Here is a 143,803-nt window from a genome sequence, read left to right as displayed (position 1 = left end):
TCCTCTCTGCCAGCATGAATCTTTCTGTCATGCTCAGGCCTGCCAGCGCATGCTCTGAGAGGGTTTTGCCTATCATGGCAGGGAGGGGATGGTAGAGTCTGTGCTTGCAACTGGAACTACTCACATCTTACTCTAGGAAACCAGGAGGCAGAGAAAGGAGTGTGCCGACATTCTCCGTTCTTGTTTTTATCGCAGCCAGCTTTGCCATGCAGACCTAACTCTCCCAGGCACTTCCAGGCTGAGCTCCTTGTCATTCTCCCTCTTTCAGCCCAGTCTGTCACTCAACTGTCATTCTATCTGCATGCGAAATACTCTTCCATCTTTAAAAGGCCTGAATCTCACCTCATCCTCCAGAGAGTTCTTCAGCCCCAGCTTCCTTTTCCCACCACGCTTCTCTGAGAAGTGTGTCCCTACTTCCTCCCCCCTCCCCTGTTCACACAACTGATTATACTCAGGATTTCATCTCCACTTCTTCACTGGCTCTTTCCTGATTGAAGACTGTTGCCCAGTGTGCTGGCTGCTCTTACGTCAGCTTGGCACACAAACGAGTTATCTGAAAGGAGGGAACTTTAATTGAGAAAATGCCTCCTTAACTTCTGACAGTAAGGCATTTTCTTAATGGGAGGGTCCAGTCTATTGTGGGTGGTTCCATTCCTAGGCTCCTGGGTTCTATAAGGAAGTAGGCTAAACAAGCCATGGGAAGCAAGCCAGAAAGCAGCAACCCCTCCATGGCCTCTGCTTCAGCTCCTGTCTCCAGGTCCTGCCCTTTTTGAGTTCCTGTCCTGACTTTCTTCAGTGATGAGCAGTGATATGGAAATGTAAGCCAAATAAACCCTTTCCTCCCCAACTTGCTTTTTGGTCATGGTGTTTCATCACTCCAGTGGAACCCCTAATTAAGACTCACAGTTTAATGGTCATCGTTATCGTTCCCTTTCAACTCAATCTCAAGTAACAACAAACACAAAGAAAAAATTCTCTTTCTTCACTACCTTCCCTGCCCTCCTTTGAGCTCTACCCAGAGGATGCTTCTTCCTGGTTCTGTGCCCTCTTCCTCCTCTGGCTCTGCAGGCTGTCATCCTGACCTCTCCTCCCCTTGTTACATAACGAGGTATTCTCATGTCTGCCCATGATTTCAAGTGAAATCACTTGGTGGTGACTCACACCTACATACCATCAATGGACACCTCTTCTCCGCCCTTGTCTTCCATCTGGTACTAACTTACTTTGGAATTTCAATTATACCTGTGCCTTTAGCCTGACCCCCAGATCGGCACATTGTTTCCACTCGAATCCTCCACACCCCTGAACCGAAATACTTTCTGTGTTTCCTGTTCCAGGGATTGTAATAATGCCCGTCAATCATAGATGAGAAGGGGAACACCCCTGCAATGATCTCTTCATTAGTTACCATCCTAAATATATTTAAATGTTTAAGTTTATTACATTTCTTTTTTTTTCAACAATTTTCTTTTTTTTAAAAAATTTATTTATTTATTATGTATACAATATTCTGTCTGTATGTATGTCTGCAGGCCAGAAGAGGGCACCAGACCTCATTCCAGATGGTTGTGAGCCACCATGTGGTTGCCGGGAATTGAACTCAGGACCTTTGGAAGAGGAGGCAATGCTCTTAACCACTGAGCCATCTCTCCAGCCCCTCAACAATTTTCTTAGCATTGTTTTCATTGTGGAAAACAGATTTCATAATTTAATATTAAATCTATCTGAGGCTATGTCTTCAGGATACCTGCTTTGCCACATCACTGCTGCCAGAGAGCACCAGCATCCATCTCTCTGGCTTAGACAGCACGTTTTTGTTCACCCTACAGGTAGCATGACGTTTCCCATCCCCTAATCTGCTTGTGTTTCCTTGTTGTTTAGATTCTTCCAGTAGACTCTATATATTCATTCGAATACAACAAAGAATGCTTACTCTTGCCTTCAAACCCTGCACATTTTAGATTCTTCCTACCGAAACCACTGTTTTCGCATTCTTGTGAAAAAACACCGGAGAGAAACAACTTACAGGAAGAATGATCTTTCCTGGCTTGGGATTCGGAAGCTTTGCATGGCCCATGCGGCAGGGACGGAGGCAGCTGGCGGTGTCGTGTGGGCAGCAGTCAGGAAACAGAGGTCAGGCCGACACAAAAGAGGCTGCAACCATTCAGTCCAGCTCCACAGGGACCCACTTCCTCCAGCTCGGGCTCCACTTCTGAAAGACCCCACCGCCTCCCCAAACAGTGTCACAAGTGACCAAGTGTTCAAACATGGAGCCAATTAGGGAGTACTTCACACTCAACCCAACACCACCTCTGCCGCTTGTTTTCTTTGGCTCCGTGCGTCAAACCCACAGAGTTTTTGTTTTTGTTTTGTTTGGGCTTCTCCCACTCTTCCCACACAACAGGACCTTAGGTTAGCTTCCTCCCCTCCCCCTCGTAGAATGTTCTTGATCCACTTAGTGTCTCTTCAGCCCTCAGAAACAAACTTAGGAATCCTGTTTTTTTTGTTGTTTTTTTTTTGCATGAATTTCCAAGACAGGCAAATTCCTATTTCATATTCTTTCCTGTGTGCTAAGACAGTGATAACAAGTGTGTGTAAGAAAACACATCCAAAAATGGTTCACGAGGTCGTGACTTAACGTAGTGATTTTGGGAATTAAAAGTCAGAAGTCAATTTGAAATTTAATTAGGACATAAATGCAGTTATGAGATAAAAGTTATTTTAATTTCATGTCCACATCAGTGGTGGCAGAGAGTAGAAAGAGACCCCTAAGGGTCTAGCAGACGTCCACAGAGGCAGGTGGCAAATGGGAGGAGGGAAATACATTGACAAGGGCCAGTTCCGGTGAATACCCACCAAAGTTGCTGAGTTTGACTTAGCAACTATACATTTAAAATAAGCCAGCTGACAGAAAAAGACTGACAAGAATTCAGTGTAGTTAACAGCAGATCAGGAGACCACGTTTTCCTACAGAGCGTTTGTTTAGCAGAATATTAAGCGGCGGGAGGAGGAGATATAGTAAATATAAAGGCATTTAGAATGCTGACTGCTCTTGCAGAAAACCTGGCTTCAGGTCCCACTACCCATATGGCATCTCACAACCATTTGTAGCTCCAGTTCCAGGGACTCCAAAGCCCTCGTCTAGCTTCTGCTAGCATCAGGCATGCATATGGAACACATATATGCATGCAGACAAGACTCAAATTATTGTGCCATAGCTTTCTCTGAGACTGAAACATTCTGTCCAGAAGGGAAGCTCCCTAAGTAGGAAAGGAAACAACTCAAAATAGTTTCAGGAAGTCCCTGAAACTGTGCAGATTCACTAGGCCCTCCCTGCAGAGTAGATAATAGATGCTGAGTCCCTCTCTAATGGAAGGAGACTGAGCTGGGCAGGGGGGGGGGGGGAAGTAATCACAATAAAACTCATTGGTTTACCAAGTTGGACTTTGGTGGTATCCGTACTTTGATCTATCACGGGATTCCTATCTGGGGTGAGTAGATATGTGTGTTGTGTCTCCCCAGGAAAAGTTTTGTCACAGAGCACTAATACACATAAAATAATTGAATGGAAATTTTAAAATAATTTTTTGATTGATTCTTTGGAAATTTTTTATCATGCACCTCAGTTCCACTCCCTTCTCCATTCTTCCATGCCCACCCTCCACCCTTGTGGCCTCCTCCCCAAGAGAAAAGGGAAATCATTTTGCTCCTCCATCTTTCCTGCTTATTTATCATATATTCTTTTGTCTTAGTGACCTTTGGTGTGTCGCTTAATATAGCTTTTTGCTCAACAGTTTTACTCACAATTGTTGGTCGTGGTCAAGGCATCTGGCTTCTGGAACACCATCAATATTGGACCCTCACCAAAACTTCTCTGGGATATCCCACTGTTACCACAAGTCATGAGGATCCTGTGGTTATGATTCCACAAGACAGGTCCCTTCAAGCGCTCCAGCAGGTCATAGATGGGGTAGACATTGGGGTGGGCCAATTCAGAGCCCTGGATGTGGGCCTGGGAGGTAGCTGAGTTGGTCAGTCCCAGCCTCCACTGGGACTGGGTTGGGGCCAGGTCTCCTGTGTGCATAGTGAGGGGCAGAGCCAGCTCTCCCTCTAGGCCAGCTCTCCTGCTGGGGGAGGCTGGTGAGGAGCTAAATCAGTTCTCTGGGGTCCAGGCCACTGGGGCCAGCCCTCCCATGGCCCCGGTGCTAACACAGGCCATGAACACCATCACAGACCCTGGCTGCAGTTGGGTCATGAACCCAGACATGGTCCTTGGCCTCAACACAAGCTTGGACATCATATGGCCCCAAGTGGCAGCTTTGGCCACCCATCACAGGCTGTTCCTCAGTGCCATGGAGTCTTCAGCTCTGCCTCTCTCCACAGCATGCACGAACCGCTCCATTTCTCCTTTTCTCCCATTTTCCCACCACACACCTCTTCATTGTAGTGCTGCCTGCCCGCCTGGGCTGAGGTGCTGTGCAGTGTGTGTGTGTGTGTGTTTGTGTGTGTACACATTTGATATACATTGATGTATATCAAAGAAAGAGAGGTGAGAATTCAGATATCAGTATGCATTTATTAGTAAGTATATGTAATTTTTTAAAAGCAGGTTTACTTCCCACTCTACCAAACAAATAACCATGACAACGACAGTCTAAACAGCAAATCCAAGCCACAGAATAACAAGCCATCAGTATTGTTAATGCTTACCAATACAGAGAAAGGATTAAACTACAGTAAGGATCTGAGGATCTCTGGAGCAAAGATTAAAAGTCCCAATTGGACATAAGCGGCCAGATTGTAGTTCACTGAGTTGGTCTCCTCAGGTTAGAGTTCGATATGAATTTGCTGGGCAGGGCACTAACATTCAGTTTGTAACATGCACTGTTATAGGGGCTGGATTGAGTTTGCCTCAGATAGGCAAAATCTACAATATAAAACTAAAGTGAACCTCAAAAAACTAGAAATGAAGACTGCCAATTGACTTTCTTTGTTGTAACTGAAGCTGAACCCCAAGTTCTTTCTTTTTTTTTTAAATATTTATTTATTTAGTATACAATATTCTGCCTGCATATATGCCTGCAGGCTAGAAGAGGGCACCAGATCTCATTACAGATGGTTGTGAGCCACCATGTGGTTGCTGGGAATTGACCTCAGGACCTTTGGAAGAGCAGACAATGCTCTTAACCGCTGAGCCATCTCGCCAGCCCCCCCAAGTTCTTTCTTGAGTGATGTAGAGGTACGTCTCTGTGGCCTCTCCACTCTTGCCTTTTTCTGTGCAGTTCGCGTCTCTCAGGGAGTATTTCTTCCAGGGTTTAACACCATGGCACAAGACACCTAATCATGCAATTTTCTTCTACCTCTGTTTTTGCTGGTACATGATCTCCTGTGTGATATTTCTGTCTTATGATGAACAACTCGTACTAGAAATGCCAGGTCTATGACGTGATGGGCCTAACATAGCCTAGGTCGTGATGGACTTGATGTTGTCATGGGATGGGGATTGGTGGGACTTGCTGTTGTCATGGGATGGCAATTGGGGGTTCAAGCCACAGCATGCACAGGGGCGTCAGAGGACAGTCTGTGGGTATGGATTTCTCTGTCTGTCATATAGGTTCTGGGGATGGAATTCAGGTTGTCAGTCACTATAGGGGCCATCATGGTGCCAGTGAGTTGGCTCAGTCATTGTCACAAAGTCTGATGACCTTTCTCACAGTACTAGAAAGCAAACTAGAATGCCGGGAGTTACCATGACACTGACTTCAATATATCTGTATTAAATTCTCAGGAGAACCAATACCAAAAGGCTATAGGGTGTGTGTGTGTGTGTGTGTGTGTGTGTGTGTGTGTGTGCATGTAGAGAGAGAAATTTAAGAGATTGTCCCATGGGATAGCAGAACCTAGCAATTCCAGAGACACCCTGTAAAACGGATACTATATTTCAAGCCCACAGACAATCTGAAGACCTATCTTTTATATTAAACCCTTTGATTGAGGAGGATAATATGTGTCACCAAATGCCTACTAATTCTAATTGTATTCCTATCTAAAATGCTTCCACAGCAACATCTGGATTGCGGTTTGATCATACACCCAACACACCATAGCCTGACCAAATTGGTACGAAGTTAACCACCCAAGTATGAATGTCAAATGTCAGACTCTGTTCCAAGAGTTTTGAAAGTGTGTTGGGATTTGCCTTTCCCAGGAGGTAATTACACATGTGAATGGTCTCTTTGGGACATACCTGGGAATCTTGAGTATATTTGCATGGTATTTCAGGGTCCTTTTCCCAGGAGAAAGACTGCCTCTTCCTCCAACCATGTGCTAGTAATGGATTTGTTACCTTTCAGCTCCAAATGTACCCATCAATACTTTCTGCATGGTGATTTGTGGAATCTTATGACCTATTTCCATAGCAACAAGAGACTGAGCTTTCCCTGGGCAGGATGCTAGAAGAAGGCTCTAAGAAGAAGGAGCTTTTTCTGCTCTAGGTGACTGTGCTATTGCTCAGAAATGTGTTCAGTTGTGTTTCACCCCAGCTCAGCCTGGTAACCATTACCCCAAGGCCTTTTAGTGCAGGCCTTGTGCCTTCTAGGCCTCTTGTCCATACCAGCACTTTTCTCTGCCCTCTGCCATGAGGTCTGAGCCCTGATCCAGAGATAACGCCTCCTTTACAAATCTGTCTTTCCTTGGGAATCCCCCCACTGCTAGGGTAGTCTTGTATTTTATAGCTACTCTTTATGATAGCTTAATTGTTCTTCATATTGAACGTCCCATTTTTATGTCCTTGTGTGGCTTCTATGTCCTGATTGGACCTGAACTGGTAGAGAATAGAAACGGTCCCAGAATACTACATTCTGTTGTTTGAATGAGAACTCTATAGGCTTGGTCCTATAGGTGGCGCTGTTAGGGTGGAGATTATGGGACTTTTAGGTCTTGCTGGAAGGATGTCCTTAGGAGCAGGTGTTGAGAGTTTAAAGTCTCACCCTACTTCCTGTTCTTTCTCTCTGTAAGCCCCATCTTTGGAGGCCCCGTCCCTGTGCCCACCAAGCTTTAACCCCACCCCAGAGGAGGGTCAAAATGAGCCAGCCAAAATTTTGACCACTCCCTGCCCCCCCTCCCTCACCTTTGAGGCTTCCCGGTTCCCCGTTGGGGCCACCCAAGAGCGCAGGAATCCTATTAAACCCGGATATTTTTTAATTTGGCTTGTTGTGATTTGGCTTGATTGGGATTTTTGCGTCGGCAGAGAGCTTGGGTTAGGAAAATTCCAAACACTCTCTGCTTCCTGTGCGTGAACGAAATGTAACCAGCCAGCTTCCTGTTCGTATTAGCGTGACTTTCTCACAATTATGGACTCTAGTCCTCTGGAACCACAAACTGAATGAAATCTTTCATCTTTAAGTTGCTTTTAGTGATGGTATTTTACGGGCTACAGGAAAATAACTACTATATATGCCTAGAAGTCAAAGTCGTGATCTGGATTGGTTTTGCCACATCCCTGGGCTTGCACACAGTGCTGTGTATTCTGCTAGTGGGAAGTGGGATGCTAGTAACCTGTGGCATGTGATAGTATAATAACTAGTCAATTTGCACCTGACCATGATAAAGCGCAAGGTGAAATAGATGTATTGGAAATACAGTTGTCTGGTGCATCTGACCAGTGTGACAGAACCATAAGTATCCAAACTACTATCAGGAATAAAGTCCAAAAGGGCAACATTCTGATCCATAACTTTCAGTTCTCTTCTCTGCAAAAGTCGCTTTCTTTTATATATACCCTTTGATATAAAAATACTTGGTGGCCTGGGTCCCAGATAATTGCACAGCCCTGGCCTGGACACTAGAGGGTCTCTCTGATAGTCTAGTGGGCTCTGCTATGCTTTCACCAGTGAGGGCTGCAGCCTATCCCTCTGGAGTGCTTGCCCATAGCCCTGTGCAACCTTTTCTTTCTCTGCTCAGATCATTGGTAATTCTGTATACTGAGCCTTTGTGTTTCAATCACCTTGTGCTTTCTGGGGCCTGGTTGGATTTAGGCTGAAACAAAGCCTCGGTCTGATATTTGGCACAGGGAGATGGCTATGAAAACCATATAGCAGTGAGAAATGTGGCACTTAGAGTATGTTAAGTGAAAAAAGCAGACTATAATGTTTGTATATATATTATGAGGGGATATTAGAAGGGAATGCATAAAAAATACAATTGAGCTAATAGAAGGTATTGTAGAAAATGAATAATGAGTCCTCTTTTATGTTCAAGATAATTTGTACTTAAATATTTCTTTAAAATGGTCTTAAGAAATATGCTAATAGCTCAGTACTTTTATTTCCTACTCTGAAAGGTGGAAATTTTTATAACACCTACCTTTATTGTGAGAATAAAATGGTATTTAAGCCTTTAGGAAAACGACGTCTGAACATGGTCAGTGAGTGTGTCAGTTATTTTCGTAAAGCGTCATTTATGTGTGATCATTTATTTTCCTGTGCTGCCTGATGTTCCCATCTCTAATCAACCCCCGTCACAGCTAGTGACCACCCACGCATACAAACCAATGTACGCATTTACAGATCTTTTGGGCTGAAAACCACATGTGAGGATGAGAAGGACCTGGAGTCGGTGTGCGAAGGCCAAGCTTCCCTTTCCTCGCATGTTTGCTGACGCAGAGTCTTTCACATGAAGACAAAACTGAAAACGTGCTGTGCTGGAAAGTGGAACAGACTAGGAATGAGATCTGAGATTCCTTTTTTCTGCTTTAATCAAACCCCTCAGTTTCTCTGAACGAGTTCCCAGGAAATGGTCCAGGATGTCATCACAATCTTGACAGTTCTAAGAGTTGATGGGTTTTGTGCATTGAAGAGACAGTGTGGGAGGTGATTCAGGAGTTAAGAGCACTGGCTGCTCTTCCAGAGGACCCTGGTTCAGTTCCCAGCACCCACGTGGTCCACACACAACCATCTGTAACTCCAGTCCTACAGAAGCTGGTGCCCTTTTGTGACGTCTGTGGGCACTAGGCACACGAGTGGTATACATGCATACAAGTAGACAAAATATTCATCCACATAAAATAAATAAAGATTTAAAGGAATTAATTTTGCTGAGGTGTCTTTTTTCCATGCCAAAGGTGGACACTCAGAAGTCTGGATTCTATTTCCTGTCCTTCACTGTAGAGACAATCAAATAATCCAGCATCGAGGTAACACAGCCCCCGAGGGGTTTACATAGCATCATCCCTGGCATCCCAGATGGAGACCATTTTTGTTGTTGTTGGCTGACAATGGACTCTCAATCATATTTTAAACTCTAGACCTTTGTTATGCATATGCTCGCCTGACTTAAAATACTATTGCATGTCTTTCCTCTTTTGTTTATGTCTTAGAAATCTGAGCATTTCAATGATCAAACATGAAGACTACGTCTATTACAGAACACAAGTTGCACTGTGATGCCGAAGTACAAGAATGTTTACCTAATGATAGCATTGACACTACAGGACCCACTCTTCCTCTCAGTTCAGAGAGAAAATGCAGGAACAAGGAGGTGACTTAACCTACCCATGATTACAGATGTTACCTGTCTCTGAGCTAAAGCAACATCAAGGTGAATCAAATCAGTGACTAAGTTAAGCTAAGGACATGCACTCTCTTCCAAAGAGAACTCAGAAACATGCCCATATCCTTAAACATGGGCCTGGGGACTTTTTTCCTGTGATTCCTGTTGTTAGTTAGAGAAAGTGGACCACATACTGGAACCTGAATTATTACTGTTTATTCCTGAAGAACAATCTAGAAAGAAGGGTACAGGGCAGAAATGAACTTTTATGTATTAACTTTGGAATATGTATTTTCACTTCCGTGCCAGTCTACAGGCTAGGGAATTAGATAAAATATTTTCCATGTGTTCAATTAAAAATAGCCACGTATTGCAGCGACGTATAATCAATAAATGAAAAAATGGATTTACATTTTGTAATAAAGAATCTTTTCTTCCTTCCTCCCTTCCTTCTCTCTCTCTCTCTCTCTCTCTCTCTCCCTCTCTCTCTTTCTTTTGTAAAGGATAAATCAACTTTTCATTCTTCTAAGAGATTAGAGGACATCTGGGTTGGCCTGTGTGACCTTTCTCTCTTATTGCCGCCTTTAATGCTACGAATCTTTCCCAGTAGAGTCATCGGGCTAACCGAGAGCAGTTTTCCCCCACCGGGTCCTGGACGGAGTTTCTTCCTCTTCCCCTGCTGTTGTTGTTCCATGTGTTTCTTGTTTCTTTGCTCTTGCTGGCCTCTTCTGTCTCTTGTATCATCAGTTATAACTGATGACAGAAAGAGGGTCTTCTTGCAGCTGTCACACATTTGTTTTGAGTTTCTCCTTCTCCTTCTTCTTCTCCTTGTTCCTCTTCTGCTGCTCATGCTTTTGGGGGATGGTGAGACAAAGTTTCTCTGTGTAGCCCTGGCTTTTATAGAACTCACTCTGTAGACAGACTGGCCTCGAATTCAGAGATCCAAGTGCCTCTTCCTCTTGAGTACTGGGATTAAAGGTGTGCGCCACCACTGCCTGGCCTGCTTTCGGCTTCTTCACTTGGCAGGAATGAAGCACATTTGGCAGTGAGTCAATGAACTTGCAACAGTTCCTGTCAGATGACCCACTGAGTCACAAACAGACTCATGTGCCTTCTCATCTCCCCCCTCCAGGTGAGAATGACCCTTTGCCTGTCTCCCCTTTCGTTTTAAACACCCTTCTGCTATATTCTGCATATAAAGTTGACTTTCTGTTTTGCCTCAGCGCTAAGACCCTTAATGAATATCAACGAGTCTTTCACAGAACAGACCTTTGTTCATAAGCCTTAATATAGAACACATGTTCAATTATACAAATGAGTGGATCTATCAGTGAAACACAATTTTAAAGACCGCATGCAATGACTATAATCCCAGCTACTAGAGTGGCTTAGGTAGCAGGATGACAAGTTCAAGATCAGCACTGGCAATTTAGGAAAACCTAATCTCAATATTAAAAATTAAAAGAGAACATGGAATATGCCTTAGTGGTAGAATTCTGGCCTAGCATGCACAAGGCTCTAGGTCCACTTTTCATTACCATAAAAATATATAATAAATACCTCATGTTTAAAAAGTGTAGAATAGCCACATATTTGAATACATTAATGTCAATATTCACTAGTAATTTTTATACATTATGAGTTATTTGTTGAGATGAATCATTTTTCACTTTATCTGTTTTAAAGTACTCAGGTTAGGGTTAGGTTGTGGGGAGATATGAGATATCTGTTATTGACAATGAACTGACTTGAACTCTTAGAACTTGTAAAGATGTGTGTGATGCAATCACTGGCTTCAGAAAAACACAACCTCAAAGTTCACACATAACCACATCCAGGGGCTGGAGAGATGGCTCAGAGGTTAAGAGCACACTGCCTGCTCTTCCAAAGGTCCTGAGTTCAATTCCCAGCAACCACATGGTGGCTCACAACCATCTGTAATGGGGTCTGGTGCCCTCTGATGGCCTGCAGGCATACACACAGACAGAATATTGTATACATAATAAATAAATAAATATTTAAAAAAAAACACATCGAGCTGATGGAACATTAGAAATATCTCGCCAGAAGTGTGGATGCCACGTTATAAAGGACTAGGGAAGGAAAATAGTGGCAACATAATATAAATTTTCGTTTATTGAATATTTCTTGTGTAATGGGAGGATAAAGAATTGTTTGTTGTTTAAAAAGAATCAGGGGTATGTAGCACACTTTCTGTTTTCATGGTTTGGTGAATTAAGAAAAGACAGGAATCTGTCTAAGCCTAGCAAAAAGCCAAGGAAATGATACCATCTGAGAAATCTAGTTTCCATTGCGATAAGCCATTCGGAGGATTTTTCTAGACTGTGGGAGGATTTCAGCTACCATCTTGCATGATCCTCCATTTTAAAACTGAAGAAGCTGAGGCAGAGGTGGGCACTATGTGGTGAGTGCCCGCCCAGCCTCACCTTATCTGTGGAATAGCCTCCATAGTCTACACAGCTTTAACCAATGACTAGCAACACACAGAACTCGACCCAGGGCAAAGGTATTACATGATTCTATGAGATGCCTACAGTGGCACCTTATACATAGCAGACAATCTCGCTGAATGGGTTAAAAAAAAAAACCCACAGTAGTAAAACTAGCTGTTTGATGTTATCAAGGGTAATTAAGTGATATCTGTAATATAGATCCAGTTATCTACTTGGCATCTTGTCACTCAACTGTCTAAGAGATTATTCCAGATTCAGCATGTCCAAACAGTTCCAGCCTTCCCCTCCCCAGACCAGCTCCACTTCAAAGGAATCCTTCCCCTTCTTGTTGATGGCAACACCTTCAACATTCTGATTACTTGGGATAAAATTCTGAGAATTACCTTTGATGTATTCTGTTGGTTCTACTTTCAAAATACACCCAGAGCCGGGCGGTGGTGGCGCACGCCTTTAATCCCAGCACTCGGGAGGCAGAGGCAGGCGGATCTCTGTGAGTTCGAGGCCAGCCTGGTCTACAAGAGCTAGTTCCAGGACAGGAACCAAAAGCTACGGAGAAACCCTGTCTCGAAAAATAAAAAAAAAAAAAAAACAAATCAAAATACACCCAGAAATTACCCTCCACACACACCAACTTGCTCTTCCTCCTTAACTCTATTCACAGCCATCTTCCTCTTCATCAGTGCCACACTCTCCTGTGTTTATATTCTCAAAAAAAAAAAAAAACAAAGAAAGAGTGATTCTCTTAATGTAAGTCAGAACAACACTCTCTTGGCCCATCTAAAGTAGACTTGCATCTCACATGGAGGAAGGGCTAACAGCATTGTTCAAAATACTCAAGAAGTGGAAACAATCTAAAAATCTCCGTGTGAGTGTATGAACAAAAACATGTATTTGTTTGGATGAATGATATATCGCAATGAGAATAAGGAATGTGCTGTCTGTCATATGCAACAGATTCAAGGTGTGCCTTCCAGCCTCGTGGTCTGGATTAAAGGTGCGTGTCGTCCAGCCTCAAGATCCGGACTCAAGGTGTGTTGTCTTCTTGCCTCAAGGTCTGGACCACAAGTGTGCCCTCCATTTCTGGATAATAGTTTATTCCAGATATAGTCAAGTTGACAGCCAAGAATATCATCACACCCCCAATGTGTCCCCGTAATCTTGCATCCCGCTTTCTGTCATCCAAGACTGAGGAAATAAAAGAGTGGACTAGGGAAGATAATTATGTTTAGTCACTCAGGAGAAATGTGTGGCCTTGCCTTTCTGGAGGCAAAACATCCTAGATTCCTTCGAGGGTCTTTTAGAAAGACGCAGCTGCTCATCTCTTACAGCTTCCGGTAGTGGATCTACATTACTGACCATACTGCTCTTATCTCTTATTGTGTGTGTGCTCATGTCTTTACTTTGTTGTTGCCCCCCCCCCCCATGCCATGCCTGGGGATCAAACCCAGGGTCTTGTAAGTCCTAGGTAAGTGTTCCACTACCGAGCTACATCCCTAGCTCCTCCTCTGTCTCTTGCACAAACACAGTCATTGGCTTTAGGGCTCCCTTGGTCATGTAGGATAAATTTAGCACAAGATTCTTAATCCAATTATATCTGAAACGGTCACACCTCCTGTCTTGTCTTTTCCAAATAAGGTAATTTCACAGGCTCTGGCTATTAAGAACATTGAACTTATCTTTCTTAGATACCTTTCCATGTGTTATTGTCAATTAAAGAATATGAAGTTTGGACCAGAGAGAGATGGCTCAGCAGTTAAGAGCATCCGCTGCTCTTGAGGAGGGAGTAGTTTCGGTTCTCAGCACCCATGCAGCAGCTCACTCTTGTGCACAACCTAATTTCAGGGGATTTAACGATCTCTTTGCTGTGGAATAACCCTTCCGTACACTGTGTGAATATATATCACTATGGTTGGTTTAATAAACGTGCTGATTGGCCAACAGCTGAACAGGATAAAGTTAGGTGGGGAAAGCCAAACTGAGAATGATGGGATGAACCAGGGTGGAGCCAGAAAAGAGATGTCAGCCAGCCGCCAAGGAAGCAGGGCATGTAGAAAATGAGGTAACAAGCCATGAGCCACATGGCAAAGCATAGATAGGAAATATGGGTTAATGTAAATGTAAGAGTTAGGTAGTAATAAGCCTGAGCTTTCTGATGAGCACATAAGAAAATAAATAAGTCTTTTAAAATACGGAGTTCTCCTTTGTTTTTTATTAGAAACTTTCTCACACTCATATTTTTTTCTTCTAGGTTAAAAGATTTCCTTTTAGAAGTGTGTGTGTGTGTGTGTGTGTGTGTGTGTGTGTGTGTGTGTATGTGAGAGAGAGAGAGAGAGAGAGAGAGAGAGAGAGAGAGAGAGAGAAAATTCAGGGTCTATATAGAACTAAAGTTACCTAAGGTAGAGATGTTCATGTAACCATAGCAATCATTTGTTATGGGATAATCTTTTTGCCCACTGTGAAGATGTGTCTCTGTCAAGGCATCTGATTCATTCAATAGCTAGGCAGGGGAGGACAGGCAGAATTTCTGGGCAGAGATAAGAACTCTGGGAAGAATCTGACAGGAGAGGAATTCACCGGTGAGATACGGGGTGGGGGTGAGGGAGGTGGTCAGACATACAATGTGGAGGAGAGGTAATGAGCCACGTGACAGAATGTAGATTAATATAAATGGGTTAGTTTAAGTTTTAAGAGCTAGTTGGGAACAAGCTTAAGCTAATACCAAGCTTTCATACTTAATAAGAAGTCTCTGTGCCATTATCTGGGAACTGGTGGTCCAAAGAAAGTCTGACTATATTTATTAATATGATCCAAGGCCATGATTAGTTTAACATTTATTATGTAATTGCAATGACAAACTAGGTTAATTTTCAGAATAATTATTTTCTGTTGACCGTACATCAAATTGGCAAATGTAATCAATGCTAACACTCTGGAAAATTGGGAAATTTTTTTCCACTTAGCCCTTTTCCCATACAAATCATATATAGCTCTGTTGCACAACAAGGTTAAGTGAGTAGTCGTTGGGTCAATGACTAGAAGAAATTTGATTCAGCATAAGTGTTGTGATATTTTGTTTGCGTTCTAACATAAATAAGCAAAGCTTGCTGAAGATCAGAGTGCAGAGCTAAGCCACTAGATGCCAGGCAGTAGTGACACACACCTTTAATCCCAAGATTCAGGAGATGGAGACACACAGACCTCTATTAGTTCAAGGCCACACTGGGTTACCTGAAATTGATCCAGTCTCAAAGAGAAACAGAGCCAGGCAGTGTTGGCCCACACCTTTATTCCCAGTACAGGAGTCAGATGCCTTTAATGCCAGCACTAAGGAAGACAAGAAGAGATATGGGTGGGTGGAGAGAGAAATATAAAGCAGGGGGAGACAGACAGGAGCTCAAGGGTAGTCTGAGGACAGGATCATCCTTTTGTTCTGAGGATTTGATAGAGGTAAAAGGTCTCTCTAGTGACTGGCTGCCCTGCTTCTGTGATCTCTCAGATTTCACCCCCTAATATCTGACTCTGGATTTTTATTAAGAACAATCAGAGGGGCTGGAGAGATGACTCAGAGGTTAGGAGCACTGATTGTTCTTCCAGAAGTCCTGAGTTCAATTCCCAGCAACCACATGGTGGCTCACAACCATCTGTTATGAAATCTGGTGCCCTTTTCTGGTCTGCAGGCATACATGCAGAAAGAACACTGTAAACAAAACAAACAAACAAATAAAACTTTAAAAAAAGAACAATTAGAATTCATGCTACACATAGGACCATAAGGAAAGGGTCAGAGTGCACACATGTCATAGTTGCAAAAGGTGTACAATCATTTGAGAGTACCAAAACAGAAATACTGATCTCCAATCCACATATCACTCAAAACAATCCTAGAGGGATCATGAATAGCAACAAAATGGATAAAATACCATTAGCAGGATAAAATGGAGGGGTTACAGTCATTATACCTGCAGTAGGCAAAGATTTTTTATATAGGAACAAAAACATTAACGATAAAAGAGTTGGATAAGTCGGGATTAATTGAAATGAAGAGTTTATGTTTATAAAATATATTGAAGCTTGCCAAGTTATGAACTATCAGCCAAATCGAGCCTGGTGCATTCCATCCAGCAGCTTGGGAAGTAAGAATAGTTTTTCTATTTTTATATAGATGAAAAAACTCGGAAGATAACATTTTGTAATATGTGAGATACATATGAAATTCAAACTTTAGTATCCATAAATAAATTTGATTGAAACATAGCCAAGTTCACTCATCAGCCTTACTCACTGGTAGATTCTGAAGTTGCTGTAGTAGTACAATGGCAGGGTTGGTTAGTTGCCATGGAGACCACACACCCTGCAAAGCCTAAAGTAGCTACAATATACTGCGGACTTCTAAAACGTAGAATCAAGAAAGTATAAAGATAAGTTACAGATATGGGAAATATATTCTCTATAGAGAAGACAGATAATCCCGTAAAGTCATTTAAGGGAGGGACAAGCACCCTGAATATGTACCCCCCGCTTAGACACCGCAGGTGGAGTTTTCCTGTCCTGGGAGCAGCTCCCAAACAACTGACATGGAGACTTAGTGCTAATTAGAAATGACTGGACAGGTAGAATGTAGCCTGGTGCCGCTGTCCTGGAACACTCTTGAACAGTATTTACTACATGGAAACATAACCACCCTAGGAGGTATGCCTAACAAAATGAGAATATCCCACTGCAAGACCTGAGCAAGAGAAGGCTCCCTAGCTTTATCCATAGCAGATCACAAACAGAAACAGCGCCATTTAGAACAACTAAGTTATGACGTATCAGGAGGTGGGGCAACGTACGGTAAGTGAAAAAGAATGACGTACAGCTCTACACACAAGAACTTGGAAGGCCCCTTCAGACATCATATTGACCAAGGAAACATATGGATGCCAGGGACTTAACCCAAGGCCCCATGCATACTGATACTGGTTTTTAAGAAGTTCAACAATGATTTGGATGTATTTCATGGCCAAACACACATTTATATAAAAGTTAATAGAGTAAGGTTAACAAGTGAACCAGAAGGTTCACAACTATAACTTGTATAGTATAGTGCCTGTGCATTAGTCTACAGCCAAAACCTTAAAAGCAGGAAAAGATGAGCAAGGATGTGGGGGGTAGAGACTGGTGCTTTTGCTTCTGGGCACTTAAGTTGCCACACACTGTTTCAGCTGTGTTTATAGCCATGCCTTGTATGTGCTGTAGGCCTTTCTCTGGGGCCCCTGGGCTGAATCATAAATCTCTTCTAGTCGTGGCTGCTGCTTGAAACCTTATCCTGTTAACATGGGAAGCACACACTTGGACTGGTGTCTGAGATGATAGTCTTTCTGAAGAAAGCAACTAACGCTGCTGAAGGAAGCAATCCCAAGCTCGAATTTGGTCATCCCCCAGTCGTAGTGGGAATCCTTGCAGAGCATGTGGTGTGCTCAGAAAAACCAGGTGAGTGATTCAATGTCAAATAAATACATGGATGCGTATAGCGAGTAAGTATGCACACAGAAATGAAGTGGATGAGTACATAGGACATGAATATTTGTGAATTCATTGAACACACACACACACACACACACACACACCGTCCATCGCTTCCTCTCAGACAGACACAATTAACCAGCCACTTCAGAAACACTTATCTTTTTCCTCCTGTTAGACAGAGGGCAAAGTTTATTCACTGCTGATTAACGATTAAAATCTTGATGTCTCCTCTCTTCCTGGGTTCAAGTATGGAACTCAGCCCTTATCAGCCAGTCACCTTCAACCAGTTTCTTCACCTTCCTGTGCTTAGGAACCTCATCTTTAACATGGAAAAGACTGCTTCCCATGGTTGTGTAGAATTTAAGATGAACTCATGGTTATAATAACTCAAAGACGCTTAAAGGCTTCTGGAGGGGAGGAGTTAGCTTGTTCGTTTGCTTGTTTCGTCTGTTTGTTTCTAGAAGTGTTAGGCGCATACATAGTAGACACCCACTAAAGAGTGCCAAATAAATGACCAGTACCCTGATCTTCAAAATCTACCTACTCTGCCTACTGTTTTATGCATCATGTAAGAGTTACAGCCATTCCTGAGCCTCCACTTACTCCCTCCGATAGTCGGAGCATTTTTCTGAAGGGTCACAAGGTGGCAGCATGAGTCTTTCCTTTTGAACGAGTGGCCTGCTAATTTTTCCTTGTCTAGAGCAGGCCCTGCAGCAGCTTCTCCAGCCTGCCCATCCCCGGGGCTTTTGCCCTGCAGCAGCTTCTCAAGCCTGCCCATCCCCGGGGCTTTTGGGTTTGCCCCATCGGTATTAACTGCCCTCTTTGCAGCTCTACCATTGAGCTAAAGAGAAGAGTTCTGCTTGTAGAGAGGTTAAAAAAAAAAAAGGAAAAAGCTGATGTGACGTCAAGGTTGCCTCCCAGCAGCCCTGTTTAGTATTCCTGAAGCTCTCTTTCTCTAACAAGGCAATCTCTTGTCTCAGAGACATGATGTCAAACGACATTGTCATCGTCCCATCCTGTAAGAAACAACAAACCAATTAAAACCTGGTCTCCTAAGAAAAACAAAGCAAGGCCAGTTCTGCAAGGGAGCGGCAAGACCTTCTGGGGGAACCGTGCAAGGCCTTTTGAGGAACCACTGGGAGGAAGGGGAGAATTGTTCTGTAAATTACACAGCAGGACAGACTTTGCCCTGCGTGAGCCACTTTAAGAATCCCCTTCACCTTCTCTGTAGGAAACCTGTTCCACCCAGTTGAAGAGGCTTGCCTAGACATTCTCCTCAGAGAAAAGGGACTAATGAATACCGAAGTTGCCTGTGTTGTAGGAACAGTATTCATTAATGCATTCTTTCTTTTAATCTTTGCAGCTCTGGGGACCAAATTCAAGGCTTCTTAACATTCACCCGTCTATGGTGTCCCAGGTGATTTCAGGTGGTCTTTCATTTATCAAACCGTTTGAGTCGTCCACAGAAGAAAATGCCGGCCTCCGTCGACAGTTTTGAGGAGAGTGAAGATCGGGATGCTTCCTCAGTTTGCCTCAGGCCAAACAGCAGAGAGCAGAGCTTCTGACCCAAATCCCTGCTCCATCCTGCTGTGACTAAGGGGGATAAGTGTGGCAATACCCAGACTAACCCATTCAGTGTTCACAGTAGCAAGTCAGCCAGCTTTGTTAAGTATGGACCAGAGGTGGAGTGTACCAGCTTTGAAGAACCTGGAGAGATGGGCACTTTTACCTAATTAGATGTCCTCTGAATTATCACAACATGGGGCTCTGACTTTTGTGTACACAAGCTTATATAGACGAGCTCTGCCACTTTTCCCCTCAAATGCATACCCGTTTTTCCAAAAAATAAATAAATAAATAAAAATGATTAATTAGCTATCCAGGGTTAAAAATGGTCAAGTAGATACTAGGGGTTAAAAGAGAAAGATAGACAGAAAGAAAGTTATGGGGTAAGGAGAGGTCCTAGAAATGAGGGCTATTAAACCTCTTGGGAGGGAGGTTATTTAAGAGTGACGCTGTTGTTGCCACGCGTAGTAAGAAACTCTTAAAAAGGCCTTCAGCCCTGCTGATGTGATAGCTTTTACACAGCCATGCCAGTGAACTGGCTGTCATTTTAATGCGTGAGTTTGGGTAAGCTATGTTTACCAGGAATTTTAATTACTTAATGACTTTGAAATGACACCACTGTAAGCTATCATCAAGTTGGTTTCACTGCGTTTTATTTGTGGTGGTGAGATGGTTCCACTGTCAGGTTTAATGCCGTGGAGATGGAGGACAAGTGGGGGAAGGGATGAACTAGAACGAGAATAAAGTAAAGAGGCCTTCAGACTTATCTATCTGGCTAGGCATATTTGTATCGAATTACCTAAAAGAATTAGATCGACACTATGTTTTATGACTTGTTCAAGTCAATTTTAATGAGTGTTTCAAAGATTCTGTTCCCCAGAGAGCTATCCAAATATAATCTTGTTTGCATAGAACTGCACGCATCAATTAGCGCCACGATCTTTTAGTTAGGAAAAGGAATGGCCCACAAAGCCCTGTAAATGGACGTAGAGAGCTTTTACTTAAACACCCATGTATCATCTTTTTCATCTGCTTTTGGGATAACAGGTTTTTATCTTTCTTAATAAGTCATTGAACTTAAGTCAGAGAACCTTAACAGAAAATAGTTTCCTTGAACCGAAGTTGGTGTGGACTGAAGTTATCAATCTGAGTAATTTGGAGACACAGCAATGTTGTTCTAGCAATTATTCCACCGGACAATGAGAGAAGTTTGGCTTTGAAAAGGCGTTTGTTCTCAATGCGACTCATCTTCTAAATGGAGGAGCAGGTTGAGGGTATAAAGAGGATAACCCAACTTCACTGAGCTCTTAGGAGCGGTGGCTGTCAACACTGCTTCTTCAGCTCTCCAAGACAGGCCTCGTGGTCCGGGCCTTGGAGAAGCAAACTGTGCCCCCTCTCGAAAAGTGAAATAAGATAGACTGCAAAATGGGGGCCCAGATCCTTTGGGGGCCCAAGCAGGGGGGAAAGGTTAGAGAAGGCTGCAGAAGGTTTGCAGAAGCGGCCTTTCTTTTCAGATTGGAATTCCCAGGTGTGGCGACTTTGGGTTTCAAGGAGGGCTAAGGCTGTGAGGAGGGTTTGGGTGGGCAGGAAAAGACACTGGTGCCCCGAATTCCTTTTAGAATGCTATAAATTATGACAGCGTTGTTGCTGCTGTTTTAGCGGGTTAGAGACTATGCTGCTTCTTCTGAACGGGGAGTTAAGGGAACTTTTCTTAGCTGCCAGGGGCTTTTGCCTGCTCTCCTTTGAATGGGGATATTGCCTCTAATTGGTAGCTGACATGTCCACTCCCAACGTTCCTTGGTGCAACTTGCTCTCGCCAGTCTCACGGTTAACCAGTTCCAATCTGAGGTTCATTCAGCATGCCTCAAACCCTGGCCGCTAAAGAGAGTCAGTGAAGATAATGCTTTCTATAAAAGACTAGTTTTTGGTAACAGATGCCAAATTATACTGAGGTGAGTATTACAAGGTGACCTAAACAAAATATTGATGGTGAAATTAATTCTGCCCAAGAATCAAGCCAGGGCACAGAGAGGCGGTGAAAGGTCAGGGTGCACAGCGGAGGGACAGTTTGTTTTGTTGGGGGAGGAAGGTCTACAGTGCAGGCAGAGGTGTAGGGCAGCGGGGCGGTGTGTTGAAAGGAATATTCAAGATGGCTGGAGATGGTATATAGATAGGCTTATGGAATGATCCAGTAAGGTGGTCAACCAACGATTCGTACTATGTATCCAAAAGCTCGAACCCAGAGCTGGAGAGATGGCTCAGTGATTAAGAGCAATGAGTGTTCTTGTTGAGGACCCCAGTTGGGTTCCCAGCACCCACAGTGCTTCACATTCACCTGTAGCCCCAGTTCTAGGGGATCCGACACCTCTGATGCCCTCTGTGGGTGCTGTGTACACATGGTGCACGCACATGCATGCAGGGAAGACACTAATGCATACAGAATAAATAAATCTTTTTTAAAAGCTAGAACCAACTGCTTTTTAATCCCAGCTCTCGGGAGGAAGGGTGCAGTGAGTTCAAATGACTGGTTCCAGGATAACCAAGGTTATGTGGGGAAACCCTGTTTCAAAAAAAAAAAAAAAGAATAGCTAGAACCATTTCAATGTGTGTATTATAAAGACCCCTGGAAGGAATGTACATTTGCACACTGTGTGTGTGTGCTATGGAAGATGTAAGGGAAGGCGAAACAACGCATAATCAACATTATGAGAGCATCCAAGGGAAAAAAACATTAGATTCCTTGAAAGTCAAGGCCAAGAACACCCTTACTGCTCTGGAGTTCCCCAGGGTGGGACAGGTACACTGAAGACTAGCTGGACTAGCAACGGGGTGCACCGATGGACCTGGATTTGCGATTCCCACATTCAGGGATAAAAGTATCAGCTCAATTTATGGAGCTCTTCTGAGGTACAAGTGCTATTCTAGAAGCATATGTGGATTAGTCAATTATATCCCCACGGCGGCTGCTTGGGGAGAGACACTTAGTGTTCACACTTTACTCCCGGGGAAACTGAGGCACAGAGACAAAGCGGGGGTCTAGAACAGGGGGTCTGACTCCGGAGTCTTTTACATCATATTATCTTATGAACCTAGCACAACTATCCCGTGCTGAGTGTTAAAACCAAAACAACAAACCCAGCTTTCCTTGAAAATTGTATTTTTAGGATAATCCCATTCAAGGCTGAAACTCGTAAATAAATAAAAATGCATTTTGGTATTACAGACCTCCCACTGCGCCCCCTACCTAATCCAAGGCCAGCAAGAAAATATTTCTTTTTATTTATATATATTTTCCTTTTGTGACACTTTGGAGTTTCTGAACGCTAGGGGCTCCCGGAGGTTTGAGAGCAACTTTTTCGTTTGGGTTTTTTTTTTTTTTTTTTGGAAAGGGGGTGGGGGAAATGTGGCCTTAATTATCCTACGTTTTAGGCAGCTTAAGGAAGGGGCTGTGCTTTCAGAATCCTGTCGAAGCCAAGTAAGGAGGTCCTTCTCCTCCCCCCTCGCTTTTTAAAGGAGCTCGTGAAATATAAGCTCAGAAAACAAACCGAGCGATCACAGCGGCAGCCCGGGCGGCGGCAGCAGCAGCAGCAGGAGGAGGAGCAGGAGGAGGAGGCAGAGTTGGAGTTGGGCAGAAGCTGCCGAGAGCTGCAGGACGCGGTGGAGTTGCAGGACTCCGCGCCGCTCCATTCATTAAGTAGCTGCGGAGGACGGTGGCGGGACGCCGACGCTGCCCACTCGCAAACTTCAGCACGCAGACGCACGCCAGCCGTGCGCGTCCCGGGCAGCGCGGCGCTACAAAAGTTCCTGCTCGGGATTTGGCTCTCTTCCCCTTGGACTAGCGAACAGTTTGGGCTTGAGAGGAAAGCAGAGGCGCCCAGAGGGGAAACCTATCCGCGCCTGCAGTTGGAACTACTCGGCCGCCGCGTCCCGAGCCCGCAGTTCCGCTCCTGAGCAGCGGCGGCCCGCAGCGTCCTGGGAAGCTCTCCGCTGCCAGCGCCATGCAAAACTACAAGTACGACAAGGCGATCGTCCCCGAGAGTAAGAACGGCGGCAGCCCCGCGCTCAACAACAACCCGAGGAAGGGCGGCAGCAAGCGGGTGTTGCTCATCTGCCTCGACCTCTTCTGCCTCTTCATGGGTGAGCGCAGCCCCACTGATCACCCCCCTCCTAGCCTGGGGCCCCGCCGCGCTGTCAGCCCCGGAGGCCCGCAGCCATCCTCCGGGCGCCGTGCTAGCCGCGAGCTCCCCGCCCTCCCGGACCCCCAATCCCAGACCTGCGAACACAAGTTGGGGCGTGCTTGTGCATTCGCGGCAGCTGGAAAGTGCTCCTTAGGGGTAATCTCTAGTTGGGAGCCGGACACAGTCCCTCGGAAGGTGTGAGCTCGAGCTCCACGATCTGGAGGCAGCCTGTGGCTCTCCTCCCTGCATCCGAGTCTGTGCGAGACCAATCTAGGTCTCTGGGCGAGCCGGGCTCCTATGGTAGTGGCACTGCTGGTCCCGGCTGCATGTAAACATCCACCCCTTTCTTCGCTCTGCCTTGCAGGGCCAGTTGCACAAGCTGCTCGCTAGACTGAAAGCCCCCGTGGAGGAAGGGCGACCGGATTGGGCTCTTCCCAGCCGGGTCTTGGGCACCGAGGAGCGCATCACTTGTTGAGCGCCTACTGTATGCTAGGTGGTAGGTAGCTTCGCGGGCATCAGTTTTAAACCAGCTCACTCCCTGATTTGTGCAAGCAGGGGCTAGGAGTCGGGTTCACCCAGAAGGCCACTGAGGGAAAGCTAGCCATGGTCTTGCTTGGGGATTAAAGTTGAACTGCACTCCCTCAAAGTTGAGGCGCTAGCGCACGTCTGTTTCTGCAGAACAGATGTAAGCTCCAGCTGGAAGGGTGGTGGGATTCAAAGGAGGTGGGGGGGGGATTTATTGGACCAGGCTCGGGGGAGAGAGAAACGACGCGAATCCACCGTAGTTCCAAGGTTGGAGTAAAAATAGGACTTTTTTTTTCTCTTAAGCGAATTTTGATGTAAACCAAAGTGTGCAAAACTTGTCACCAAAGTCTTGCCCCTCTGCCTCTAGATGGATGTGCCACCTCAATGCCCCCTTGGCCTCAGTTTCCCCCTCAGTTCAATGAGTGGGTTCAAGTAGATGGTCTGTGAGGCCCCTTCCTGCATTAAGAACTCGGATACCGTCCAGGAGCTGTTCTGCCAACACTGCTAACTGAAGAAACATCTGTGTTCCCCGTCCAGCTCCCCACAAATAGAACTCCTGCATGGAGGCTCCAGTCCCCTTGGAAGGGAATTATTCCGCAGATTGTGCCACCCTGGGTTTGCTGCCTTGTCTAGGACTCTTAGGCGCTGACCTCTTGCTCTTGCCCAACTACCCTCCGAGAATTTTGTGAGCCGGTGGCTTTCTTAGAATTTAAAATTAAGTATGGCCCTCTTCAGACTGAGGGGGTTGAAAGTAAGATTGCAGTCTGTGAAAGGGAAGGGAGCTTGTAGTTCCTGTGGATCCCATTCCCGGCTCAGTGATGCTAAGTAGAGTTGCTGTCACGGCAGGCCTACCTTCCTGGTGGCAAGCAGGCTTATTAGAATGCAGAGGGAGAGAGTTGAGTTGTTGAGTTTTAGGATCCTCCCAGGTTGGGGGGGGGGGGCTGTGCGGGGGAGAGGGGATAATACCGCTAAAGTACTGAAAAGGTTGAAGCTGTCTGTGTGCAACAAACTTGTCTGAGTTCTCCTGGGGTTTGAGTGTGTCCTTGGGAGGTGGGATTAGCGCTTTCACTGCTGGAGGAGAAAAGCCCCCTGCCTCTGCTTTAGCTTTAGGAAAGCTGGATCCCCCTCCCCACGTGTGTTCCTTGCTCTAGCTTCTACAGACTCTTCTGACCCAACCAGAAGGGGGGGGGGGGTTGCTCTCAGAGATGCTGCATTCTTAGAAAAACCAGTGTTGGGCAATGTGCAGAGAGATATACCTGTCCACTATAGTGTAAGCAGGGGCAATGACACCCCATATGCTTTCTTGTGTATTCAGGGTGAAATGAAAGGGTGTGGTGTATGTGCACGGTCTCTCCAGAGAGAAAATCCCAAACCAGTTGTCCAACTTAAACATACGCACCAACTATATTCCAGCATCACTGCTTAAATAGCTCCTAACACCTTTCATTGGAAAAACTATCTGAAAGATTACCACGTATCTTGAGGTGGTTATGCAACATAACTCTGACTTCCAAAAGAAGACTTAATAATACAACATGTGATTTTAATATTCAACACACTGCAATCCTAAAAAAAATGTTTCTACTTGGTTCAGTTTTTTTGCCCAAGACTGTCAGTATGATTTAATTTTTCTACAGCTTATTGATCATATGGTCTGCATTACAGGGTACTAATATATTAGGAAGAGAGACAGTTTTCTGTTTATTCTCCCATAGGAATATTGACCAAGCTTCGTCTCCTAGTATCTGGAAAAACTAAAAGCTGATGTGCTCTGTGCCTGTTGTGCAAGTGGAAATATGCAAGGCGTTTAACTTGCTTCAGATATCTTTTCAGAAAGCTAAATTCTGGGTGAAAACCAAAAAGTCCGCTCTTGTTTGAAGGTCAAAAGAATACAAGGCTGAGAACCCCTGCAGGGAGCTTACGCCGTCAACAGTTACCTTTGTCCATTGATTGCTTTTAAATACAATTGCAAATCTTTGCGTGGTAGATTTTCTGAAGTCTCTTTTGCTTTTGTTTCAATTAAGCACCCCCTTATCACCTTTTTTTTTCCTTTTCATATTAGTTCTGGTGTGTGGAGTTCCAGGAGAACCACAGAGATTTCTTTCCTATTGTCTAAGTATTTTGTTCGTCTCTTTTAAAAACATAAATCATTTAATATGCTTTTCACTGTACCACCTAGAAAGCCATCTTCGTGGTATAGACCAGAAAAAAGTTCCTACCACGGTAGGAAGAGCAGATTATCAAAGACTAGATGGTCCCTGATTCTCAGTTGGCGGAAGTAGAGTCCTTTATCCCTTTTGGAGATTGTTGAAATTCAGACCCCATGAAAACCTTCTAGCTCGGTTGCAGAGCAGCCTGCCTCTTTTTCCCCAGGTATCCTTTTGGACCAAAGCAGGAGGATAAATGGTGTCTAACTCTTCAGTCAACAATACAGAACTGGGTGCTCAACAACCACACCGTTCAATCTGGCTTTTCTAAAATGTTGACAGTTTTGATTTGCAACAGCTGGGATAAGAACCTTAGAGCTGGTTCCGTATGTGGTATGCATAGTTTCATTGTTACTGTTCGCATAGTATTCATGATTACTGTTGCACTGTTGATGATGAGAGGGGCAGTAGGGTGTAGAGAACAGAATGGAACCCTGCCACATAGAAGCCAAGGTTTCTTAGGTGGTGGCTGGCTGATCCCAAATCTAGTTGCATGTTGGTAGACACACTGATTTTTCATGAACTTTACATTTTTCCCCCTGGAAAATGACTTGTTAAGTGGGATTATGTCTAAATTCCCTGGTCACCATTGAATACTCTGGGATCCAAATCTTACAGAGAGGAAAAACAGATGGTTTTTCGAGACAGGGTTTCTCTGTGTCGCTTTGTTGCCTGTCCTGGAACTAGCTCTTGTAGACCAGGCTGGCCTTGAACTCAGAGATCCTCCTGTCTCTGTTGCAAAAAAAAAAAAAAAAAAAAAAAAAAAAAGGAGCCTAGAGGTCTGAGGTTCCGATCTTGTATTAACTTGTCACTGTGTGGTTTGGGCAAATTCACTTGAACTTTCTGTGTAAGGATTTCTTTGTATGGCAGCAAAGAAGAGAGGCTAGGTCATCTTAAATTAACTCTTCACAGTTTTGTGACTATGCCAACAGATAAGCTGGAAGACCCTCATATCTGACAGAAGAAATAATGAAGAAAATTAGCCTATCTTGGTATTAACTGGAAGGTTCCCCTCCTCTTGGCTGCATGGGTCCTTTGACCTGCTTTCTGGAATTCATAGTAATCAAAAGCACACAAGTAAACAAGCCCAGCCCAGGCCTCTCGTGTTCTTGTGGCTCTGCTATTGTGTTTACTGCCATTTGAAATCACTCAATGAAGCAGTCTTGGTTTTGATAACTTAATGTATCATGGAGCCACAGAATATAGGAACAAATTTTCACGAATCCGCTGTTGAGCCACCCAGCCAACTATCTTGCATGCATTGTAACAAACATGAGGGTAGCCTGCGCTTCGTCAGTTAGACACTGCTGGCTTTTCCAGGACGGTGGAAAACCTATCTCCTTATTGCCCAAAATTGCCGCCCACTTATAGTACCTATTTTCTTTTCCTTAAAGTTTTCTTAAGAGACACCTTGGAGGTAGCTGCCTGGGTGGGAGATCTCCAAAATGGCAGTTGGTGGCCCTTCTATTTATAGCCCTTTGCATGCCTGTCAATTTGAGATTTGTTGTCCCTTCCTCTGCAGTTGTCTTGGTTGGCAAAGCCCAGTTGGTCACAGCGTGATGCTGATGACACCGTAGTCAAGGGCTTCCTTTCTGTGTAGGTAGTAATATTTTGGGAGAAGCCCCACCTCTCTAGTCAGTTTGGCTCTGTACAGTATCGAGAGGAATCTTTAATGTGGGTAGTGTCCCTTATGTCCATGTTTAATGAACTCACCTGATGTGAGAACCATCTGGTCTGAGACACAAATTCTACATTTCCCCAGGGGCTTTGGGCAGGCCCTGGGATCCTGTATTTTTATAAAATCCTTGGCTGATTTTTATCAGGCCACTTTTAGAATCACTGTGTTGTGTAACAACTTGATGTCTTAAGGGCGGTTGAATTAGGCATTGGGCTTTTTGTCCCTGCACTGAATGTTCCAGCACTTTCTGCATTGTTAGGCTGTGTTTTGGGTTTGTTGTTGACCATGCCTCTGTCTCTTCTGAGATGTGGAATTGGTGTGTGAGGGAAAGGTGAACCGGGCGTACATGAGATTGCTAAGTAGAGGTTTAAATAGCTCCAAGTTAATTTGAAAGAGGAAAACAGTGCAGGTTGCAGAGTCCCTGGGATTGAGACTGCCAGGGGGCATAAAGCTCACACCCATAGGTGTGATTTGGACAAATGTCACTTGACCTCTCCGGGCTTCAGCTTCCTCCTGTGTAAAGTCAGCAAAGTGGGGGGACAAGGGGGGGCACACGACAGGCCTGTGTCCTGAAGCTGAGGTCAGAGACAGGTGTGCAAAGTTAGAAAGTGTGTTCTTAACTTCAGGGACCCTGCTGCCGTGGTCTGTGTTAGTAATGATAGCATTTTCAACTCCTCCACTTTCCTTAACCAGGGTTCTGTGGCAAAGCCCCCCCTCCCCTTTTTTCTTGTTTTTGCAAAGTTTCCTGAAACTTATTAAAGGGAAAAGGTCTGAGGAAGAGAAGTTGGCTGAATGGACATGAATGGTTTCTATTAGCTGAAGAAACAGTGGCAGGTTTCTGACCTGTCTGGAAAGGTCAAAGGGCAGGCACCTCGGTCACCTTCGGTGGCTGCTGTTCTCTTCCTTTGTAAAAGAGATGGTTCTAACATCTGAGGGAAAAAAAACACAACTCTTTTAGGAAGGGTGGAGAGGATGGGAACAAATGACCCATTTGGGGTCTTTTACTTCTTTTTGTCCTGTGGCAGTGCAGGGGAAGCTGACTGGAAGTTCCAAGAACCCCAGTCTTTGGAAATAAAATGCTTGCTCCCTGGGGGGGCGGGGGTGTTAAGGAAAGGGGTACCAGGCTACTTATCTGGGCCAATCACGTGGTTGGATAGTGATGCTAAGCTGTGGAAGCCATAGGCCAGAGCAGTACCTGCTGCTGCTGGTTACCACACCTTCTTGGGGCTTTGTGTCCTTCCTCACTTCCCACTTTTCAGGACAGCCCAAGGAAGATGTGCTCCAAAGTCCAAATATGTGTGGCCTGTTCTACAGGGCTCTGAACAGGCCACAGGAACATTAAAGACCGACCTTGACAATAGAGTTGCTGGCACCCGTACCTAACAGACTGTGTATCCATTTAAGGTGGACTCAGCCTCTCTATGGCCGTGATAATAAACCGCTGGGACAGTTCTCCATTTCCTAGATTCACGGAATCTTTAGAATTTTGTTGTCTTGTCAGTAATACCAAGATTATTAGTATATTTTTAATCTCAATCATGAAAACACAGGTCTTTCAGGAGGGTGAGGGAATGAATGGTGGAGAGCCTGAGAAGAGAAACCCAAGCTTTACAGTCAGAGCCCAGGTGAGCTCTCAGGCTTCCTCTCTCTCTCTCTCTCTCTCTCTCTCTCTCTCTCTCTGTCTCTCTCTCTCCCTCCCTCCCTCTTTCTCTCCCCCTCCCTCTTTCAGCTCCGTTATACTATGATCTGACCCCACTGAGGCCTCTTTTCTCATGGCAGCACAATGCCCTGCTCACCTGAGGCCTGGACTGGCTAGTAATTGCCACGGGGTTGTGAAGGAGTAGGAGGAGAAACAAGGTCTTGCCTTTCTGATACTCCCGTGTTTGAAATTGGATACCTTTCATGTGGCTCAGCTCTGAGAGTCTTCCATTATTTCCCTTGCTGTGTGTCAGTCAAAAGAGGAACGAGACAAACAGGTTTCACTTTTAGTCCACTTCGCTGTGTGAGGCCGGAGGCTCCTGGGGTGAGTTTGGAGGACTAGGCATTTTTTAATATATTCCTTTTCTTCCGACTGGCACTTGTTCTAGAAGGTGCCTCAGCTTGCTGCTGACTGATTGGAGCTTGAACAGGCATGGCAGTTTTACAATGTATCCCAGGAGAAAAGAAAAGAAACTCAGTGTTTACAAAGATTGGGCTTTTTAAAATGTTCCTGAACAATTCTTGTGGTGGAACTTATTCTCACCTTCTCAAGGACGAAACGGAGTCTGGAATTTAACAATTTACTGAAGATCATATGTTGACTGAACATGCTAACATTCAAAGGCAAGGGCGGCCTTATCTTTGAATGCCTTCTTAGTACTATTCTTTGCTTAGGTCCAGGTAAATTTATAAGTTATGATCTGCATTAAAATCTCCAAGCGTCAACCTCACCAAACAACGAGGGCAAGAGCCGTGCCCACGGGCAAGCCTTTGAAAGACCCAGTTGATTTCTGCGTGCTTTCAAAGTCCATATTGTAATCAGGGTATTGATGGTTGTGTTTTTGAGGTTTGTCACAAATTAACAAAATTATATGCCTGGAGAGTTTTGCAGAGAAATGCAAATCAGGATAAGTGCCTTGTCATAATAAGCAGTGTGCGCTGGTTCCTGTGTATGTATCCCTGAAGTACATAATACACAATTACACTGACATGAAGGAGCCACGCTTATTGATGTCGTCTTTATATCTTCCCCCCACCTCCAATTAGTTTGCGGAGTCGATCTGTATAATTTTTAGAGAGGGATTTCACCAAGTCTGTGTTTGCACCTGCCTTTCAAGTCTTGTCATCTACGGATGTTCCCGGAGTACCTACTGTGGGCATGGGGTCCTAGGTTACCCCAAAGGAATTTCCAAGCTAGGGGAGGGAAAAATCAAGCCTTTGGTTGATAATGACAGGGGAGCCTTAAAGGAGGGCCTGCAGAAACACAGCTGGGGGGGGGGGGGAATGATGGCGCTGATGTCACCAAACTGGGTGCTGGAGAAGAGGGGAGGGAGAGGCTGGGGATGTCACGTGGTCCATTTGCATGGGAGGACCAGGGAGAGAGTGGGCCAGTGGTGTGGCTAGAAAAGAGGTTAATGACAGACTGAAAAAGGGGGCTGGAAATGACCATCAGCTGGGGACCTTGGGCATTATTTGAGAGGACCAGTAAAACAATGGGAGTTTTATCTTTGTCATTTGTTTTCTTTTTATTACTGGAATGTTCATACAGTTACCAATAATAATCTTGCAGCTCTGCTAGGTTCTATAGTAGCTCCACATTTGGGGGAGGAATTTCCATGCTGTTTTGAGGTGGCTACAGTGTTCCACAAATCCAAGGTTCCTTGACAAGGGGAGAGGAAGTTAGAAAAGTTTTACAGAGGTCTTTGAAATTAGTATAATTGTGAAAAGTTCTGAAAAGAGGATTAATCTATTGTAATCTAACTCAGGTTGGGGAGACAGATCTCTGGCTTGGAGACTTGGGGGGACTTGAGGCAAGTGAGAGCTGAGCCTAGGGCCGTGGAGACACAAGGGAGAAGGATGAGGCAAAGACAGCACAGGTATCCCCCGGGGCTTCTGGTTGGGAGCCTGGAAACTGAGGTGAGGTCAGCCTCCTGTTCTGCACTCTACCTACGGCACCTACAGAGGAAAGCCTTGTGGTATGACTAGTGGATGTTTCTCTGTGTGTCGCCCCACAGCTAAACTAAGACTGCAAGTCACCTACTTGTTCCGCCCTGGACATCAGATTTTTCTCAAATGCCCCTTGACAAGAACAAACCGGAAACCCTCCTGGTTTTGTGTAAGGGTTTTTCTCATGTTATAATGATCTTTAAGAAACAGTTTTGTTGAGATGTTATTCACAATACCACGTGATGCAGCCATTTAAGACTTAAGGCACACAATCCATGGGTTTTACTGTCGTCACCGAATTAGACAGTCATTCCCATAACCAACTGCAGAGTTTATCTCTGTAGAAAGATTGATCTTTACTAATCCTTCTCCATACCTGTGCACCTCTCCCAGGTCTTAACAACCACTAATCACTTTTTTTCTCTCTTAGATAGATTTGTTTATTCTGGATATCTCACATAAATCAACAGTATGCTCTGAGGTCTTCTGTAATTGGCTTCTTTCATTTGATGTTTTAAAGTCCTGTTGGGTGGTGGTGGTGCACGCCTTTAATCCCAGCACTCGGGAGGCAGAGGCAGGCGGATCTCTGAGTTCGAAGCCAGCCTGGTCTACAAGAGCTAGTTCCAGGACAGGAACCAAAACCAAAAAAGCTATGGAGAAACCCTGTCTCGAAAAAAATCCAAAAAAAAAAAAAAAAAAGCCCCATCCATATCATAGCATGTATCAGTAAGTGCTTCATTTGTTTTTATTGCCAGATAATAATCCATTTATGGATATACCATGTTTAGTTTGTATACTTATTATTTGATGTCTCTACTGGTTATTCCCATTTGGGGTTTTTATGAATAGGAAGAGCGGCCTTGTGTTTTCAGTTCTCATAGATCTATAGATTGAAGAGTGCTATTGCTTGATCATATAATCAGATGTTTAACTTTTTGAGGAACTGCCAAATTACTTCCATCACGTCTGCACCACTTTCGATTAATTAATTTTTGTAAAAAGAAAAAAAAGTTTTACTAGAGGTTTTGGGGATTAGGATAGTTGCGAAATCACACCTCAGCATCGTTTTTGTTCTTAAGGGCATTTTCCCACGAAGAAACAGACTTTTAATCCTTTAAGTTGCTGGGCTTAAGACCAGTGAGCAGAGACCAGTATTCTGACTGAGTTATAGAGGGTGGGTGGTCCGACCCACCCCCATGCTGGGTAACACCTTTAAGTTCAGTTTACCGACTGAACTTTCCAAGTGAAACACAAAACAAAGCAGTAATAACAACGACAAAAGGATCCACTCCAGAGTTTCTTGAAAACTGTGTAGAAGTTCAAATATTAAAACCTTTCTATTCCTAGACCGTGGTTGATACAGTCTTCAGGCCGCACAGTACAAATCCATCTGTTTGGCCTAGTTCCTCCCCTCCCCCATCGGATAGACCTATAATCGCCATCTCAGAACTGAGTGGCTTCCTATCACTGAGACTCACGTGCTGGACGTCAGGAGATATTGAAGAAGATAAGGCAATCACAAGACCTCAGGAATCCGATGACATCACGTCACGGTAAAAATGCCCTAAGCATCAAGCGTTAATGTGTGGCTCGTGAAAGAGCAGATATTTAAAGAGGGTGAAGGAGAGATAATCTTCATGACTGTTAGCTGCTTCCCATGATGGCTCCATGTTTCCAGAATCAGAATGAAGCAAATGCTGACCATTGGCTCTTCCTCCCAGAGAGGGCAAGGGACTTGCTGAGGCTCACTAGGCTCGTGTTTGCCGGGACTTGAACTGAAGTCTGACTAAGTAATGACAGTTGCTTACATGTATTGGTATTCGCTGTGGGCTTCTTACCAGATCAAGTGCTATGCATACATCCTGATTTGGTTCTCCAAGGAGCCTATAAAATGCCAATCACGTTTAGCTCCATTTTATAAAAGTTCAGAGAGGTTGAACTAACTCCCCTCTGGTGCAGTCCGAGTGTTTCAGGACCGGGCTGATAAGTCTGACTGGTGAGGCTGTTTTTCACCACTTGGCTCTCCTGCTTATGTTTTCAGAGTGTGTGTGAAGCCCTGGCTTCCCACTTCTACCCTCCAGCCTGCTTTTCTATCAGTCTGTGGAGGCCAAATTGTCCAAAAGTGAGTTAGATTTGTGATTCTCACCCTGAGTTTTTGGACCCACTAAGGTCAGGTTAAGGCAACCATGGGACATCCTATGACTGTTGGGATAACTCAGAAATAGCTAATGTATTTTACTCACAATTAATTTGTGACTTGGAGAGAGAGTGCATTGGTTAAGAGCACTGGCAGCTCTTGTAGAGAATCTAGGTTCAATGTCTAGCACCCACATAATGGCTCACTGACCTCTAGTTTTGGGCAGTGGCGGCAGGGGTGGTGGTGGGTGTTCCAATGCCCTCTTTTGGCCTCTGTGGGCACTTCACACACATGGTACACAGATATAAGATAAAATAATATAAAATAAGTGTTGTTTTTTTTTTAAGCCCTAGCAGCTGCCTAGACTAGCTTGTGCATCAGCGTTCTAAACATAATTTGAGTGACACCTGCCAGTTCACTATGGGTCTGCTCCTTATTTTTGGCCATCATGAGATGCAGTTGGTTCCCTTCATGCTTTGCCTAACAAAAGTAGAGAATGATTGACAATATTTCTAGACGTAATGAGGGAGAGGTCAGGAAGAAGCTTCCAGGGATCTTCACTGCAGGAAATGCTGGTACCTTGAAAGAAGTAAAAGCTCTGAATTAAGAAGGGAAGCGTACTGGCTCCTGGAGCCCTATGGGAAGGCTTTCTGAGGGGTGGGAGGGCCTTGAACTAGAGCCCCTTTGGAGCTCACACCAGGCAGCAGTAATGGGTCACTCTGCTAGTGACCCTTTTTGTGCCGCAGGTTCAGTCCGCTGTTGCGGTAAGTTTTGAGCTTCTCTGGTTAGTGTCTGCGGATGCAGCTCGCTCATTAAAGGGAGTAAATGGAACTTCTCCTCTTGGCCTCTTCCCCACAAATGACCCACATTGTTATAAAGTTAGCAACCACCAACAGGAAGTGGCAGAAATGTTTCTCAGCCGCACAGCCCATTTCATTAGACAGTTGCCCAAAGGGGCTGTTTTGGTCAATTTGGCCTCCCTAGGCTTCTAGGGAGGAACAGCCTAACACATCGTTCCTCATCTTCGCATTTTGCTGACATCCCGCCCTCCGTGGCTGTTTTGATTAAAGGCCTAGTGCTTTGTTCTGCAGCAACTGAGTAGTCTGTGCTCCTGAGGGGGAACTTCTAGAAAGCTGAGATTTTAACAATGTTTCCCGAGGTGTTACCAACTTACCAGAGTCTTTTGTTCAGGGGCTTCTCATTGAAATCTATTCAGAGAGCAGTTCCACTGGCCTGGCAGGAGGGCTAGTGGGCTCCTCGCTCCTTTGTGAGGGATTGCTCTCGGAAAGGCCTGAACTTGAGGCTTTGTCTGAGCGCAGAGCTCCTCCGGACTGACTGGGAAAATAAAATATACATCTTGGGTCACAGCATTCACAGTCCAGGGCTTTCCACCCCTGGGGGAAATGCGCTGTCATGAATATTAGATGTAATTTTCCTGAGTCTGTGGCTGGCGTTGAGAAACTACGCTATGAGTTTGCCTTAAGCTGATGGTTCGCAGTTGTGCTTGCCCCCACTGAGAAACTGAGGATTTATTATCAATTAATAATCTTTCTCTGAAGAATTCTTCCAAATGACGTGCTGTACGTCTGAGAGTTTGTTTGGGTTTAGGTATTCTGTCTTGCTTCAATTAGTTTTTCTCACTGTAGCTCCCTGTCTCCCCCTCCCCCCAGAACTAACAAACACACAGTCCTCCCCCCACCCCGTCATGACACATGACACCTGGGGTAGCATTGTCTTCAGTCAGCTGGAAAAGGCTGGGACGTGGATGTTTGAACACTTCCCTGTAGTCAGGCGCACCGCACCATCCTCTCATCAGCTCTCACACCCCTGAAGGACCCACAGTCCTCTAATTGATGCTATGGATGAGGCGGCTGCTGTTCAGGGAGACTGAGTGACAGGTCTCGGGACAGAAAATGGCGGCACTCTCGGCCCTGAACCAACCAACCAATACCTACATTCTATTCTGCAACCGTGAAGAGTGGCATTTGGACTGGCGTTGTCACTAACAAGCATATGACTAAAACGAACGAGTCAGAATGTCTTGAAAGGCCCTGCAACCTATGTAAGTTTGACTTGGAGTTTAAAGCCCTCTGTCCATGTTAGTATTTCCTGTTCCTGTGTAAGTTCTCAAGAGAATCGCAGCGAGACTCTGAACTTCAGGCTGGAAGGGCAGGGGCTTCACTGAGTCCTCATTATGTGGCGAGCTGTGCACTAAGACACTTCATGCATTATTAACTTACTTGAATTTCACGACAGCCCTGTGCGGGAGGAGACCAGCATTCATTTCAGTTCTTTCTCTTTTTCTTTTTTTTCCCAGAAAGCTGGTCAACAGGGTGGGTCTCAGCTCCTATTGGTGGCTGGTGACACACTGCATTAATAATTCAGCTAGTTAATCTCCAGCAGAGGTCATTGACTGAGATTCCCAGGAAAGTGCAGTTTTCGGATCTCCCTTGAGCTGGTCGCCGGACCCCCTGTCCACTTCCGTTACACGTATACTGAAGAGAACAGGAGCTTCGGAGAGATCTGTTTAGAAGAAACGGTGAGAGAGCCCCCACAAGTTTCATGCAGAAGTGGGGTGACTTTTCTGCCGAGGAATAACAGTTTCTGATTCCAGTGTTGATGCCCCTTCTTATCCATCTTCTCCAAAGGAGTTAAAAAGCCAGGGAGTGGAATGCTTTGACTGAAGCAGTCTGCGCTTTGGAAAAGACCACCGAGTGTTTCCCAGGCTTTTGTGGGGCTCCTATTCAGCGGGGATTTCAATGGTGCTCTGATTAGCATGAGACCAAGTGTATAAAGTAGGCCTTTTTACCCTCCTAAAAGAAGTTCTGTGGTATTCCTTTCCGAGGGGGTTGGCAGAGAGCTTTGACAAACACAGACCCGTGGAGAAGCTAAACGGGGCAGAGCAGTCCCATTTTGTACACATCCCTCACACTTAGAATGCAGAGCAGAATCGCTACAGATGCGCATCTTAGGAATCATAGCGAGGCTCTTCCTGCCCTGCTCATGGATGAACAGGAAATACCCAGAAGGCACCTGGGAAAGGGGATCCCTGGCTGTCTCTGTGTCCAAAAGCCACCATGGAGAACCTTCCCGAGTGTGGCTGGCCAGCTTCTCTTTTCCCTTTGTTTAGTATGCAGTGCCTTGTGGAAGAGGCAGAGAAATCCACTAGGGTGGAGCCTGCTCTGAAGGAGCAAGCGAGAAGACGAGAAGACAGTTACACAGCAGTTGGTGAACCCAGCCAGGTGTTTGGATCTGATACTTTAATGAAATGATAAAAGTTAAAGGTCTACGCTGCAGCCTGTTGCTGCCTAGGATCGATATTTGAGGTCTTCGCTGGGGAACCTTGGGCAAATTGCTGCCATTTGGTGAGCGGTAAAATGAGGATGAGCTGTTGAGACAGATAGTGTGCCATGGGAACAGGAAGTGCTTTGAAACCCTAAATTCATATTGGTGACGTGGATGCAGTTCTGTCTGAAACGCGCCCTCTTCTCTCTGTTGTCCCCGTTTCTGAAAACTGTCCTTGCAGGTTGTATTTCTCAGTGGCAGTCCATAGTCATCCTTGGGCCAAGGTTGTGCTTAAGGACAGCCATTCTGAACACCCAGGCACCTCTTCTTGGAACAGTGTTCCGTGGCTGGAAAGTGCATCTGTCAGTACGCTTGAGAAGCTTGAGAATTGGTCTCCACCTTCCCCTCTGTCTGCTACCCCTCCTGCTCCTCCCTTCCTTCTCATCTCTGCCCTCCTTCACTGCACGCTTGCGCTTCAGGTGTGTGGATTGGATGGCTTTCCCAGCCTTCCCCATACCTCCTCGTTCTTCGTCCCTGTGAGGGAGGAATGTGCTGCTCAGTTCTTGGTAGTCAAGTTCGCAACTGTTTCCTCTGGGCAAACTTCACCTTATTGTGGATCTTACGCCACTTTGTGTTGATCTTTCTTTATTTTATTTTATTTGTGTGTGTTGATATTTCTAATGTAAAAAAAAATTAAAGAATGGGTTTGCCTTGTACTTTGGTGCCATCTTTCTAAATTTGAAGTTTCTTTTACTAAACAGCTCTCAAATTTTTATTGAAAACTATATAAATAAAAACAACATTCTAGACAGTAGGGCCATAAAGCCAGAGAAGACAATACACTTTTTGTTTTCGTATAATTTACAATCTCAAGGTAGCCACTGACACAATACCTGTTTTTTTTTCCTATAAAGAACTTCACTATTAAGTGTAATTATAAAGCTAATTTCTGCTTCATACCTGCTTCCTGTAAGTCACCATGATGAAATGGAAAGACACGTCACTGGCTAGAGCTGGTGACAGCCTATACTAGCCTAAGGAACTCGAGAGACTCTGAGTGTGACCTAACTTAAGAGAACTTAGGCTTTTAAATTTAGCTTTTATATTATCGTATGATGTGGTAAACTTGGTCAGCTAAAATGAATTTGTGCTAACCGTGATGGCTTCTTTAAGAAAAAAAAAAAGTTTAACCTACTTCACTCTAGCCTTACGTTGTAGCAGGTTTTGAACAGGAAAAGAAAAATGAGAGCGAATGAATGAATGAATGAATGATTGACTCTATTGTGCTGTCGGGAATGGAACCCAGGCCCTCAAACATGATGGGCCAGCCCTCTACCCTTGAGTTACATTACCGGTTGCCAAAACCACTATTAGAGAAATGATGCCCAAGCTGGGAGAGCAAAAATTATCTCCACTTATGTCCTGGCTCTGACTAACTCACTGACTGGGCTGCGCGCACCAAATCACTTGCCCTTGCTGCGTGGTGACTCTTGTTCTGTTACTTCAGACAGTGTCTACTTCCTTGCTTTCTTACCTACTGGAAAGCCATTAAAATGACTGAGTGCAAGGCCAGCCTGAGCTACACCGAGAGACCCTGGATCAAAGAACCCAGGCACCACCACCGCCACGGCAATGACCCTGGAGGGTGGATCCTCGTCACATTCGCCGTTTAGCTGCTTGTCTGCGTCAGTCCTGTGTCTCATGGTTCCTAGGGAACTGAGATCAAAGAAAGAAGCACGGACACTGTCAAGCCCGCATTGCCTTCCTTCCAGGGTTTGTTCTTTTGTTCAGGTACATGGTATCCACGGAAAGATGGCACAAGAGGTCAGGTGTTAGGAATTAACCTTGGATCTGTGCTTCTTATTTTAAAGCTATCATTTGGTTAGTCCTCCCACTCCTCCGTCACCAAGTACACAACCCGTCCAGTTAATTCCCCATTAATATCAAACTTTCTGTTCAGAAGATCATGTTGATTAATATAAAATCAGTCTTCTTATTGTTTTAACCCAGTACTGTTTGGTACACTGTAGGCAAGTAATGGTTACCGTAATAGTCATCATCGTATCAAATCGTTTATAATTTTAAGAATCCATATGACCTACACTAGCTTTGCAGATTTAATGATCTCATGAAGAATGAGATGTGGTCCCCGCCCTGGGTAGGTCTGGTGACATGAATGTGCCATGTACTCCGTACAGGAGTAACAGGCTCAAGGGGCTATTAGCCGTATACTGGGAAGGGGGTTGAAGGAAGAATGCTAAAGGCCGTAAGTAATAGAGCCACTGTTTGTCAAGGAAGGGGCGCACCGTTGAAGCCATCTTGGCAGAGTGCTTCCTCTGATAGCAATATCAATGACCACTCTTTAGCGTAATTTTCCAATGCCTAACATAGAGGACTCAAGCATCAAGAAGTCTCCCATTCCACCCTTACTTTATAGGTGGGAAAACTATACTTGGAGAAGTCAGATGTCCCAGAAAATGGGTAGACTCCAGAGGAAAGAAGGTCAAATCCATAGAGGAGACATGGTTAAGCATCTCTGTAACTGCTAGATTTGGTTATTCTGTTAAATTAGCCGTAATCTCAGGTGTCAGTGGTCTACAAAGCCCTGGAAACCTTAATGGCATCCCAAAACACAGTAATATTGTTAAAGAGAGGAGTGACCCTCATTCACCTTCTCTTCCTGTCATCGTCATCACCACCCCACCCCCAACAGACATGGCTACATTCAAGAGTCTGCTTCTTTTGACTCCAGGTTCATCTACCTTCACGATCAGTCTTAGCTTTTCTAGAGAAACAACACGCACTTCGGTACATCTAGTCTCTGTCCACACACTCCTTCCTCCCCAGCGGGCTGCAGAAGGAGAACCCATTCTGATAGCTGGTTGTTACCCACATCTTACCCCATCACTACTCAACCTGAGCACTTAAGCATTATGACGTCAAAGCCACGGCAGCCCTGGTGCCAGTTAGTGCCCTTAAACAAATCATCTGCAATTGTGTCTAGATTTCCTGACCTAATGGCATCTAGTATCTTCAGAAGTCGTAAGGGATAAAAAGGCTTGTGCCCACGAGACAACGTTAGTTTACTGGAGATTTCGATAGTTAAATTGCTAGATGTTGTCACTGAGAGGACAGATGACACAATTTCCCATCATAATTCCCATAGTCAGGAATTAAAGTCCTAAACTTTAAGACGCAGTGTGCTGCTACAATAGCGTCAGGCTTGTTTGAGTTCAAATTTTGGGTCATTTGCTAGCTTTTTTTTTTTTTTTTTTTTGGTTTTTCAAGATGGGTTCTCGGTAGCTTTGGAGCCTGTCACGGAACTCGCTCTGTAACCAGGCTGGCCTTGAACTCACAGAGATCCGCCTGTCTCTGCCTCTTGAGTTCTGGGATTTGACAACAGAACTCTCTGAACTTTTTGTGTCTGTGGAGTGGGGATGGGAATTTTCACATTGCAGGCTGTCAGGAGATTGGGAGGTGCCTAGCCACGCTAGGTTCTTTGATTATTATTGTGCCCTGGCCCTGGAAGTGTTTGGGAACAGCTAGGTCTCCTAGATGATTGGCAAGCTTTAGAAGGAGGGTGCCCACTGAATTTGCAGCCAGTGTGCTCTAAGTGTGTTTGGACCCGGCGTGTACGACCTTTAAAAAAAATGCCCTGGTGCCTCCCCGGGAGTGAGCTGGTGGCTGTGCAGATGGCGTCCTCCTCCAGCTGCTCTCCTGAAGGTGTGTTCCAGGTGGGGAGGCCGCTGTGAAAATGTGTCTCTGATGCATTCCAGTGTTCTGAAGCAAAACCTGCCTGGGAGATTGAGCAGAGCATATTAACCGATATCATTTGAAGTTGATTAAAACTATCTCCTTAATTAAGTATGGGAGAACAAGAAGTTCTCAGTCCTCTGGTAGCAATTAAAGACTGGAGCGTCGATTTGAAGTTGTTTTTGCAGCCCTTAAAATAATACCCCCTCCCCTCCCTCCCCTGAAAAGCGTTTCTTAGCTAGAGACATTCCCTCACATTGAGGTTTGTGAAAGCTGTTAAGGACCACAAACCTGCTGGCAAGTTCTCTACCGCCAAGGCTTCGGAGTTCTCAAAAGCTAGGGGTTCAAGCTCAGGATACGCTGATTGGGAAAGAGAGCCTAAACAAAGGGCCCTTTGAGGCAGGAAGCTGAGCTTTGGCTTCAGCACAGAGCACTGTGGGATTGGAATGGTGCCCCGGGACTTGCCGAGAAGAGGGATTCGGGCGATCGAAGGAGGAAGTATAAAGTTTCCCCATACAGTGAGGGGTTCTGCTGGAACCCTGGAAAGTTGGTCTCAGAGGCTACCTGTCATCTGCCAGCCCAGTTGGCACACTCTATAAAACCTGGACTTGACAGCACTCTCTGTCTTTGCCCAGAAAGGGGAGCCATCCGTAAAGGTCCGTGGATATTGCCTTCTTAGTAAGGGTATCTCACTAGGAGATCAGAGGTTTCCTTACAAGGCCCAGAGCCATCACTGTAATCAATGCATTCGTCCCGCCACGCTACTGAATCACCCGGTATTTATTGACTGCCGCTTTATACTAAATAGGCTGCCGTGGCTGCAAAACTTACAAGACACAATTTCTACTCAGGGGCTCAGGATCTCTGTGACTGGGAGGTGAGGACCGGAAGGTGCAGAGACAGATTTCTGGAAGAACAGTTCCTACTGCACATATTCCCAGCCACCCACCAGGCTCCAGCCTCCTAGCTGGATTTTGTATTGGATCTTCCTGCAAATAAGACTTGCAATGCTCATCACCGCACATATCCTAAAGAACAGCAAGCCAACGAACAGTGAATAGCAGGGACATTGAGATAAGGGTCGTTGATATGGGAGATGATTCCCCCTCCCTGCCCACCATATGTGTGTGTGTGTGTGTGTGTGTTTCTGAGAGAGAGAGAGAGAGAGAGAGAGAGAGAGAGAGAACTTATGCAGCAGAATCTTCCTTGACCAGAAAGGATCCACTTCCTGTCAACTCTGTGGTAAGATGTTGGGTGAAGGGAGCAAACAATAGGAATAACTAAGGAAACGGATGGGTTTGTCAGAAGCATTGGCAGCAGGACGAACGTACTCTGGGTGGGCCTGGTCAGTGACACCACTGCCCCAAAGAGGAGCAGAGGCTGTCTTCGTGTACACATTTGAGAACTGATTCTGCTGAACAGATCAAGTTCAACCAGGCAAGATGGTACAAATTTTCGTAAATTAGGAATATCTATCGTGTGCTTCCTCCATCCCCCAAACGTGTATCCTTGATCCGAGCAAATGTGTACCAGTGATCCGAGAATGGAAACCTGAGTCTGGAGGTACAGGAGCCTAGAATCTGCAAACAGATGCCCAACATAATCTAGAAGTCGCTGTGGGACGCGGGAGTGGATTGGTCCCCAGTGTGGATTGACATCACAGGAAGCCTTTTGACAGCTGGACCTGGCCAGAGCTACAGCAACTTTCTGGTTAACTGAAGGATGTTTAACGGAGAATTTTTGGCTGTTGTGTTTAGAGGTTATGCACAGAACTTGACTACAATGTTTGTGTGTCAGTAAAATTTAGAGAAAATGCTGTATTTCTATGTATAAGTGGAGAGGCATTCATGAGAGGCAGGTGTCTGTAGAATCTCGGCAGGAAACTCTGAGGGAGGCAGCCTGTTTACTTACTAAGTCCCTACTTGAGTTGCTCAATAAAAATTGAAAAAAAATAGAAACTGTCCATTTTTTTTCCTGTCACTAACATGTACTTTTAGCCTAAAGTTAATTTCCATTATTGATGCTTTAAGTTATATCAACCAAAATTTGGAAAAGAAAAATCACACATAATCTGCCATTTAGTACATTACCGAGAAGTTTATTTCATGGTCTTGTCAATGGCCATTTCCGTTTCGCAGGACCCCTTCTTATATGCCCTGCAATCTTGTTCCGGTGTGCAGATTTCTCATTTCTAAGGACATCGATTTGACTGGATTAGGACTCACTGCTGTGATTGTCTAGATTGTCTAGAGAGGCTGTCTGAGTTAGTTCACACTGAGGACTTCCGCGGGAATTCTGGGTGGGGGTATGCTTCAACCTGGAACCTCCCCTCATACACATGGAAGGAAGTTGGGGCCCGAGATATAACATGCAATTTGACTTTAGGCGTGCCTGCCTCTGCAATGGTATGTTTTCATCATATCCTGTTTCCTACTCAGGAGTTGGAAAGGCCACGAACAGGGGAAAACTGTCTCTTTTGATTCTAATTTGATTGGCAGGAGACAGTGTTTGATGGTTATTAACTTTACATGCAACTGATTTGGACCTGCACTGTGATGCTATTTAAAAACCAGGTTAAATACAGCATGCCAGGCGTAGCTGAAAGTTAAATTACAGCTGTGCACTTGTGAAGCCTGTTGGCGAGCTAGGCCCATTCCTTTGAAAAAGCCAACGAATACAGTGACCAATAGACTATTTGGCATCCTCATAATTCCCTGGTGATTGGACTACATTCCAAGGAAAAACTGGTATTAGATATTGGTCCTTGTTCTTCCTCCCTTCTTTTCCTCCTCTTCCCCCTCCTCTCCGCCCCCCCCCCCCCCTTTCCTTCCTGTCCTCAATCTCCTCCTCTTCTCTGCATCCCCCCAGATTTTGGTTTCTTTCTCTTGCATAAATGACTTCAATAGGCCATATTTATACCTACTGTGTGTACACACAGATATGCTTCAGTAGTCTGAGGGAAGTCTAGGAAACAAGATGGCAACAAGCAGTGAATGTTCCCAGCCACCCCTGGTCTTCACGGTGTGGGGTTCACAGGGAGGTGGAAACTCCTGCCAGAACTGATGGGCAGAAGCTGCTGATGGTGCCTTCTCAGTCAGCACCCTCCTGGGGGAACGGCAACTGCACCTATCTTAGTTTCAGCCCGACTAAAATTGAAGACTTTTTCCATCAACAGCTCTCCGCCAAATGAACTAAGATTCCTGTGATTCCCCCTCTGTGCTTTGTTGATTGCAAGTGCTTGATATTTATTAGAAGTAAGCGCAGGAAGAGAGAATGAATAAATTATGGGACAGAGATGGGGCTAGCAGTGTGAAGTAATCTGGGGAACTTCCAAGGACATTCCATTCAAAACTGCATCGAGCAAACGTTAGAAAACTTCCCATCTTCCGTTAGCATTGAGATGAGCATTGGAAACCTGTCTTGTTTTTTTTTTTATTTTTATTTTTATTTTTGGATTTCTCGAGACAGGGTTTCTCCGTAGTTTTTGGTTCCTGTCCTGGAACTAGCTCTTGTAGACCAGGCTGGCCTCGAACTCACAGAGATCCGCCTGCCTCTACCTCCCGAGTGCTGGGATTAAAGACGTGCGCCACCACCGCCCGGCCTACCTGTCTTGTTTTATAGAAATTTGTTTATATAATTTTGCATATACTATCACTTGCTTTAAAGGGACAAAGGGCCCCCTTGGTCGTCCTCTGTAATGTATTACGTAGTCAAAACCGTGAGAAACAAACAGTCGTTGCCGTGAATCAGTGCTGTTCGCGTTCACGTACACACACACCTTACTTCCCAGGAATCCACACTAGCCTTGAGCAACTCCTGCGGATTACTCCTCCCGGCCCCATTTTACACATGGTCTAGAAGTTTGTGTAGATCCCTTAATGGCAGATCAGAACACCAAACTCAAATTGATTTTGCCCCAAAGCCTGTACCCTGTTTGGATATTTGCAGTCACTCAAATTTCATAAAAACAGGAAAAATAGCCAAAAATCTGTGTGTTTCATGTTTAGTTTCTCCATGTGCCACCGTGGATTCCCCTTCTACACTAAGTAACGCTTGTTTGTCTCCCTTTTATGGAGGATTCCCCGCGTTCTCAGATGTAACAGTTCCTGAGCCGTCTGTGTACCGGGGAGCGGGGGCTTTCTCAGAGCATCCCCACATCCTCTCTTATTTCTCCCATGTCTCTGGGAGGCCAAGGGACCTGTTAAAGGTGAAGGCCAGACCCCAGGTGCATGACCCCAGAATCCACTCGTTCACGGGGACACTGTACCAGTGTTCAGAAACCTTGCCGACAAATAGGTTTGTCTGTTGACTCTTCAGTTCTGATCTAGACCCAGGTGGACTGTGGAAGGACTTATCCTTTGTGTTAAGGTCGCCTGAAGGTGTCTGTGTAAGGGGACATGAGCTGTCTGTCTGCTTAGAGAGGTGTGTGAGAGGCTAAGATGAAGCCAGCTTCCTATGCTCTTGGAGAGTAGGTGGTGTTTATTTGAATTGTGCTGTCTAGGATCTGGAGTGGCAGTGCCGTGACAGGGGCCTTAGCTCATCTCATTCCAGGTGGAAGGGGATGAGTGTGAAATGCCCATGCTATCCATGGAAGGTGATTAGTCACACAGCTTGGTTGCCCGGAGCCAGCTGACTCTACCTCCCTTCCTACATACCATTGCCCATACAGCCACCAGAGTGGCCTTTCTCAACCCTCCCTGCCTGCCAAGCCACTCCCTTCCCGAGCCTGCTGAATATCCAGCATTGGAGAGGGGATGCATATTGAACACTGGGCCTGCAGGTGAAAAGCTCAGTCTTGTTTGAAAACTGCAATGGATCAGTCCGCTTAGAATGCTTAGAGATGACCGCGGCCAGCATTTCTTAGAGAACCTTCAGCTAGTCCCATATCCTTGTGGGTTGTACAATGTAACCGTGAACTTTACTGAAGGCTCTGGGTGGCATGCTCCTGCTGAACCTGAATGGGAATGACCCGCAAGTTCACCCTTTCTCTCCACTCAATAAAGAGGCCCAAAGAGGCAAAGGGACTTTTTAAAATCACCAAGGACCTTGAGCCGCCAAGCCCTGGCTCTGGCTCTGGCGCTTTCTGCCACAGAGACCTTCTGCTTCATTCCTGGCCCTCTGTCTGGAGACCAGGCCATCAGAAGTCATGAACTTTCTCAAACTTTCCCTCCTAAAAAGCCTCTGGTGTCTGGCTCCCAGAATCATCCTTTGTCTTTCTGGAAGATATTTTGGCAAAGCGTTTGAAAACTTCACTCCTACCCAGGCAAAAGAGAGAGGGTAGGGAGACTGTGGGTTTGAGTCCTCACGGGGCTTTTGCAGGTGATCTACTAGGGAAGGTTAGCCCTTGGAGTTTATAGCCCTGTTTTAAGTCCTCTCAGTATTTCCCAGCTCCAGTAGCTAACAGCTGCTCAGGAAATATTTGCTATTCAATACAGTTTAAAATTGTGTCTAGTGTATGTATAGGTGAATCACATTATATATAAATATATCCATACATATTTTTTGTAGATAGTTTTTCTAGCTCAGGGTAGCATTTTTTTTTTTTTTTTTTTTTTTTTTTTTTGGTTTTTTGAGACAGGGTTTCTCTGTGGTTTTGGAGCCTGTCCTGGAACTAGCTCTTGTAGACCAGGCTGGTCTCGAACTCACAGAGATCCGCCTGCCTCTGCCTCCCGAGTGCTGGGATTAAAGGCGTGCGCCACCACCGCCCGGCCCATCAGGGTAGCATTTTCGAAACAGCTGCTAAATCACCTTGGTACAATCAATCACCTTAAAAATAAGAATTCTCGGTCTGGGGATGTAGCTCGGTGGTAGAGTGCTTGATTACCTTGATTTATTCCCAAACACTAAGAGGGCTGATGGAAGAGGAGAGGGAGGATATTCATTCATCCCCATCTCCTTGTTGCTATTTTGATTGAGTGCTTGAGTAGGTCTAGGCAGAGCCCAGATTCTTACCATTATTCTATATAATTTTTTTTAATGAGTGCCTCTGATAGTGATTGTCTGACTTTGAGAATCACTGCCCAGTTAGAGCCCTGCTCCATCCCACCTTTGCCATCTAGTGCAGACAGGAGCATGGGCACTAGCTTTCGGGTTTGGCCTCTTAACACAAATAGAGCCCGGTGTGCCCAGGGCTACAGCAAGGTTCTATCTAGAACAATGGCCTAGTATGCCTTGTGTTAGATGGAGAGAGGCAATGGAGAGAAATGACTTGCAAGCCTAATTAGGCCCACTCCCCAGTCCTCAAACCTACAACTCTAAGCCCCCTGCTAATTGGCAGTCCCTTAATAGATTAGGGCTTGGCAACAGGCTTGCGTGTTATTATAAACCACACACAGAAAAACCCAGTGGCTGAGGAACCCCTGCCAAGGCCAGGCCTGGGTTTTTGTGAAGCTTTTGAAGTGTACTGGACTTTCAGTATTTTGTATAGTCAGTGTACTGAAAGGGAATCAAACCGTTCCTTTGGACGGGATTTGTGAAGGGCGAGTTGGGTGAATAATTAATTCCCGGAGACCCATTCTGTCATTTTGATGGACAAGCCGCAGCCCACATATGCAGCTTGTTCTCAGCACCAGCAGCCCCTGGCTTATTTCTCACCGACCTGCCCCTTTCCTAGCAATAGCTCCCTCCCCTCTGTGCTTCCAAAGGAGGGGAAGGAAGAAGTCTCAGTAACGCACCTGTTCCGGGACTGGCTGCTCAGGGCGCCATCTCAGGAAATCCCCTCTATAGCCTTTCAAGACTGCAGGACCTGTTTTGCAGCTGAGGACCATGGTCTGGTGTCACGATGCCTTGACTTGGTCCAAGTGCGAAGGATTGTACCTAAGCCTGCTAGTTCCACCAGCACAAAAACAAATCAACACCCCTAGCCCCTCCCGCCCCAGACCAGTTTTGATTTTCTTTTTTTAGTGACTTCATGTGGCTGTGACACACTGTTCTTTGCTTAGATGGTGCCCCTTCCCACCTCGCAGGATAGCATCTTCCTTTCTACACTAGGCCATCCATGGCAGAGTGTAGAGTGGCATTGTGCTGGGGGACAGAAAGATGCTGGAGTTTGTGGCTTTGCAAGCATGTTGGCTCCCAGATGCACAATCCCATATCCCCCCATCCCTCCCTGATCCTATCACCTCACACTTTTCTCTTGTCTTACCAATTAGATTCTGCTTGGGGATCCTTCCCTTTCTTTTCAAGTCCATTTCCACAAAGGGAGGAGCAGAAGTGGAGGATGATGTGATAGTCACAAATCCTCCCGTGTCTCTGGCAAACATACCAAGCGTCTCTCATGGCAATGCCATGGTGAAGGGGAATAATGTTGTTTGGCATTTTGCCCTCCAAAAAGAAGTGTATGTGTGTGTTTGGGGAAGGGGGTTTGGGTGGGAGGGGAAAGATAGGCAGAAAGAACAGTGTAGACTTTGTAACTTACTTCAGCCCAGGGTCAGGTGGGTAGGGTCATAAGGAAGGAGGGGTTAGAGAGGCCTGGAACCTCCCCTCCCTGGGCTTTGCTATCCCCTTCCCTCTCTGCTTGAGAGAAGTTGTAAGGGAAAAAAATAAGGGAGTTTTCTGTTTGGATTTGTAAGAAAGATTCTGGACATTGTGTCCCTCCGAGGGATGCTGGCTCCATGCTGCTTTGCAAGGATTAAGGACCTGGCTTCCAGAGCCACTGAAGAAACACCCCAGGAAGAACCCTTTCTCTCCACAGCTGAAAAATGCATCCCAGGGCTTTGGCTTCCTGGAGAGTCTTGGCTGGAGAGCCTTTCCTGGAACAATGGGGTTCCTATAGCAAGCCACCTAGGAGTTAGTGACCACAGCCAGCTCTCCCTAAGGTATGGAAATGCCTGCATTTTGTTGTCCCCATACTGGAGGGGTAGGGAGCCCCCCCCAACTAAGGGCAGCCCCAGAGCACCTGGATTTCTATTTATGTGAGAGGCACCCCTTACAGCTCCCTAAGACAGACAAGCTTGATAGCTGCCCAGTTTTGCAGAAAGTCAGGTGACCCCTGCTGTCCCCTGTTGTGCTGCTCCGGGGACCTTGCCTCTGAGCTTCGGTTCCAGCCCTTGTGAGAAGGAATATTGGAAGAGAGAAAGGGCCCAGCCAAAAAGTACTCCCATCTGGCTGCACAGGTAATACCTTTGCCTTCTGAAAGCTGCCCGTCTTCTACCTTCACACACCGAAGAGCAGCAGGAATGTCAGTTTCCTCTGCTGAGGTTGGTCGATGGAGAAGCCCACATGTCCTGTCAAGGGACCCCGGATACAAAGCTTTCTCGTTTGGAGAAGACTCCATATTCTTTGGGCAAAGCCCTTAATCCCTAAATTTAGAGAAGTGGTGGGACCCTTCGGGCAACCTTACCCCCCCCCCCCACTCAGGGAAAGGGATGGGAATGAAAGCGAGGTCTGTTGGCTGCACCCTCAAGTTCCCTGAAGAACCAAGACTGAGAAACACAGGTGTCAATGACTGTTGTCTACTGGGGATTTTCAAAAATCGTATTGGCAACAGGAGTTTAGCTAATCCTTCCAAATTCACTTGTGGCATCTTGTGAGTTCCAGGTGTTTCTGAACCAAACATGAGTAGTGAAATATTTTGCCCTCTAGGTTGGCTGATCTGATTGGTTCGGACTCCCAAAGCAGGCAAAACACTAATTTGCTCGATCAGCTGCAGAGCCGAATGCATGTCTTAAATGGTTCTATTGGATTTCAATTTATTTCACTGGGTGTTAATCCCAGGGATGATTCAGCTAGAAACCTCTTCCCCCAAATAGGATAATTCTTCTGGGGTTAAGACATTTTAAGTGGCTGGTTGATCTCCTTACCAGAAGCATCTTTCAGCACCTGGGTTTTAGGAATAGCTAGGCTCCCCCATGAACGTCTTTTCTCATGTTTTCTTCGGACGAAAGTTGGGAAGGGGAGGGGTGTGCTAAGGCAGTCCGGATTTAGTCTTTTCTGTTTTGTTTTTGTTTTAATGCAGCCTTGAACACATCATTGGTATTTAAATGACAGCAAGGAGTCTTTGATGTACGTTTCGGGGTGCCAGTCGGTAAACAGGGATTGCATGTCCCCCATCTGCAGGCATGGGCTGGCAGGTGTCCTCATCCCTCCATTTCAGCAATACCACCATTAATGTTCCTGGTTACAAATGCATTCGTACAGGGCAGGGACCACATCTTACTAACTTCTGTGACCCATAATTTTCTCTGTAAGGAGTTTCCTTCTTCAAAACAGGACCCCCAGCCCCACCCCCCAGTTTTCTGTCTTCCCAGTGCCGTTCTGCAGACTGAGGCATGGGCCAAGCCTTAGATGCCAGGGGAAGAAGCTGAGGTTGTATTTTAATCAGGTGTTTTGTGATGCACTTGCCCCCCCCCCCCCCGCATGCTTCTAAGATGACTGTGTACCTGTAAAGACAGCACCCAAAGAGGAAATCAACTGCAAATTAAAACGTGATTAGTGAGTGTCTAGGCAGAAGGTCAAAGCCATTATTTTGGACTTCAAACTTTTCGCTTTTCGGGACCTGTATTGGGTTACAAAATTAGATCCCTGAATTATTTGTGCAGGTGGCCGCTGCCAGATTCGAAGGTTTCTGTGTTTTATAAAAGGAACATTGACAGGCCTGGGAATGGGGAGTGTGCTCCTGGGGTGAGAGGTGTCTTATCCACAGCACCCTGGAACCGCTCCAGTCTTGCTCAGTGCAAGTGGTAGTCCAAGAAGGGGGTGACAGAGTCCCTGTCAAAATTAGTCTAGCTAACTTAGGACACCATTCAATCTAGTTGAGTGGCATCTGTGGATAGGGCTGGGGGAAGTGGGGAAAGCTAATATTTAATGCCTACCATACTGCCTTTCCTCCTCGGGGCTCTTGAGACTGGTATTGGCATCCTCCTTTTATTGGGGAGGCTGGGAAAAGTTAAGCAACTTGCTGGATATCACATAGATTGTTACTTGGCAAAACTAGTTTCAAGCCCAGGTCTGAGCTACCCTTCTGGGGATCCATGAGCTTCCTCTCACTTGATTCTCCAAGAGGATCTTAGGGGTTTGCTGAAACTGATCCCTTAGCTCTGGGGATAGCAGCAGTGGGGTGGGGGCATAATCGCACAATCACTGGGACTCCTCAGCCTTCCCTTAAGGCTCAAGACGTTTTTACAGCAATTTCACTTGGTGGAAAAGCCTGAGGAACCAAAGATCAAGGAGCTTAGAACGCTGCTGCTTAAATCACACATACGATTCAAGTTCGCCAAGGAAGTAGGGGACCCCCAAGTCAGAGAATGTATTTCCTGAGGAGTCTGCGCTCCCAAATTTTGGTTAGCTTCCATTAAATGCTGGAGATTGTTCTTTCTTCCAAGGGAGACGGAAATGGGTTGTTTTCTGAAGCGATCCTTGGCTAGTATAGGAGAGGAATTACGATGTCGGCATGCTGAGCCTCAGTCTTCCCACCTGCTAAGTGGAATAATACCACGTAAGGTCGCTGTGGTGTGAGAATGTTATTGTGTTACTTGTGTGCCTAACCCCTTTTTGAGCATGATCAGTGATACCACCATATCTGATAGGCTTTTATTTTCTAAGTCTCTTCTCGTCTGGCGTTTACTCTTTAGGATTAGTGAGCTTGTAGCATACGAAGGTTGTTTTTGTTTTTGTTTCGGATAACTACTGCCTTTAAAAATAGAACTCTATGATGACACCGTTTAGGATCACCTAGACAGGTATAGGGTAGGTTGGCTCGTATCTTCTGCTTCATAGCCATGTAATTTATTATGACACACCTTGTTTACCTGCCTAATAAGGGAGGTACTCCTACATGCTACACCACCAGACTTATGGGGGAGACTTGTTGGTGGCTTCAGAGTTCAAGAAGGGTGGCCTTTCACTGGTACTCCACTTTCCTGCGTCAAAAACGCACAACTACCTGCCGTGGGCCGGGCTCACATGAAAACGTAGGGGGCTCATCTTGTTTTAATTAAGATTGAAGTGTGTACCTTTGCACGGCTGCTGTGGCCAGTGCTTACTCTGGAAGATGTGGAGCCAGAGCGGTTTCTGTTTGTGTGGGTTCATCATTATAGGAACACCTTTATTCTATAAGGAGAGTCAGGTATCTACAGAGGCAGGCAGGTAACTTAAATCACTAAAGAGAACAAATAAGCAGAAGGAAATCAGCAGCTCAGCTGGGGTGAGTACGGCAGTGACTTCACGGCCTGGTCTTAGTGTTAGGGACATGGGGTGGACCAGTGTTCCCCTGGAGGGTTCGTTCCTACAGGCTTCATCTGAAGAGATACAGACTATACGCCGTGCCATGTGCTGCAGTACTGGCTTGGGAAGCTGGGAGTCTGGATGTTATGCGAGACTGCCTGTTACTAACCGTGAACACTGATTTCAAACAATTTGAACCACGGGGTGGGCCAAATAGAACATCCCTGCCAGGTAGCTTTGGTGTGGACTGCCCAAGTGTGGCCTTGACCTTAACCTTTGACCTTCTCCCTTGAAGTGCCTGGGAGTCCACCAAAGCCTTGAATTGCCAACCAGCACAGCCTTGCTCGTACTGGTATCCAGGGGTGCTTTGACCCTAATCTTCTACCCCCACATTCGCTTGTGGGCTTGCCTTTGGACTATCGAGCTGCCTCCCAGGTGCGTCTGATGTCCTGCCAGTCCCCGCTGTTTATTTTGTGCCACGTGAATGTGGTGTTCTTGTACACCTGGCCGGCGGTGCTTGAATGCCCGCGTACATGCTGACCAGTGCATATTTCGCCACTGGATAAACGAGAAAGCGTGTTTTCTCTTCACTTTATTTTGGACTTGCTGCCCTTGAGCCTTGAGTGATCTTCTGAGAAGGTTTGACGTTGCTCCAGCAGTGGCATTTCTTGCTGGCATCAGGGGAGCAGGTCCCGCTAACTGCTGTCAAAGACTGTTTGTCCACTTTTGAGAAGTCCCTAGAATTTTAGGGTTTTACAAGCACGTCTTTCTTTCTCTTGGGGGTCAGATGGCCGAATGAGCTCATGGCTGCTTGAGTAAAATCTGGACAAAACTCTAATCACATCTTATCCTCCCTAGATGGGTTCCCGACTCTAAGGCTTTCTATTGGTTGGCTCCCTGGCACACACAGGACTAAGAACTAATATTCCCCAAGCTGGGCAATTATACTTTGTATGAGGTGTGTCCTAGCTCTCTCCTGTTGTATGATTAACATGGAGAGAGGTAGAGTGACCTACCCAGGGTCATACACAGTCCTGACAGCTGCTGAGAGATGAAATCCCATCTGCCAGAGTTCCTGAATGAGGACTGGAGAGATGGCTCAGCTATTAAGAGCACTGGCTACTCTTCCCAGGGATTGGGGCTCTATCCCCAGCGCCCACATGTTGGCTCCAAACAGATGGTAACTACAGTTCCAGGGGATCTTGTGCCCTCTTCTGACCTCTGTAGGCACCAGGGATGCATGTTGTACATAGACATACAGGCTGGCAAAACACATAAGTACAATAAATGACCCCCACAAATAAAAACAAATTTATGAATCGACTGGAAAAGGAAAGAAATAACTGATCTCGAATGGGGTTTTAATACAGGAGCTTAAAACATGCCTCCTCTGTGGCCAGAGAGATAAGGTGTGGTTGCAAGAGTTCTAAACCACAGTACCTTAGCTCCAGTAGCCAAACCACTGATCCTACTGGAGGCTTAGCCAGAGAGGCTGCGTCTGTGTAGTGCTGGGAGGGGTCCTGGTTTCTGACCTTGGGCAGGTCAAGTGTACTTTCAACAGTTTTGTAACTGTAGTTGACTTTGGAGTGTATGAATGTCTACCTAGACCTTGCTCATGTATTTAGCAAGAGAGTCTATGTGGCCCCATCTTCAATGGACTTTGGGATGGATGATTCTATTATGTGTCCTGGTTATTCCTCTCCTCAGCCAGTGGACACAGACAAATTATAGCCTCTTTGAGCCTTGACAATGACTATATACTAATGACCAAAAGGATTGTTTTGAAACGCAAATCTGTTAATATATGTGAAGCTCCTGGCACATAATAGACACCCAGTGAATGCAGGTTTACTGGTTCACCCATATTAAAAGGAGGGCCTAAAAGAAGAAAGAAGTCTTCAAGTGACTCTGTTTCACCTAAGGTGAACAGATGCTAAGACCTGTAGGCTCTGTTGCCTGCATTTTACTGGAGAGAAAGATCTGCTTGTGGGCTATGTAAAATTGGCAGAAGATCTCCAGTTCTCAGTGAAAGGTGCAAACTGTGATCTACTGCTTTGTTTTATTTCTAGGAGAATGAATGTGGCAGCTTTTTTTGAAGGGTCTGGTGAGATGGCTCCCTGAGTAAAATCATTTGCCCTCGTAAGCCTGATGACTTGAGTTCTTAATGTCCGCAGAACCTTCAGTGAAAGGAGAAAACTGACTCATGAAATTTGTTGCATATGCTGTGGCACAGGGATACCTGCTTATGCAACAAATGCATATAATAATAATAATAATAATAATAATAATAATAATAGCAAAGAATCCAACTAGAAAGGCCAAAACAACCAGAGTTGAAACCAGAGTTGAAGATTGATATTAATTATTCTATGGTGCTAGGCTTATAGCTTAGTAGTTTGAGTGCTTGCTTAGCATGTTCAAGGCCTTCAATTCCATCTGGAGTACTGAAAACTAGTAATGTCTTCACTGTCAGCACTTTCAAGTAAGGGCACCCAGAGGTCTTTATAATACCCAGGATTAGGCCACAGACAGGTTTCTCTTTGCCATGGAACTCCAGATTTCCTGAGGCTGAGAAGCTGAAACACAGCAAGCCCTTACTCACCGCTGTGGCCCCAGCACCTAACAGTGCCCAGTTCTCGGGACTGCCCATTCTTGTTTGCTTACCTACGCAAGAGACCTCGGCCTTGGGCTCAGGAAATGCAAGCAGCAGGACTCTATCTCCCCTGAATTCTCCATTTAGGCCTGAACTTTCTAGCCCTGAAAACTGAGCGTTTGTCAAGCAAAGCCTCAGTCCGAATACTGCTTGTTCCCGCCCGCCAACGGCAAATTGTTTTCCATGGAGACTGTTTCAAAGCTGAAGAAACGCCTTCATAGTAAACTTAGATCCTGCTCATCTGGATTCTGTCCAGTCTAAAAATCTGGACAAATATTATAAACCAAAGAAAGTTTGCACACGTCTAAGACCAGAGGCAATTAATTACTTTAAATAGAAATTCTGTCACTTACTGGCAACATAAATATTTGTATTTTGAACCTCTAAGTAGTTGTTGGGTTGACCATTCTGACCTTAAGTGATTTGACTTAGTCATATTTTAACAGGGAATGCATTTATAAAGAAGGGTCAGGTCAGGGAGGAAGAAAATATGAACCAAAAGAAAGACAGAGCCGGGTTCTAGTCCCAGTGACCTATGGATGCACTTGGAGACCTTGAAGAATAGAAAACTTTTGTTGTCAGTGATCTGCTGAGTACAATGAAAATAACAATACACACACATTTTCACAGTTATCGTAGACACTAAATAAACTGCAAAACAGACTCCAAACCCTTCAGAGGGAACTCAGTGCCTTCCAGCTGCGGCTCTAATATCTCGTGCAGATGAGTGTCCTTTGCTCTGCACTTGGGTGAGCTTCTTTGGCTTTTCTGATCCTTGGTGTTTGTGTTTGTAAACATTTTGAACAGCACACACTCATAACTCTGTCCCATCCGTAAGGCTCACGAAGCTCCTGCCACGTGAGTCCCGGTAACTGCCTGGCCTCAGCAGCTAGGCTGTGCCTGTGCCTATGCGTGTATTGCGTGTCCTGTGTCATTTTGCCGGTAAGCACGTAGGCGCTCTGCGGATGTCGCTTTAATTATTACTCTCACAGATCTTAGACGCTGTTTATTTGAAGATACCTCCAAGAGCTTCTCACCCAGTTTGACTGAGATCAAGTGAAGATAAGAACCGATGGTTCAAGTGGAAAATTGGGCGAGTCTCGGGAGAGGCATCGCGAGGATGTGTTTTACAGGACAGAGAAGTGCCCTCTCCGACAGTCTGGGTTTTGGCCATGCAGAGAAGTGCAGGCACTTCTGATTTACCCTCCTGCTCCGCTCACCCTGCCCCATCAAGGGCTTCTAAAAGGCACTTTGAGAGAGGAGGCTGTATTTAATTTTGTGCAGATATGAAGCCATGGCTGCGGGGAGTTGGCTTTGGGGCTAGGTCACTCTGGTAACACTTCCCACATGACTTGATCAATGGGTGGGCCATGAAAACTTATCCTGTGTTTTTTTTACACCCCACCCCCAAACCACCCAACCTGCCCGAGTGTTAGTTTTTCAAAGCCAGCAAAGTTTCAAAGGCCTGAACCCAACACAGCGGCCTTTCTTCGTGCTTTGATTTTCTGCCCATTAAGTGTTTGTCACTGCGTTCAGATTTCTCCTCCTCTGCAGCCTACACAGCCCACGAAGCCCCTAGAGGTATAGGAAGTTAATTGATCCTTGATTAAAAGGAGGAGAGAGGCTTGAGCGGGAGTCTAGACACTTTGGATTATTCTCTCTCTTCTCATTTGCAGAGAGCTCATAATACACATTTTATTATCAATAAATCGAAATTCTATGATATTGGCTTCAGATCTGTGATTGAATTAGACACGTGTGTATCTAATTAGTGTGTGTGGCATGCAGTGGATTTTCAGTGAACTTTAGCTAGGAGGGCTGTCTTGACTGTTCAAAAAGCCTCTCTCTCTCTCTCTCTCTCTCTCTCTCTCTCTCTCTCTCTCTCTCTCTCTGCAGAGGCATGAGCGTTACTGGGGGAGCTTCAGCTCATTTCTCCATACTCATGGGTGCTTCTGGTTTAAGTGACTCACTCTAGAAAGCACCCAAGATTTAGTCAGGTCATTTGAACGCCGTCCAGCTTCACCATTAACTGACAGAGTGACTTTGCTAAATCGCCTTAATCTCTTTGAAACATAGGGTGGCTTCCCATGCTAGCTCTCTGTGATTGGCCTTTGGACCCCTTGGAGATTGGGACTTAGCCTCTTTCATCTCCATAGCTCAATCAGTAAGTAAGTAGGCTGTTAGACCACAGGAGTGTGTGTGGGAATCCTCAAGTGCGGGCACACATAATGCTTGCTCAGTAAATGTTAACTACCACTGTTCGTCTTTATGCTGTGTTTCTCTTTCTTCTGTTCACTGTTGAGTTGTCTCTTCCTGACTGCAGCAAAGTTTGAAACTGTATTCTGTAATGGTTGTCCTTTTGTGAATGCCAGCACTGGAATCCTTACTTGCATTGCATCTTCATTGGGTGCACCTTACATGGTCCCTAGGGCCCAGAAATTTCTTCTACTCATTCAAGCAAGGGTGGGCTCAAGTCTGCAGCCCCTGTAAGCTCCCTCTAGTGCCCCAGGAGAGGAGTTTTGTTCTCTCCATGCCTTTCTACACACGCATCGGTCCTTGCCTTGGCAATGTTTGTCACTCTTGTGTTCGTGCTTTGTTGTTGTTTTGTGAGACACATTGTCTCTGTGTAGCTCTGGCTGTCCTGGAACTCCGTCTGTAGACCAGGCTGGCCTCAAACTCAAAGATCCACCTGCCTCTGCCTCCTGTGTGCTGGGATTAAAGGTGTGTGCCACCGCTGCCAGGCCCTTGGTTTGTGACTTCTTAACAACCACATGAACTTCTCTAGGGACGAAGCTATGTCAAGCATCTCACCTTAGGATGCTGTGAAGTTGTTTGTTTGAAGCCAAATAAAGACAGCAGAAGACAATAAAATTGCCAGCAGTAATGGGAACAGACACCCTGCTTTGGAAAGGACCCCTCCTTCCCTTCCTCTGTTGCTCTCCTGAAGCAAAGCCTGCTCTTCTGTCTCGAGAACTAGCTGTCCAGTTGGGGGAGTGTTCATTCAGTTTCTCTCAACTCTTTCTGGAGGAAAGTCAAGATTTGACTGGCATCACCCTCAGTAAATACCACAAGTTTGTAAAGGAGATAGAAAAGTCCATTGGGTTTTCTAAATGATATCTCCACGCCTTTCAAGAAAATAAACAGAAACTATTTAGATCCAACCTCTTGTCTGTTTGCAGTCATCACCCGTATAATCAGAAGCGGAAACCCTCCCCAAGCCACAGGCAAAGAAAGCATCTGTGTTGTTCCCAGCCAGAGAGGGCAGAGGAACAAACCAGATGGTTTTCCTTTCCGAGCCTTCTCCTTGAGTCCCTCTCATCTCCTGTTGACATTGACCAAGTGTCCTCGGTGTGTCTTAGACCGTGTTATTACTGCCCGTGTGTTGCTTTGGATTTCTTTGAGCCAAGGCTTCCTAGAAAGATGTGCGCTCTCTCTCTCTCTCTCTCTCTCTCTCGCTCTCTCTCTCTCTTCCTTTCCTCCCCTTTACCCCCCCCCCCCCGTGTGTGTGTGTGTGTGTGTGTGTGTGTGTGTGTGTTCGTTCCCTGACTGGACTGGACTGGACTGAGGGTAGTGTCTCAGTGGACTTATATTTCTGAACAGAACAAACACAGTTAAAAAGTCAGTACAAACCTGCTGAGTGAATGGCTGAATGCACCAGTTTATCCCGTCATCCCAGGAAAACTGAACTTGGGTTTTAATCTTCTCATTTAGCAGATGAGAAAGGGAATTCTTGAAGATGTGAAATGACCTGCTCAAGTAGAACAGCAACCCTGAGATCATTAGGCTAGCTCTGTCCTAACTCCAGAGTTCTTTTATGCATGCCTTATTTTCCTCAGAAACATGGTTTACAGGCCGATCACGTGAAACTATTGGATATGGATGCTGGAGGTCTAAGTGTGAGCCGTGAACAGCAGGCACCGGCAGTCCGTTCCTATCCTGGGGCTTTTTCCTTAGCTCCTAAGCACCTCAGAGGCCGCAGCTCAGCTAAGCATCTATCTCATCACCGCCATGCTCAGAGCTCTAAAAGTATGCTATAATATCAGTGTCTGGCTTCCCAGTCCCTCTGCAGAGCCAACTTGGGTCCATTTCAAAATCTCTAGGCCATGGAGTAAAGAAGGGCTGAGCCCGTGTGTTATCCCTCCCAGGCCCCCAGCCCCAGACCATCAGCCGACTTCTGTTACTGCGATACCAACATATTTATCCACTGCCTCCCCACCCCCCTATTCCAGGGCAGAGAGAGTTTCTAAAGTTAATGGTTATTGCCTTTCAGGGCCCCTCTGTGTTTACTTTGAGAAGGTCAGGCCCGATACTGCGGTGTGTTGCTTGTGCTTCTTTTCAAAGCGCCAGTATGAATTTGATAAAGTAAATTGTTGTTCTAGCAGGAAGCAGTTAGGGGGTCACAAAATAAATAGCCGTAGAATTCAAATAAATCCAAAGAATAAAACCAAATAAATCCATGTGTGTATGCACTGCGATACATAAATACACGCTTTGGAAAGCCGGTGTTTTTATCGCTGCTGGTCTGGCCCAAAGTAATTGAAAAATTGTGGAGTTCGTGGTACTTTTTTTCAGAGGCGATCTGGGAGTTTGAGTAACGTGACATGAATTGAATTTAAGAAAAAAAATGAAAAGGGAATTTTATCTTTTAAACAATTGCTTATCTTGGGATTTTTTTTCTCCCCACTAATGAATTTCACATTTGAATGAAAGCAATTTGCTGAGTTAGATTAGGGATTTAGGCGCTTGGAGGGGTAGGCTTCAAAAGCCCTACATGAGCTAAAGATTCTGAGTCTCTTGTCTTTCCCCTAGAAGAAGGGAAGGGTGGTGCTGAAATGATGCCCTAAAGTGACCTCTGGGTTACTCTGCTATTCGGTGCACTAACGTGATAAAGTCCTGGACAGTTGTTAGCCTTGGGAATGATGTGAGCCAGTCTGTGCCTGTTTCCTTGGTGTCCAGAGGAGGACTGGAAGACTGGAGGCTGAAGGAGAGAGATTCTTTCCTTGGATGGGGCTAAAGATTTCGTGTTACTCATGCCATGGCAAACCATTGGTGGCGCTTTAGCAAGGCACTAGCATGTTCATGGTGACAGCCTTCCAAGTCTTTCAACCAGCCAGGGATACTGGCACTCGCCTTTAATCTCAGCACTTAGGAGGCAGAGGCAGGTGGATCTCTGTGAGTTCCAGGCCAGCCAGAGCTACATAACGATACCCTGTCTCAAAACAACAACCACAACAAAAAGAAGTGAACTAGTGATTGTGTGCAGGAGGCCTTGTGGGCCAGGCACCCTGGTAGGAGGTGACTGTAGTATTCGTGCCAGACTTAATACGGTGGACAGTTGCTTATGCTTCTGGGCTTTGAGGAACTTCTGGGCCGGTAAAATCTATTCATCGTGACTTTTGTGATGATCTGGTACTTCCTGTGCCCTGGGGGGCTGCTATCTGGGATATCAGTGGAAGGGTTGAACTCAACTTTAGTCTACCTCTCTGAACAGTGGGGGAAAAGACTTGAAAATGGTGACTGCTGAGCCAGACCCTGCCAGAAGGTCTATGTACAGGAAAGGACTGCTCACAAGCACGTTTACTGGGAGGTGACTGAGCTGAGGAAGACGGACTGAGGTCGGGAGCCACGTAGCTAGGAAATGGTGAATCTAGGATTCAGCTCCAAGTTCTCTGGCTGACTGAGCTGAGGAAGACGGACTGAGGTCAGGAGCCACGTAGCTAGGAAATGGTGAATCTAGGACTCTGGTGCCTGCACAACTCTGTGGAACGTGCTTGGCCTTCAGATGAGCTTCTCAGGGTAGAGGTGGTTAGTTAGGGCCCAGGAGACATCGCCCTGGACACCTAACTGAACACAACAGTTTTGGGTTGCGTTGCTCCTTAAAAACCTGGCTTTAACTTTTTAGCAGGGAGTGGAAGACTCCCTTTCCCAACTCCTCCACTACCTCAAGGAACAAAAAAAGGAGAAGGAAGCCATTTTCCCTGGGGTGATGAATGGGGAGAAGGGGATACATGTCATGAAGGCTTCTCAGAAGCCGCAGAATCCCACAGATGAAGAATTGCTGTAGCATTTCTGTCTGATATTTGGGGCAGTCTCTGCCATAGGATCCTTGCACTGATCTCTCTTTTATCTCCCCTTCCCCGCCTGTGTGCTCCCCCAGCGGCTCTGCCCTTCCTCATCATCGAGACAAGCACCATTAAGCCTTACCGCCGTGGGTTTTACTGCAACGACGAGAGCATCAAGTACCCCCTGAAAGTCAGTGAGACCATAAACGACGCTGTGCTCTGTGCTGTGGGGATCGTCATCGCCATCCTGGCGGTAAGTGTCCTGCCTCTGCCCCTGTCACACCGCAGCCTATCTGAGCCCTTGGAGGCTGCGACCAGCCAAAAGAGACTTCCACCAAAGAAAACTTCATCCAGTGTTGTTTTGCCTTGGGCAGCTAATAACTGTTTGTAAATACGAACATTTGCAGAGAGATAAACAGGTAAACATTTAGAAACACCTTCTACCCAGCACTCGGGAGGCAGAGGCAGGCGGATCTCTGTGAGTTCGAGGCCAGCCTGGTCTACAAGAGCTAGTTCCAGGACAGGAACCAAAAGCTATGGAGAAACCCTGTCTCGAAAAATCAAAAAAAAAAAAAAAAAAAAAAAAAAAAGAAAGAAAGAAAGAAAAAGAAAAAAGAAACACCTTCTAAAAAGTATTTAATGTTCTCTATCCTCATGATGATCTCATGGAGTTTAAATATTGGTTTTCTTCTCTAATGTCTATAGAGTAAGACTCAGTTGAGATCGGATCTGAGACATCTCTTCCACTCTGAGCCACTGTGTTAGGAGGCTGAGTCCCATCCTTGTCAGCTAGCCAAGGTGTTTTCTGTGCTCTTGCCTCCCCCTTTACTGAGTCGTGGTGGTGGTGGTGGTGCAGATTGCCAGCCTACTGATTAGTTTTCTTACCCCGCGGCTATGGTGGTAAGATAAATAAGCCTTGGAATTCAGAGCACTTGATCCAGACTCCACCCTGGACCAGCAGGCCTGAATCTTCGAAAACTGAGGAGGAGCCTGCTGCCCCGCGGTGTCACCATAAACTAAAAGAGACTGAGAGTGTCTTAGAATTTTTACCGCTGTGGCAACACCATGGCCAAAAGCAACTTGGTGCGTAAAGGGTGTATTTCCATTTAGAGTTCCGGGTAGCAGTCCAACACTGGGGGAAGTCAGGGCAGGAACTGGAGAGGGAAACTGAAGCCGAGGCCATGGAGGAGTGCTGCTTGTTGACTTGCTCTCGATGGCTTGCTCAGCCTGCTTTGTTATAGCAGGACCCACAGCCCAGGGGTGGTACTGCCTACAGTGACCCGGGCCTTCCCGCATCTGTCATCAGTCCGAGACGCCCCACAACAGGCCAGTCTGGTGGAAGCATTCTCTCAGTAGAGATTTCCTTTTCCCAAATGACTCTAGCTGGTGTCAAGTTAACATAAAACTATCAGCACAATGAGTATTAAAATACTTTGCAAACTCTTAATTGCTGAACAGGTTACTGGGGTATCCATATAAAGTCCATCTTGACTTGTGCTTCCCTTAAAGGACATAGGATAGCCCTTGTGAACGATGCTTCAGAAATCTGCCACACAGGGGCTGTGACAAGGTCCAGGATCCTTTGGAGCTGTCAGTGCTAGCTTGTGGGCATTTGGGTGTGGTCCACCTAGGCCCTACCTTCTTTTACTGTGTCCATTTGAGCCATTTGAGGCCGGAGAAGGGGAGGGAGGTTTACGACGTCTGTCTACCCCTCCAGCATTTTCTAAGTTTATACTCTGCCCTTGAACTCCTGCCAGGAGGCTGAAAAGGAGAGGCAAGGCAGCCACTAGGCCCATAAATCCTGTAGACGCTTGAGCTGCTCTGCTGTGGAACTTCACTTGGAGGGGGAACTTTGGCCTGCTATCCCCATTATGCAGATGGAAAACCTACAGAGGGATTAGATAAAGGACGTAGCCGCAGAGCCGTTCAAGGCTGTGCCTGGATTGCAGAGCCCCCTTCCCAGCTTTCAGATATGCATTTCGGGGTGGCTAGCCTCTCTGGAGGAACTGCGTGCTCCAGGGGGTAGGTGGTTAGCTTAACTGGCCTGGTCTGGTTTGTGACAATTAACCTGCTGATTAGCACAGGTTTTTCTTGTGACTTGCCTACTCTGGAACTTGGTTGTGACCTCCGAACCCCCCTCTTTGTTTTTTAATCAACAGTTTGAATTTGGGCGATGGCAGTGGGGGCGGCGGGGGGGGGGGGGCTTGTAGAATTCTTTCCAATCTTTAAAAGAAAAACAGCCCACTTGGCAGCCATAGTAGCTTGGAAAGGTCCACTGAGGATCTCGGTTCCAAAGCTGAGAAATGAAAGGTTCTGTTTACTATTGCTCCCAATTGATGGTTGTGGGAATGAGTTCTCCGGGAAGAATGGCTTTTCCTGAAAGGGGCATTTGTTGTGGAAGGCAGATAATTGTAGAGTATGCCTTGCTGAGGGTTGAACAGGTGTTCTTGATAGATAGGGGATTGGCTAATTGAATACTTTAAGAGAGCACGTTATAATCTCAGAGTCTTGTGATAAGAACAGGTCCGGGACGGGTACGTCACATGCTGTTCAGATGCTCTACCAGGTGTTATTCCCAGCGTGTGCTGGGGGCTGCTCTCAGGCACACAGGAGAAAGTGAGTTAGACACCTTTCCCAATGGGAATCCAGTGAAAGATGGGTCTCCATCATCCTCAGTTTCCTCATCTATAAAATTAAAATGATGTTCACAGTTCCTCAAGAAGATTGCCGTTGAACTCAAACACTGTGGCCCTACAAACACCTTCATACAGTGCGCTAGATGAAGTGTTCACAGTCTTGTACATGGGAGCAGCCCCTGGTCTCTCTCAGGCCCCAGGATGGGCAAAGGAAGTGTTAAAGCGGTTTCTCCAGAGGCTGTTCTCTCTTTCCTGGCTTTCTTTTCCCAAACAGAAGTCCATGCCTCCTGCATGGGTCCCAACATTCCTAATTCCTCTTCACACCTATTCCCAGGTGCTTCGTGTTCCCGTCCCTTTACCACTGTCACCTTGACGTTTTCACCGAAATGTTCCCTGGGTCCCCAGGTTTCCTTGACACACTCTTGTGCTGGACCCTTCATTATAGGATAAGCAATGATGTCGATAAAATAGGTTTCAATCAAGCCATGGTATAGTTCAGAGAAACACCAGGCAAGGTACACAGCACACAGCAGGGTCGGTGAGATGGCCCAGTGGGAAGAGGACTTGCTGTGCAAATGAATTCGATTTCTGGGGCCCACCTAAAGGGGGAAAGAGAGGATCAAGCCCCGAAAGTTTTCCTCTGGTTTGACCTCCACATGGTCAATGTGGCACGCATGCCAGCCCCCTATGCCAATAGTAAAAATTTGTAAAGATAATCTAGAAAAAAATACATACCAATAACCGGTATGCTGGTCAAGAGCTACTGTGTACCAGGGAAACATGGAGACTGTGTTGATAAAGTTGACCCTCAAAGAAACACCAAGAGCTACATAATGGTATGTGCTCTGGTTCATACCTGAGGTCTTCTGTGGTGGGGAATGTTGCAAGTTAATTGAGCTTGACGAGCCTTGGTAGAGTCATATGTTAAGTGGAAAGAGTATGTAAGTAGACGTGTTTTGCTAAAGTTTTGAAATGTTCAGCACACACACACACAGTAATTCAATGCCAGGTACAATGAAGTTTACTCAATTAATCTTAGCTGCCTTCATTGCAAATGAAGATACAATGTCAAAATATGGTGATGCAATGTAGCCAAGACAATGGAGTCTGGAAAAGAATTCCTCACTTTTGACTGTGGGTCTGCCACTCTTTTCATGTCCTTAGTTAGTTAGATCCGAGGTCTCTTGCCTATCATTCCTCTTTGCAATCAGATTTCTACCTCCTGCTCTCGCTGCCAAAGCATTTCAGCTAGAGGCGCACGTGATACGTGTGCTCCTATTACCTGTAGAGGTCTACTAGCCTGCTTGCTTGCTGTCATGCCAAGAGCGCTCCTGGAGAAAAGTTCAGCGAAGACCTCAGAGGCAGATGAATCACTTGCTTTGGTGTGCTCAGTTCTGGAAAAGCTATCCAAGCTACAGACAGCAGCAGCAGCAGCAGCAACAGCAGGGCCCATTTCCCACTCTCCCAGCTTGACTCTCCACGAGCCTGGCTGCCTTCACCCAGAATCGACTTCTGACCAGAGAGCCTGAGGGGCGGTCAGGCAAGGGAAGCAGGTTGCAGAACTGGAAATCTAATCAGCCTGCTATGGACTGCCCTGGACCTGCTCAATGTCAGGTTTGTTCCAATACAGCCAGAGGAGCCTTGACTGATTCGGATGCCCTTGATCCAGTTTGCCCAGTCACCACAACAAAGGCCTGGAATGATGCTGGAGGAGACTGGGGTGACTTCAAGACGCAAATCATCAGAAGTTATAGAGAAAGCAGACAGACACCTTTCGGAGCAGAACTTATGGAAAAATGTCGTCATTTTGACCTCTTCTGATGTGTATCAGATTCTAGAACTATAGCATAAGAATTCCTTCCAAGTGCACACAGCAGTAGCCCCTACCCTGCCTTGAAAAGCCTTAATGATTCTAGCAGCAGCCAGGCTGGGAGCAGCCCATAGTAAAATCCCACGTCCTGTGTAGCCTTCCGTCAGCAGGGCCTTGCGCTGCCCCATCAAGACTATTATGGTCCAAGGTCTTAACATGGCCCCCAAATGGTCATTGTCCTGTTCAATAAACACGGGCTCAGTGCTTGCCGTGATCAGACCCCAAGATGGGCCCACGTAGACTCTTTAGATCTAGGAATGATGCGCGGGTATGCCATAGGTCAGTCTTCCTCCCTGCTGGCCATGGCCATGGCATGCTACTTCCCCTCGAAGGTCCAGCTGTGCAAAAATATTCCTAACTTAGCAACAACAACAAAGAAACAAACCCAAAAATAACACCTCAGACTTTGGCACTCTCTGTCCTCGGTTTGTGTCCCATTGTGTCTCCTCTTCTTCCTTGTATTCGCTGTGCCACCAGTGAGCAAGCCCCTGGACCTCTCTGAGCGACACTTGGCTTTTCTGTGAAAGCAGGCTGACTAGTCATTAACTCCCTGGCCTGATTTTGGTTTTCAAATCAAGTGCTCTTCTGTGTGTGATCAGTGAGATCCATGCTTGCTTTTTCTGTAGTCTTGCATAGTTCGGTGAGCAGCACACTTTTGCACGCGCACTCTTGATTGGCCCCTGGTAGTCATCTTGGGAGAAGGAATGTCAAGAACTGGGGCTCGAGGACAATCAGTGACTTTCCTAGTCTGGCAAGGTCACAGCAACAGTCTTGATCCCGCAGAGTTGAGGCTTTTCAAGTCCCGACACCTGTTGTCCTCGCCAGCCTGCCTCCCTTCCACAACTATTTCTCAGGCCTCTGATGTACCAGGTGTGGGGCACATGGTGGAGAAGTGCGTGCACACTGTTTCATGGCACGGCCAACAAGTGCCCCATCTCCAACAAGCCAAGAGTACAGTTAATACTCACTGCCTTGTCCTGGGATCCTGTCTAGGTTTGGTCCCTCCTGCTGGATGACAGGTTCCAGACCGGGGGGGGGGGGGGGGGGGGGGGCAGGTCTTCTCCTCTGCTGAAACATGATTAGTCACTGAATAAATATCAAGAAGGCATCTCCAAGAAGCATTTCTTGGATACCTCCTCCCCCACCTTCCCAAAATCCCAGAGAGCTCTGGGCCTGCAGTTGGGGTGCTGACCTCGTGTCTGCTTCCAAGATTGTGTCCTGTTAGCTGCACAGGGTGGGGACCATCAATGTGATCTAATACTGTTTTCAAAATGCAGGCGATGGTGCTTTATATAAGTGCATAAAAATCACCAAGGATGCTTTCAGTCACGGGCAGAAAAATCAAAAGCGTTGGGCCTGCGATACCAGGGGATCCTGTTTGTTTCCCAGAAGCCTTAAATCCGCTCTGTGTGGAACATGGGGGCATGCTCGGTGCCACATGCAAATTTCTTACAGAAGAGACAAGAAGAAGAGCTCCAGGGCTTGTTTGTTCAGGATCAGACTTCAGTTGGCCCACGTCTGGACTTCATTAGTCTCCCAGCCCCAGCCCCATCTCCCTTTATCTGCAAGAGTTCTGCCAAGAAAACAAGGTTCCCCAACATTGTTCCTCATTAAAGGTTAGTTGAGTTTTCAACTGGGGGAAAAAAAAAAAAGGTGAAGCCGTGCTGCTGGCCCAGTGGTGAGTTAGTGGGACACCCAGTCCCCCAGTTTACAATCCGCTCCATCTGTGCAATTACCCAGACCACCAACAGAGAGAGGTCACATTAATCCTTCGGCTATGCTGTCCCCTGATCAGATGGCTGCAGAGACCCTCTTATCCCCAGGGGTTTATGGGAGGGGGCATCTATCTGTGATTTAACAGACGTAGGCATTGCCCAGCTCTGTCTAGGGTTTTCGTTTATTCTCTCCAGCACCCGTGCTCACTGCAAGGCCTGGAAAGAAGTGAGGCCCACAGCGATTCCTGTCCAGTTATGTATGACCCTTAGTGTTCACTACTGTTTGCAAACAGTATCTAATACGAAGGTGACAGTTGCCTCTGTCTTAAGTCACAGTGCTTATGAGTCTGAGGGATCGAATCTGTGGGAGTCAGAGCGAAGTGGGATAGTCAGATCCTTGTATGAGCTATCTGAGGGACTAGAAACTAATTTGCCTTATCTTAAATGCTCGTCAGCAGCTGTATGAGGTAGGTGCTGTTTTCCCCATTTTCTGAGTGAGTGAGGACACTGAAGCCTATAGAGGAAAGTGCTTCCATCCAAAGTTACTGTGCTGGACAAAAGTGAAGGCAAGAGTTACAACTCAGGTCTGACTTGCTTAAAGCCCAAGTATTCTAATGAACAGTCTTTGGTGGTGGTTGTTTGGATTTTTGTTTGGTTTCTAATCTACAATACGTTTGGTGCAATGTAGAGAGCTCTTTGTCTTTCCTTAGTCAGCTATAAAAGCTTTTAGTTCTTGGTCTTGGAGAGCTACGTGTACGGAGACAAAACATCCAGGCCTCTGGTCAGAGTATATGGGGGTAATTTGTGAGAAATGATTTGAGCGGAGGAGACAAAAGCTAAGTACATGGCCCTAGACTCAGCTCCCAGTATAGGAGAAGAGGAAGAGGAGAAAGGAGGAGGAGGACTATGATAGGTAGATGCTCTTTCCCTCATACCACACAGTCCTGGTGGGTGACACTGGCCCATCAGCTGATGGATAAGATGTGATTTTGCCGTTGTAACATGTGGTCAAAAGGGCATGCGAGGCAGGTGTGAGGCCAGCTGTGCTGTTAAAGCATCAAGGAGGGAAACAAATTGGGGAGGAGGGGGGGAGCCAAGGTCGTAGGCCCTTAGGACGGGAGTGCTTCAAGGACAATACGTGTTCAAATTTCCTTTTACTTGGGACTTAGGGATAAACAGACATTTTTATTATTCTCTCCTGCTTTGAGAATAGTGTAGACCGGTGTGAGGTGTGAAGGACCCACCAGTTCAGGGGAAGAGAACTTTGGACTCTTCACACATACACACACACCGACTTGATCATCAGTTTTAACGAGCACGTGTCCTATCTAATTATCAGAAAACGCTCAAGCTGCTGATACCAGCACCACCCTCACGTGGCTAAGGAGCCAGGTTTAGCGCGTCTAGTTACTCCTAGTCCAGAGGTGAAAAAAAAAACACCAAACGTGGCACCAAGACTCGCTGGCCCTTGAGTGTACTTTGGAGGGGAAGGGTGAGATTTTCATCAGAGACCTTAACTTGCAGGGAGAAGGAGATTTCTGTAACAATGGAGGCGATTTTGCAACTCCAGTGCCCTTGCAGGAACTGCAGAGCAGACCTGTTTGGCTGGAGAAACGGGGCCAAGGTGCTGACAGAGTTTAGGTAGACAAAAGACTGGAGCGAGATTGTCGAGGTCTCTGACTCTTAGGAATTTTCACTCCAGTTAATTGATAGAAATTGACGAGAATATTGTTTAAAGTTAGCTTGGTCAGTGTTCTAACCACGGTCAGAATGAAGCCTGAACCGCCATCGTGGCAATTCAAGGGGAACAGGAGAGAAAAGCCACACGAGGGACCTTGTAATGGCAGGGCAAATAGAAGTTGATGGCAATGGAATAAGGAGAAGGAAGAGGTCTTAGGAATCTGGGTCTTTGCAGTTAGGTTTAGGGACAGTGGACCAGAAATACAAGGGTGAGGGAAGTAGTTTGGTGGTGAAGGGCAGGGCTGGGTTTAATCTTGAGCTTGGTTAGTTTGACCGACTGGCATCATGTCCACTTGGGTGAATTGGCAGAAGGCTGGAAAGGATTGATGGGGAGCATTTGCCCTGTAGGAGATCATCTTCATAGAGCCAGGGAAGCAGCTGAAATCACAGCAGAGGGCTAGGGCTACAACTCACCGAAGACGAAGTCCAATGTGGAAACGTTGGAAATGGAGGGAGCAGCTTAGGAACAGGAAGAAACATACGGTGCTACAATGTTATGGAATCCTGATAGATTCAACACAGGGAAGGGGTGTGCGTTTGGTAGTATGCATCACCCTACAGAGAGCTGCCAGCAGACTCTTGTGTGGACAGGCAGAGGATCTCTTCAAGGAGGCCTTTGGATGCAAGATCCTTCCATTTTGGGAAAATAATGGCACTTGAAGCTATGTTCTTCATGAGGCCTGCAGCCATATGGGCTTCTGAGGTCTCTTCTGGCCTCTTTGTCATCCATGTCTTAGACATCAGTGTTGTCATACCCATAGAGCTCAGAATCACAGTGTCCTCACAATCTTTAGATAGTGGGAATTTTCCAGTTACTTGCTTATACTTAAGTAAAGATATGGCAGGTTTTTTTAGTGGATGGAACATTTGGCTTCAGAGAAAGTACAGCTTCGTTCCTGCTCCATCTTGAGAGGCAGAACCCAAGTTTATTATATTTTTCCTTTGCCTCTAGACTGAAAAAGAACTGAGAAAAAAAATGATTTTCCATCATCAAATGTTGGTTGAGTGAATCTTTAAAGGGCACAAAGAAATTTGTTAACCCACAAACATGAGCTGTAGGGGTTGGAGTAGGGCAAAACAACCAACTCGGGCTGGTGGCTAACAAGGACTTAAACATATGAGCTTATACTACAAGAGTAGAGGATCTTACTGTATGTCTCTGTCTTTGGGACATAAGGACCATCTGCCTGCTGGGGCTTTTAAAGAAGCAGCTTCCTTGGCACCATCAGGAAGAACACAGGAGTGAGAGGGAGGAGGGGCAGGTGTCAGGGATGGGACTGCCAAGCTGTGCCCCCTTTTCATTCAGGGTGACTCACTGGCCTCGCTGGCCTTCACTGCTCTCTTAGAAAGCATTGGTAGTCACACTGTGACCCGTGGGGTACCGTGAGAGGCAGACAGCAGGGCCAAGGGAAGAGCACTTTGTGATCTGTAAAATGCTGTGTAAATATTATTAAAGCAAAACAGAATATAGGGACATTAGCCCTCCAGAGTCAACGGGGGAAGGGTTCTCAGTCTCTAGAAGAAGAATTGTTAGGACATAATGTGTAAAAATATTACTTTTGGGGGGTAATTTATAAATAGAGCAGAGGGGCTGGAGAGATGGCTCAGTGGTTAAGAGCATCGCCTGCTCTTCCAAAGGTCCTGAGTTCAATTCCCAGCAACCACATGGTGGCTCACAACCATCTGTAATGAGGTCTGGTGCCCTCTTCTGGCCTGGAGACATACACACAAACAGAATATTGTATACATAATAAATAAATATAAAAATAAATAAATAAATAGAGCAGAGTGTTTAAAATAACACAGAGCGGCTGAGTGGGGGTCGAGGGGGTCCTTCTGCAATGGGTTTCTTTTCTTCTGCTTTGTTGCCTGGAAGGATCAAAACCAACATCACCACACACGCGTTTCCTGCCTCTCCCCTGGCAAGTTATGCTCCCTACATCCAGTCTGAAATATTCTTTTTAAAAGAACTCTTGGAAACGATATTCTTAAATAGTGCTTTGATTTTTTTAAAAAAAAAAATTATTGTATTGCCCAACCCTTCCTAACCATGGAAGGAGGACGAGGAGGAGGAAGAAGAAGAAGAGGAGGAGGAGGAGAAAAAGAAGAAGAGGCGGAGGAGGAGGAAGAAGAAGAAGAAGAAGAGGAGGAGGAGGAGAGGAGAAGGAGGAGAAAAAGAAGAAGAGGCGGAGGAGGAGAAGAAGAAGAAGAAGAGGAGGAGGAGGAGGAGGAGAAGGAGAAAGAGAATAATAATAATAATATAATAATCTTTGAAGGTGCCAGGCATGTGGCATGCCACCTATTGAATCCCCTGCCAGTCTCACAGGATGGATGTTAATGCTGTTTTCTGTAAGGGGGCACCTAAGCTCAGATAGGTGAAGTCATCTAGATGGGATCACACTGAGTCTTACTGGCTCCCAGTTTGTTCACCATACCATACCCTGTCCTTCCCACTATGGCTGGCCTAATGTCCCCCTCCCTTTCCTCTCCAGAAATCTGAAAAGACGTGGGTGTCTGGGCTCTTCTTCCCCACAGAAGGCAGGAAGAGGCTCTCTCTTACCGTTGGGGACAACTTCCCAAGCACTGGCTTGCTGGCCAGGACCCGTCCCTTTCTGTCCCCTTGTAGCTTAATTGCCCTGCTTTCCTCTGTATGAGTTTCCAGACTCTGGGCCAACGGCCTTAAAAGGCAGGTAGGGAAGAGCGCTCTGCCGGGCTGGCAGCCGGCCATCAACCCCAGATCTGCTGCTAGCCGCTTCAGAAAGAGATCAACATGGAAGGAAGGCGGGTTTCTTTTCCTCCAAAGTGAAATTTACATATCAGAACCTTGCTGACTGAGGCAGAAATGAGGGCCTGAGGGTGGGGACCAAGCCTTTGCAGGGGAGGGGGTGCTCATTTTATGACCCAGGAATGAAAACATTGTGAATAATGAATAAAGTCCGAAAGCAGTAAATCTGGGGCTCCAGAGGAGGTGAGTAACGTGTCAGGGAACAGTTTAAGTCCTCGCCTCTCCTGCAGAGGTGCAGCCCGAGTTTCATTAAATAGCTTTTAAAGGTTAGGATTACAAGAAGCCGAGGCCCCCTGGTTCATAATGATGATTTATGACTGTGTTGTCGACTCCTCGACCCTTCTGTACGAGGGGATGGAGAAAATACATAATTTGCTGCTCATTAACTGTGCAATCTGTCAGGGCGGCTCCAGGAGCCATGTGGTCCCGGAGCCTTGTGTCTGCTAAGTGGCTTCAGCCCGGCTGTCCTGGGGACACACGACGGCTTCTCCACCAGAGAAAATGGTTTTGATAACAATAGAACTAACAAGTTAATCTCTGGGCAGCCCACACTGTATCTTTGAACTGAGAGGCCGGCCATGTGGGCTTTCCTCCTCTGTCACTTACCAACATCCATCCTTCTGAGCCCCAGAATTCCCATCTGTATAGCCAACCGGCTTGCCTTCTGGACAGGGTGTGGGCCAAATGAAACAATAGTTTAAAGGAACCTAGAAACGGCTGCTGGAACCAACACTGTCAGGAGTGTGAGGTAGCATACGGTCTATTATTTTGCCCTCTTGATCTTCCCTTCCTGCCAGGATCTTCACTCCTAGCTCTCCAAAATGGCCACACCACAGGGATTTTAGAATGTTGAGAGGTAGGGGCTGAAGACAGTCCTGGAGCTGTAATAAAAGCCTTTCTCCAGAAAGTGTCCTGAATAGGAGTGATTCTTGCCTAAAGCTAACCAGTTAGTCCTGTAAACGATGCTTATCCCACGTGTTCCTTCTTACTATGGAATGGTGCTTGAGCCAGGATTTCCTTGTCTAAGTCAGTGGCCTGGTCCTGGAACCGCACATCAATCCAAGGGCAGGCCTTGTGCCCAGGGTCTTGGTTGTGCACCTTGCTTGTAGGTGTATTTCACAGGTAACCTTCCACTGTTGTCTCTTACGTGTTGCCGCTGCTTGGTTAGGAAGCTATTTTGAAAGTTAGCACAGCAGAGAGGAGGGCGAATGGTATTACTCTCCTGAAGTTCTAAACCGTGATTCTGCAAGTAGAGAACGTATTCCAGATTCCTCCAGCCATGGCTACTTGATCCTCGTTCAGTGTCCCTCCCCCTCCAGGTAAACAACACCTGAGTGTGATTTGTGAGTAAAGAATCAGAAGTCAGCCAGCGAGGCTGTGGTCACGGACATCTGGAACGTGTTAGCCCGTGAGATTCCGTAGGGTAGAAATCTGAACAGGTTGGAAAAGGGAATTAGATCAGGAGCGGTAGGAAAAAACATTGGGCAGAGGGGAGCGCGTCTGGGTCCAATCTTTGGGCGCAAGTTAATTTGGGCTCTAGTCTCACCGTAGAATGGCTGCTTTCACGTGTGACTTGCCATACTGCTTCAACTTTAATCCCTGTGGCATGTTATCAGAGGGACACTGATTGACAAGGATCAGGGGACATTTCCAGTTGGGCAGTCAAGAGGATTGACTCTTCTCCTGCTCCCTGACATCTTGTCTGTTCCTCCAGTGACCGTTTCTGAGCACCTCCGGGGAGTTAAATATTAGTTCTGTGTTCTCAGGGAATAGCTAGGCAGGTGTGCTGACTGGGCCAGCCTGGAACCATCCCTCTCTGGGAGAATCATCCTCGGTGTGCTCTGGGGAAAGTGTGGCACCAATGGATACAGTGCCTTTGTCAACCAGGGCTCTTGTGTCAGCATTGTTCCCACTCCTGCCCCGGCTTGTCCCTGGGCCCTGCTGGCGTGTCTGTTCTCTACACCCTCCTTCCTATACTTGGAGGCCTTTGAGGACCCGGATTAAACTCAGCCCGTGATGCCTTACCCCACTATACAGGAATAACGGAACCTCTGCAAAGGAGGGCCCCAATGTGCCCATCGATTGCTTCCCTTGTGGTTGTGAGCATCTCTGCTCTCTGAAAGGGCAAGCGCGGTTCATCCTGCTCCGTGGGAGGAAGTGTGAAAGGGAATGTTGTGGTGAGCGATGAGCTGACTGTCACCATCCCTGGCCTGGACTTGCAACCAGGAAGTGGCCACAGCTGTGCTGTGGAGTTAAGCGCTGCGGGCCACAGGGTTGTTCATCACCCAAGGCAGTTTGGTCCAGTGACGAAGAAACACCATCCTCGTGTGCATCGCCAAAGGCAATTTGGCCAAATGACAGAGAGTCGCCATCCACAGTCATCTTAAAGAGTGACAGCTGGCCCATGCTTAGGGGATAGAGCACATTGCGGAAGAGTGTGTGCGCTGGCCTCTCTTCGACTTTCAAACCTAAGGAGACAATAAACCCTGACTGAGGAATTCAGACACCTAAACGCACTGTATTGAATGTTGACTTTCCTTTCAATGTTATGAAAGCTTTTGCTTGTTTCTGAGACAGAGTCTCCCTGTGGAGCCCAGGCTGGCCTTGATCGTCCTGCCTGAGCTTCCCAGGGCTGGCATTGTAGGTGTATTCCACTGTGCCCAGGTTAGACCGGTGGTTTTGCTATTGTTGTTTTCATAGTACTATATGTGTAAGAAGTAAAACAGGGCTGGAGATGCCACTCAGTGCTGGGGCCTTGGGTTCAGTTCTCAGTATAGAAAATTAAATAGATAACTGTTAAATAATGAAAGTAAATTAAGTCTCACTTCCCATGACTCAGCACATTCCCTGCCAGTGCTGTCTCATACACCAGCGACTCCGCATAGGCCAGCAACCTCCTTCTATGGGGAAGTAAATGAGGTTATGTGCTGAAGTACGCGGGGAAGGGCGCAGAGCCTGGATTCACTCAGGAGCTGACTTCTGTATTCACTGTGGACTGTGGAAACGCCCATCAACGCCAGCACCAGGGCCAAACTAGCATTAATACACATCCCAGAACTCTAAGATTTGCTCACATGGGTCCCTGACATGTAGCCACTCTTTTTTGTTTATTTGTTTGTTTGTTTTCGAGACAGGGTTTCTCTGTGTAACAGTCCTGCCTGTCCTGGAACTCGCTCTTTTAGACCAGGTGGGCCTCGAACTCAAAAAGATCCGCCTGTCTTTGCCTCCAGAGTGCTGGGTTTAAAGGCGTGCAACACCACTGCCCAGTATGTAGCCACTCTAAACTGTGCCTTTGAGTCTTTATTTTCTTTAGTTTTCTATAGATGAGTCTTTTTTTATGTACACATATATACATTAGTCTCAAACACACATGTATATACATATTTATACTTGGTGAATTTTATTGTTGTTAGAGAGATATTATAACAATGTAAGAATCTTTTTTTTTTTTTTTTTTTTTTTTGATTTTCTAGACAGGGTTTCTCTGTAGCTTTTTGGTTCCTGTCCTGGAACTAGCTCTTGTAGACCAGGCTGGCCTCGAACTCACAGAGTATAAGAATCTTTTTAAAGAAGGAAATAACAGCCATGTCATTCACACTTTGGTTGTTCCTCTTGTGTTTATTTAAATATACATATTTAAGTAGGACATTAAGATTCTGTACCTTTTAGTTAAATAGTGGCTATATTCTCCTATTGTCACTAAATGTGGTCTGCAATGTCACTTTAAGGATGTCTCAGCTCTCCCTAACTTCCTTATTGGTTTCTTTTCAGATCATCACAGGGGAATTCTACCGGATCTATTACCTCAAGGAGAAGTCCCGATCCACCATTCAGAACCCTTATGTGGCCGCTCTGTATAAGCAAGTGGGCTGCTTCCTCTTTGGCTGTGCCATTAGCCAGTCCTTCACAGACATCGCCAAAGTGTCCATCGGGCGCCTGCGGCCTCACTTCCTGAGCGTCTGTAACCCCGATTTCAGTCAGATCAACTGCTCCGAGGGCTACATTCAGAACTACAGGTGCAGAGGAGAAGACAGCAAAGTCCAGGAGGCCAGGTCAGATGCCACCCGCACCCAGACTCTTGACACGATGTCCTTTGGAGAGCATCTACTGAACACCCCAGGGGCCGGGGTTGGTTTAGATGAGGGAGAAAGCGTGGTACCTACTCTGGAAAAACTCATAGCCTACTGATTGAGACAGATGTATAAATACATCGATGTGATACAGCATCGTTAAATCCATGCCTTCATTTATTCCTTCTCTTGCTCGTTTATGCATGCCTGCTAAGTTCCAGGCATGTTTCCAAAGTACTACCAAGAATGCAGAAATGAACAAGATTTGGTGTCTGCTGTCAAGGTCAGAGGCTAGGAAGGGAAGACAGGAGAGCGGACATTGGGGATGTGACTATGGTCCTTTCATGGCCCTCCTCTTGTTCTTGCAGGAAGTCCTTCTTCTCGGGCCACGCCTCCTTCTCCATGTTTACTATGCTGTATCTGGTGGTAAGTTTCTGTTCTCTGACAGGAGCAGACCCAACCATAGCTTACCCCCTTGGCATCCCTGAGGACATAGTTCTTGTGAAATCCTTGAGGAAAAAGACCCCGGGCACCTTAAATTTCATTGGAGCGCAACACTGCCGTAGCAGAAGTCCTGTTAATGTCTAGACTTTTTCTAGATAAAAGTCTGTTCACCCTGCTGCTAGATAGGGACTCTGTGTCCATTTTGAAATTATAGCGTGATAGAAAGTACTTGCCTAGTAGTTTATGGTACAGTCGCTGCTTGTACAATCATAACCTTGTTACAGACATTGCTCAGGACTAGGAAAAGATGATTAGACCCAGAGAATCCAAGTGAACTGTCAAATCTGCAAAAGCCCCAGCAGTGACTTTCATACCCAAGGCTTCTGCTCCTGTACCCATTGAAGGACTTCAGGGAGCCTCATTGGGTCCCTCAAACGTTTTAAGTCATTGATACGGGAGGAGGAGCACACATGCTCTGGCGTGTCTACGACAGTCAGATTCGATTCTGTCTTCCACCCTCTCCTTCCACCCAGGGACTGAACTTGGGTAATCAGGCTCCCTTGCATTGTCCAGTAGCAAGTGCCTTTACCCTCTGAGCTGTCGTCTCTCTGGCCTTCGCTATCTCAGTTGCTGAGAGTGATCTTGGCTGTTACAAAGTACTTCTTTATTTGTTTTAAGACTTGTTTATTTATTTAATGTACACTGGTATTTTGCCTGTATATATCTGTGTGAGGGTGTCAGAATTTCTGGAGTTGGAGTTACAGACAGGTGTGAGCTGTCATGTGGGTGTGGGAATTGAACCCGGGTCCTCTGGAAAGACAGCCGGTGCTCTTGACCGGTGAGCCGTCTCTCCAGCCCCTACAAAGTACTTTTAGTACATATTCCTGTTTCCTGGATCCAGGAGCAGTAAGAAGTGTGTCTGAGTTCGTTTGCCTTGGAGGGTGGAGATGCGATTTGGATTCGCACGTCCTTCCCCAGCTGACTTCCTCAGGCGTGCTCAGACCGTGCAGGTGGACAGGCTCCCAACACTCTAGATGCCCGGTGGCCAGCAGGCCGCTCTGCTTCCCTTTGCCAGTCTTTTCCCACCTTTCCTCCCGCCTTGAGTGAGGTCCCCAGCCAACGCACTTCCTGCTTTCTTCAGCTGCTCCGGTGGAGTTCAGAGCGAATAGGTGCCGGGAGGTCAGACGTAGCTCCAAAAGTGGAAGCCGTTTGGAAAAAGAACATTTTGATTTCAACTTATTTAAAAAACATAATTAGGAATCTGAAAAAAACAGAGTTTGTTTTGTTTTGCTTTTCCCCCCCACTGCTTTCCAAGTTCAGAGGCCTCTGGCTTCCCATTACCCAGGATGCAATGCTGAAAGGTAGGCCCCAGCCTATAAAAACATTCGAACCTGGGCCTTATTTATTCACAAATGGCATCCCCTCCAGTCTTCATTTGCTTGTTTTTGTTTTGCTCTTAAAAAGGATAATTTAGCAGATATTTAGGTTTCTGTTCCATGTGTGTATTTTACCAGGGCTGGAAGCAATTTCGCAAATGTAATTTCAGTATTTTGTAAAAGTGCTTAGGAGAATTGTATGTGTTCATCCCCTCCACCCCCACCCCACGTCCCTTCATTCTATTCCAAGAGAAAAATACTGAATTCTTTTGAAGTCAGCACTGGGCAGGATGGCCTTTGCAGCTGCCCAGGTGTGTGTTGACATGTTTGGGGTGCAGGTTTGGGGGCCCTGCTGTGTACCAGGCACTATGCTATGGGTCACGACAAGGCATTTGCTTCTCTATAGCTTGTGGGCTTGGCTTTGATTATCTTGTTTGTGGAAATAGACTTGAATCTGAGAAGTTAGCCAGGACACTTGAAGGGTGGTCTTCCCCAAGGGGCACTGTTGCCTCTTCTCTTTATATTGGCTACGGGAAAAAAAAAAAAACTCAGAAAAAAACTGAAAGGAATGCGAGCTCTTGACCTAATTTCAGCCACACCTGAAGGAGAAGAGATCTGACCTGCCCTTCTTCCCATCTGCTTTCACAGTTGAGGTGGTTCCACACCCTCACCTAGCCTGCCTCACTCCACTCCAGCCTTTCACTAGCTGTGGTCACAGAAGGGAGTTGGTACAAAGGATGACTGAGCGAGGCCTGCATTGTCATCGGAGATTTATTTGTATCCCTTTGAGGGAGGGAAATATGTAGTGCCTTCTTCCTGGTGAAAGAAAGGAGGGAGAGAGAGAGGAGGGGAGGGGGGCATGCTTAGCCCTTGTCTCTTGGTATATTCTCTCTCTCTCTTTCACACACACACACACACACACACACACACACACACACAGACCCTCTGATTACACACAACCGCAGGATCTTGGGAACTTGTGCAGAGATGCGTATATGCACTGACCATTCTTGAAGACACCCACACATTCAGATCCATACAGGCAGACAGACAGACACACACACACACACACACACACACACACACACACACACACACAGAGCTCGCCTCCAGCCCCACCCCACCCCGCCCCAAGGTTATCTGCCTTAAAGTAATCTCAAAAGGCTGGCAATTCGAGCAGTGCTCCTTCCTAGCCCTTGGCTTTGTATGATATTCCACACAAATCCCAGTCCTTCCCAGGTCCCACTCGCAAAACTTCCCTCAAGGAGGTTTGAAGCTCCCTGCCTGGGAGTAGAAATCTTGCCATCAGTGAGACAAGCCCTTCATCCCAGGGCTTTTATGTTGGACCCCAGGAAGTGCTACAGTTGGACCTGGATCCTGGCCTACCCTCCACGTACCCTGAGCTTTCTCTGACAGCCTGAGATCCATGGCTTCCCTGGAGCATTGGAGAGGATCATATGGGAACCAGCTGAGCGTGGTGCACCCACACCCGTGTTGCTTTTGCCCCTAGAATCAGACAGATACTGACTCTGCTATTAGCTAGCTGTGAGCTATGAGTGAGAGACTCATCAGCCTCTGTCTACTCATCTATAAAATGGACACTGTCACGTCTGTCTGAGAAAGTGGTTACCACTAATCCGGCCCTACATTCTCCATCTGTCAAGTGAAAGAAAAAGGAGTGAGGGTTGGTGCTGTTTATCCGCGCAGTCTGTGTGTTTTTATTTGGAAGAAGTTTAAAGTCCTCTGTGTGGTGGAAGAGGAAGGGAATCATGAGGGCCAAACTTCTTGCCATGTAAACCTGGAGTTCAAAGACGGGCTGACTAAAAACACCCGGCATCCCCACAGCAGGCCTTTCTGTCAGCTTCAGCCATCATCATCAGCAGCAGCAGCTTCCAGAGCTTTGAAAGGCACTCCAGACTGGGTTTGGATTTGCAAAATGGGTGGCTTGGGAAAACCATGGACGAAACACCAAATTATCTCCGGGCATGGAAGCTTAAGGATGAGGTTAAGGTTTGTTAGAGATTGCTCCAGCACAGAGAAGCATACACCACACCTCCCACCTCGGGGCCTTGGCCTCCATCCCTGAGGACCACATCTGGATTGGTTCTTTGCCTCCACGGTCAGGGCACGAGGACAGTGTAGTTAGCCAGATAAATACCAACACTAGGGCAGACACCCATTTATGTTTCACACCTGGTGTCTCCACTGTGTACCAGATTCTCAGATACCATCCAGGGCTCCTGGGATGCCTCGGACCTGGGATCATCCACAAGAAAACCACCCATTCAGCATTTGGCAAGTATTTAGTGAACAGCTGATAGGTACCAAGTGCCATGATAAGAGTGGGAAGATGGAATTTGGTAAGGCATGGCCATGGTGCTTCAAGAGTTCAGGCAGAGGCCCTAGGAAGACAATGACGATAGTGTGGCACCTTGTGCCCAAGCGATCGGAAGATGAGTAGGGTGTTATGGCTATTTTGGAACTGTGGTCTGCTGGAGCAGATACATGAAGACAAGTCTTGTGAAAACGGGAGGGAGCCACAGCACGTAGAAGCACACTCTGCGCCTCCCACCTCCAGAGTGTCAGCTGTCCAGTTCCGTACTGCTTGGTGGCCAGAAGGCAGCAGGAAATGATATTGATCACTGATCTCCGCGATGGGGAACTCTGCATTCACCATTTCCTTCTGCGTTGCACATTAGGCTACAAGTGGGTTTACGTCCAGGCTCCTCCTTCTTTGGAAGGCAGCACCTTGCCCAAGTTTAACTGTTTTCAGGTCTCCTTCTCAGAGAAGCCCTCCCCGACTGCCCTGTATAAAATAGATAATCTCATCCTCCATCATAGGTTCTTCCTTCTCTCCTCACACCCTTAACGAGTGTGCAGTGAGTGTTTAATGGGTGAAATGAGTGTTGGGTGAGCCTCGGGTCACCAGATGGTCGTAGGTCAATGGTCATTTTCAGTCCAATAAGTTGCTTGTCATTCTACTCACGGACTTGCTAGATTACTAAGAGCCCTGTGGTCTAGGAGCAAGGCTTTTGCCTCTCCGCTGAACCCTTTCCCCATTGGCTTCTGCTGTGTTGTCCTGTGAGAAGTGTTTGTGTGTGTCATAGGATGTGCTGGGTACCAAGGAAACAGGGAAGTGGCTGACCTCCGACGGCCACATTCTCCAGGCTGTGGTTGTTAGTCATTGAGGTTTTGTTCAATAAGTTTGAAACCCCAGAGCATAGGGTCTGGGGTGCCCATGAGGCATTCCCACAGATCCTGGAAGAACGTGTTCCAACCTTTCATAGGGACATGATTGCTGTCTCTAGGGGGAGAGAAGCATAAACCACTATACCAGATGTTTTTCTGCTTCATTCCGTCTGTCTATCCATCCACCCATTTGTAGGCACTTGCTGTGAGCCAGGACCTGTTAGCACCTGGAAACCCCAAAGATGCTCTCGGAATTTGTGGAGAAACCCATAAAAGCATATAGTTGTGACTGAGTCTGAGACTCTCCCTGATTCAGGATGGGAGTAGTGGAGCTCTACCAACTAAGTCAGCTCAGAGATTCCCAGGCCAGTGCCTTCCACTCACTTATACAAGCCGGATGTCTGCCGTCGAGATGTGGGTGTTTAAGTATGTCAGACGGGTGCGGTAGAGGAGCCTGACACTCCAGATATTCCAGAGCTTGTCCTAGATGACAGCTACATTGCTCCCTGGGATGACTTCTTTTCTCCCTAGACTGGAGAGAGAAGTTCTGAAAACCGGGACTCAGTGTGAAGAAGCAGTAATTTCCTACTGAGACCAGCAGCCCTTGAGTTTGACCTTAGACTCAGAGAGACAATTCTTCCATGTAATCTGGAGCTCCCTGTTGCCTTGAGCAACACAGCCTCTTCTGCCTGGGTCTCTTCATCTGTGCCATGGGTACCCCAGTGTCCACCTAGCGTGATGATGGTGGCAGTTGCCAATAACTCAACTTCTAGCCCAGTGTCTAACTCAGTGCTTGACAGAATCGTCATTTCCTTTCCTTCTCTTGATAGTGATGGAAAAATGAGGTTTGATTTTTCTGGAAAGGAAGAGAGTGTCAGGTTAAAAAAAAATCTTTTGTCTTCAAGGCAGTTTAATAGCTCTACAGAGGGAAGCTGGTTTACATCATGTGGCCTTCTGCCAAGCCCATGAACCCGGGTCAGATAGGGAGCCCAGGAGGAGACTGGAGAGCGAGAAAGTGTCTCACTCTGGGTGTGGGTGACCTGTGCTGCCTCTCAGAAAGCTTCCTTTCCACTCTCAACCCACCTGTCCCAAGAGCAGTGGCAGCAGGGGAGAAGACTGGGCGGGCCTGTTTCTCCAGTATGCAAATCACAGCATGAAACACAAATGACTTAGCAAGAATTAGGGAGCCTTGGAGCATGGCTCACACACCAGGCTCAGCCCCGGGTAGATAGCACCAGGGGAACTCAGTGTAAGGAGATCTAATTGGAAGTCCCATTCCGTAGAACCCCGGATTTGAAGCTAGGGCCAGGGAGGAAGTTCCATTTATGGATGCAGCGTGGATGTGCATTCCTCTGAGAAGGGGAGGCAGATGCGCACCTTTGAGTGTAATCCTCCTCACACCCCAGCCGGCAGGTCTGTGTTAGCAGCTGGAAGCATAGCCTCAGCATCAGCAAAGCAAACTGTCGGGACACAGGAGCCTTATTGCCGTAATGCTAAAAATTGCTACTGCTAAAAATGTGTGTGTCCTTCCAGTTTTTGAACACAGCACACGCTTGCAACATTTTTAAAACTGAACACATCTTGGGGGCTGGAGAGATGGCTCAGTGGTTAAAAGCACCGCCTGCGCTTCCAGAGGACCCGGGTTCAATTTCCAGCAACCACATTGGCACTTCACTAATGTCTGTAACTCCAGCTCCAGGAATCCTGACACCTTCACACAGATACACATGCAGGCAAAAACACCTATGCACATAAGCTAAAAATAAGTAAATTTTTGAGAGTGAGCATATCTAAGGCTGTCTATGAGAACAAAGAACTTCAGCAAAGTAGAATGACTTAGCTGGGGCCCTCATGTGCAGTCAAGTAGTGAGTGAGTTCTTCAGCCCAGAGCCATTTACAGAGAGCAACAGACACAGGCGGGACAGGATTTCGGGAGCGGCATGGATGTGGTCAGGGTAACTCACTCTGAGGACTTAGCTGAAGCTCCTGCAGGCCCTCTCTGATACAGGGAAAGTCTGTTTTGGTTTAATGTCCTCTTCTTGAGTGGCCTGAACCAGTACCAGGAACTGGGAATGAGTGGAGCCTCCAGAGTTGCTGCCCGGAGCTCCAGATTATATGTAGAGAACCTTTTGAGGCCCGAACCACAGTCTTAAGTTGGCTCTTGTGAACTGGACTGGGCACCAGAAGATCCCACCCATTTGGTGGTGGCATTGGTAGGTGGTTGGATCCTACTGTCAGCCACAAAGCCTATTGCCATTGCCTAACTTACTTCGAATCAAACACATCCATTAAGTGGAAGATCATTGCACAAGGTCTTCCTTTAGTAATTTATTTGTTTTGGAAAGCCCGTCACAGTCACTGAATAACTCTTATGTCAAGGCAAAGGGCCGTCTCCATCGTAAACATCAGGGTCATTCCTGACTGTGAGGTTGTTGCTCCACGGTGTTCTAATTCCTGATCGATACAGAGGCACAAGTCTCCTCTGCTGGCTGTCACTCCCAGTCTGTGTGAGGAATTCTTTTCCCATGGCCCGTACTCTGTTCTCATTGACGAGCACTCCCTTCCTCTCTTCCTGGAGCTATTCTGAAGCCTGTCTCCTCCCCAGTTCCGCTCCTGTAGGAGATTTTTTTCTCTTCTGGAGCCCCAGCCTGAAGCCTCTGAGTCAGTGGCAGGGGCGATGTAGCCTTGTCCGGTGGGGAGTCCGCCCTTCCTCTACCCCACCCTGGCTTCCAAGACCTGTGACCTAAGTCTGCAGGCGGCGAGCAAGGGAAGGGTGGGATTCTGCGTGAGTGCTCTCTGAGACCTATGGCTTTTCAGTGAAGGAAACAGAAAACCCTTAGAGGTGCTTAAAGAAAAGTGATTAAAGATTAAAATCTAGTACTAATCGGGTTGTGTGTGCTGTGCTACGTCCTCTATCTCTGCGGCCCACCAGTCCATATCATGGCCTCTGAGACACCGGTTATTACTCCCCTTCACCTGAAAGGAAGCTGAGGCACGAGGGCGTTCTGATTAAAACCTGTGCTCTTTCTGTTGTCCATCCGTCCGTCTGTCTGTCCACTGCCAAGAGTAGCTGGAGGAAGGCAAGCCTGAGTGGGCACTTAGAATGTCAACTTGTTTGGGCTCATAGTGAGGCCAACATGATTTCCATCCCTGCTCCCATAGTGAGACACTATGCAATTCAAGCAGGTCTCAAACTCGCTACCTGCTCACCTGTGCTTCCTGTTTGGAGAATAGACACCATGCGAGGCTTAAAGGCAAGATCTTTTGGTTCATGATTCATCAGAGTATTGCACAGTGAAGGAGGGAGAGGTCAATGACCTGATGCCTTAGAATTACCGTGATTATTTACCCTGCCTATGGGTTACCCATTGTTGCCTATACTCCTTCCAAAGCATCTAGATTTTCACCCTTGGTACCTTGCTTAGAGCCAATTTTCAAATTTCCAATGCCTTTCCCCCCCAATAGGTAGATATTCTCTAAAAATAAGTAATTCCAACTAATGGGTCTTTTCTCCTGAAGGATTCAACACCTTTAATAATGTTATAAGCATTGTGACAGAATTACGGACTTAGTATAGAACATTCACCAGTCTGTCTTGTCCGACCCTTAGTATTTCGTGGAATAAAGTTTGAGAGAAGTTGGTCTGCCCAACAAAGGGCAGATTTCCTGGCTTGGTGCCCAAGGCCCTCTGCAACCTTATTTCTCCCTATACCTCATCCACTCTCTTCTCCAGCTAGGCTGGACTATTGGAAGTACCGCACTCAGCAGCCTCCCAATTCTCCCTTGCCTTCCATCAAAATAGTCTTCCATCTCGATGGTTCAAGTTCATCATCCTTTGCACTTGGCAATGACACTAGCTGCCTTCCACCTTCTTTCGTGGTGTCTCTGAGACACATTAGTACACTTACTGAACCCATCACTGTATACGGAGTGGAGTTAACGTCTCAGCTCTTTGTCCTTAGCGTCTACCAGTGTATGGTTCCGTCCTGCAGGGTGTTTTCCTTGAGAACGAACTTTCCAGTTTTATTCTCCAGGTGTTCTAGAATGTGCATCGTGTTCTAATTAAATGTATACATTCATTGTTCTTATAAATGAAGATTCTAGATCTCTATTGAAAGTGGCCTTTATGTCCCTTACTTCACAAAGGAAGTTTGGGATGCATTAATTTGTATTCATTGTCTTCGCCTTTGGGATGGTGATTTTGCTGCTGCTTCTAGGTTTTAACTGATTATTGCTGATAAATGAGAAACCCATTGATTTTCCTTAAATTTGCTTAGCAGCCAACAGCAGTATCCCCTCTTATTAGTTTTCCACTCAGTGTGTTTAGATTTTCTAACATTAGAGTCACTGTGTCATGGTGATGGTAGGGCCACCTGTTTCCTATGGGTGGCTTTGTATTTTCCGAGTAAGTGAGAATTCTGTCCTAGACAAGGCTCCTGCACAGCCCAAGTGCCTCTGGGGTCTTCCATTCTCCCTCTGTCCCCTAGGCCTGGCCTCCTGGCCCTTGGCATGCTCCTTCCTGGCCACCAAAAGGAAAGTGCCCCATTGTCTCTGGAAGGGAGGTCTGGCCTTTGCCCCTGCCTCAGGTCTGTCATGGGGCTAGCAGCCCCTCCCTCTGCTCTTCCCTTCTCTTGGCCTCTCCCCTGCTTTGATTTGTAGTCGGAAGTTCCCCCTTGTTCCTCTTGCTTCTTCCCCCTCATTTCCCAAGTTCCCACAGGAACCTGGGAAGTAGGTTGTGCCCAGAGGTTAAAGCGGAAACTCTAGCAAGATAACTCCAGAGGGGACAATACTCAGTTGACGTCATTTCAACTTTCCTTGGGCCAGAGGTAGTATTTGGGGTGGTTTTTTTTTTCTTCCTCTTTTCTTGTCTTTTTCTTACATTTTTCTTCAGGTTACTCTTCCACCCCACCCAGCACAGTATCTGTCAACGTCCCCTTGGAAGTTCTCTGGCATGGTCTGGCTGGTTTATGTTTCCTCATTTGCTGATTCAGAATCCAGGTTCTTACTGGTGACTTGGAAACTTCTCTTGGATGGAGCTGCTTTCTTTCAAAGCAGAAACATCCCCTTGCTGGGCCTGTCAAAGCAACTCACTCAAAGCTTCATGGGTGTTCCATCGCTGTGGCTGGTCTCCCTAGAGACTATGCAGCTGTAGTTCCCAAGAAAACTCTCAGATGTGTTGTTAGTAAATCTTTATCAGTCCTGCAACAAAGCCTTTGCAGGCCTTGGTTACTGTTCTCTAAGTCGCGTAGATCCAGAGGATCAGAGGAAAGTCACGTTTATTAAATGCTGTGTGCGTAGCAGTACGAAGAAACCATTCATTTGTACTATCTTACTCAGGTCTCTTTAGCTGATCCCTCTAAATAAACTCAGCATTTTTCAAGCTATAAATATAAAGATCAGTGACTGGCATCATGTCAAAATTAAATATTCTATCAGCAGTGTATCACACCAAGTCTAGCTGGCTCCATTTAGCATAAACGTAGGGCATGCTGGTCTGGTGTTCTAGTGCCTATGAATGAGAAGTCATTGAGCATCTCTTTTATCTCTTTCCCTCAGCTCTACCTTCAGGCCCGCTTCACCTGGCGAGGGGCCCGCCTGCTGCGGCCCCTCCTCCAGTTCACTTTGCTCATGATGGCCTTCTACACGGGATTGTCACGTGTATCTGACCACAAACATCATCCCAGCGACGTCCTGGCAGGATTTGCCCAAGGAGCTCTGGTGGCCTGCTGCATAGTAAGTAGCCCTTTGTCCTTCGCATGCAAACAGAAGCCCCAAACGGGTGCTTGTTAAATGTTTCCAGCTCAGTGATTAAAACTGTGGAGACTTCATTCCTATTCCCTTCTTAGTGTCCCAAGAGCGGCTGGCTCCAGCACCCCATCGGTAGGTGAGACTCGATTGATAGGGTCTGTGAATCCTCTTCTCCGTGAGCACCAAGTTTGGACTTGGAGAATTCTGTGATTAGAAGACAGCTTAGATATTGTCCAGCCGACCCAGTAACCAACCACAGTAAACTGAAGTTGCCCTAGCACACACGTGAAGAACGGACAGACTGGCAGTCTCCTGACACAGCCTATTCATACACAGCTTTGGTGGATGCTAGTTAGTCCGTGGCTCTTCTCGGCTTCTTGGGAAATCCCTGCACCTTACTATGAATGATCTCCAGGGTCCTTGGTCTGTGTTGACTAGGGAACCAGAGGTTTGCTGAAGGAGAAACCCTCCCTTGGCCAAGGACCTTGCATATCATCAGAACGTCATCCAGACTGAACTTGGGGTGGGTCGCATGTTGGTTCCCCTGATACAGATGGATTCCTTTTTTTTTTTTCCATGTTTCATCCTGATTCTCTGTGAAGGTGGGATAGAGTTTTCCACCTCCCTGAGCCTCCATCTCCCTGCCCCTCCTGCCTCTTTCCTGCATCCCAGATGCTGAGGGTGCACAGACTTTGGTTTCTGGGGCCCTTCTTAGAGGTGCTCACCCTGGTCCCATAGGATCCTAGTCCTGAGTTCTTCAGTAGGACTGCAATAGGGATGTGAATGTGGCCTCAGCAGGTCGGCAAAGGCCACGCACAGTGTGGTCAGCCCACGGTGCCAGTGTTAGGGTGCTCAAAGTAGACACAGTAGACATGATGACCCACCTGCCAGCTTAGATGTCGGAGGCCCGACTAAAAGACTTATGTCTTGATGGCTGTCTTTAGTGTGTGTGCTCTCTCTGTCTCTCTGCATGACTGCATGTGTGTGTGTGTGTGTGTGTGTGTGTGTGTGTGTGTTTGTGTATCTTTCTCTCCAGAAGAGAGAGCAAATTAGGGGAGCCAATTGTTACCCGGAGCAGCTGTCACCCTCTAGCTTGTCCCCTGGTGCCTGGCCCTTTAATATGTGATGACAGTGGGGGATGGGTAACTCTTTGCTGCCTGCACCCTCCTGAGCTTTGCTCTCAGCAGGAGGGCAGGTCAGGGAGCCTGCTGTGCTGCTTCTTTCTGCCTGGGCCTGCTGCCCTAATTGGAGTCTCCCTTACCCCCAATTTAAAAAAAATAAAAGGTGTGGGGACCATTCCTAACCTTCCTCTCATTTATACTGCAACTCTGGAGTGCAGACCATGAACAATTAGACAAAACTCGGGAGAAGGAGGGCTTGTTTTCCAGAAGAAAACCTGGGAGTTTGACTTCTATCCTGTTTGGCTCTGAGTGACTGTAATGTGGGCTGAGAGTTTGCACCCGGGGTTTGTAAAACCACCTCCTGTTGGTTGGCACCTCTCTGAATACTTTGCCCTGTGACTTCCTTGAGGCCCATGTGGCCACCACACTGATGGGGCAACTCAGACTTGGCCAAGTGACTTAGGTCACTCAAGGCCAAAGAGCTGCTCCAAGAATGACTCAAAGCCATGCCCGCTGTGCTCAGCAGTGGGGGAGGGGCGCCAGACACCGGGCCAGCCAGAGCTACCCTGGGCAGAAATCGTGGAGACCCTAAAGAGGGTCATCTAAGTGTGTGGTAGGGACCTTCCCAAGCCTTGGGCTAATCCGGTTAGCCTTTTGAGTCTGGAAGTTTCTTTTCACCTAGATAGATTGAGAAGATGTGACACATCTTCTGCGCCTTTTGCCCTTTTACCTGTCTGCCTGGTGTGGCAGGGACTAGGCCTCGTTGATCATTTTTCTTTCCATTCCTAACTCCACCTGGCACATAGCCAGGCCCTCCTGGTCCCACTGGCTTGGAAGCGCAGCACCGAGAGATTTGATTTGCTTAAGTCATCTGACAGGCCAGGGCAGAGAAGTCTCTGGAATATGTGGCTGGTTGCTCAGTAGAAGAGTTTGGGAAAACTCAGCAGGGGAAAAAAGAAGCCAGTGTGTCTGTCCTTTCCCACAGAGAGCTGGGTGATAGTGTGGCCCTGATTTGGATTACAAGGAAAGACAAACACAAAACTCCCCAGCTGCTGCACTAAGTCAGAGATGCTGGCCCTCTGGGTATCTATCTAGCCTGAGGCCCGCTAGTGTATGGAGAACATTTGTTTGCCTTTGTAGGGTCCAAGCTCCATCAGCTCCCATGTGCAAGTCAGCCCTAGTTGTAGTTGGAGTTGTAGGCCGCTGTCTCTGACCTCCACTCTGCTTACCCCATGTGACGGAAGTGTCCCTTAAGATCAGGGAATCCTGGGGAAAACAAGTGTTCTTCTCACTTATAGACAGGATAGACCATAGCAAGCTTTCTTCTCGGACTATTTAGGATCACTAGACCCCAAAAAATGACACAAAGACTTATTAATTGTAAAAGCTTGGCCTTTAGTTTAGGCTTGTTTCCAACCAGTTCTTATAACTTCATTAACCCATATTTTTAGATCTGCTTCCTGGCACATGGCTCTCTTTGCCTTTCCTTAGTATGGACGCCCAACTTGCCCTGAGTCTGCTGGTGTCTCTCCAACTCTCTTCTTCCCAGAGTTCTCTCTCCCCCATCCAGAAGTCCTGCCTAACGATTGGCCATTCAACTCTTTATTAAACCAGTCAGAGGGGGCCTTGGCATAGACACATCTTCACAGTGTATCTGTGATATTTGTTGTTGTTGTTAAGACAGGATCCCACTATGTAATCCTGGTTGGCCTGGAACTCATTATGTAGACCAGGCTGGCCTCAAACTCATGGAGATCTGCCTGCCCCTGTCTCCTGAGTGCTGAGCATAAAGGTGTGTCCCACCATGGATCCAAGTTTCTTGACCTACTGAGACATCTCCCAGAGTCAGAAGGTTCCAGCACTGTACAAACCACAGGGTGCCGTGCTGCTTAGCATCTATTTCCTCCTCTGCCGGAAAACCTCTCCTGCCCAGCCTCGGAGGCCCCTTGGTGTCTGGGCAGAGGTGTGGGTTTGCTGATGCTTGTGGCGAGCTCACTGTTTGTGGCAACTGTTTTTCATTTAAAATGAGGATGCAGGAGTCCAGAAAGATTAAGGTGCACAGAAAAAATGTAGAGAAACCAGAGCTGACACACTTCCGCAGTCTGACACAAAAGCCAGCTCTCAAAGACCTCCCTCGCCACCCCTCCCCCCCACTCCCTCACCTGCTGGCAAGCCACACTTCTTGAGCTCTCACCCTTGATAGCTGCCCACTCCTTTTGATAGAGCACAGTCCATTTCCGCTTCATCTTTGGTAGAACCTCTTGTATGAGCCCTCCACAGCTGCTGTTACGAGTAAGCCCAATCTCAATCCAGCTGTTACAACAGCACAGATGTTTTCTTAAGCCCCCGAGAACCACAGGAACCAAAAATGAGTCTCATTGAGCTATAATCAAGGTGTGGAAAGGCTGTGTTTCATGGGAAGGCCGAAGGGAGAGTCCGTTTCCCTTGCCTTTTATAGCTACCTGTGTTCCTTGATGTATGGTCACTCCCCTGCCTGCCTGTCCTCAGGGATGCTGGTACATCGATAGCCCAGGGTCAGGTATCCATTTCCACGGCCTTACCTTAATCTCATCTGCTCAGTCTTCTTAGGCAGATGTGAGGTAGCATCATTACAGGTCTGTAGAGTGGGTTCCGGATATCTCTGAGGAACCAGTGTTCAGCTCTCCACACCTTCCCCAATCCCTGAAGCTAGAACTGCTCAACTTTCGTTTAGTGTTCCCCCGGCCCCTAGTGCTTTGCTCTGCCATGACTTTGGCCTCTTCTGTCAATTACCTGCTCATATATCTGTCTCCTCAACTAGATTGTGTTTTAATAGCAGAATCCATGGCTTAATCGTGTGGTTATTCTGGGTGCCTGTTGTGGTAGCTGACATATATCAGTTGTTTGATCGGCATTGCAGAAATCATGATTGATGAATGAGCTATGGCCTTAGATAAGATTTCCCCTCTGATACTAGTTTCTTATCTGTGAATTAAACTTTGAGGTCTTAGCCAGACGATTGTGGCACAGGCCTTTAATTCCAGCACTTGAGAAACAGGCAGGTGGGTCTCCGTGAGCTTGAGGCCAGCCTGGTCTACAACATGAATTCCAGGACAGCCAGGACTGTTACACAGAGAAACCCTGTCTTGAAAAACCAACCAAACAAACAAACTAAAACTTTGAGGCCTGTAGCTCTCCTTCTTTTATTCAGTGGAACAGTGTCTATGTAACTAAGCTGAGCCTGCTCTTTCAGGTGGAGAAATCTCCTCCATGACCATGCCTTAAATTTGGTGACCACCCTTAAGCTTCCTAGTGGTTTAGCATGTTGGCCTAGTCATGGTTCAGTCCCTTCAGAGCCTTGGGCAATGGTCTGGCAGTTCAAGTCTTTGAAGGCCAGTTTTGTCACAGCAAGAAGATTTATCTAGACAAACTATGGAACCTGATGAGACTGAGCCTTCACGGTGCCTGGGACTCGGTGCAGATACTGGAATTCAGTCAGAAAGGACAGCACACCAAGGCACACCTTCGCCAGATGGGGACAGAGGAACAAGGCAGAAGGCCACAGAAGAAGAGACATTCCCTGACAGACAGACATGTATTATCTTTCATTTCCCTTGGCTAGCCGTACAGGTGCACAGAACAGATGGACAAACAGAGCCAAAGGCTGCTCCACTGATCCCGCTGCTCTTCCTACCTGCATGCCTCTGCAGCTCCCCCTACCAAAGATTTAAATACCTGGGTTCAACCAGGCAGTGGGACAGAGGGGCGGACATCAGTTCATTTCCTGTCTAGTGACAACTTGCTTATCTGGTCACCTCCTTACTGACCCTCTAACAGATGGTAAATTAGGGGCGCACTGGGAGAGGGGTCAGAAGAGGGCAAGCCTCCACGGCTGTGGGTTCAGTAGAGGAAGCAGCTGCTCCCAAGTTTAATAAACACACAGCGGTCTTTCCTGGTTTTCTCTTCCTGGGGGTGTGGCCCCCACCAGCAGTTGCTCTTTTGTGCCTGCTATCTTCCTCCAGGAGGCAGGGAAGGGCGAGGGCTTTCTTTGTCTCTGCCCCAGAGCAGTGACCTTGGGAAGAGCCTGGGCAAGAAAGCTCATGTGAAGAAGAGTTCATTCAGCCTTGGTAGCCTTGTGAGAGGAAGCTCCGAGCAGAGAACCCAGCACACGCCCAAGTCCACACAACATCAGAATTCATCCCAGGTCCCTTGTTTTGTTTCAGGGGCTCACACAGCAGCACCAAGCATGCTTTCTACCCCGGGAATTTGTAAGTCTTCCTCCTCTAGAAGGAGATGCTCACCTGTTCCCCTGGATGTAGTCCAGTGCTGCCTGGGTCCAGAGGAGCGGAAGAAATGATGCCCGCGGCCTCTCCGCTAATGTCTCACACTCTGCGAAAGTCTGACCATGGTGCCCAAAGTTCACCTTGCTCCCTAGTCCCCCACTGTCAGGTAGGCAGGAATGTGGATGTGGCTGAGAAAGGGAGCCAGAGCATAACCCATTTGGAGCCTTCGGGAGATGATCAGAGTATCTTTACGGCACTCGACAGTTTCTAAAGTACATCAAGAATCTCTTGTCTTTGTTCCTTTGCGGAGAGGCATGAAGTAGGAGCCCAGAGCTGTGTCTTGCCACTTGCTAGCTGGCCTGTTGGCAGGTCATGTCTAACATTTTCTATTGGGCATTTACTGTATGGCACGGCAGGGAAGGATGCAAACCGTATGCTAAGGCAAGGAGCTGAATGAGACAGCACAGTGTGGCTTCTGACCCTGGAGTTGCACACCCGGGGAAATTATGGGATGGTGGGCTTGCCGAGCTTGGTGTTCCTCACTCCTGCTTCCTTTTGTTTCAGAATCAGGGACCACCGTTCTTCTAGACAGGGAAGTCTGGCCCCTGCCTTTGTCAGGTCTCTGTCACCCAGTGGTGGCTTGTTCCTGGGCCCCAGCTCTGGTTAGATCCAGCATCCACTGTTCATCAGTAGCCTTCTGGGCTGGCCCTTACAGACTCTGGCTTCATGATAACCTGAGGACTCTTCCTAGATTTCTCAGCAAAGCAGAGCCTTGTTTTCCTTCAGAAGGGTCCCGGTTCTCCACACCTTCTTCATTCCTTTTGTAGGACGAATTTCCTTCATGGTCTTGGTCCATAATCACAGTAACGTGAGAAGGGTTTGAACAGTCCATCACAGCCACCAAGTGTTTTCTCCTTTCTTATTCCATTCAAGGCTTATAGGGATTCTGGAAAAGCAGTTTAGTTTTTTTTTTCTTAAAATTTTTAATTTATTTATTTATTAAAGATTTCTGTCTCTTCCCCGCCGTTGCCTCCCATTCCCCCCCCCCAATCAAGTTCCCCTCCCTCCTCAGCCCAAAGAGCAATCAGGGTTCCCTGCCCTGTGGGAAGTCCAAGGACCACCCACCTCCATCCAGGTCTAGTAAGGTGAGCATCCAAACTTCCTAGGCTCCCACAAAGCCAGTACGTGCAGTAGGATCAAAGGCAGTTTAGTTTTGAGGTTTTTTTTTTTTTAGATATATTTTTATTACTTTTAGCTATGAGTATGTGCAGGGTAAGAGGGGATACACATGGGACATGGGATGCCAGTGTTTGAGCTGTTGGATCCCCCTGGAACTGAAGTTACAGTAAGTTGTGACCACCCCACCCCCACCTCCACTCCCAACATGTGGGTGTCAAGAACCAACCTCTGGTCCTTTGCATGAACAGCAAATACTCTTTTTTTTTCCCTTAATTTTTAAATTTTAATGTCTTTGTATGTGTATTTTGCTTGCGTGTACATACATATGTTGCTTGGGTGTCTGGTGCCCTTAGAGGCCAGAAGAAGGTATCAGATCCCCTGGAACTGGAGGGCATTAGTAAGCTGCCATTGTGGGTACTGAGTACTGCACCTGGGTCCTCGGAAAAACAGCACGTGCTCTTAATTGCTGAGCCATCTCTCCAGCCCTAGTGTTTGTAATTTTTTTTTTATTTAAGTAACAGTTGTACATAAATACAAGGCAAGTAGATGATCAGATTAGATCTTCACTCAGTTCTGGACCACACAGGAGTGTGACATAGTCTCAGTCAATGGTGCCACAAGAGAAACACAGTGGCAAGAACCCTGCTGTGTCACATTCTCCCTCACACCCCCATCACGTTCCCTCTCTGATGCATCAGGGTAACACTCAACACAGACAGACCCTGGCAAATTCCCGGTGCCAGCAGCCACTGAAAGCCTTTTATTGAGGTTAAAAGGCAATGACTACAATTGAGTAACTCCCCTGTAGTCAAAAGACTAGGCTGCCAACGATAATTTTTCCTTAGACAGCGTTACTGTACCAGGCCATGGGGGTGAGTCAGTTTCCAGGGCTTGCTTCTCCAAAGGAGCTTCTCCACTTAAGCCGAGACATTTTTCTGTATGATATACTAGAAACCTGGAAGGGAATCTCCAGGCCAAGCCTACTTCTCAAAGTGTACTTGAAGAAGAGGAGAGGCAGCCGTGGTGTCTGTACTTACCTGGGAGGTGGCCAGCTTCTCTCTCGAGGGCTGCAACTTCTGGGCTCTGATGACTCAACATAATCCTTGCCCCCGAGGAGCTCGCAGTCTAGAAAAGAGAAGCATGATGCAGCATTTAAAAGATCACACACATCAAAGCCTGTGTTGTAACAGCGAAATGGAAGGTTATTAACAGTGCAGTAGGAGAAACAAATGCAAGGTAAGGGCAGCTCTGGCGGGAGAGCTTGTGGTGGTTTTCAGGGTGCAGATGCAGGAGCTGCTGCTGTCAGGGATACAAGCTGTGAGGCACCGGGCAGGGCGATGGCCTGCAGGGGGTTCGAGCCCCTCCATTCCCCTCCTGCACTGTCCACCACTGTTCTCTTTCCACAACATTTGGTAAAGTGCACGTTCCAGGCCACGCCTAGATGCGCTCAGGCATCTGCTCTCTTGAGAAGCTTCCAGGTGATTCTGAAACAGGTGGTTGCAGGACTACGCTTGGCGAAAATACCAGACCAGACCGACAGCTCTTGTTTCCATCTGCCTCCGAGATCCTAAAATTCTCTTGGTTTTGTTATCTGTTCCATGTTGGTATGAAGATTCGACGGGGGCTCCTGAAAGTCTCGGCGTGTGTTGGTTGGTGTGATTCCTGTCTTCAAGGGGCTTCCTTGCATAGTTTCAGGAGTGGAAACCCTCAAGGATTTCTGAACATTGCCAGGCGGGTCCGCTGTCACTATGCGCTCTGGCGCTGCTGCTTGCTGACTCAGCCACCCGCTGCCATGGGGGCAGAAGCCGGGCTGCTGACTGACTTCACGGGTCTCCGTGGTCTTGTGCTGGGCAGCATCCCAGCAGGATGGGGCTGTGTGCCCTAGGGGTGGCTGGCCTCTCCACAGCAGGTGAAGCTTGGTGATGAGACATCAAAAAGCAGCCTTCGGCCAGTGTGCTGACTCACTCGTCTAAGCAGCCTTAGAAATTGTAGGTCTTTGCAAGTAGATCCTATCTGCTGTGTGGAAAACTCCCATCCACTCAGCTCGGTAATGAGTCTGTATCTGGCTTACACACGTGCTCTCATCTGTTTCTCTCTCTCTCTCTCTCTCTCTCTCTCTCTCATCATTGTTTTATTACATACATAGCAGAAAATGGATCCCTCCCGCATCAAACTTCTGAGTGTTGGAATTATAGACATTCACCTCTGCGCCCACCATTCTTCTTTTTCTAGTTTTTTCCTGTCCTTCCATGTTAGGAACAGAGAAAATACGTAATATTTATATAACGAGGCATTGAATACATCAGCCAGTAATGACAGCTGCCACTTACTAGTTTCTCTCTGGGTATCAGAGACTATCCCGTATTGTGTCCCAAGTAATGGCAAGACTTGGATTTGAGAAATAAGTCTGTCTACTTTGAAAAGCAAAGCCCTTTTTACCAGCCCCCCCCCCCCCCCCCCCCCGTTGGATGGGGAGAGCATTACCTTGAGCAGGGGCCTCACACTGTGAGCTTCGTACCTCTTCACTGAGTGTGTGGGGTTTCTAGTGCTACCTTGCACCTTATTTGTGTGTAGTCCTGCTGCTGGAGGAGGAGCGACATTGTCCAGAGTGTTTGGGTAAAGCAGATCATCTTCCGCCCTTGCATCCGATCACAGAATGGCCAAACATTCAAACTCGGCAGGAGGTCAGAATCACTTCCCCAAGACAATACCGTAGGGTAGCAAGTATTAGAAGGCTGAAGAAAGCAGTCTACCGGAATCATTGAGATTTTCAGAAATTTTGTTGTGACCAGTGCCAAGGTTTATGGAGTTGAAAACAGAACTAGAAGAAAACCGGCTGCTTCCCCCTGTGCTCCAGCCCCATCTCTGTGAGCTGTACACCCCTCTTTGACATCTCAGAATCCGTCTCCAGGTCCTCACCTGCCTCTCCTCCACACTGCCAGGCCGCCTTCAGTTACACTATGCCCTCTGGCTCCTCCAGTTTAAGTGCCCATCCTTCCAATGGGATGCTCCCCCTTCACAGTGATTTCTAGAGTCGAAAGATTTCTCACTATGACCAAAGGTGGGGCTCTCTTCTCTCCAGCATCACCAACCTCTCTGCCCTAGCCCTGCTGAGCTTCCTTCAAAATTCCTGAACGTGCTGTGTCTTTGCTGGCTATGATTTCTGCGATTCACCACCTGGCCAGCTCTTCTTGAGTCCTTGGGGCCAACCTTTTAAGGCCCATTCTCAGCCCTTCAGTCCAGGTTACATATGTCGTTCTCTGTGCTTCCTTCTATCATGGTCCTTAAAACAGAGCATGCTTGGAGCCAGTGAGGTCCTCAGCTGATAAAGGCGCCTGCCACCTAGCCGACAGGCTGAGCTTGGTACCCAGGACCCACAAGTAGGAGAGAACCGACTCCTGCAAGTTGTGTTGTTCATTGGCCTCAACATGTATGCTGTAGCATGCACATGTTCACACATGTCAACACAAAATAAATAAACTGTAATCGAATCTTTCTAAAGCACAGTGTTATGGGTAGCTGCTTCCCTGGCTCTCTGCTACAGTTACTTCTAAGCTCCTGCTGAGCAAAGGTCTTTGTCTTACTTTGGCTTTTATGTTCTGGGGCTTAGCGTACACTAAGAGCTTAATAGGTGTTTATTGTTGGTGTTCATTCTTTTTTTCTCAAAATTGGTAGTTTATAAAATTCCAAGAATCAGAATGAAATTGAAGGCAAGTGTTCTGGGCAGTGTCGCTAGGGCGGTGTTGGGAGCTGGCTATTTGGGGGCAGGGGACAGGTCTTAGTTACTCACTTGTTGAGATGTTATTTCTCATTCTTTCAGGCAGCACAGTGGGGCTGTGGGTTGAAAGTGGGTGTTTCTTTTTTTTTAATTTTTTTTTATTTATTAAAGATTTCTGCCTCCTCCCCGCCACCGCCTCCCATTTCTCCCCCCCCCCATCAAGTCCCCCTCCCTCGTCTGCCCAAAGAGCAATCAGGGTTCCCTGCCCTGTGGGAAGTCCAAGGACCACCCACCTCCATCCAGGTCTAGTAAGGTGAGCATCCAAACAGACTAGGCTCCCACAAAGCCAGTATGTGCAGTAGGATCAAAAACCCATTGCCATTGTTCTTGAGTTCTCAGTAGTCCTCATTGTGAAGTGGGTGTTTCTTGTGGTCCAGCCACAGCTCTGAATCTGGGCAGAGCCTTCCCAAGCTGGACCTTTGACTTCCCTTTCTGGATAGGGAATTATCTCCTGTAGGGAATAAGGCATCTTCAAGCCAAGGCCTTTTTACATCTAATGGCTCTCTTTGTTTCTGCTGTTCCAAGTATCAGGAAGACTGAACCCTGTTTGAGACTTGACAAGGTCGTGTTTCCTGGTGCCCAATAGTGTTTGTGTGGCCCAAAGCCACAGTGCTTAATTCCCAGAAAGTAGAGGGCATTTGATAAATTCAGCAGCCAACACGTCGAGTGCCTGATGTCTACACAGATGGACTACGTGCTGTAGGTAATGCAAGGAGCTGAACTAATCTCATGAAGCGCATCTTTGCAGATATGGGAACGGGTGGCTTAGTCTAGGTCCAGTAACCATGCTCTAGTCCAGAGCACTAAGAAAAGACGCATCTTAATGAACTTAATTGCAGACAGGCTAGGCCTTCTTGAGCCCATTCAGGAAACGGAAATGCTCATGTGTAGTGCATATGAGCCCATCGTAGGAGACCGGGAGATGAGTGTGTGGGGTTGGAGGAACTGTTCTTGTATTTGCCCACGGTGGGTGGAAGGAGTCTCCCGTGAAGGTCTCTCAGGCAGGGCTTTGAGAATAATACCACCATGAAGCTCAGGAAGTGGAGGTGAGAGCCAGTGCCGGAGACATTGTTCTCTCTTCCGGGATACAAAGCTAAGATGAAAGGAGCCTAATTTTCAGGTAGAGAATTGTCTACTGTTTCTGCACCTGCCAGGAGATAGCATCATCCTAGAGCAGCAGGAGATATGGAGAGGAGTGGGGAGGGCTTGGGGTAGGAGAGGGATGAAAAGCTTAGGCACTGAACAGACTGACCTTTAGCCAGGTCTGTTAATGTCTCCTGGGGGCACTTGTTCCTTTCCCACAGGTGTAAAGGACCCCCAGGAGGGGAGCCTCAAGCCTCCAGCAGGTGGTAAACGTCCCAGCTTGACTCTGTCTAGAAGACAACACTTTTCTTCCTAGTTTAGGAAAGGAAGGGGGTAAAGGTTTAGCTTTTGCCTTGACTGGTTCAGTCACACTCCAAGCTGTAAGTTTATTAAGGGGTTCACATTTTGGGGGCTAATACTTCATTTTCTTCTAGTATCATAGATACAGCCTGGCTCTCTACCCTTTCCTTCAACAACAAAAACAAACAAAACAACAACAACAAAAAACAATAGGAATGGTTGAGTTGGTGAAATGTGCGAAATGAAATGGTACGAAGGACTTGGCCGTGACTAGCAGGACCCTTGCACATCTATCTCGTTGCCGCTCCATCTTCTTTTCGAGTGGCCAGCACGTCTGCCTCTTAGGATTTTTACAGCTCCTTGGTGATTTCTGTGCTGTCGCAGAATGGACACTGGAAATCAGTTCAGCAGATAGTCCGAGGCCTGAGTAGCCAGAGCCTGGCTGCTAGAGACTGTTGGTTGGAATTCTAATTAAGAACTTTATCTTCATACTAAGTGATCAGAATGACATCACTGTGCTATGTGGGCATCCAAACTGTTTCAGTTCTGAAAGCTGAGGGACACAGAAAACTGTATGTGTGTGTGTGTGTGTGTGTGTCTGCCTGTCTGTGCATTTGTCTGTGTGCATAAGTGTGTTCATGTGTGTGTGTCACTGTGCATCTGTCTGTGGTGCATATGTGTGTTCATGTATCTGTGTGTGTGTGTGTGTGTGTGTGTGTGTGTGTGTATGCTACAGATCAGACCTGTTAGGCTTTGTGTCTGCTGGGTGAGCACCACGGAGCTATGTCCCCAACCAGCATCTTTATGTATTTCATTCCTGGTATGAACTCAGTTGTGTCCTTCCTACTAAATTACGTGGCTAACAGCTGACACTTGGATTGGATTGTTTACTACAAACTCCTGTTGCTGAATTTCTCAGTCTGATTCTGTGTGTTTACTTTTGCTCCCTGGGAAGCAACTTCGCTCCCTCCCGTGGGCTCGTCAGGTTCCTGATACTTGCATCAGGAGCTCACTCAGACAGCACCCGTGTCTCAGCCATTTTGCAAGTGGGTGTTTTGTAAATGTTTCCCAATCATTATGAGAAAGATTCAGGAAGGTCACATGCTGGGGAGGAGGAAGAATGCTGGGAATGAGAGCAGGAGGTTTGTCCCCTGACCTTTCTTCCCAGTGACTTGCTGACTGTCAGCGTCAAGACCTGGGTCCCTCGGCCTCTCCCCGCTCAGATGGTTGGTGTCGTGGGGCTTTCAGGAAAATGTGGTCACCACTGTTTTCTTGCGACAGCACCTGCTGGTCAGCGTTTGTATTGTCTGGTGTCTTTTGGTCTCAGTCTGGATTCCTTTGTAAGAAAGAGGAAAGTAGTGTGGATTAGTAACTGAAGAATTATGAGCGCTTCCCTTGTTGGGAACGTAACCTTTCCTAACACATTTGCCTTGAGAAGTCCTAAATGTTAAGTTCCAGATTCAAAGCACTGACTCCAAAGTCCATATAAGTAGGGTTTTCTCTCTCACAGTCAAAGTACTCATTGCCTCAGTTTCCTGTCTGCATAGTGATTGCTGGAAGGTGGGACCTCTCCGCCCCCTCCCTGGATTAAAGAGCTATGATTTGGGCCCTCTTTTCCAACTGCCTGTGTTTCCCAAACCCCGTTTTGGCCTGTTCCCAGCCCGCTCTAGGCCTTTGCTGATTCGCATCTCTGATTTGTGCCCTAGGTGTTCTTCGTGTCTGATCTCTTCAAGACTAAGGCAACCCTCTCGCTGCCGGCCCCCGCTCTCAGGAAGGAGATCCTGTCACCTGTGGACATTATCGACAGGAACAACCACCACAACATGGTGTAGGTGCTGCGGCTACAGAGCGCTTGGTTTCTCTGAAGTGACTGCTGACAGCATGTTCCTGCTGCTCTCCCATCTCATCTGACAGTAGAATGTAGGGAAAAGCTTTTTTGCCCGATGGATTTCGAAAACATTTAAAGAAAAGAAAAAAAAAAAAGCCTTATCTTGTGGCCTTCCCGAATAGGTTGTTTGCCTGTGTGGAGACAACAGGGCCGGCGTCCTGAGTCCTGGCTGTGCAGCTGGCTGAGTGTTCATGTTCTAGTGAGCACAAGCCTGTCAGGAGCAAAACACTAGAATGATTGAGCAGAGGCTGTGGTCACCTTCAGTGACCCAAGAAATCCCAGACCAGTGAGAACAGCTCCAGCTCCTGTGTTGCACACAAGGCCCAGACCAGCACCAAATCAGCCCCTCTGCCTGCCCCACTTCTACTGTGACTTTGGTTCAAGGAAGTTTTGCGTTTTGAGATACCAGGAATGAGTGCATTGGCTCAGAGTGGTCAGAACCCTAATCCAAATTCCTGGCGCTGAGGCCTCTGTCATCTCCCCCCATCCCCAGGCTAACAACCACAGGCCCTCACTTTTAGAGATTAGGAGACCCTTTGTCGAAGAGTGAACTTCACAAATAGCACAAGTTCAGAGGACCCAGAGGGTGTCTTCTGATGCACCGTACTGTGACGCGGAACTGCCACTGCAGGATCAATCACCGAGCACTTGCACACGTAGAAACGGTTAGACTTCGGTTACTGCCGTCCCCTTGAGGTCCTAGCTGGGTGCATACCGGGATCTCAGATGGGGGCCAAGAATGAGCACAGGTGTGGTCGGCCTCTGGCTGACCAAAGGAGCCTCGGTAAAGAGACAGGAAGGGGAGGGAAAGGGCAGAATGAAAAAAAAAAAAGAACCAACTTTTTGGCTCCTTAGGATCAGAGCGAGCCAGAGTAGCAGACAGTCTCACACCCAAAAGGTTACCCTTCACCATAAGGGAGCCCAGAGGGTTTTTGCAGGAGCTGGTCTTGCTGTGTAAAGCACTATTGTCTCCGGGTTGATCCCTGGGACAGTTCTTTGGTGGGTTCTGCTGGGCAGAACACATGGGTTAAATCTGCATAGAGAGTTTTTTCCTTATCCTCTATCCACAAGTGTCCTTCCAAGCAAGGTCCCGTTCTAGACAGTAGACAGAGACCCTTCTACTGAACCTCCAAGGAAAGGAAGAAGGAAAAAAAAAGTGCTTTTCAAATCTTTCAAAGGGCTACATGTAACTATATGGATCAACCACATGCACATCCTTCCACAGACTCCGTCCTTTCATTTCAACATATAGCAAGCTATGATTTTATATATAAATATTATATAAATAATGTATAAAACATTAAAAGTTAACTATGTAAGATATTATTTCTGAAACAACTTTAGCTATATCCACTATGATTATAAACTGTGTCTCGACCTGTGTTATTTACTTTAGCTGCTTAAAGGAGCATTGAGTTATTTTTTTTTAAATCTCAACTAAAACTATCATAGTTCTGTGGTAGCCATTGTTCTACAAGGAGAGAAATAACTGCAACTAGAGAAAAACTGTATAAAAACATTAAATCGTCAGTATTTTTGTAAGGTTCCGTTTTGTAAAGAGAATAATATTCAAAGATTTTTTTTTTGTGGCATACAAAGTGAAAACGTGTATCTGCGAAACTAAACGTGTATTAAATGTGCTTTTTAAATAAAAGCTCATAACATGACTAACCAAGGCTCTGCTACCTGGACTGTTTGAGGGTTGTCTCTTTGGGGTCTGTGGGAGGGAGGAGGTATTGCAGACTGGCCTCTGGGTGGGCTTGCCTCTGATTGTCTCAGTGGGAAACAATCATGGCCACTGCAGAGGCAGGATGCGGGAAGCTGTTCTTTCATCTCCCAAGCCTGTTTGCAGAGGGAGGCTGGGGGCTGGCTCTCATCTCCAGCCTCTTAAAAGGGCTTTTGTGCTCTAAAGGGTTTTCATGTGGGAGGTGGGAGCTGTGGGTCCCCCGAAGACAGATATGGAGACTTCCCTAGATAACGTGGGCTTGGGGAGCTTAAGGAAAAGTCTTTCTCACAGCCCGTATCAAAGGAAGAAGATGCTCTATTGACAGGGCCACTGGGTTCCCATTCTCCTGCCTTGTGTGCTCCCCCCCCTCCCCCCCCCCCCCCAGTCCCACCAACCCAGAAGGAAAAAGGTGTGTTGTGCACCTGTGTGCCAGCCAGTTCTCCCTGGTTGTCCCTTTACATCTCAAAGCCGTTCTTAGCTTGAGAAAGGAGGAACAAAAGCTGTGGAATGCAGATGATGTAAACTGCCTAAGAACCTGCCAGCACAGTTGTAGGACAGGTCTTAGGTTAGTTTGTTTTTGCTCCTGTAAAAAATAATTACAAATTACAACAGCTTGGTGAGTTGAAATAACACAAATTTGTTACCTTCCTGGACAGGAGGCTCTAGAGAAGCTCCTGCCTTTTGTAGCTTCCTGAGTTCTCCTGCGTTTCTTGACTGTGAGCCTCGTCCTCCTTACTTTGCCTTCTTGTTTTCTTCTGTTCCTCTTCCATATGTAGCATCCTGGTGATTGCCTGGACCCTTGGATAATCTAAAATCATCTCCCTATGTTAAAGTCTCCTAATTCAAAAACTTAATTCCATCTGCCACTAAATTCCCCATGCTGTGCAATACAACCTTTAGATTCCAGGGACTCGAACAATCTGTGACCTGATAAACTCAAGCTGTGTGCTCCCAAAACTCCACGAAGGGACCATGCACAGTATAGCAGTACAGACATTTATATTAAAGGGAGAGAGGGGGCTAAGGAAGGCTCAGGGGTACAGTCCTTATCTAGCAAAATGAATGAAGGCTTGGGTTCAATCCATGGTGACACACACACCATGCTGCTCCTAACTTCCTTTGCCTCTGAAATCAGCTTGCCACTTGCTGCTCTCAGACCCCACCCACCACTGCCCCCCTCCAGCCAGCAATATTTTGACATTTTTGTGGCCTTATATACAGGCTCAGAGGTTGAAAGCATGGCCTGCTCTTCCAAAGGTCCTGAGCTCAATTCCCAGCAACCACATGGTGGCTCACAACCATCTGTAATGAGATCTGGTGCCCTCTTGAGGAAGAGACCTGGTCAGTGGTCCTTATCAACTTAGACCATGAAACCCAATATTTTGAACACTATTCAGGATGCAGTCCAAATTTTCACTTCAAGTCCGAAGAACAAAGGTTCAGAGAGACAAAAGGACTTCCTGGTGTCAGGAGGGGAGAGCTGGTGCTTCTAGAATCTAAGACACCTCATTCATCTCTTCTCCAAAAGTGCTGAACTGTCCTCAAGAAGTAACCTCACTTCAAGGTCTTTGACCCTGATTCTAAAAGTATGGTCCACAGAGCAACCAGTAATATCTGTATCCCTGAGGAACATAGTAGAAACATTGAAATAGAAGACCCTCTCAACCTGAACCTACAGAATAGGACCCTTCCTATTGGTAAAATCCCCAGGGGACTCTTCTATGTAATAAGCTTTGTCCCATAAACCTTCAGATTCTGCTGAGGTGTGCACTGTTTCCACCGTATCTTCACGGGGCTCACTTCAGTATACTTCAAAGCTTTATGAACCAGAATTACACGAAGAACTCTCTGTAACAAGTCTGAGACGCTCTCTGGGTCAAAAGCACACCTCACGCTGCCTGCATCCTACCTTCCTGTACAGGGTGACATAGTCCCCATTGGACCAGTTAGCCAGCAGCCAGGTAACAAAGCCCTGTGACCATCAGTAACACCAACTAAACAGGCTTCAGATTCATAAAAGCTCAAAATGCTGCCCTTCACTTTAGGGATGACTTAAGATATCATGTTGTTCTGAAGTGGGGGCAAACAGACTCAGTAAAGAATCTTTTCTTAACTGACACCTCTAACGTGGGATAGCACTGGGATTCAGACTTAAACAATTTCAGGTATTCATTGACAAAGTATTTGCTAATTACTTCCTAAGTCCTAGATAAATACGTCAGTACGACCCAGCAGCAATAAAGGCCCCTCAGGAAAAATTAGTTCCTTCCAGTCAAGAGGATGAACTTCTGGCCTAAGTGGAGAACCAGCACTCCAAGCTACTCAAACCAGAAAAGAGTTAATCCAGTCGGGCTGGTCAATCACCTGGCTAAGGGATCACCCCATGGAAGGTCAGCTTCCCTTAAGCCTTGCTAAAGAAATGGGCGGAATGGTTATCCCCAGAATGAGATACTGTAGTTTCCCCAAACTCAAGCTCCCAAACCCCCTTCCTAGCACCATCCCAACAAGCTGTCCCGAGGCTCAGCTTGTTCTGTCTGCCTTTCTGAGTCCTAACTCAGACATGTATTCCTCCTCCTCCTTCTCCTTCTCCTTTCTTTGGTCTTTTATGTCTCTTTCTTTTAGGTACTGGTGGAACAGAAGTATGATTTTTCTCATATTTCAGGCTTCCTTATTCTTCCTCTAAAGTCCCCCTCCATTACTATGTGGCAGCTTGTACTCATGTGACTGGCTTCTATGCTGGCTTACCTTAAACTGTATGCCTTTTGCCTTTTCCTCTCCGTTCTTTTTCTGCAGACAGGTGCTAAGGTTCACCTATCTTGAGGTGGCTTCTCTGCCTCCTTTGTCTCTAGTTGGCTACTAACCTGTCTATCATCTCATCTGTTGATGGTAAACGTCCTAGGGAGTGATGTCCATTCTTTTTCTTCAGATAGAGCCACAGTTATTTGATGAATGCTGATTAAATGGAGAACGAGGACACCCCTAGTCTGGTTGGTACGTTAATGCATGTATGTCCACATATATATGTATAAAGGTTTATGTATTTTCACATATATGATTGAATGTGCGGTTGGAGATGTGGGTGCCATCTGTAAGGATGCTGCCGTGTTTGCAGTGAGATGAGACAGGAGAAAGAAAGGACAAACAACTGGTGCTTTGGTGATTAAATTGTGGAACACGTGGTCCAGGCAGCTCTCAATCAAGAACTTGCTGGGGAAGGTGCTGGTTACAGGGGGTAGAATCCATTGTATTTAAACAGTCAATGGCAAGCTTCTTATGGATTCAGAGTACTGGGAGAAGGTGGATGTGTCTCACATTACAAGGGCAGCCTCAGTGGACACGGATTCCCATAGATAGGGCTTGCATGCCAAGGGTCATGTTCCCTTTTCTTTGTCCTTCTTTGAGGATGGTTCTTACCATGCGCAGTGGCCTCTTTCCATCCACCAGGCACCAGTCCTGCGCCCGAGGTGCCATTCCGCTCGTTCTCCAGCACACGTATGCAAGCAGAGGCCTTCTGCTGGCACTTCAGTCTTGTTCTCTCTGTGCTCGCTCCAGGGGACGCTGTCTGGGGCCCGTAGTTATTTATTGGCAGAGGAGTTTCAGGACCATGATATCACCTGCTCAGCTGGGAAACCCCAGCATGAACCGAGCCATCAGAGGAAATGAGTGGCAGTCCCCAAGGAGACTGGCTCGTGAAGTCAGCGCCAGCGGCGGGAGAGGAAATGAGGGGAAACTGAGGTCAGAATTGTGAAAGCACTACCAGTGTTTGCTTCGTCATTCACCATCCAGTCAGTCAGCAGGCAAATTTCTCTGCTACGCTGAGAGTTCAGCATAGTTCCAGCAGCCAGGGAACCGCAGTTAAAACAGCAGACAAAATCAAAGGCCGGGATGTTTCAGAAAACCCAAAGAGGAGGAATCCAAAGGAAAGGAAGATTATATAGGAAGCAGATAATACTAATAAAGAATGTGGACTTAGAGTTAAAACAAAACAAAAATCCCTTTTCCTTAAATCTCCCCTTGGCCATGCATCATGCAAACTACTCATTAATTGCGTTTATTTCTTCAGCTGGGTATCAAATATGGCATGGCTGATGTAGAAATTCTGATTAAAGTGACATGATTTTTTTAAGCCAAGTCTGACTTCCAACAGACACTTAAATGGAAGACATATTGTATGTTTTACATAAAGGATGCTTGCTGTTAAATTTCAAAGCAAATAAAGTCAGCCAGGTTGTGGAAAGGGAAGCACAGATTTTTAGGCAAACAACTGGGCCCAAAAGCTCTGGCTCAGCCTATGGGCTTTTTATCTAATGTGGTTGAGGAAGAGTCTCATATGCAGGAACAGGAGTCAAAGTCGGAGAGGTAAACTGAGGATAAGTCTGCAGAATACCCCACCTCAGGAGTCTGAACTATTGTCCACAATTCATCTTTAGGGATTTTTTTTTAAAAGGAGAATAGCATGATTTGATTTGTGTCTTGGCAAGTACATCAAGAATCCTGTATAGCATGAAGCCATAATTTTAAGTGTACAAAAATTTAAAAGGGATAATCAAAGACAAAAGTATGTATATATAAAGATATACATTGAAATCTACTCATAATAACAAAACCATATGCTAAATAATTGAAAAGGATCAGATAAACTATGATTATGCTCAGCTGATATATTTTAAAATAGATGTATTTAAAGGTACAGGGCTGGGAAGAAGGCTCAACCGTTAAAAGTGCTTGCTGGGCAACTCTGACTGCCCAAGTTCAATCCTAGAGCCCAGAAGATGCAGTGGTCCTTTTCTGGACCCCAGCACTCTTATAGTGAGATGAGGGACAGAAGCAGAACTGCCCATAAGTTCATGGACTGGCTAACCTGGAGCCCATAGCACGGCAGTAGAAACGAAAAAGACCCTGCTGCCTCAACCAAGTGGAAGAACCAACTCTCAAAAGTTGTCCTCAGACCTTCACACACAGGCTGTGGTTCCCGCCACCCCACCCCAATAAATACTTTTTTTTCAAAGTGTCTTTAAAGATACACAACAGCATTCATGATAAAGTTCAACTACAAAAGAATTCAAACTTTCAGTACAGTGATTTGCCTGGACATGGTGGTGCATGCCTGTAATTCCAGGACTTGGGAGATGGAGGCAAGATGATCAGAAGATCGAGACCAGCCTCAACTATATACTTGGAGGCCAGCATGAGCTATATGAGATTCTGTCTCAAAATTTTAAAAACCCATAAATAGCAACACAGTGAATTGATTTTATTTTAAAGGCAAGAGGGAGCTGTTCAGATTCATGGTAGCATGAAGGTAGACAAGTCCAGTAAATGAAAAGTTGCGTACGCAGTTGTATAATTCACTGATTCAATACCTATTTATTGAACATCTATAGTGTTCTCCCAAAATATCTAGACCTGGACACAGTCACGCATACAACAGAGCAGAATTCTTGTTCTAGCAGGTGGTTAGATGCTCTGGCTCCACACAGACATCTGGACTGGAGGCAGACTTCCAGAGTCAACAGGCAGGAGAGGGTTACAATAGATATCTGTGCCAGAGATAAACAGCAGGGCTCAACACCTGGAGATGGTGGGCGGAAACCCGCATGATGTGGGAGAGACACACAGTTGAGGCAGGCAGTGAAGGGTGAGGCGGGTGGGCTTGTTTGGGGGTCCCGTTCAGTAAGGTCATTGCTTTTCTGTAGGTCAGAGGACCTTACTGCTCGGTATTGTGTTAGATAATGCCCTCTACACGGTAACGTCTTTCTTACTCTGTTCAATCCCAACTTAACTCCCTGCCTGGGAGACTTGACAAATCTCTGCATCTCTCCTGGACTTGGTTTGCCAAGTTTGATGAAACCTTAAGCCGCTTTGATCTACCGTCCCTTCCTCAGGGCTTGGAACGTTCCTCTACTAGGAATGTGCTTCCCGGTATCCTTCCAGCCTTTGCTCCTTCTCATCACGAAGCTCTCTGCTTACCTCGCCCTTCTGCTAGAGCAATTTTTTGACCCTCTGGTATAAAGCCGTGCTAGTTTTCCGTCAACTTGACACAAGGTAGGGTCACCTAAGAAGCAGGAACTTCATTCCATTAAGAAAACACCTTCATCAGATTACTCTGTAGGCAAGTCTGTGATAGCATTATCTTGATTAATGATTGATGTGCATGGGGGGGGGGGCACAGCTCACTGTGGGCAGTGCTATCCCTGGGCAGGTGATACTCGGTTGTGTAAGAAACACAACAAGAAGCTGAGCAAGCCATGGAGAGCAAGCCAATAGGCTTGGTTCCTCCGTGACATTTGCTTCTGGCCTGCCTCCAGGTTCCTAGCCTGCTTGAGTTTCTGATGGCGTCCTCTGATGGTGGACTGAAAAAAAAAAATGTAAGATGAAATAAACCCTGTCTTCCCCAAGTTGCTTTTTTTTGTTTGTTCGTTTGTTTTCCACAGCAACAGGAAGCAAACTAGATTAGGCCCTGAGTTCAAATCTCCAATATTGACGTGAAAAGCCAGGTACAGCCGTGTCTGTAGCCTCAGTGCTGACGTGCGGAGACAGGATACCTGGAGCTCGCCGGCCATCCAGCCTAGTCAGTCACTCAGCTTGAGTGAGAGAGTCTGCATCAAAAAATACAGTGGAAAGCTGGGCAGTGGTGGCACATGCCTTTAATCTCAGCACTCGGGAGGCAGGGGCAGGCGGACCTCTGTGAGTTCGAGGCCAGCCTTTGTCTACAAGAGCTAGTTCCAGGACAGACTCCAAAGGTACAAAGAAACCCTGTCTTGAAAAACCAAAATAAAATAAAATAAAATAAAAATACAGTGGACTATGACCAAAGATTGTGATGGAGAAAAACACTGAATATCTGAATCTGATCTCTACATGTATGAGGGTCTATGTGCACCCCAAACTAATCTGACATTGGCCTATAAGACCTTTCCTCCTCAATCTAGATGGATCTTATGCCATACTCTGAAAGGAGAAGTGTTGCATGAAGCCAAGAAGATTGTTTAAGGAGCCAGGCCTTGCTTGATCTGCCTGCTCGGCTTTTGAATGTAAGATGGTGTCCTTCATGTCCAGTCACATTTGGATTGGGCCATCTATTTCTGTCCCATGGTGCCATAGGGCCTCCATAAAATATCAAAGGACGTGCCTTGAGGGCCTTCAGATTGCTGAGCACTGGAGGCTCGTGGAGGGCAGCATGCCCAAAGAAGGCCATAAGTATTCCAAGCTCTGTGAGCCACCTGACAAGTTAATCAACCAGAGGAGGTGGCTGTGGGAATCGTGATCATACATAACTTGTCCATCAGGAGGTCTGGAAGCCCGGAGCTGGGCCTGGGGCTTTAGGCAGACAATCTTGGGTCCTGAACCCTCTACCTGTGGTGTGTGGCCCTGTGCTCTGGAAGACAGTGGCCACACTGAATTCGGTTAGAGGACCCCCAATGGTGCCTCAGAGCTGCTTGCTCTGAGCAACTCCTACAGAGTTCTCTAGTCACCACTCCATCTCTCTAGTCACCCCTCCATCTCTCTTTGACCCCTCCATCTCTCTAGTCACTCCTCCATCTCTCTATGACCCCTCCATCTCTCTATGACCCCTCCATCTCTCTATGACCCCTCCATCTCTATGACCCCTCCATCTCTCTATGACCCCTCCATCTCTCTAGTCACCCCTCCATCTCTCTAGTCATCCCTCCATCTCTCCTACTGATCTTTATTTACTGTTGTTTCTTTTACTCCCTAGATAAGTCACTTAGAAACACAGACCAAGTTTCTATCATTATTTGTTACTGCCTCATATCCTAGAATGGAGCTAGCCACGTAGTGTGCAAGCAATGTTTTGAAATGCTAATGTTCACAGTTTGCATTAATTGCATTCTTTGCAGCAACTTAATTTAATAGTGAAGGTTTTAGACAATTTAAGAATGTGATGAGTAGACCATTTTTGCAGATTTTTTTTTCCCTCTGCAGGTAGATGGATATGATTGGCATGGACAGTTCTGTGCGGTTGTGGTTGTTAGGAACACAGAAATTGAGAACGTGGAGGGGGCGGGTGTCACTGAACAAGAGCTCAAGAGCCAGAAGAGGTGTTTTGGCTTGGTTTTGTTGTTTTCATTTACTTTTAAAGAGTGAAGAAAAGAGAGCATATCTGTTTGTTGAGCAAAAGAACCCAGAGATACTTAAGAACCAACCCTATGATATCCCAGCCATGAAAAGAATGCCGAGATTTCTCTAGAGGAAGGGGGAGTGGTTGCTGGAGCCTAGGTGGGGTGTGGGGTGGGAGAGCAGGTGTAGGCTGAGTGGAGATGTTCTGAAGTTCTGGCCTGATTGCATCTATTCTGCAGTGAAACAGGAGCAAGATGAGCAGTGGGGATGAGGATTTTGGAGGTTGAGAATAAAGAGGACCGTGTAATGCAGTAGAGCAAGGGAGAGAACCCTCTGGAAAGCTGCACTATTGGGCAGGTTAGGACCCACTCCTCTGTGGGGTGGAGAATGTATTGGCAATAATCAGCACAGTCGCCCTTCAGGTTCAGGTGTGTAGCGCCTGCACTACCTGTGGGTAGGTGAGCCAGGAAAGAGACTGGAGATTTAAACACACCTGCACACAGACCGAGACACGGGGACATGGGTCATCCTTGATACAAGAAGGCCAACTTTATTGTGCTCCAGAGAAGCTGATATAGGGATCCTTAACTGATAGCCACGCCTCAGCCCCCGGGATTTTCAGCTGTAAAACCCATTAGGAACCACTTCCCTCCGAGCATCAGGAACTCCTGAGGGTTTCGTGCTCAGAGCAGCTGCAGGCACAGGAAAACAAATTGTTTACTCCGTTCACTCGAGCAGGCAAAGGGTCTGAGGCAGGCAAAGAAAGTCAAGGGGCCAGGGGTCTGCAGCCCCCAACATAGGTGAGGGTGGACAGAGGAACTGGACTGGCTAGCTTTGCGTGTGACAGGTACCTGTATCCGTTGGATTGTGAGCGAGGGTGGACCCAAAGCTGCAAAAGAAGAGAGAAGGAATGGGGCGGAGACAGGGCCGTTTCTGAGGCCCTGGGGAAAGTACTAATTTCTCTAGTGTCAATTCCAACAAACACCTAGTCCCCCAGAAGCGTCGTCTGACTTTTCCTTTTCTCCTGTAACAGCTTAGGGTGGCGCTTATTGTGCAAAGGACCCCACGCGGTGGGTAGCTCCTGACGCCTTGGCTTTCTTACTGCTCCCACTGGGGTTAACGGGGGGGGGGATATCCCCCACCCCTCCAGGAGAGCCGCAGGGATCCCTGGGCGGCGGGGCTCCTCCCCTGACCCAGACCACTCTGTCCTAAGCCTGTGTCCCGCCAAACTGCCTAGGAGGGAGGATGAGGAAGCCGAGAAGCTTTAGTTGTCCTCAACTGCTGGGTTTCTCAGTCCGGGCTACGTGACTTTAGAAGGGACATGCAGACTGCTTTTGTAGCCGTGTCTTTATCCGGGGTGCGATCACAGCTGAGGGAGTTTGGTACCGGATCCCCAGCTCCTCCTTTCTGCGGGTTGAGGAAGGCTGGTCGTAGAGACCTCCCCGTTTGTGGGTGGAACAGGCTCCGCCCAATGCAATGGGAACAACTAGTGGCTCCCATCAGTCCTGGCTTCCAGGGAGGTGGCGCAACCTTTAGTACCTTTGTGTTTATCCACAGAGCAGGTTTGGTCCATGGAGTCTGGCATTTCCAGGCGGATCGCCCCCATCGCAAGCACTCCACCAACACTGTATTTCCTTCTTCCTTTCGGTCACACCTTACGTTTCCGGAAAGACAGGCAAACTTCCAGCCCTTTCCTGTTTCTGTTCCAGCAACTGGATGAATATTCATCCTCACAGCCACGTGATTCAGATGCTGCTGTCTCTTTTTCGAGTAAACAATCGAGACTTAGAGGCTCCTTTTCCAACATTACCAAAATAGTAGGGGGCAGAGTTCAAAGTGGACCCCATCTGCCTTCCTAACGCTTAACATTTTATATTAATCCTTCCATGCCGTGCCCTCTAGAAATGGCCCAGTGTGGTGGGTAGGGAGACAGCAAGACAAACTAAGGATAGCTCAGAGTAGGAAGGCGTGTGTCTATATGATTCAGAGAAATACCCTAGGGAAATAAAATTTCCCTGGTCATAAAAAATGGCTGAGACACAGTGGTTCAGCCCCAGCAGGAACAGGTGCAAAGGGCAGAGATCCTGGGACCTACAGAATGTAAGAACTAGAGGGCCCGTGGGGAGTGCGCACCCCTTCGTTTCACTAAGAACTAAATGGAGACACAGTAAGGGTAGCTAATTAATTATTTAGGACCACCACAGAAGAGAGTCATGAGACAGGGCTGGAGCTCGGGTCTCAGGTACACTGCCCTTTCACCTGAAGTCAGGTTGATTTTTGCTGATTCGTTAAGACTTTACTTTCAGTATTTTTAAAGCTGCCTTCGCTTAAGTAAATAATCCCCTTCCACTCATGCTGAAAACCGTAATTAAACACCACAGCAGTCTCTCTCTCTCTCTCTCTCTCTCTCTCTCTCTCTCTCTCTCTCTCACACACACACACACACACACACACACACACACAACTTGTGGAGGAGTTGGAAAAGGGTAAGAGAGGAAAATATGGATGAATATAACCAAACTCCATTTTATGTACACACACGAAACTGAAAGAATAAGGAATATAGTTTCTTTTCTTTTTCTTTTTTTTCCCCACAAAGGTCACTCCTATGAAAGCAAGCCCAATTTTTTTTCCTACTTAACAATGGGCCGTGCTAGTACTTTAGATTCCTTTGTGGTACCGAGTCATCTAAACAGACCCTTCTTACAGAGGAGAAACAGAGACATGGAGAAGCAACTTTCCCAGGATCAAGCAGCATGTTTGGTCTTGTGCTTTCCTGCTCGCTATAGTGCTAAGGACACAGTGAAGAAAGGAGGGGCTCCAGAGAGTGTTTAGGATGTAAGATCACAGAGCAAGGGATGGTTAAACACTCAGTGCAGAAACCTGGATTCTCAGATTCACTTGAGGAACTGGGGTGTAGATGCCCAGCGATTTGTTGACGTCAAAGTAAGAGAATGGTAGGATTGACACCGAAGACCGTGTTTCTCTGCTGAACATAGCTCCTACTTTAGGTGAATAAGCAAATATACACAGAGAGAGGCAAAACAGACCATACACATACAGAGACCACATACACCTCACCCCTTCATACACACACACACACACACACACACCACCACCACCAAGCACATATCACACCCCATCACACACACACACACCACCACCACCAAGCACATATCACACCCCATCACACACACACACCTCAAACCACACATACAACATACCACACATAAAACACACCACACACACCACCAAGCACATATCACACCCCAACATATACACCCCCTATACCACACATACACACAGACAGCCACCTATACCATACACACAACACACAACACACACCACACACACACACTCTCCTTGACAGCCTTTCAAATATTCCAAACACAAGTAGACCTATCTTTGGAGTCTTGGCCTGTGCAGGTTAAGTCCGGTGTTGCTCAGACCTCATTTCTGCACTAAGGAATTGCCTGCCTGCAACATGCCTGCCTGAGTGTGTGGCAAGGCAGGGGCCAGAACATGGGTCTCCTCTTTGCCCATGTGGTCATTTCCTGCTCCTCCTCATTTTCTCCTCCGGAGCACGTCATGAGGGGACTCTGAATATCATCTCAACAGGTCACAGTGTAAATGACTTTAAAGAGACACTGCTTGGTAAAGCTACTGCAGGTCTGCAGGGGCAGAGTGGAAGGGGTGACCCTGGGTCAAGAGCTTCTGTGAGGACCTGGGGCTTTGTGAGCTTGGTTAACACCTCTTAAATCTCATGAAGAGTGGTGAGCAGGCAGAATTAGGAATCAGAGGGGCAAAAAGGAATCTCCCCAATATTTCTGTGTGCCAGAAACCCTCAGGGACCTGGCAAATAAGATGCAAGAGAGTGAGCAAAATAAATGAGATTCATCTGACTTGTTGTCTTCACCATGGACAAGGTGTTTCTGAGGGCTTGCCTTCTAGAAGGAACATTTTGGAGGAGCCTGACCGCTGAGGATGGGTGACATTTCATGAGTTCAGGGGTGCGAGCCAGGCTTGTTGCTTACTGGCTGTGTGACTCTGGGAAAGTTACTTTTCTCTGGGCTTCAGCCTTCATCTGCTCACTGTGTCACTCGGGGAACATTTTTTTAACTCTTGTGAGCCTGTGGGATGAGACACTTCTGACAGCAGGACCCCTACAGTGGAAGAACTCAGCCTCTGCAGGGAAACAGTCAGTGTGTATGCCTGCGTGCCAGAAGAGGGCACCAGACCTCATTACAGATGGTTGTGAGCCACCATGTGGTTGCTGGGAATTGAACTCAGGACCTTTGGAAGAGCAGGCAGTGCTCTTAACCGCTGAGCCATCTCTCCAGCCCTAGGTAAAGTTCTTTACACATGCGCACTTGTGCTTGCTCAACATGACCAAGAAGGCAGACTGAGAAGTACACCAAGGACTTGAATAAAGGTGATGCTCTGGTTTCAGTGCATCCCATAAAGGTTCCTAGGCTGTGAAAACAACCCCCAGGTTTATGTTAGTGTCATTAGAAGGTGGAGCCTTTGAGGGCTTGATGAAGTCCTGAAGAAGGAGGAACCGCTATGGTGGTATTAACGGTTTTGAAGTAAAGGAACAGAGCCTTGAGCTGACAGGCTCACCCTGTCTCACCATGTGATGGCCTCCTTCATGTTAGCATGCAGCCTGGGACCCTCACTGCATGCCTGGTGGAAGCTGCGCCATCACCCTGAACTTCCTAGTCACCACCAAGGGAGCCAAATAAACTTTTGTTCTTTAGAAAGTACCCCGGTCTGAGATATTTTTGCTGAGAGCAATCAAAACCAGACTAAGACAGGCAAGGTTAGGAAAATTGGTAGGTACCATTTCTTAGTCATTCATTAAGCAAGAATTTATTGGGCATCATTCCAAGTGAAGTCTAAGAAATACCATGGAGTCCTAGGGAACGAAGCTAGTAAAATTTCCTCCGCTTGAGGAGGTCCACATCTCCTGTGATCCTGATGTGCCTCCAGTCTCTCATTAATCTAGCAGAGAAATGGGGGTTTCTGTTCCGCTTCCTAACGCTGTGAGTCTCTAAACGAGAGCATCCACACAACAGCGCTGTGGAAACCAGGCAGCGCTCTTTTATTTTGACGATCACCTTAATCTGAGTAAGCAACCAACTCCAGTGCCTCGGAGTTTGGGTCCCATTCCTGTGGCCCATCTTGTTGGTGCTCAGGAGATGATGGGTTAGCTGAAAGGGCTGTTGGGCTGTGACTTCCTGGAGCCTGATTAGGAGCTGATCACGTCATCCCCAGGCCATGGTGCTGCTGTGGTCCACGACTTCTCTAGGTGAAATGAGTATACAGGACCTGGAGTCATGAACAAAGGGCAAGCTTCATCTCCAGAACAGGATCTCCTGCAGTCCCAGCAGGACCTCTCACGTAGATCCCAGGCAGATCAGTAGGTCAGATGTGGTGACAGAAGCTGGGTGCTAGGCTTGGGGAAATCGCTACTCCTGGCTGTGGGACTTTGGGCAAACCCCTTTCTAGATTGGAGTTCCTTCCTCTGTTAAACTGTAGATCGGTGTTAGTATTCAGGCATCTGTACTGGTCTGCTCTTGGGGTTCTGACAGGATACATCCTCAGCTGTTGCCACTAAGAGCATCTCCTGTGCACATTCACTATGTTCCCTTTTCAAAGGGCCCTACCCACCTCCCATCTCTCTCTGTCTCTATTTGTCTCTCTCTCTCCTTCTCTCCTGCTGCTCCTGTCTCCAGAGGCTGGCCTCCCCTCCTCTTCCCTCTTTTTATATTCCCTTTCTCCTACTAAAAGTCCCTCCACTTGAATTCTGTTGCATAGTGTCTTTCTCTTGTGCACAGCTTTTTTTTTTTTTTACTTACACCAATTGGAACTGATCAACTACAACAGCCGAGTTCGTTTTGTTCTTCAACCTAATCTGTAAACTAGATCAAAATGGACACCAAGGTGAAGAAGAAAAGATGGGAACATGGGGTGTGGCTCATTCCATCTCTTTGTCCTTCCTCATTCTCTCTAGGCTTCTGACACTGCCAGTATCGCTCCAGAGGCATTGAGGAATTCAGTTTGAAATGGATGTCATTTTTTTTTCTACAGCTCAGCTCTTCTGGCCCAGGTTCAGAAGGGGGCAAGGAAAAACAAAAAGTTTGGTGACATTTTAAAGTTTATGTTTATGTTGAAGTGATTGCCTGTCCCCTCCCCATTCAACGTAAACATAATCTGTATCATCTGTCTAGTCGACCCTTACTCCCTCACCCCACTGTGAAGTTTCTGTAGCCCTATTTGAACCCACATAGAGCAATTCCTGTAGCAACACTGTGAAAACATGGAGAAAATTAGCACGAAAATTTCCATGTTTCAAGTTTTCCAAACTGGAAAATCTGTGAATTATTTTTTCCTTAAAAGAGCTGTGTGTGTGTTTTTTTAGCAGACAGTGACATGAGAAAAATGGGATTTTGCTCCTTCTTAATTCAGGTGGATCATAGCTGAAATGACAGCTCCCCAGTTACCTACAGCTATGTCCTTTTCGGTTGTTCTGCATTCTTAAGGGCCAAGAAGTCACTCCTGCCATTGAGTCTGTAGTCAATCCTCCAGGAAGAGAGAGAGAAAGAACTCACCATTTTCTTTTAGGATAGGGACAGGTGGCACACTATGTTTAAAACCCATAAGCTGGTCCTATGGCCACACCTATCTATCTCTAAGGGAAGCCCCCCAGCCCTCTGCCCCCTGCCAATCTCTTTAGTAGGGATAGTCTTGTGACCAATTAAAAATTTTAGTTACACACAGAAAAGGAGTCCATAGACTTTCTGGTACTTAGACCAAGCTTTCTCTTAGGCTTGGGAAACCTGCTTTCCTAGAGTGCATTCCAGGTAGGAAATTGTGTGATACGTGTAGAATCCAATGACTTGAGGCTGAACAGCAGCTCCAAGGTCTAGATAATTCAGCCTCTTTTGTTTGGTAAAGATATGATGGGCCCGTTTGTCTGAAAAAGCTACTCTAGACCCAGAGACAGCAGGTGATTTGCCCACGGTAACAAGGTCAATAGGAGAAGTTAATCTTGTGCAGATAAATCCTCAGACTGCTGGGACTTTCTGGGCCCCTGGAAGGGCCCCTGGAAGGGCCCCTGGCTCCCATGACGCCCTGCTGGTGATGAGGATATCGTGAAGGGATGGTGTCGCAGTCAGACAGATGCCGATAGATCCTGGTGCTGCACTCTCTTCTGTCCCATTTAGCAGACATTCCTTCTGGTTAACTGCCATGCTCAAGAATATCTTCCCTCCTTCTCTCTCCCCTTTACTTCTCTCCTTTTAAACTTATTTATTCTTATTTTATATACATTGAAGTTTTGCCTTGGGTGTTGGGTCCCCTGGAACTGGAGTTACAGACAGTTGTTAGCTGCCATGTGGGTGCTGGGAATTGAACCCAACTCCTCTGGAAGAGCAATCAGTGCTCTTAACTACTGGGCCATCTCTCCAGCCATTCCCCTTTACTTCTTCCCCTGCTCCAACTCTCCTTGCCTGCCTCTCCTCTCCTCCCTCCTCTCTACCTGCTCCTCCTTCCTCTCCTCTCCCCTCTCCTCTTGTCTTCATTCATGGAACATTCTCAGTGAAGGAGCCTAGAACAGGATTTAAAAATGTAAGCTGAAGGCCGTTTCCTTCAGTTCCTCTCATATATTTCTCCCTCTCCGTTCCTTTCTTCTCCACATTTCTTCTTCCCTTCTTGTTTCCTCTCCACCCTCCAATGTCATACTATATTTTCCCAAACAAGCTTACTGATTCCAACACCCTGAGTAAATCAATAGTTGTTACACAAGAGAGTCTTCAGAGGGCGTAATCCCTAGAAATGCTTTGCCTTAACCAAAATTCGACTTCCTTTTTAACATTTTTTGCTTGTTTTAGTCAAGAACTACAGAATGCCTTGGGTTTCCCCCTCTGGTTCTCTGGTTGCCGGCCCCTGACGTGGCCGCATTCCCCTTCTCTATCTGACTTCTGAATGCTTTAATTATTTACATACATTTCATGCTTGCTGTGGGTGTTTCCTCCTCCTTGCCTTTACTGCAAATTTCTTTCGGTCTCTCGGGGATGGAACAGAACATCTGTGTATCAGGCAGGGTAGCTGATGACCTGAAGGAGATGGGGTGCCTAGTAATCTCTGTTGAGTATTACCAAGATCTGTGCATGCAGAGAAATAAATGGATTGCAGTACAGCTGGAGAAATCCCCTGTTCCCTCCTTGTTTCATAGACAAGAAAACTGAAGTGTATTCGGAGATTAACTCCCTTTGGGGTGAGATTCATTTCTTTGCCATGCATGTTTCTTTGCATTGTCAGAATTTCCTATCCAGTATTTAGGAGGAAGTGGGAAAGGAAGGAAGAAAGGAAGGCAGGCTTATTAAATATCGAAAGTGGCAACTTTTAAGTCATCACCATCTCACTTTCTCTTGGAGACACGCAGCGATGTAGATGCCACCATTGTATCACCTGAATGGTAGGACCGAGGCTCAGGAAGACGAAGTCACTAGTTACACAGCAGATAGGAAGTGAAATTGAAACTGGCCATTCAAATTCAAACTGCTGAAGCCCACCCGTCAACCACCAACACCGTCAAGGGGAAGAGTACCGGTGCTCTGTGTAGGAAGTCAGACCAGTGTAAGGGATTCTTTTAAACAGTATAATAACACAGTTAGGATCCTGAGAAAAATGCCTCTGAACCTTGATTTGCTCGTCAGTAACAAAGGATGGACTCTCAGTTCTGAACGCCTTCTGACCTCCCAGTGCTCTGATACAGCCCAACTCTGAATTCCTCCACCCTGATGTGAGCCATGATAGATCCTTTCATGAGAAGCGGTGTTTCTTTAAATTGTCAAGGTCAAGCCAAGCAAACTGATTTGGGGTTTGTGGTGGGATTGCTCTTAATTGATAGGGATGAACTGTTCAAGCTACATTGGAGGACTGGTTTTTTGGTTTTAAACTGGAAGGGACTGAAGCCTGACATGATTCGAGGTTGTTTGGTGACAGCACTGCTCTTAAACAGTTGACCAGGGGCCCTCAGAGTCCAGCAACTCCCCAGTCCTTGGAGAAGAAGAAGGGGGTGTCGAGCAGTAGATAAATATGCTGCCTGGGTCATTGGGAAGTCCTCCCAAATGTCTGGGGCTTTCCTGTGTTTTACTCTTCCGACTGCCAGAAGGAGTTTCAGTGTGTGTGTGTGTGTATTTCTTTTTCTCTTTTTTCCTTTAAAGAATTTTATTATTCTTTCCTTAAAAACATTTAGGACCATACAAAATTTTGAATTGCTTTTCAATAGAGAGTCTAGCCAATGATATTTTTTATTTCTTCCAAGCTTTGCACTTCCGTGAACTCCCAGGGATCCAACTCTTTCTGCTTTCTGAGTATTGGGAATGAAGGCGTGCACCACAACCAGGGCCCACGGTGGGGCGTTTGTATAGTTAAATAAAATCACATGCTTTGTTGAACTAATGTTCAAAAAAAAAAAAAAAAGGGAGAGCGCTAGTTGATAATAAGCTTGAGTTAATAGACCAAACAGTTTAAAATTATTCTAAGCTTTCGTGTGTTTCTTTGGGACTGAATGGCTGTGGGACCCGGTGGGACAGAAACTTCGTCTACATGTAAGTGTTCATTGCCATGAATCCTAGGTCTGGCTAGAGGCTTCTGGCTTCTGCTACACCGTGAGTAATGGGCTCTTACTGGAGCCCCTCATGGATATCCTGAGGTTATTCTGTATCATGGAGATCCCACAGTTTTGGAGCTGTAGGTCTGCGCCCTTCACACGCTCCAGCAGTTCAGAGAGGAGGTGGATGTTGAGATGGGCCGACTCATAGGTCCGGTTCTAGGCCTGGGTGGTAGCTGGGTTGGCGGGCCTACCAGCTTTCCCTCATCCTTACTACCCAGGTGAGCTCTCCAACACTGCCTCATCTAGTTCACCCAATAGAGCCTGTAGCAAGGAGCAGGACCAATTCTGCTCTCGGATCCTCGGATCTGGGTCACCCACACTCACGATCAGGGTCAGCTCTACTGTTTTGCCCAGGCAAGGTGCAGGGCCTTCTTTCCCAATTGTTGCAGGGGACATAGGGGAGGGATGATGCTGTTTCTGCTACTCTCATACCCTCCGGACTTGCTCGTCTGTGTTGACCACAGGATCAGGTCTAGTGTGCCTCCCGGGCAGGTGCAGGGCCTCCTCTCCTGTGTGCTGGAGCTGGTGGGGAGCAGGGCTGGTAATCTTACCCTCATGACCCAGGAAGCAGCTCCTTCGCCTTCCACACATAGCAAGGGGTAGAAGGGAGAAGGCATCTTTCCCTCCCCCGTGCTGCCCCATGGCAGACAAGGGAGCGGTGGGTCAGCTCTCCTGCTCTCACGCCCTTAGGGCTGACTCACCTGTGTCTCTGACCACAAGGTCAGCTCTGGTGTTGGGCCCAGTCCCCAACACCACTGGTACATGCCATCACATGGTAAGGGGCCATCTTTCCAGTTTGGGGGGCTGAGGAGATGGGGCACACTCCCCTGAAGGGTGAAGCCAGCTCTCCTCCTGCAGTATCCATGTAGGAGCAGGGTTAGTTATTCCAGGGCCAGGGAAGGGCGGGACTGCACAGCATGGTTACAATTCCCCCCCCCCCACCGCCCCGCTCCCCACCATCCCTGTGCTAACCTAGGCTACAGATATCATCACAGACCTCAGCTGCAGTAGGACCATGGACCCAGACAAGACAGTGACTTGGGCCTGGACAACACCATGGCCCTAGTGGCAGCCCAGGCCACCCAGATCAGAAAGGCTCTGGAGGCAGCAACATGGTCTCAAGTGGCTGACTAGAACCTGGGCATCTGTAGAGCCTTCAGTAATAGCAGTAGCCATGGACATCACCCCAGACCTCGGCTGCTGCAGGACCACAGACCCAGAAATAGTTCTCAGCAGCAGTTCTGGCCCTGATGACACCATGGCCCTGGGTGACAGTGCAGGCCACTCAGATCAGCGTGACCCTGGTGGCGACATGACCCTTGGACACCCTTGTAGCCACAGGTTATGGTCCAGTCCCCAGGGATCTGTGTGACCTTTGGTGGCAACAGAGGCCAGGAACAGAGTGATGGATTCTTTTGATGTGGTTTTCATGTCACTGGGCACAGGAGGTCCTGGATGATCTTAACTCCTGTAAACCTATGGAAAGATGGTCGATTAGCAGGGTCCATGGCTAGTATTGTTCTGAAAGGTTTACTCTCATTCTTCTTCTCAGGCAAGACTGATGTCGTTCATTAATTACTTGGGGAGTGAGAAAAACAGCAATAATGGAAAATGGGCAGCTGGTCTTAGGGAATGTTAATTGTTCATCAGCTTGAAGCCTAGAGGGAGAATCATGAGGATCTGAAACTAGAACTCCAGGGCCCCTTTTCACAGTACATGTTTTCACTATCATCCATTTCATATTTCAATTTTAATCGTTTTCTTAATGAGGGCCTGCCATTGCAACTTTAGGGTCTCACAACAAAAGTTGGCACAGCTCTCAGTGAACGTTAGGGGCAGAGACAGCTCAGGACCTTCAGAGACCAGTGGAGAAACCAGATGGGAAAAATACATAGTCTTAGCTCATAGAGTGAAGAGCTGCAGCAGAGGAGCGTTGGCTGAAGATTCCCTCCCCACACACACCTCTGCCCTAGTTCCCAGGGTAACTGTATTTGCCAATAGAGGCTTTAGATAGTTAAAGTTAAATGATAATTTGAAGTGTGAGCCTTAGTCACACTGAAAGTAGAGGAAGAAGCCCCAAATACGTCATCCTAGAGAGGGAAGAGTGTGGGAGGGTACAGAGGAGGCGGTTGCTGCAAGCCAATACAGAATGCTGACAAAGAAATAATTTTTCTCAGATGGTGATCACGGACTTGTAGAGCAGATAAATGTCTGAGATTTTTTGTTTGTTTGTTTGTTGTTTGTTGCAAGACAGGGTCTCTCTGCTTATCTTTGGCTGTCCTGGAACTCATTCTGTAGACAAGGCTGACCTCAAACTCATAGAGTTTGCCCTGCCGCCTACTCCAAAGGACTGGGTTTAAAGGCATATACCACCAACACCCGACTAAATGTGTTTTGAAATCACCTAGACTGGGGATTTGTCGTGGCTGTCCAAGCAGACAAATGCACAAGGAATGTCCTGGGTAGATGGATCTGAGATGGAGAAGCATTGCTAGGACAGGAAACAATCCTAGCGAGAGTACGCGAGACCGAGGGAGGGCAGTGCCTTCGCTGAACTGCGAATAACAGCAGTGGGTTCTTGTGGAGAGTGAGTGCCTGGGAGATGAGCATAGGCCAGAAGTAGAAGAAAACTGAAGATGGCTGGCAAGTCAGCGTGAAGAATTGAGGCTGTATCTGGTAGGTGCAGGATGCCCTGAGCAGCGGAGGGTCAAAGTTCTCAAGGGGAGGTAGAGTAGAAGGGAGGATGTAGTGGCCAGGTGAGAAAGGGTGTGGCCCTGATGGGGAGAGAGGGACACACTTGGTGTTTTAGCTGGAGTAAGAGGAAGGCAGAAAGAGGCAAAGGAAACAGATTTACACGTGGTATGTTCATTTGGGTGCCTTGGGGAACGGGTGGCGCACTGACTATTCTGGTTATGTTTAAAGCCACTTGAATACGTACAGAGGTCCAAGCTGTCTCTGTGGAAAAGCGCTCAGACTGTCATATTTCAGGGAAGTACCAGTCCTTCATCCCCAGGCTCGCCAACTGCACACACTGGTTTGGTAGGCAGTCATTGGGAAACAGGACGGTCGTAGTCAGGGAAACACTGTTGAAGGCTCCATCAGCATCATACTCCACGTGAGGACGCAGACTCTGCCTCCTGCTTGACTTTATTCACACGGTTGAATCTTAGGCCACTGGGGCTACAATGCTTCAGAGGAAGACACTGCCAAATTTGGTAACCACTCGCTTGGGGGAAAAATACCTTTTTACATTTTTGGATATAAGCTATTGTGCCATAACCAGGCTAGAATTTGCTATGTAGACCACGCTGGCTTTGAACTCACAAAGATCCACTTGTCCCTGCTTTCCAAGTGCTGACATTAAAAAACCATTTGGTCTTGACCCTAGTCTGGGTCCTCAGTCTCTTTGAGTAAATAGTTTATTCTCACTGGGCCTCAGCTTATTTCAGAAAAGTGAATCACTTGAATTAGACAGTCCTTTTTCTTTTTTTGTGTTTTGGACAGGGTTTCTCAGTATAGCCTTGGCTGTCCTGGGACTTGCTCTGTAGACCAGGCTAGCCTCAAACTCACAGAGATCCCCTCTACCTCTGCCTCCCAGGTCCTGGGATTAAAGGCATACACCACCACCACTGGGCTTAAACAGTCCTTTTAATGCTAATGTTCGATGCATCAATAATTAACTATCTTGCATAAGAAAAGTATGGAAATCAAGAACGGGGGCACATTTAAGGTCTCATTTCTTTTTTTTTTTTTTTTTTTTTTTTTTTTTTTTTTTTTGGTTTTTCGAGACAGGGTTTCTCTGTGGTTTTGGAGCCTGTCCTGGAACTAGCTCTTGTAGACCAGGCTGGTCTCGAACTCACAGAGATCCGCCTGCCTCTGCCTCCCGAGTGCTGGGATTAAAGGCGTGCGCCACCATCGCCCGGCTTAAGGTCTCATTTCTAAGTCTGTTGGAATACTTGGTTTTCCCTACAAGTCATCCATCTCATCCTAGGCTCACAGACTCATAGATGACTCAGAGGGAAGCCTGCATCTGGAAAATATCCAGCCCAGTTTCCTGATTCTTCACTTGAGGAAACTGAGAAATGAGAAGAGTGTGGTCCAAGGCCATACAGCTAGTTAGTAAGCACAACCAGGGATGAACCCCAGGACTCTCAACGAGGGCTATCAGGGACACATGGTCCCAACGTGTGCCATTGCAAACTTCCAGAGATACTCATGAGCAGAACCCCTGGAGTTGTACACATAGGCTTTGAGCAAGCCTCACACTCTGTGTCAGGCAGGCTCCCCCACCTTCTTGTACTTGGCATGGGTTTCTTTCCCCCTCCTTGTACCTGCCTGATGGGATTCTACTGATTTTTTAAAAAAACTGTGTAACTGTCATGCCTCTGGTCCCCTGCTCTTCCTTTCCTGTACACCTCTAAAGCTATATATTATATGTTTCTATTACACACACACACACACACACACACACACACACACACACACACATTTAGCGTATCACAAATCTTGGCTATCTCTCTATTTTTGATCCAGCAAAAGTGGGATTCATTTCTTACTGACATTTATAAGCCTAGCATCCAGCACAGGTGTTCAATTAGTGGCCACAGAATGAATAAATGCAACGGGTAAGTGGCAGACAGAATATACATCCAGGTCCCAGAGAATAGGCTCAGATGCAAAGGGCCTGGGAAGCCACATCCGGAGAGGTAAATGAGATGAGGCCCTTTCTCTCATTTGGCTGTTCCTTGGATCTAGAGGTCAATATCCTCACTCAGGACAACTCCCCTAAGCTGTGAGCAGGAAATGCCTCAATATCAGGCCCAATGGCCCAGATTGAAGACATAATCCTTTGGCCCATGACTCACCAATAGATTCCAGAAGGCACAGTGTGGGTGGCCTTCCACTATCAATCAATGGTTGGGCGTTCCTGCTCGTGATTGGAGTGCCTTCTCGCCACCCAAGCTTATAGGTCTCTCAGATGCAGCCTGTATGGAGACTTCTGGCCATCGGGCCTACGCAGTTTCTAACCACCCACCAGGAGACTCAGGAAGCATCCATAAAAACTTGCTTTTATGGCCACTGACATCCCCTTGAGTATGGTCATTATGATTATTTAGCATTTATGAGACACCTTCATGTAGTGAGGACAAGGGGAAGGCAATTTGGCAGGCTCAACACAAACGGATGTTTCTATACAAGCCATCTCCGAAGATGATGCTTCCCACTGAGAATAGGTTCATTTCAGCCTCAGTGAGGAGCTCACACAGGCTAGGACAACAGTCCTTTCCTTATCTGGAACAATACGAAGCCAGGCATCTCCAAAACCCAGCAGAGGAGAAATATGCACTAACCTTGGTAGGTTTTATGCTCAGATTGACTCATGCCGAGAGATATCTGTGTACAAAGTCCTTCCTTCATCTTTTCCTTGCCCCTAAGTAACCTATAATTTTGACTTGAGGCCAGACCTTGTGTCTAGTCTTGACACTGTAGAAGTAAGGAAGTCTACCTGTGCCCATAGAGCTCAGATTTGCTAGGGAGATAAGACATGGGAAGAAAGATACAATGCAGATGATGTATAAGAAGCAAGTTCATGAACGTGTGGCGGCCTAGTGGGCAAGGCGAGGTAAGAAGGTTTTCCAGGAGCATAAGCTTGACGTCATTGAAGGGATCGTGAGAATTTGGCGATGCCTGCCCCATATGTGGACCTTGAAAGCAGGTGGGGTGGCCAAGCCAAGTTGTGAGCAGGCGAAACGGTGTGGAATGCAGGAGAGCTGAGCTCTGGAGACAGGCTTGCCTCTTCTGGGGGTAGTCAGGGCTAGGAGACAAGCGGCCTTGACAACTCTCTCACGGGTGGTTGTGCCCGTCAGTCTTGGAGAAGGCAGTAGTAGTTCTTCTCAGATTGGGCTCTCCTCTGGTGTGGGTGACACTGCCAAGGACACTGCCACTGCTCCTCTCTGTCTTCCACAGGGATTTGTCCTCTCTGGCCAACCTTTAATGCCAGTGTTCCCCAGCTGCCCCGCACTGTAGTCCTCATTCTAGACCCTGTGTCTGAAGGTTCCTTCTTTTGGTGATCTCCAGGGACCTCCCATCCAAGGCTCTGTTTCAAACTGCAGGTTTCAAACTTGAGACCCAGCGCTTACTGAATGTCTCCTCCTTTTCAAAGCAGCCACCTGCTTCCCAAACCTTTGCTTCTCACGTATTTCATAGACTTACAAAAGGCATCTGCCGCTAACCACTCACCGTGTCTCCAAACCCGAAGTCCTCCAAGCTCCTCAGTGTCTTCAAAAGTCCATCAGGTACACCAAGTATCCCTTCCTTCCTTCTTTCCTTACTTCATTTAATATTTATCCAGTTCTTCCTCTCCCACTGGGCCTGGGCTTTGGCTAATAGTGGATGTTGCAGAGAGGGAGCAGTCTTAGTCCTCGAGACAAGAACCAAATGAGAAGGGTGTCACACACATGGGTGACTGCCACTCTGGCTATCCAGTACTTCCAGGACAGGCTCCAAAGCTACAGAGAAACCCTGTCTCGAAAAAACCAAAACCAACTAACCAACCAACCAAACAAACAAAGGCAGTGAACAGAGTAGTGGGCTGAGGAAGCGGGATAGTTTGCAGGAAGATCCTGTCCATAGGTAGAGTGGGTAGGTGGGTGGGGGAGAGCCGTGCACAGCAATAAGAAGGCCAGGGAAGAGGTGAAGAGGTGAGAGCACATTCTCCTCGTCTGGACATTTCTCAGCACAGTCAGCTGCCTTTGCTTATTATTTGCATAAGGAAATGACAGAGATAGAATGAAGACCCTGACTTCTTTCTTTTTTCCCTAGCTGAATGGTGGGAAATTATTATCGTCCTTTGCTGAGAACACAGAAGTGGAAGCAGGCTTGGGGGGTTAAGCAAGTACCCTCAGCTTTAGATCAGTTCTGTCTGTTTGTTTTAAAGCAGGGGCTCCTGTATTTCAGGCTAACCTTGAACTCAGTAAGAAGCCAAGAATGACCTTGTACTTCTCACCTTTCTGCCTCCACCTCCTAAATGCTGGGATTCCAGGTGGGTACCACACCTGGTTTTTAGGCTGTGCTGGATACTGAACTCAAGGCTTCGTGAGTTCAAAGTAAACACTTTGCCAAGGGAACTACAGGCCCAGCCCTGAGATTCATGTTGAGATACTGTACCCTCATGTGATTTGTAGGCTTGATAGGTCTTGTGGGCATAAAGATGGAACAATGGCTCATTACCAAACACGTGGCTGTGGCATTGAAAGCAGGGCAATGCCAGCCTGTGGGTTTTTGTTGTTGTTGTTTTTTGTTTTTTTTCTCACAGGAGGTTTTTGTTATTTTTGCTGACCCTCCTCAGCCAGCTGTAGTGGGACTTCTGCTATCTGTCACCTCCCCCTAGGAATCATGGGATATTTGAAATATACCACAAATCCCCCATGTACACCAGAAGTGGGTGGGGCTTCCTGAACTCTGCCCACCCCACCCTCAGGCCTCTCCACCTCCATGTGTTTCTCATTAAAGAATTGATGGAAGAGGCGGCTGTGCTTGGTAGATTTATCATCATTCTGCCTTGCTCCAGCTCCGAAAACTTTGTGGTCTTAAAGGGAAAGCGGCTTTGACAGAGAAAGGGCAGTTCTCAGGGGAAAACGACATCTGAGGATATGTATCGATATTGGTTGCCGCTTGCTGTTGCTTTTGTTTATTAATTCTGTTTTCAGTGGTAGGTGCATTCTGCTCCGTGGGGACAGAGCAGCAGCTAAGGCATTTCCTTGGGGCCAATGAAATTGGCAAAATAGGGAGGGTTGGGGACAAGGATGAAGACCTGGGAGCCAGCCACCGTGAACAGCTTCTTCCTTATCTGTGGAGAATGGCGGCTTCTGTAGCTTTAATTTTTGCCTCGCTCCCTATGTAGCAGTGCCTCTGGCTGTCAGCAGTTCGGACTGACCCCTCCTGTTTATGGTAGGCTGTGTGCCTATCCAGCAGGCCCTTGTGGCTCATGACTTATAGGTCGTCTAACCTAGTCATTTTCCCTTTGTATTCCCACAATAGACTGCCTCCTGCCCCGTGATAAGCACTCTATCATTCACGACTCAAATAAGTCATGGGACAGGTTGGTGGAGGTTCCGGAATGTTCTGGAACATTTCCTTTAGGGTCATAACCACTGAGACATAATTTCTGATGAATCAACTCTGGTGATATGATATCAGCAAGGTAACAGAACATAAATAGCAGAAGGAAACGAAGATTAATATGGATATATCCCTGAGATATCAGGGTAGGAAGGAGCCAAGGGGGCTCCTTGGGGAAGGAGCTGGAAGACAGCAGTGATAAGCTCACAGTGGGTAAAAGGGAGGCTATGAGGTTGATGGCCCGCCACTAACCCAGCCGCTGTCACTAACTAGCTGTGGAATTTGAGGCAATTCATCTTCTCTCTGTGAATCAACATTCTCCCAGCTCGGAGGATGGTGGCGATTGTAGAGAGAATGTTTGCCGTGTTCCAGAGAATGTGGGCGAGAACATGGGAAGTTTATCATGGAGTTTGGCATTTAGGAAAGCCTATCTCATGCCAATGGATCAGTAATATCCCACAGAAACTGCCTGCTCACAAGGTCACAGGGGGCAAGGATTATTTTAAGGGACTTACCCTGTGAGCTCAGTATTTTGTTTGTTTGTGTGTGTTTTTTTGTTTTGTTTTGTTTTGTTTTTGTTTTTTTTTGAGACAAGGATTCTCTGTGTAACAGCCCTGGCTGTCCTGGAACTTGCTGGTTTCCAACTCACAGAGATCTGCCTGCCTCTGCCTTCTGAGTGCTGGGATTAACAGCCTGTGCCACCACTGCCTGGCCACAGTGTGACCTGGCTACTCAATGTGATCTTAAAACTCACTTTGAGTTGAAGAAACAATACAAAGTTACAAAGCAACTATAAGCAGGGATGAAATTGTTCCAGAAGCTTGCAACGTCTACTATTTCCATATGTAATTATAGGCATAATTATAATTACGTAATTATTATAATATGTAATATAAAGAATACATAAAAATCAATCAATAAGTAAATAAATAGAATATATAACTATAATAACAAAAGAAGATGCCTTAAAACTCTCAAGTACCAGAGGCAGAACTTATATACTGAGAATTTTTAATTAAACCCTTATGTTTGACTTGGGAAAAAAAGTATTCCCTATTGCCTATAGGTAGAAGAAGGAAGCAACAGCTATCTGCAATGACGCACAGCCATCCTGACTCCACAGCTCTTTGCCTTCAAGAAATTCGCTCAAGGCGAGGTCCTACTGGCCTCAAGAAATCGGGGAGCCCAAGCATCAGAGATGCCTAAAACCCTGGGGACTTCTCATTTGCATCAGGGAGGAAGGGACACACACATCTACAGGACCGTGAGTCCAAAATGAGTAACAAATAAAGTTCTCAAAGGAAGTCAAGAGGGCAATGGGAAAAGTACTGCTGGATGTGAGGGCCTGCGAAGTGCCGAGGAAATCCGAGAACACAGAAGATGGATAGGAGGGCCTATATTTAAAACTGGCTCAAGGTAGGGAAGGAAGCGAGCAGCTTAATTTTAGAAAGTCCCAGACACACAGGCTCCTGGAGTAAGAAACGTGGAAACTTGGGTGAGGATTATTTATCATTTGTCACCCCCTCTTTTCCAGAGAAGGAGCTGGGGCTGAGTCAGCTGCAAGGCTTCCCCAGTAGAGAAAGGGTGAACTTTGAAGTCGGAAATGGAGGGCCCGGTAACCTAGCCCATCACCCTTAGTCGCGATTTCCTCACATGTAAGAGGAAACCATACCCTCTCCCCACAGAGGTTTCTGTTAAAGTGTAAAGGAGAAAAGATGAAGCTAAGGCAATGAATGGGGTGGCCTGTATAGGCGTGAGTCTAACATTCATTGTTGAACGAATCTCCAGGACGGGGGGATAACATGTCTATAAATGACAGTTCTCATCAAGTCAGGGTGAGAGCGCTTTAGTTCCCTCTCATTTCTTTAGCTCTAAACAGGGTTCTCGGATCTGTGAGGCTGGCTTTCCTTAGCCAGCGCTTGTCACACTCTGGAGACTCGAAGCGAGCTTGCTATAGGTGTATCTACATTTGTACACTCTGACCTTGGCATCAAACACTGTGGAGAATTAAGTAAAGGACTCTGAGGTTTACCATCCCAGGACGTTAGTGCCACCCTCTCCCTGCTCCTGAAAATTAAAAGAGCTTTTGCCCTCATTTTCCTAATAATACAAGTTGGTTGAAAATAGCTTTTTGATTTTCTCTGTTTCTCTCTTCTTTCTTTTTCTCTCTCTTGTTCCTCTTTAGTCCCCCCACTTCCTCTCCTCAAATCCCCTCTCACTTCTTTCCAGACAGGCTTTTCCCTGATAGTAAGCCTGGCCACAAAGGCTGGATGGCTTCTCCGGCCGCATGCTCCCTAGTTCTGGGATGACAGACCACCATACCCAGGTGGAATAACTTTATTAGCTCACCACAATCTGAAGTAGAAAGTGAAAGAACGCGCTCTAATTTCACTTTCTAGACATAACTATTTTTATACTCATGATTCTAGACTTGATTCTGCCTCATAGGAACAGATCTGTTGTACTCTTTAGGTCGTATTCACAAATAGGTGAGCCATTTTGGGGCACAGGGAGTAGCGTCAGATATGTCTCAATATCCATCGTCTGGATGAAGACGTGGAAGCTTGCACTGCCTCTGCTCGAGCGCCCCGTGTGTCTCCACCAGGTGCATCCTTCCACCCTCCTGACCAGATTCCAGTTTCACTTCTGCCCTTTCAACAATGAGTAACTGGATTCCTTCACTAACTAGTGACAGACGCTAGATAGACGACACTCTCAGAAGGAATGAATCCATTCACACCGTTTCAATGCCCTGGGGTAATGCCCTGGCGGGGGCAAGTATGTCCTGCCCCTCTCATCCAGGCCCCTTTCCCCCACTCTGATTTCCTTCTCAGTATCCATGTTGTAGTAAGATGATGCCCACTATGCTCTTGCAGCTCACACCCAAGAGAACAAACCATCCATGTCCCCAGCAGACCCCCAGATCTTTGATTAAACTAGCCAGTGGCATACCAACCCTAAGATACCTAACTTCTGCCATGGATTTGTCATCTGGAATCTATCAAAAACCCTTTGGACATAGTGGTCACCTGGATTAGGATAACAGACCCCAGGGGTGAAGTCCGTTTTTCTAGTGTAGTCCCTGGCAGAGGCCAGTACAAGGGTAAATTCCAATTACACATACTAAGAGCTGTAGTGTGCTAGACTCCTTAGTTCTGGGTCATCCATTTTATGGCCAAGGAAACAGAGACTTGGGGAAGGTATGGGCTATCATGTCCAGTTTACACACGCTGTAGTGAGGGTCAACATGATCTGGTCACTGTGGTGAGGGGATCACCATGATCTGGTCACTGTGGTGAGGGGTCACCATGATCTGGTCACTGTGGTGAGGGGTCACCATGATCTGGTCACTGTGTTGAGGGTCACCATAATCTGGTCACTGTGGTGAGGGTCACCATGATCTGATCACTGTGGTGAGGGTTACCATGATCTGATCACTGTGATGAGGGGTTCACCATGATCTGGTCACTGTGATGAGGGATCACCATGATCTGGTCACTGTGATGAGGGGTCACTATGATCTACTCTGGGAACATCACAACCAGGCAATGTGGCTCCTTTTACTGATGTGACTTTACCTCACAGTGCTGTTTTCAAATGTGATCGAAAACACTCTGTGGATGGACACAGTTCAAACGTCACTGGCTCACCGAACCCACCAGCTCACCGAACCCACCCACTGATGTGCCCTAAATTTGCCTCTGTCAAGCCCCCAAGGGAAAGGAGAAGGCTGGATTTGGCCAGGCCACCCTGAGAAAGATAGATTAATCAATAAAACAGATTAAAGAATGAGAGAAAGGGGCGTGCAATGCTTAGCTCTAGTTTTTCTTATTTCTACAGACGTGTTTTTGAGGAGACATCTATAGTTATTCAGAATGTGTGTAAACTTTATCTGTTATTATGTCTGTGCATGGTGTGCACACGTGTGTGTTCAGGCATGTGTGTGTCACAGCACACATGTGCTGGTCAGAGGACAACTTCATAGAGTTGATTTTCTCCTTCCTACCTTACTTACATGGGTCTCAGGATTTGAGCTCAAGTCCTCAGGTTTGCACAGCAAACCTCTCCCTGGTCCCTGTTGTTCCGAATGTTAAAAATGATAGAAAGTGCTTTGGGAAAGATATTTAGTCAGTACTAATAAAGTACAAGGCACGCTGCAAAGAGCCAGAGCTCTCTGGATGGGGCTGGCTTCCAGCTTGCCTCTGGTGACCTCTGACCTTCCCTTCTGTGCAGCTTGGAGCTGGCTTGCTTTGCTCTCAAGCCTCCATGTCCCCAGTGATTCAAGGAACAGTTTCCCCTTTGGGATGCAGACATGATTCTGCTAGTAGAGTTCCTTGCATAGCATGGACAAGTGTAACGTGAGGGGCTGCTTGTTGGTTGGGATTTCTGTCCTGCCCAGTTCCACACAGTCGGCAAGTACCAAAGGAAATCACACAGAGAGTCGACATTAGGTTATAAACTGATTGGCCCATTAGCTCAGGCTTCTTATTAGCTCTTGTAGCTTATATTAACCTATAATTCTTATCTATGTTAGCCACATGGCTTGGTACCTTTCTCAGCGGGGTAGGTCACATCTTGCTTCTTCTGTGATCTGGGCAGAACTGCAGAAAAGGAGCTTCCTGCTTTCCAGTATTCTCCTGTTCTCATTGACCCACCTCTACGTCCTGTCTGATTGACCCGCCTATACTTCCTGCCTGGCCAATCAGCGTTTATTTAAAACATGATTGACAGAAGACAGACAATTCTCCTGCACCAGATAAGCCCCCAGACTTGATCTCCAGCATGTGTAACCTGGATACGGTGGCCCGCACCTGCCACCCAGCACTCAGGTGGTAAAAGCAAGAGGATCAGAAGTTTAAGTTCACTCTTGCCTATTTTATTAGTTCCATACTGCCTCCCACATACTAAATTTCTCATCCCAAACCAATTTTAATCTGTAAAATAGATAAATTAATAAATTTAGGTAGGGTTGTTTGGGAGGCACAGTGACCCTAAACTAGCAGGGGTCACTTGTGAAGGCCTCAGGGAGGAAAAACAAGAGTTTTCATTGGCTTCAGAGCAAACTCCTTGTGGGTTGAAAGGGGCTGGGGAATGGGATCCTTGGGGGCTTTCCTGCTTCTGGAAATGGAGTTGGCTTTGCTTGTTTCCTAGCCAAAGCTTTGAGACTCAGATGAGAAGTTGCTTGCAATGTGGCCAAGCTCCAGTTTGGATTAGAATATAGGTCAACAGCAAGAACCATTAAGGTCCTGCAAATTGGCTTCCTGGAGGGGAGTGTTCACCCCAGCACACTGGAGCTGGGAGTGAGAAGCGCAGTCTGTGGGCAGAGTTTGGTGGGTGAGAGGGATACTTGGACTGGCAGGAGGTGGGCCCAGCTGTGCCTTTAGCCCTGCAGGCTCTAGCTTTTCCTCTGTTTTTGACAGGCCACCTCTCCCTCAAGTTTAAAATCAGAGTAGTATTGAATCTGTGTGGGGGCTTTCCAGGACAGACAAAGAGCATCTGAGGAGGCTAAACCCACTGGGATTGCGGTCTAGTCCTAAGCTTGCTGTCTTTGTGTCCTTTGATTATGTCAAGCCCAGTGCAAGGTGATTTGGTTCTTAGAGTTAAAATATACTTTTAAAAGTTTAATTATAATTAGTTGTTGCTATTGCTGTGTGTGTGCGGGCGTGCATGCCGTGTGAGTGGGTGGACTCCCGCCATGGGGATGTGTGTGGAGTTTGTTCTTTCCATCCACGTTTGCGGAGGTTCTGGGTCTTGAGCTCATGTTGTCAGGTTCACAGCAGGAGCCTTTACCTGCTGAGCTGGTTCACCAGAACCACCTTCTTAGTTCTGGACCTGAAGGAAAAGGCTGATGGAGAATGAATGACTTCTGTTACATAAGTAAGGGTTATACAAACCTGCCCTTCTTTTTTTTCGGTGTTTATGGTAGCTTTGGCAGGGAGCAAGGTGAGGAATTCTGCCCACACCGCAAGCATGAGGCCAACAATGTTGAAGGGACTTGCCCTGAGACCCCTCCTCTACTAATAGGGTCAAACAGCACTGAGAGCTGAGACCCCCTCACAGGGTTCCCTGGGATTCAGTCCTGGCTTCTGTTGAGGGTAGGCTATGGTGTACAGACCCCAGAGGCTCAATGGCCTCAGTGTTGGTCACTTTCCCTGACAATCTGAGTCACCTTAGGGATTTTCCAGGCCCAACACTCCTGCAGGGTTGAAAGAAAAAAAAAGTCCAATGTGTTGCAAGTCCTGCAATCAGTTGTATGTACAGTTCCAGTTGGCTCAAACATCCTTCTGAGGAATGAGGGAGCTGAGGTGGGACGTCAGGAAGTTGGTGTCCCATGGTGAATGAGTCCTTCGTGTTATACACAGCAGCCCTGGCAAGCATTTTTACAAGGCTTATAAAGACCACCAGGGAATGTTCCAAAACCCTGGTGGCCTCTGATGCGGCATCCCTGCCTTTTGTCCTGGTCAGTGCAGAGTCTCACTTAGCTCTGGGCAAGACATATCAAAAGACCCACAAAAGAGGTATGCCATGATTGTCCAGTGCCAAGAGTGGATCTGGGGTCTGCTGTGGTCCTCACACAGCTCTGCTCTATGGGGATCCCCACCTGGGCTATGATGTGACTATCCACTGCCAAGAGGGGATCTAGCGTTTGCTTTGGTCCTCATACAGCTCTACTCTATGGAAGCTGAAGAGAAGCTTCAGAGAGTTGAACACCTTGACCAAGATGACATTCGAGAATCCAGTCCTCCCATAGGCATCCTGCTTTAAAGACAAAATGCCAAACTGTTCAAGCCAAACAGACCCAGGTTCGTATGGCCAATCTCCCTGCAGCCTTCTGTGGGGTTTCCTGTGAGTTCCTCTCTTCTCTGTGCCTGAGGAACTGTATCATTGTCGCCTTATGAGGCTACAATAATAGCAACTGTCTTATTTAGTTGTAACAGTTACTGTGATGAAGGTCAAGACACCAGGGCACTGACACAAAAAAGCTTCATATGTGCAGCTACTTTGATCTGTGTCTAGATTTTTTTTTATTATGTACTAAAGAAGACAGTGGTCTGCTTCTTTGTTGCATATATGCCTGGCATATGGTGGACCAACCATATGGTAGTTCCTTTGCTCCTGCTGGTTAGTCTAGTCTGACTCAGCTCTAACAGGTGCCCCAGGACTGAGTTCTGCATAGCGGTCACAGAGCCTGGACTCTCGCCAATATGGGAGGTCTGGAAGAAAGAAAAGGGGAGCTGGAGGATATAACTCCGCAGTGAAATGATTGCCACGCGTATACAACCTTGGGTCCCAACGCTGAGTGTGGGGGAAAGAAAAGAGAAAACCAGGAGGGCGAAGGCAATGGAAGCGAGGATCTGGGGAACGTTTGTTCTAGGAAGAGGAGAGAAATGGCTACCATGTCCTGTAAGTAAGCCCAGAGCCAAGGTCACGCCCACATCCCTGCATTCCAGTTGCTCCCTTGCTGAGCTCCCTGGTTCAAGGATTTCTTCAGATTTCTTGTCCCTCCCCATACCCCATTCCTCCCTCAACTGTTCTTAATGATGTTAATTCTCTGGTATCTCTTAAGATACCTGCAGTCAGCTCATAGGCCAGCCACAGAATAGTTACTTCAAACTGAGCAGGAGAAAGACTGGGTTCTAGAGGTCACCTGAGACCTTTGATAATAGAAATGAAGAAATGGGTTGATAGAGACAACTGATTTGCTCCACATCACACACGGGGTAGCTGGTTTGCTCCCACATTACATACTGGGTAGCTAGCTGGGCACAATAAGGGAAAAACTCAAATTTTGGGGTACAATATTTGAGAGGCAGCCTGCAGGAGTGGCACCCTCATACTAGACCGGGCTACAGCCCGATTTTGCTACTTACTACCACAAATAATGCTAGGAAGGCAAGCCCTCATGGCCTGGACCTCAATTTTTTACCTGTGCAATGGATATAATGATATACATTCTCTATAGGAAGCAAAACAAATAAAGACACCAGAGAAGGAAGAGCCTAGACCAGCTCTGAGTTAAATGTAGGTCCCCTTACTTTGTTTCCCACCTTTTGTGAAATCAACTCTGGAACTTTAGAATGAGAGACTTTGGCTCAAATCCTCAAAGAACTTTGTGGGTGGGGTATTTACTTTGTCCTGGCTTTTGCGCTGTGGCAGCTGGACAGGGTGGCAGACATCTATAATTCCAGCATTCAGACTGAGGCAGGAGGGTCATAAGACCAGTTCAGGATACAGAGCAAGAATATATTTCAGACAAAAAAGAAAACTCATGGTCTCTATAGAAGGAGGCACACACCAAGGGTGCCTTGGGGAGTCAGAGAGATCACAGACACAGTGTGGTAGATGCCCGGGACAGCCCGGTCCTCCCCTCCCTCTTCTAGGGCCCATGCTGCCAGTTAAGACAGCCACTAATGCCAATCTGTGTATTCTCCTTTTCTGTTCCAGAACCAACCGAGAGTCCCTTCAAGGTTCAATCTGCAGAGCTGTGGACACTCCTTTTAGCCCTCAGGCCGCTTGAGGACACAGCTCCCTGGGGGCATGGAGCCCAATGGGTTTGCGAACATAGCTGCTCCCGGCTGACCCTTTGCAACGCTTCTCCCGGCAGGAGTAAGGGTGGTAACTCAGAAAGACACTTAGATTTAAGTCACTTCTTTCACGTCGGCAGCCCCACTGCCTTCCAGCAGCCCTTCCAGGAAACACACTTCAGTTTTCAACAAGAAATGAAGCTTTGGGAAAACTTGCGCACAGTTCCGGCCTCCAGAGACGTTCAGGACCCCATGTGGAGTCAGCGGCTGCCACCTTCTTAAGATAGAGACTTGGTGGAGGTGACTCACATTTGTGCCGTGCCCCCCCTGAGGAATAAGGTCGAGTGTTTGAAATCCGAGAAAGGCAGTGTGCATCAGGCATTTCAAATGACTCGTTCCTTACTAAGCACATACCCACACAAACGGCCTGGGCCCTGGGAACGCATCCTCTTCCTCTAGAATGGAAGCTGTCAGGTCACTGAGAAGGGGTGGGGGTCTAAAGGAAGCTCGTGAATGAATTAGGTTGAACCATGTGAAATCACTGTTTCAGATTTTTAGACCTCTCCTATGATTCTTTGCACTACAAGGTGCCTGACATATTTGGAGAGGCTCGACACAGAGCCGTGTAGTCATTTGGTGACCCTCAAAAGTTACCAAGCATAGGAAATGAGTGGGGTCGTGAGGGCTATGTGGGCAGCTTTGGGGATGCCTGTCTGCTTTAACTGCCACCTTGGCACAGCCTAGAGTTATCTATCTCAGAGGAAAGAGTTGCCTAAATCAGATTGGCCTGTGGTCGGTCATGTGTGTGGGGATTTTCTTGGTGACTAACTGATTGATATAGGAGGGCCCAGCCAATGATACTGTTCCTCAATACGTGGATCTGACCTATGTTAGAAAGCTAGCAGAGGGGCTGGGGCAATGGTTCAGCAGTTAAGAGCATTCACTGCTCTTGCAGAGGATATAGGTTCAGTTCTTTTTCTTTTTTATTGATTTTATGGAGTTCTACATTTGTCTCTGCTTCCCTCCCTGCCTCTCCCCTCCCCTTCAACCCTCTCCCATGGTCCCCACACTTCCAATTTACTCAAGAGATCTTGTCTTTTTCTACTTCCCATGTAGATTAGATTCATATATGTCTCTTTTTAAGGTCCTCATTTTAGTCTAGGATTCTCTGGGATTGTGAATTGTAGGCTGGCTTTTCTTTGCTTTATATTTAAAAACCACTTATGAGTGAGGACATGTGATAATTGTCTTTATGTGTCTGGGTTACCTCACTCAATGTGATGTTTTCTAGATCCATCCATTTGCCTGCAAATTTAAAGGTATCTTTTTTTCTGCTGTGTAGTACTCCATTGTGTAAATGTACCACATTTTCCTTATCCATTCTTTGATCGAGGGGCATTTAGGTTGTTTCCAGGTTCTGGCTATGACAAACAATGCTGCAATGAACATGGTTTAGCACATGTCCTTGTGGTACGATTGAGCATCCTTGGGGTATATATCCAAAAGTGGTATTGCTGGGTGTTGAGGGAAGTTGTTTCCTAATTTTCTGAGAAATCGCCATACTGATATCCAAAAGAGCTGTACCGGCTTGCACTCCCACCAACAATGGAGGAGTGTTCCCTTTATCCCACAACCTCTCCGGCATAAGTTGTCATCAGTGTTTTTGATCTTGGCCATTCTTACAGGTGTAAGATGGAATCTCAGAGTTGTTTTGATTTGCATTTCTCTGATGGCTAAGGAAGTTGAGCATTTCCTTAAGTGTCTTTCAGCCATTTTAGATTCCTCTGTTGAGAGTTCTCTGTTTAGGTCTGTACTCCATGTTTTTATTGGATTATTTGTTCTTTTGATGACCAATTTCTTGATTTCTTTGCATATTTTGGAGATCAGCCCTCTGTCTGATGTGGGGTTGGTGCAGATCTTTTCCCATTCTGTAGGATGTCGTTTTGTCTTGTTGACCATCTTGTCCTTTGATTTACAGAAGTTTTTTAGTTTCAGGAGGTGCCATTTATTAATTGTTTTTCTCAGTATCTGTGCTACTGAGGTTGTATTTATGAAGCGGTCCCCTGTGCCAATGCGTTCAACTGTTCTTCCCACTTTCTCTTCTATGAGGTTCAGTGTGGTTAGCTTTATGTTGAATTGAAGTCTTTGATCCATTTGGACTTGAGTTTTGTGCATGGTGATAGATATGGATCTATTTGCATTCTCCTACATGTTGATATCCAGTTATGCCAGCACCATTTGTTAAATATGCTTTCTTTTTTCTATTTGATATTTCTCACTTCTTTATCAAAAATCAGGTGTTTGTAGGTGTGTTGATTGATATCTGGGTATTTGATTCCAGATGGTCCTCCTGTCTGTTTTTATACCAATACGAGGCTGTTTTCAGTACTGTAGTTCTGTAGTAGAGTTTGAAGTCAGGAATTGTGATGTCTCCAGAAGTTCTTTTATTGTACAGGATTGTTCTGGCTATTCTGAGTTTGTTGCTTTTCCACATGAAGTTGAATACCGGTCTTTTGAGGTCTGTGAAGAATTTTTCTAGGCATTGCATTGAATCTGTAGATTGCTTTTGGTAAGATTGCCATTTATACTACATTAATTCTACCTACCTAAGAGCATGGGAGATCTTTCCACTTTCTGGTGTCTTCTTCAATTTTTTTCTTCAAAGATTTAAAGTTCTTGTCATACAAGTCTTCCACTTGTTTGGTTAGAGTTACTCTGAGATATTTTATGCTATTTGTGGCTTTGTGAAGGGTGATGCTTCTTGATTTCTTTCTCAGCCCATTTATCATCTGTGTAAAGGAGGGCTACTAATTTTTTTGAGTTAATCTTGTATCCTGCTACATTACTGAAAGTATTTATGAGTTGTAGAAGTTCCTTGGTAGAATTCTGGGGATAGCTTATGTAAACTACCATATCATCAGCAAATAGTGAGAGTTTGACTTCTTCTTTTCTGATTTGTATCCCCTTGATCTCCTTTTGTTGTCTTATTGCTCTAGCTAGGACCTCAAGAACTAAATTGAATAGATATGGAGAGAGTGGACAACCTGATTTCAGTGGGATGGCTGGGAGTTTCTCTCCATTTAGTTTGATGTTGTCTGTTGGCTTGCTGTATATTGCCTTTATTATGTTTAGGTATGTTCCTTGTATCCCCCTCTCTCCGAGACCTTTATCATGAAGGGATGTTGTATTTTGTCAAAAGCTTTTTCAGCATCTAATGAGATGATCATGTGGTTTTTATTTTCAGTTGGTTTATATGGTGGATTATGTTGACAGATTTTCATATGTTGAACCATCCCTGCATCTCTGGGATGAAGCCAACTTGGTTATGGTGGATGATGTTTTTGATATGTTCTTGGATTCAATTTGCCTGTATTTTATTGAGGTTTTTTACATCAATGTTTATGAGTGAGATTGGTCTGTAATTCTCTTTCTTAGTAATGTCTTTATGTGGTTTGGGTATCAGAGTAATTGTAGCCTCATAAAAAGTGTTAGGCAGTGCTCCTTCTGTTTCTATTGTGTGGAATAATTTGAGGAGTATTGCTATTAGTTCTTTGAAAATCTTATAGAATTCTGAGCTGAAACCATCTGGTCCTGGGCTTTTTTGGTTGGGAGACTTTTGATGACTGTTTCTATTTCCTTAGCAGTTATAGGTCTGTTTAATTTGCTTATCTGGTCTTGATTTAATTTTGGTAAGTGATATTTACCCAGAAAGTTGTCCGTTTCCTTTAAGTTTTCCTATTTTGTGGAGTACAGGTTTTCAAAATATGATCTAATGATTCTCTGGATTTCCTCCGTGTCTGTTGTTATGTCCCCCTTTTCATTTCTGATCTTGTTAATTTGGATATTCTCTGCCTTTTGGTTAGTTTGGGTAAAGGTTTGTCTATTTTGTTAATTTTCTCAAAGAACCAACCCTTTGTCTCATTGATTCTTTGTATTGTTTTCTTTGTTTCTATTTTATTGATTTCAGCTCTCAATTTATTTCCTGCCATCTAGTTTTCTTAGGTGAGTTTGCTTCTTTTTGTTCTAAAGTTTTTAAATATTCTGTTAATTCACTAATGTCAGATTTTTCCAGTTTCTTTAGGTAGGCATTCAATGCTATGATCTTTGCTCTTAACACTGTTTTCATTGTGTCCTATAAATTTGGGTACGTTGGAAGGTCATTTTCATTGAATTTTAGGAAGTCTTTAATTAATTTCTCCCTTGACCAATTGATGTTTCAGATGAGCATTGTTTAATTTTCATGTGTTTGTGGGCTTTCTAAAATTAGTGTTGATGTTGAGTTCTAATTTTAAGCCATGGTGATCTGATAAGATACATGGGGTTATTCCAATTTTGCTCTATCTGTTGAGGTTTGTTTTGTTCCCCAGTATGTGGTCAGTTTTTGAGAAGGTTCCATGAGGTGCTGAGAAGAAGGTATATTCTTTAATGCTTGCATGGAATGTTCTATAGATGTCTGTTAAGTCATAACATCTGTTAGTTTCCTTATTTCTCTGTTCATTTTTTGTCTGACTGACCTGTCCAATGGTGAGAGTAGAATATTGAAGTTTCCCACTCTTGTTAGTGTGTGGGGTTTAATGTATGATTTAAACTTTAGAAGTATTTCTTTTACATATGAGGGTGCCCTTGTATTCGGGGCATAGATGTTCAGTACTGAGATTTTCTCTTGATGGATTTTTCCTGTGACTAATATGAAATGTCCTTCTTTATCTCTTTTGATTAATTTTAGTTTGAAATCCATTTTGTTAGATATTAGGACAGCTAACCTGCTTGTTTCTTAGGTCCATTTGATTGGAATTTTTTTTTTTCCTCAACCATTTACTCTGAGGCAATGTCTGTCTTTGAGGTTGAGGTGTGTTTCTTGTATGCAGCAGAAGGATGGATTCTGTTTTCATATCCAATCTGTTAGCCTGTGTCTTTTTATAGGTGAGTTGAGTTCATTTATATTAAGGGATATTAATGATCAGTGATTGCTATCTCTTGTTAATTTAGTTTTCATTGTTGGTGATGCTATTTTGTGTGTTTTTCCCTTTGGGATTTGCTGCTGTGAGATCATCTATTGTCTGTGTTTTTGTTGGTGTAGACAACTTCCTTGGGTTGGAGTTTTTCCCCCTAGTACTTTGTGTAGTGCTGGGTTTGTGAGTAGATGTTTGTTAAATCTCATTTTGTATGGAATATCTTGTTTTGTCTTTCTATGGTGACTGAAATTTTGCTGGGTATAGTAGTCTGGGCTGGAATCCATGGTCTCTTAATGTCTGCATAACACTTGACAAGGACCTTCTGGCTTTCATTGTTTCAATTGAGAAGTCAGGTGTAATTCTGATAGGTCTGCCTTTATATGTTACTTGGCCTTTTTCCTTTGCAGCTCTTAATATTCTTTCTTTATTCTGTATGTTTAGTGTTTTGATTATTATGTGGCAAAGGGACTTTTTTTTTTTTTGATCCATCTATTAGGTGTTCTCTAAGCTTCTTATATCTTCATAGGCGTATCTTTCCTTAGGTTGGGAAAGTTTTCTTCTATGATTTTGTTAAATATATTTTCTGTGCTTTAGGTTAAGTTCTTAGGACCTACGTGGTGGCTAACAACTGTCTCACTCCAGTTCCAGGGAATCTGATCACTCATGACTTCTGTGGGCACCAGGCATGAACATGGTACACATACATACATGTAGGCAAAATATTTATACACATAAAATAAATAAGTCTAAAAGCAAGCATGCGAGCAAGTAAGTAGGCTAGCTGAGTATAATCCTGCCAGCCATCCAGCTAGTAAACAGGATTTGCAATGGTTCCCGCTTGTCTGTGCTGGGTTTTTTTTTTTTCAACTCGACACATTAGAGCCATCTAAGAAGAGATAGGTACCTCAGCTGAAAAAAAATGTCTCTATCAGATAGCCATATGAACGCCTGTTGGGCATTTTCTTGATTAATGATTGACATAGGAGAACCTAGCCCACTATGGGTGATGTCGCTCCTAGAAGGTGGTTCAGTGTTGTATAAGAAAGCAGGTTGACCAGACCATGGAGAGCAAGCCAGTGAATAGCATCCCAGTTCCTGCCTTGGCTTCCCCGTATAATGAACTGTAACCTCTAAGACAGATAAATCCTTTCCTCCCCAGGTTGCTTTTGGTCATGGTGTTTAAACACAGCAATAGAAACCAACAAGGACACTCTGAACTTCTTTGATTGAGAAGTGTATTTCTTAATAAGCGATATTACTGTGTGTAACAGTGGCAAATAAGACTGTCAAGTTCCTGCCTTGACTTCCCTCAGTGATGGACTGGGGCTTGGAGTAGTGAGCTAAACAAACCTTTCAGTGTCTGAGTGGACTTTGGTCGGGATATTTTGTCACTGTCCCTGCTGACCTGGGGGGGTGTCGACTATCTTTTGGGGGACTTGAGAAATCTGATGACGTGCAATTGCACACCTTAGATCACCTCCTTAGACCCTAAAACATCCTTAGTGCCTGCCTCACATCTTGAGCTCTCCTGTCTTTACATAAACCTTAAAGCACCTGTTCTCTCGCCATCATTATGACATTATCATTATCACCTTAACACTCAGGAGAAATATGTTTTGTGTGTTTCTTTGAATGAACTTGGGACCTGCTGGCCAGCATTTGTCAGGTCAAGTAGCGGTAAGTCTAGGATAAGATTCGTTACATTCTCCCGAGGAGGCAAAGGTTTAATCTTCAAAGGTCTGAATTCAAGTCCCGCCTCTACCCCAACTCACAGGGAATGACCCCACTGTTAGTGTCGAGGCCCAGCTGGGCCCTGCCTCCTGGGGACCTGGCCCATTCTATCACACCCTGCATCACGTCTGCATGCGTGGCCTGTTGAACAGTACCCCGTCCCTTTAAGAGACAAGCTCCACCCACTCCCGCTCTCTTCCTTTCTGCCGTTTTCTCTGAGAAGGCAGAGTTCCGTTTCTCTCTGACTCTCTCTTCTTTCCCTCTTCCCTTGCCCCTTCCCACTGAAGCTCAGTCAGCATGGTGTATTTGTCTCCTGCCCATGTTCCTCACTGGCCATGGGACCCAGTAGGGTCCCAACTCTCACCGTACTCAGAACATTTGGTGCCAGACTCGGCCAGGCTCTCCCGGTGTTCACTCTCGCCTGTAGGTTGGTGGCCCGAGGCCCACGGGGACCCTGAATGACCCTCCACGACCGCCCATTTTCCATCCACCCAGCTGCTGGATTGCTTTGCACAGCACCAGCTGTAGTGGTGAGTTGCCCCGCCCCCCTCCCCCTCTCCGTCACTGCTTTCAGGGTGACAGCGTCCATTTGGCCAGCAATCACCTCCAGCATTTCCCACGACGGAAGGCTTTCGGGCCTAGTGCCTTCGTGAGCCATGCCTTTGCTTTTTGGACCAACGGGTCCTTTAAGGCTATGGCCCTTTCCGGCTTAGGCTTTTGGGCTATGACTCACCCCTCCCCCCCTTTTAGGCTTTGTGCCTTCAGACTTTGTGTCCTTCGGCTTTCTTGTGCTTGGCCCCCATTATTTCATTGATTATCGGATAATAGCCTGTGCTGGCATCACTGATCTTGGCTGTCAGACCTGTGGGAAACAAGGCGACAAAACCAAATCCCAAATTTATACGGGACCTTTCTAATTTCTGCCAGCAGACAAGTAAATGGAAACACTTAAAACACGTGAGGAGGCGCCCTATTGGCTAAGGGCAGGTCTGGTGTCTTAGCCACCAGCTTTATTAAGGGTAGCCACGTGACCAGTTATGCAGATTTGTGAGGTTCCACCCCCAGCCAAAGGGAACCCGCAGCAGGCTCTCCCCACAGCCGGAGCAGCTATGACGCCCCTGTCACTGCCTTTCCACCATTAGCTGTGCTTTTAAAAATTACTCTTCCACCGACTCTGTTGCATGTGGTATGTTTGCGTGATGGTATGCCTTGACAGGGTCCGCTGCGGAGGCGTTCATTTCACACAGGGGCCCCACCCACAAAGGATCTGTTCCCTTCCACCTGCGATTCCAAGCTCAAGTTCCTCAGCTGTTCTGTTTTCCGGGGAGTCATGCTGTGTGCGCACGGCTGCGAGGGTAATGTGGCCCTGTTTTTTTTTGTTTTGTTTTGTTTTGTTTTTTTTCTTCTTTGATTC

General features: G+C 46.5%; 1 protein-coding gene across 1 annotated transcript; it reads left to right on the top strand.

Annotated features, from left to right (window-relative positions):
• The first annotated feature begins 22,621 nt into the window (after positions 1 to 22,621).
• On the top strand, positions 22,622 to 101,238 carry Plpp3 (phospholipid phosphatase 3). Its single transcript, XM_041652316.1, has 6 exons — positions 22,622 to 23,234; positions 60,479 to 60,636; positions 74,901 to 75,181; positions 75,568 to 75,625; positions 85,765 to 85,941; positions 99,386 to 101,238. The coding sequence occupies exons 1-6, from the start codon at positions 23,096 to 23,098 to the stop codon at positions 99,509 to 99,511; spliced, it is 939 nt and encodes a 312-aa protein (XP_041508250.1). The 5' UTR covers positions 22,622 to 23,095; the 3' UTR covers positions 99,512 to 101,238.
• The last annotated feature ends 42,565 nt before the right edge of the window (positions 101,239 to 143,803 follow it).

The sequence above is a fragment of the Microtus oregoni genome, unplaced genomic scaffold, assembly GCF_018167655.1.
Source record: "Microtus oregoni isolate MIOR12 unplaced genomic scaffold, Mior012 000005F_ref0000423, whole genome shotgun sequence".
NCBI classification, from domain to species: Eukaryota; Metazoa; Chordata; class Mammalia; order Rodentia; family Cricetidae; genus Microtus; species Microtus oregoni.
The sequence above is the reverse complement of the archived record's forward strand: the minus strand, read 5'-3'. Positions and strand labels throughout refer to the sequence as shown.

Coding starts and splice junctions, on each gene's coding strand:
- Plpp3 (XM_041652316.1), top strand. CDS start 23,096: ATGCAAAACTACAAGTACGACAAGGCGATCGTCCCCGAGAGTAAGAAC. Junction 75,182..75,567: donor AGCAAAGTCCAGGAGGCCAG/GTCAGATGCCAC, acceptor TTGTTCTTGCAG/GAAGTCCTTCTTCTCGGGCC. Junction 75,626..85,764: donor TTACTATGCTGTATCTGGTG/GTAAGTTTCTGT, acceptor TCTTTCCCTCAG/CTCTACCTTCAGGCCCGCTT.